This window comes from Carassius auratus, chromosome 37 (assembly GCF_003368295.1).
Source record: "Carassius auratus strain Wakin chromosome 37, ASM336829v1, whole genome shotgun sequence".
Lineage (NCBI taxonomy): Eukaryota > Metazoa > Chordata > Actinopteri > Cypriniformes > Cyprinidae > Carassius > Carassius auratus.
Genome location: NC_039279.1, coordinates 10707024 through 10851202, shown reverse-complemented (window position 1 = coordinate 10851202; position 144179 = coordinate 10707024). Strand labels below are relative to the sequence as shown.

General features: G+C 37.9%; 3 protein-coding genes across 17 annotated transcripts in view; 1 reads left to right on the top strand and 2 right to left on the bottom strand.

Moving 5' to 3' along the window:
* Positions 1-21481, bottom strand: part of znf438 (zinc finger protein 438) — a 38965-nt gene extending 17484 nt beyond the window's left edge. For all 3 annotated transcript variants that reach the window (XM_026222738.1, XM_026222736.1, XM_026222737.1), the window contains exon 1: positions 21338-21481. The gene's annotated coding sequence lies outside the window, so the exon portion shown is untranslated. The remainder of the gene's footprint in view (positions 1-21337) is intronic.
* An 11433-nt stretch (positions 21482-32914) lies between these two features.
* LOC113056169 (zinc finger E-box-binding homeobox 1-like) lies at positions 32915-91178 on the top strand. 3 transcript variants are annotated; one of them, XM_026222733.1, is made up of 9 exons: positions 32915-33171; positions 49907-49939; positions 75372-75539; positions 82327-82482; positions 83758-83960; positions 84939-85050; positions 85475-87153; positions 87313-87493; positions 88451-91178. In XM_026222733.1, exons 1-9 carry the CDS (start codon positions 33114-33116, stop codon positions 89158-89160), a joined length of 3300 nt encoding a protein of 1099 aa, XP_026078518.1. In that variant the 5' UTR covers positions 32915-33113; the 3' UTR covers positions 89161-91178. The 3 variants fall into 3 exon arrangements, with proteins under 3 accessions (XP_026078518.1, XP_026078519.1, XP_026078520.1); XM_026222734.1 differs by lacking the exon at positions 49907-49939 and having other exon boundaries at positions 32917-33171; XM_026222735.1 differs by lacking the exons at positions 32915-33171; positions 49907-49939 and adding an exon at positions 33237-35013.
* An 8723-nt stretch (positions 91179-99901) lies between these two features.
* Positions 99902-142307, bottom strand: LOC113056167 (rho GTPase-activating protein 12-like). 11 transcript variants are annotated; one of them, XM_026222721.1, is made up of 19 exons: positions 142100-142307; positions 135236-135986; positions 113262-113516; positions 111978-112121; positions 111810-111890; positions 111433-111558; positions 109977-110048; positions 109118-109179; positions 108488-108569; positions 107990-108112; positions 107099-107200; positions 106196-106294; positions 105995-106097; positions 105803-105916; positions 105591-105689; positions 105417-105494; positions 104802-104936; positions 103778-103883; positions 99902-101669 (listed from the first exon to the last, which is right to left on the bottom strand). In XM_026222721.1, exons 2-19 carry the CDS (start codon positions 135920-135922, stop codon positions 101495-101497), a joined length of 2643 nt encoding a protein of 880 aa, XP_026078506.1. In that variant the 5' UTR covers positions 135923-135986; positions 142100-142307; the 3' UTR covers positions 99902-101494. The 11 variants fall into 11 exon arrangements, with proteins under 11 accessions (XP_026078506.1, XP_026078507.1, XP_026078508.1 ...); XM_026222722.1 differs by lacking the exon at positions 109977-110048 and adding an exon at positions 109459-109530; XM_026222723.1 differs by having other exon boundaries at positions 111978-112118.
* Positions 142308-144179: the final 1872 nt, after the last annotated feature.

The window sequence follows — 144179 nt, the reverse complement described above, 5'->3', positions numbered from 1 at the left end:
AAAACAGAGTTCCAGGACTCAGCAAGAACATTATCGGTTCAAGAGTCAACACTACCCAAAGAGCTCTTTCACCTCAGTACAGATCCTGTATCTGTCCTGGTCTTTGTAGAGTCACTGGAGATTCATGTCTTTACAAAAAGTCTTCAACTCTGTCCATTTGCTCCGCGAGCGCTAATAGCAGACAGCTTTCATTTCCTTGCTTTTGTGCGACTGTGTTTGAAAGAGAGGATCTGCAGCGCTGTATGTGAATAATAGATTCAAGCCCGCGGGTTCCCTTCAGCAACCTCCGCCTGTTTAAGTGAGAGGAGCCTACGGAGACATCTATTACTCTCCTGTCTGTCTCTCCTTCCCACTTGTTCTCAAGCACCACATTAAGAGACAAAACAATTATTTCCTTTTTAGTGCAAGACAAGGTCTAACGGAGTACAGAATCGAACATCACATCCCTCAGGGGAGCGGATATGAAAACCTTCGTTTTTAAAGCTATCTTGATCGTATTTTTTCACCTACAGAGACATTTACTCTTTAACTGGTGCCAGGAATTGGCAGACTGGACCTGTGAACAGAGACCCCCAACTGACCGGCCGATTTAAGCCGAGAATGATCAGCCAACCACAGGAGAGCATTTCACCAACAGATCAAACTGACACCCGGATACACCTGGCTCTAAACACGCCGCATTCTGCCAACAGAGAAAATGTAGCTAGAACAGGAGAAATTAAGGAAGAAAGGGAACGATGGAACAACAGAAGAGAACGGGGAGGAGAAATCCCTTCAAATTGATCCCATAGAGACCCTCAAGGTTTCATTTAAGAACCTGGATTGAGCTCTCCAACAAGTCACGGGATGTGAGGTAAGAGAGAGACAGAAAAGTGGGGGGATGTGAACGATAGATAATATGTCCTCTGGCTCACACAGAAAACCCCAGCGCTGATCACCATCCCAGTGATAGAAACTAGGTTACAACTTCATCAATGTTGAAAATAATCCAACCCTTTGAAAAATTTTCAGGACAATATAATGGCTTAAAGTGTCAGGCAGAAACTCCTCTGCAAAGTCCAGAAAATGTATATTTAAAAATGTCTCCAAAAACATCTGATTAGCATAAGTGCCATGCATAGGTGAACCAAAACCCACTGCCATAAAAATATAGAGCAGAGTATTACATTTCTAGAGCGACTGTGTCGTACAACATGTATAAAGACCACACAGAGGTAACTCTCATAATCTTCTCAATCCAATTCTTTTAGGAGACTTTTGATGTTCCAGATATATCTGAATACGGAAGAAAAAAAAAAAAACTAGGTTAGTTGTTCCCCAGAAGTTCTCAAAGCAGAAGCATGGGAACACGTTAACACGTTTTTGTTTCCAAATGAGGCTCCAGTAAATTGTCGAAGTCAGCCAAATAGACTGGACCTGGAGATTTCAGCCAGATTTCACTATTTTGTGTGAAACATGCATCACACAATCAGTGAACTGTTTTGTCCGATGTTTCAAGAACATTCAAATGGCCAGACTGCGGTTATAGGCATAAGATAATCTCCTGCTAAGAATATAAAATGTTTGCAAAAATGCGTGCAACTGAAGGATGAGAACAATTGAGTGAGATTATGTGGAAAGCATGAGCGAGAGGAGAGAAAAAAAAGTGCTGCTGTGTTTTGTGTGCTGTAAAACTCTGCTGGAGTTCCTGTTGATGGAGCTCAAGATCCTCATGATGCTGGGGGTTTTTCGGTATGAATGTGTTTGTTTGTCCACCTACAGTTCCTGGGCAAACCCCCTCGTATAACTGCAACTAAGAAACTATGTCACAAACAGCGGTAGTTTCCACATCATGATATGCTTCTCTGTGCTCCTCTGGTCTAGCAGTTAAACGGTGCAGGTTGACTTCCTTCGGCACTGCCATGATGGATGGCCAACACTCAACATGAATAACTAAACAGCCTCATAAATTAGCCAATCACTACTAATATCATTACACCCACCCTTTGCCAACAACACACCCACTTATCCGCCTGCCCAAGCATTTCTGCTGATGTCCGCCTTGTGCTAAAAAGGAAATTCTGTCCATTTACTTTAATGCAGTTTATTTATTTAGAATTCTAAGCATTTAATTCAAGCTATACCCTTAAGGATTACCCTTAATAAACTCAATCGCATAGAAAACAGCAGGGGAAATGATGTTAAGGGAATTCGTCATTAGTAAAAGCCACAGGTGACCTCACTGTAAAGCCGAAAGACAGCACATGCGAAGCATAGTAAATTGATTGTCCCCAGAGAAGCCACACCATTACAGCTAATTCTCAGAGCGGATGAAGAGCTGCAGAATGAACAACTGAAATCTTTTTGCATAGACATTAAAATATAAAGCCATTTTTTATCAAATAAATTCAGCCTTGGTGTGAAAAAGAGACTTCTTTATAAAAGAATAAAATAAAATAAAAACAAGTCAAAACATGACCACATATCAATTAAATTCTATATTAAAGCAACAAGTTACTCAGGAACAGTAAACAACTAAAGTTTCATGTTAGAAGGTTGTCATTCTTATATGTCTGGGATACCTCCTGCTCTATATTGATTTTAGGTAGCTCTTAGCCCATTGTCCAGTGAGTAGATCAACAACAACAACAACAAAAAAAGATAATAAAAACCGGCACTTGCCCCATGTGAATGAGAAACCGAAAGCTCCGTGAAATGATAAGTACATCCTCTGAAAAAGAGCCGATGGGATACAGCATAAGAACTAATGCGGACTCATGATTTCTGCTTTCTTACATGCTTCCTTGTTTTGTCATGATTTACTGCAACTTCCTGAATGTGTTAAAAGCAGCTATAGTGGGTATGAAAGGCACTTGTGAGCTGTTTCACAGGCAAATGAAAACATTTTATTATTTGTTATATATCTATGTTTCAGTTGGGCTATATTATGTTTCTCATCCTTAGATCATAAATAATTCTGTTTTAAAACCTAGTGGAATTTAGGAAAACCATTCTGGGTAAGTCGATATAGACCTCATTCTTGTCCTTTTAAGAATGAAATGTCTACATTTTAATAAGCATTAGGAAGGAAACTCTTGGTCTCATAGCTGCCTTTCTTTTTGTTTATCATTAAACCAGTACTGACTCTACAGATGGCATAGACTCTTAAACAGAGTTCAGACTGCACGATTTTCAAAATAGTTGGGTCACTGTTCTTTTCACACCAGTATTCAGTCAATGCTGTGTTTACACTGCACGATGGATCGGCGATGACTTTACAATAGGAAGAATCGCCAACAACTCTGTCTGGCACACAAACTACATTTCATGGGTCCAAATAGGCCGAGAAGAAAGCCTTTTTCTGAAATGAAGCCATGCTTGCTGATATTGTGGTCTATAACTCCTCCCTGAACTCCCCGCCGCTCTGTATCTTGCTCTCTCATTGGCTGTCGGTCATCGCCGATGTAGTTTTCAGTCAGAAACTTTTCACACAGCATGATTTTGAATCGCCGACAGGTCCAGATATTTAGCATGCCAAATATCTCACGGGCATTGGCGTCTCGTCTGCGATTCTCTCGGATCGCGTCTTTGCTCATTCACACTGCGCGATTGTCACGCGCATGAACGAGCACAGATTTGACTGTGATTTCGGGCATTTGTCTGCGATTTCTGGGCTAAAATCGTGCAGTCTGAACTCGGCTTTACCATTGCATGTAAAAAGACAGGAAATTTCCAACTACACTGCTGAATGCAAGCATGAATGAGAGCGGAAGATACTCAGTCTTTGTGGCGCACTCAGATCAAGCAGCAGTGTCATAAATCACACATGATTAAGCAGCAGAGGGCGAACATCTCGCTTGCTATCAGCTGCTCTGCGCTATGGTTTTATTTAGCCGTGGGAGTTAGGAGGATATCCGGTGGGTGGCGGCCACTTCCTATGTGAGACCGCAGGTTAAGTTTTGGTCACAGGTTTGTGTAGCTCTGCTCAGAAGCAGGTAGCATTCATTGTATCTCAAGTTACTTGGCAGGCAGAGTGCTTTCTTCTGATTGCACTAAGATCAAGACAGCCATGGCACTTTATAACTTTTCTGACTTCATACACAAAAAAAGAGCTAAACTCTAAACTGATTTCTTGATGATTTTATATTTTATAATAGTGATTTTATCATTTCAAAATATTAAGGAAAAAGTATAAATTAATGACTAATAAGCCAATAAGTGCTCCTCTGCTGCAATCTACATGTTATAATGGTGATTTGATGTTTATATATATACAGTGGGGATCGAAAGTTTGGACACCCTTTGCAGGTTCTGTGAAAATGCGAATCATTTTCAAAAAATAATAGAGATCATACTAAATGCATGTTATATTTTATTTAGTACTGTCCTGAGTAAGATATTGTACATAAAAGATATTAACATTTAGTCCACAAGACAAAATAAATGCTGAAATTATTAAAATAACCCCACTCAAAAGTTTGGGAACCCTTGGTTCTTAGTACTGTGTTCTGTTACCTGATGATCCTCGACTGTCTTTCTGTTTTGTGATGGTTGTGCATGAGTACCTTGTTTGTTCTGAACAGTTAAACTGATCAGCGTTCTTCAGAAAAATCTTTAAGGTCCTGCAGATTCTTCAGTTTTCCAGCATCTTTGCATACAGTATTTGAACCCTTTCCAGCAGTGACTGTATGATTTTGAGATGCATCTTATCACACTGAGGACATTTGAGGGACTCAAACAAAACTATTTAAAAAGGTTCAAACATTCACTGATGCTCCAGAAGGAAACAAGATGCATTAAGAGCTGGGGGGTGAAAACTTTTGAACACGATGAAGATGGCCAAATTTTTCTTATTTTGCTTGAAATATAATTTTTTTCCATTTAGTTCTGCCCTTCGTAAGCAACAGAAGATACTTGTATGTTTCCCGGTACACAAATTAAGTACAATTTACCTTGATCTTCAAATTCCAAAAGTTTTCACCCCCCCAGCTCTTAATGCATCTTGTTTCCTTCTGGAGCATCAGTGAATGTTTGAATCTTTTTAAATAGTTTTGTTTGAGTCCCTCAAATGTCCTCAGTGTGATAAGATGGATCTCAAAATCATAAAGTCACTGCTGGAAAGGGTTCAAATATGCAAAGATGCTGGAAAACCGAAGAATCTGCAGGACCTTAAGGATTTTTCTGAAGAACGCTGCTCAGTTTAACTGTTCAGAACAAACAAGGGACTCATGCACAACCATCACAAAACAGAAAGACAGCCGAGGATCATCAGGTAACAGAACACAGTACAAAGAACCAAGGGTTCCCAAACTTTTGAGTGGGGTTATTTTAATAATTTCAGCAATTTTTTTGTCTTGTGGACTAAATGTTAATATCTTTTATGTACAATATCTTACTCAGGACAGTACTAAATAAAAAATAACATGCATTTAGTATGATCTCTCTTATTTTTTAAAAATTACTCATATTTTCACAGATTCTGCAAGGGGTGCCCAAACTTTCGATCCCCACTGTATATATGTGTGTGTGTGTGTGTGTGTGTGTGTTCACCACAGTATATTTTGGTCATCCCATTAAAAAAAAAATACATTCAAATTTGATTAACTTGGAGCTTTAAAGTGCTGGAAACATTTGTGTGAAAGGCTTGAGATGAACTAAAAACAGCTTGAATTTATTTCTCAAAAAGTTGTACAATCCCTGAAATGTATAACACCATGGTTATAGTTAGGATACTGGTTTTCTATGTCAGCACTGTTTGATCGGTTTATAACAGAGATTTCGGTCCAGAATCTGAATGCTTTTCATTAGATCTCTCAGCAATCTTTATTCATTCTGCTGCAAATTCAAACGCTTCTCACTGGATCTCGCATCGCTGTGCTGTAACAGTGCCGCGAACTCAACTTTGGCTCCCGAGTAAAGCTGTTCTGAGCTCGTACTAGTTTGTTTGCGTCGTTGTTCGCGCTGTGCAGCTCAAACGAGTAACACGATTTAGTTTCACTTTCGTTTCTTTTGTCGTTTGATGTTTCACATATACAACAGAAATGGCAACGCTTATGAGTTGAACAATGCGAGGTCGCACCAGTGTGACCGCTCACAAAAATTATTTGCACCAGCAGAAACATTTTTCGCAGTCTGGAGCCCTGTACTTCAACGCTGGCAGTCTGGAAAATCTTTTTACAATTTTCTGCTGATTTACACACCAATTTATAAGGTTGGAAAACCAAGAACTCATACTCCTTCAGAACATGAATGTTAACAATAAATAAAAATAAACTAATACATATTACTACTATTAAACAAAATATCTACTACTAAATACCCCCCCCCCCAAAAAAAGGGTTAAATTGTGTGTATAATGTATTATTAAAAAACAAATATATAATTTTATCATAGTATATTTTAAAAAAATACTAATGAACAAATTTGTTTTTAGCAAAAATACAATACTTTTGTTTATAATGTATAGCATTACTTTATTATAGTAATTTTTTTTTTTTTGAAGTTGGTTTATTTACCTTTCTGCTTGTCAATACTATGACTGAATTAATGCAGAAAATAAATATGCAGATAAAAATATGCAAAACATGCTCCAGAGTACAACACACACACAAAAAAAAATCTCATTAAATAATCCAGTACCAAGAGATCTGCCATAACTTTTCCTCCTTGCATTAAATAAGGTTCTTATCAAAGAAACCTTAACGGTGGTGTTAACAGAGTCTTTATGGAATAGGAACCAGGAAAGTTGTTTCCCATCTCTAATAATCTAAGGGAGGGACTAAAAGTTCCAAAAAGGATTGCCTTGGCCAAAACGCCCCTAAAAATGTGATTGGTTTGCTTTATTTGTTACACAAGTGTATTATTTGTAGTTAAAATACAATGCAACATTAGAAAAATACATAGTCCTGATCAAATTCCTTCCCAAACGAACCTCCACCTGTGCAGGCAGGCACCTGAAAACATAGAGAAGCTTCCAGTTCATCTCTGTAAGGATCTACTCGCTCAGCTCTGCTCGTTCTGGAATTTGGTTCCGGCACAGCATGGGGGCAGCAGTGACTTGACTCTTTTTGCAGTTTAAGAGGTTTCAGAGGCTGGGAATGATTACTGCTCATGGGGCAATTAGTCAGTACACCACAGGACTATATTTAGAGTGTCTCCCCAGGTCCATCACTGGGTCAGGCCCAAATAACATTGCAGTTTGTTCCGTTTGGCCCTGTGTTTCCATTTTCAAAGACTGGCGTTTTTTGGTCAAAGCTGGGGTTAGCACACATCCAAAGCTCACTCGCTCTCCATCCATCTGTCAGGTGCTCAGAGAGAAAAAGAGTTGAAAGAGAATCCGTGGGAAAAGATGAACATCAGGATTATAAAACACAAACCCATTTGCCTGACCATAAAACGGGTCTTATTGGAAGCGAGCAGTTAAAACATGCTAAGATAAGATTATTTTCTATTTACTGTTGGAAAGGAGGAAGTATTCATGTGAAAATAAATATGAACTAGCAGATAGGTCTTATTTCTTCAAGAGGTCTCCTCTAAACTCATCAGAACATACAAAGTGAACCCTCAACAGGATGTATAGAGTGTCATGTGACTGTTGTGCTAAATTATCTTTATCACGAAGACTGATCACGGGCCACCGCTGCAGTTTCAGCACCTTTCATCTCCTGTCATGGTAACATAAGTAACAGCTCAGCTCAAAATACAATGACAAGCCTTAGGGTTAGCGTGGAACCCTCCTTGGAACATTTATGAGGTGAAGCGCTGGATGAAATAGAGATTTACCTCATGTTCTGGTTCTAAATTATTGCTTGAAGTATTTGAGAAGACACCATTGCTCACTTGAGCACTAAAACTTGAGTTTCACCAATTAGCTTGGCCTTAGTCGGAGCCAAATGACTGGTATAGATTTCTCAAATAACTGTTTTCCCATGCCTGCGATCAAGGAAAGCTGAAAAAGAAACCACGTTTCACCACCACCGTTGTCAGGAGGCAAAACGTGGGGAGATTTTTATCCTTAAAAACAGGAGGTTCGCCCACATTCTCACCTGGGATATCTCTTGGCCAGTGTAAGGAAGCCAGGAGGTTATGGGAGCCTGGGAATGTTTAGTATGAAGAAAGTGATCCGAGAGGAGCTGGAGCAGGGGGAATTGGACAGGAAACATGGAAAGTAACCCTTTCCCGTCTTAAGAGGGTGAGAGAGAATGGGGGAAAAAATGCAAGAAAAACAAGACATTAAGGATTTGACTTATTTCCACACTAATGCAAGGTTGGAGACCTGTCAGCATAGGTACAGGCAGCAGCCGGGAAAGAATAAATGCTGATTTTATGAAAAACATGGAAACAGGCTTAGTCAAAAGACTCCACTGTGACCATTTCATTTTCCACACGGTACAAGACACAAAAACAGTTTATGTTTACTTGATTTAAAAGCACATTGATTCATTGCAATCCAAGAAGTTTTCACATTTTCTGTGCTGATTTGGGGTAAAAATCTGGATTTAAAAATGAGAAAATATATATACACATGTTCTGCAGATTTCTGCTGGCAGTGCTACCATGTGGGCCTGTCTATCAGTAATCAAACCATATTATTAGCAACTTGCACTTGAATGATATAATGACCAATGAGGTGCAGTGCTGTTTCTGAGAGTTCTTTAGAGGCAGAGAGCGGTCACAGGGGAGATTTAGAAGACAAGTTAAGCGCTGCAGCGTGTTCTTATCGATTTTTATAAATATTTCAAATCAATTCATGTCTGCACTGCCAAGAGCAGTGCTTTTCTCTAACTCTCTGGCCAGAGGACATTTCTGTGTGATACTGAACATGACAAACATTACCTATGACAGCTCCGGAAACAGCTCGGCTTCATAAAGCAGTCAGGCAATGATCACAATCCTACACAAGCCGTGTCATGTGATCAGTTCATAGAAGGGGAAGGGGGACTATGGTAATAAGGACAAAACATCAAGGTTCACTGGTTTTTAGCTATGTTTACAAGAAAGATCGAGAGCTTACAGAATGCAACGTTACAAGCAAAAATGACAAGAAATAGTCTAGTTATTAGTTCTGCTCAGGCAGCTTAATATTCTAAAGTCACTCAAAAAGGAGCAGGTGTGATCATTATTGGTAGGTGCTGATGAAAGTAACTGTTCACACATAATAGCAGATAATTTCCATATAGCAATGGCTTATAGGGACAATGGCTGTCAAGCTAAAAAAATTATCAAACAAAAAAAGCAGCTAACAAGCAAAGCGGTCTGTAACCAGTCTTTGGGGAAAAAATAAATAAAAATAAAAACTTTTTTTGTCCATACTATGGAAGTCAAGTCAAAAATGTTTGGTTACCAACATTCTTTAAAAAGGCATGTCATACTGGTTTGGAATGATATATGGTTGTTATCAAAACCTAAATAATAATTCATGCATTCATCTGAATGACTCTTCTGTAGCGTTTCTTGAGTCAACAGCTCACTAGGGCAAGATTATACTTACATTTTGCTCTCTTACATGTTTCTCTGAAGACATTTTACATAAAAATAGGTTTGGAACAACACAAGGCGGAGTAAATAATGCCAAAATGCTTCCTTTTTGACTGAACCATCCCTTTAAATGTAGTCCAACTCATAAAATCCAGAAACCCATCCAGAATTACACAGCTTTCGGACTTAATCGCAAAGATAACATTTTACCTCAGAACCAAAAATTGGCATGTAGCAGAGAAAGATTTTCCCTGGAGAAATCCCTATGAAATATCCGAAGAGGAAACAAAGTGTGTAGGAGGACAGCGAGAGAGATGAAGTGAGTGGAGGAATGAGAGAAGGGAAGAGAAGAGGTTACTCTGGCAATCTGACCAGGTGATAAAACAGCAGACATGCTCGATGGACAGCATAGAATAAAATGTTTGTTATTCATCAGTCAGCTCGAGTGAAATGAAAGAACAGTCTGTGCATGGGAAACCGATTCAAGCTTATCCTTGGGGTGACATAATTTATTGAGATAAAATTCAGATGACTTTAAATATGTATAACAAACACATCATGAGCAGGGCTTACCGGGAGCACATTGGGGATTATATGTAGCGTGACGCTGGCGCTCTTTCCAGCAGACTAAGAAATAAAGCGGCTGTGATAAGAGAGATGATTCGTCCCGTTTTATGTCACTCAGTGTACCCAGATTTAAACAGGAGTATAATATTCTGCAATCCCTGGGCAGCTTGAACAAAATAACTGAGAGGCTTGCTATCACCACCTCTCCTGCTGAAAAGGATTGTGGTTCCTTTAACTTGTGCATTTCAATGGCCCATGGAAACTCTGACATGCGCTCTTTTCTTTGGCCAAAAAAAGAGGGAGATATTCAGAAGATTTATGTTTTATCATTTTCCAATGATATGAGTCAAGCTGTGGATTTAATATATTTTTAGCCAATGCTCTTATAGGAGCATACAGGGCTCAACAATAAGGATTATATTTATTCTGGCCAACCAATTTTTCATGGTAGAATGTGTCAGAAGCCATTTTTTTATTATTAAACATTAAAGATTGGAGATCATACAGCTATACTGCAACTATCAAGCAGGCATGAAATTATAAGCAAAAGTCATAAACCTATATTCAAGTCAAAACAAATCATTGGATGCCCATGGACGATAAAATAAAATGAAAATTAAATAAACTAACTGTAATTTAACTGTACACTGATCCTTTATTGTTGTAAAGAGGTATAATTAATGTATTTAATAATACATTAATAATATTAAAAATAATATAAAAATAAAATTAAAAAATTGAATAAATTGCAAGAAATTCACAGTTTTTATGTTTAAATGTTAAATTAAATTAATATAAATCATGAATTTTATGTTGCGGTCTGATGCGGTTTAAAATTATAATCATGTCAAAAGTAAAAAAAATATATAAATTATCATATCGGCACTAAAAACACAATAAGAAAACAATGACATATCAACATCTCTAGACTGAACTGATGGAATAAATGCAGCTCTGGTCCAACTGTGGAAATGACAGCTGCCAGCTGTGACTAATTTATCATTTGCTGCTCAGATCTTGTCCTGTCTCCGGTTAAACCGATTGTGCTTTAGTTTCTCCTGCGGTGTAATGTGGACTACAGCTGGTCATTGCTAAACTTCCATTCTGGGTCATGTGACCTAGTTTGGAACCGGGATGGAATTTGTTACTGACCCCTCCTTAAACCAATCCTCCCCCTAACATACACACACTTTGACACGCGCATGTGTGTACGCACAAACACAATCCCACACAGGCACGCAAATGAAGCTAGGTGGAGAACATGCACGCTGAGGCACCATGGGTGTGTGTCCACCTCTGCCATTCCAGAGTCAATCTTACATATAAACAACACAAACACACTGGGGAAGAGGAGGAGAGGAAGATACAAAGATAAACAGCAAGAGAACAAGACAGCGGAGGAGAGGAAAGGTAGCGTCCAGCTCGGGCAGCTGTGTGCTATTACTGCTCTCCCCACCCCTCCTCCCGCGACAGGAAATGAGCAATCATTTAGTAGTGACAGGTACACGATGAACCACGGCATCTCTCCCCTAAAACCCTGAGAATACCGCACCACAGCCGGCCAACATTAGCCTACACACCACCACACGTCAGTGTCTGCCTGAGTCAGATATGGGAGTTTACTTGTGTTTAAAAGAGAAAGACTTGTTATAAATGCACTAGCTCAGTGGTTCCCAAACATTTAAACCCAAGTACAAGCTTCTTTAGTCAGATCAGAACAAATACCAAGTACCATCCAGTCACTACAGACAAACACAAGTTTGCACTTTTGGGCTAATCCTGGTAGTCGGGATTTGGGATATCACACTGTACATTTATAAACCCTATATGTTAATGATATCATTTGCATTGTTATGAGGTCAATAACATTGATTGGACAAACACAGCTTGTGTCGGACATCTGAACTGTTCTAAGGGCCGCTTGTCCATCTCTGAAAACGTCACCACGTAGTAAAAAAAAAAAAAGTTGCTTCATTTGTTGTCAGTTTAAAACAGTATCACATTTCTATCAGATCTAGAAAATAAACAATGTGTGAATGTTTTTGTGACGGTACAAAAAAAATTGTAAAAGTATATTAATATTAACTGAGGTAGGCACTATTCGGTTTCTTCTTTTGTGAAGATTTAACACCTATGGTTTTACAATACACCACAGAACTGCAATTTGGTGTCAACACTATTTTTTTTCTCTCAAAAGAATATACTGTTTAAGTTGTGGCCTAATGGTTAGAGTTTGACTCCTAAGCCTAAGTTTGTGGGTTCGAGTCTCGGGTCGGCAAAACCATGACTGATGTGCTCTTGAGCAAGGCACTGAACCCCCAACTGCTCCCCGGGCGTCCCAGCATAAACGGCTGCCCACTTCTCCGGGTGTGTGTTCACGGTGTGTGTGTGTTCACTACTGTGTGTGTGCACTTTGGATGGGTTTAATGCAGAGCATGAATTCTGAGTATGGATCACCATACTCGGCTGTATGTCATGTCACTTAAGATATTTTTCAATGGTTTTGAAAGAAGTCTCTTATGCTCACCAAGGCTGGTGATCAAAACACAGTGTGAAATATTACTCCCGTTTTAAGTAACTTTTCTATTTTAATATATTTTAAAATGTAATTTCTTCCTATGATGGGCAATATTTTCAGCAGCTATTTCTCTAGTCCATTGTCACATGATCCTTCAGAAATCATGCTAAATTTGTGCTCAAGAAAAATTTCTTATTATTATTGTTTTTAAAAATATATGTGCTGCTTAATATTTTTCCAGAAACCATGATATATTAAAGAAAGTTTTATTTGAAATTGAAATTCACTAGAAATAGAATTTGCTGTCACTGTTGAACATTTTAATGCATCCTTGCTGAATAATTGTATTCATTTCTGACCACCGAATATTCACTGCGTGGTTTCCAATAGCGCACTGACATGAACATTCACTCAATGATTGTCACTTCCAGGTTAACGTCGAAAAAGAGAACAGGCCTTGACAAAAAGTTAAATAAGACCCACACAAATGCATTTTAATAATGTAGCTGGCAGAGAGCATTCAGACAGAAAGGCAGCCTGCTGCTTATTCATGCATGCGCCTGATGCGGAGCGACATAAATGTCCTCATTACAACAGCCGTGCTGCCTCTAAACAGTCTGAAGTATGAACTTAAGAAATATGGAAAGATGTGTTCAGTGCTGGATTTTTTACATTCATTCATCCGAGTTTTGCACAGAATGCCTTTAGGACTCATGGATGATCAATTTTAGATCCGTTCACATGCTGCCTAATTCCTTATAAACAAGATCTAGTTGTAGTCAAGTCTGGTTTTAACTGCATTGCACCATTAGAAATAGAAATTATGACCAATAATTGGTTTACCGCTATCATTACATCCACATAGAAGTGCTTTATCTATCTTAATTTAAATGCTCTTAGTATAACTTGAATAGTAAAATGTTTCAAATAAAAAGAAAAAGGCCAGAGTAAAAACTAAACGCAATTAAATAAGTGCTCTTAATCATTACTGAATGGGCTAATGTGCTAGACCACCAGCTTGGCAAATCACTCCGATTACAAAGTAGTTCTAGTCAGCACTTCAGGTACCGCATACTGCAACAATTCCTCAGACCTGCTGAATTCAGCACTGTAAACCGCATTTAACTGGAGAGCGAGAGACAGGTCTATGTGCAAACAGAACAGAAATAAACAAAATCAGCTTCCATTTTGTTTGGTCTGTAACGGACTACTCCCTCAGGCTCGGAAACCCCATCTTAAGAGACAATTAGGCCATCATCATCACCACAGTACAACTGCCTTGTTATTCTCCAGGAACAGTCACAACATAACCTTAGACCTTAATAGTCATTTTGGTATGAAAGTCTCTAATTTTTAGGTCATTTAACACATTTTCTAAACCAATGGGACAGTTTTTTACTTCACCAATTACTTAAGTGCGTGAAGTTGCATGGGTTGGGTTAAGGAAAGTGTCTATAAACTATCAAGACAAATAAATCACAGACTAAGGAAAAGATTATGTCCTTAGCATTGTTGGATAGGGCTGATGGTGAAATGATTTGAATTAATCGAGCAACTAAATAAGCTAAAAAATAATAATAATTACATAAATATAAATAAATGTAATTTAATTACATTTAAATTAAATAAACTAATATGTAAGCTAATACGTTTATATAATATTTAAATAAATAAATACACTTTTTTACATTTTCCAATTATGTTGAGGCAAAATCTAGAGAATTCTAATTAAAAGTGTGTCAGACTAATGTGATCTTTCTCTCTGAAATACATGCACACATAACCCTACTGGGTTTTTCTGAAGCTAAACTTCATTTAAAAAAAACAAAAAAAACAGGCACTACTTGTTGCAACATACACCATTCACTGCATCTTGTTGGCCAAAGCTAATATCTCCCCCACAATGGTAACTCTCAATCAATTTAATGTGGAGAGGGTGGACCATGTGTTAAAGATCCGTCACTGGGGAGAAGGACAACATTTTAAAACCATTAAATGACGTTACAAATCTTGTAGCTGACCACAGAACGATGCACTGATAGGTGGCTGAAGTAAGAAATTTGAACGTTCACCCCAAAAGTATCTATAAGTCATGATTTACTTCAAAAGTGAGTGACATCATGATCTTACCTTCTGAGAACTGTAGTTAAGAATTAAGAAGTTGATATGTAAAGAAAAATAAATGACAGGTTAAAGGCAAGAAACAAGCATTCAGACTACATGCCACTTAAGGATCTTCAGGGAACCTTAGAAAACATGGCATTCCTCTATTTTAAATCTCTTCAGATTCCATCCTCTTAGACACCGGTTTCATAACCCCATGCCGTGTGTGTATGAGTTTGTAGGTTTGTGACAGTAACGATTTACATGTGGTTTTGGATCAAGTCTTCTGAAATTAGGAAAGGATTGAGACAGAACTCACTCCACCACAAAACCACACTTGGAACAAGTGAGTCACACGACAGTCACCTCCTCAGGTGGACAAGGGGAAGGAATGGGTGAGATGGAGAGACGGGGACGGATGATGACTACAAAAGAAAAACATGTTGAATCGCACAAAAATGAGAAATGGGAGAACCAGAGAGTTGTTTGTGTCCAAGCAATAGCGGAGTGTTTGAAAAACAAGGACATGCCACATGAAATTAATTAAGAGATTTAAATCATATAAAACAGATCCTGACACAGACAAAGAGCACAAGTGGGAACCATCATTATGGTGTTTCACTGTTTCCTTTCATTCACTTGAGGAACACTGAAAACACCTATAAACTAAACAGCACTTCCTATCTGGCATTCGTTTGTCATCCCAAATAGTTAGGCCTGATTTTCACTGGAAGGAGGTCATAATGTTGTAACAATATTGTTATATAAAACAAATGGTTGTGTCTTTTATTTAGCATTGGAGCAACGCAGCCAATTTCCTATAAGAGTTGAGCAACAAGGATTCTCAAATGAGCCGTATAAAGACATTTTGACTTTTCCCCCAACACAGTTCTGGCTCACTACCTGCATGTTAAAGTACAATCATCTCTGGCAAACAACATTATTGTGCAAGATACTTACACACTATCTGGGAAGGTGGGCCCAGACGCGAGTAATCAACAAACGGCATTGATTTATCTGATCAAGTTCCATATGTATCCAATCATTCACTTTTGAAAGCGAGAGAGCGAAGGAGAGAAAGGCAGACATATGGCTTGTGACTGACTGGAAAGTGCACTTTTGTGGCGATGCTGCTTACCATATGCAACGGTTTACAAGCAAAATGTTTATGAATGTGTGTATCTGTACATTATACCTGTACAATTTCTAGAAATGATTGCAAAATAAAAAATGCACTTATTTTTGAGGGGGCACGAGTCAAAAACTCCCAGTATAATCACTGAAGCTGTTTAGATTGTGAAGTGCATATCTTACTTACATCGTACGCACAACTGCACTTCGTTGTTTCTGATGAGAGAATTACTTTGCCAGAGAGCAGAAATTCAGTCAGTGAACAAATCTCCTGTGTTTCAGTGATGACTTATCTGAATGCCTCTGATTGGTCATTGCATTCATAAGCTCAACAGAATCATGTGTGATTGGCTATAAATGAATGTGGGTTTGAACCACCTTACATTACATTTAAGCACTACCATGAGTACTAGCACCAGATGTTTACTGCAGCAGTAGGTCATTAGAATGAGAAGAAACAAATTTCACTGTAATTTAGCCATTCACTGAAGTATTTGTTCCTTTGTGAATGTGGCATAATAACATCACAATGGCAATTGCCTGCCATAAATGCATTTGCAAGATATGCTTCAAAACATGCATTTTATCCTTGATGAGGCCAGCTATGAGAAATGCAATAGACTACATTATATAACATACAGTAGACTATATATGTCTGAGCAGGAGTATGCAAATGAAAGTGAATTGGAAAGACGCCATCCCCACTGTGCAACATGGTTATGGCAGCATCATGCTGTGGAGATCTCTGCATCAGGCCCCTGAGGGCCTCGTGAGGTGGATGGGTGAAATAAATGTAGCAAAACACAGGGAAATCCTGGAGAAAAACCTGACCCCGTCTGTAAAACACCTGTGACTTGGAAGAAGATTTGTTATCCAGCAAGACAATGACCCAAAGCTTAAATCCAGTGCTACACCGGGACGGCTTAAAAACAATAATGTGAATATCCTGGAGTGGCCAATCCACAGTCCAAGCCGACTGAGAATTTATGAGCGGTCTTGAATAAAAGCCTGTCCACTCATGATCGCCATGCAACCAGACAAATCCAGAAGAGTTTTACAAAGAAGAATTGGGGGAAAACGTATAAATGGCCAGATGTGCAAACAGATAGAAATGCGCAGAATAACACAAGGCTGGTGGTGTTCATGCAGACTTAGGTGCACGCCAAACAAACTGAATTCATTAGCACACTGACAACAAAATAATTTCTTTAAAGTTTCCTACATGCTGCTCTGAGATGCAATACAGCAGCAAATGAAACATTCACCAGTCCATTACCACAACCACTCTGCCCTTAGTCCAATGCCACCACATACATAATTCACAGTTTTATGCACTTTGCTTGTACAAGGTGTTGGATTTTTTTTATTTTTATACTAAGGTGAGTTTCTGCTGCACAGACATTCCAGTGAAAGAAGCAGTTTTGTTGCTCCTGGGTAGGAAATGTACTCTCTGGCCATGATTAGGTGCTTCTCTTTACTGCTGATAAGAATGATGATAATGCTGATTATGATGATGACAAAGAAAAACTATTCAATGTAAATGAGCAACTAGTTTGAGTAAGTACGAACATGATTGACTTTAAATACTGTGAATGCTTTCTGAAGGATAAATACCTCTCTTCAGCAGAAAAAAATACAACTACAATGATGTGATGTCATAAATATGTAAATGTCATAAGACTCTTTTGGACCAAAGAACAAATCCATACAGCAGCACTAAATTCCAAACAGCATAAACCATGTCTTCACAGTTGTAAAAGTGCTTAATTTAGCCAAAAAATTTATTTCTGTTATTAATTACTCATCCTCATGTTGTCTCAAACCTGTATGCCCTTGTGTCGTGGAAATCATGACAGAAGTGAAAAAGTAAAAGAGGAAACAAATGAATCATAAATTTGTTCAATTGTTTGCTCCAAAAACTTTGTTCTTAGAGAAACATTCAAAAGTTTGGGGTTTTAAAAAAAAAGAAGTTTCTTACACTCACAAAGTTCATTTAGTTTATTAAAAATACAGTAAATTTGTGAATTATTATTAACATTTTAAATAACTGTTTGCTATTTTACTGCTACACGATCCTTCAGAAAATCAATCTAATAAGCTGATGTGGTGCTTAAGAAACAATTCTTACTATCAATGTAAAAATCAATTGTGCTTCTTAAAATGTTTGTGGAAACCATAATACATTTTTTGGGGATTTGATGAACAGAAAGTTAAAAAAACAATTTTAAAACAATTGTACTTTAAATCTTTTGTAATAATAATGTACAAGTATTTGCCATTTTGGATCAATTGAATGCGTCCTTGCAAAAAGTATTTATTTCTTGCTGTAATAAATTCTTAAAAGTGTTCAAATCTTTCTGACACCAAACTTCTGAACAGCAGTGTACATGTGCTTAGAACTTTCCATTAGCCATCTATACATAAAGGTAGTAAACTGAGTGTATTTAGCTAGTTCAGGTGTAGAATAACAGGTCAGATTTGTCTCTAAAACTACAAAAAAAAAAAAAAAAAGTGTATTGTGGGAGAATATTTGAATAGCTTGTAAAATAAACAGGAAACTATGAGGTTTCACCACACATGATCTCTTTGAATTCTGAGTATATCAGATCATGGTGGAAATTCTGAATCATGTGATAGCAGCAAACCTGGTGCCCTTGAACAAAGAAATGAATTACTCATAAAATATGCATGGCTCCATGATCACATGTTTACTTTGGCCACACGTCGCACCTTGCCGTGAAGCTCTGCGCTGCTAACAAAGAAATTAGTTCTGCATCTGCTCAGAACAATCCCAGTAATTACAGCGCAGATTCCTCCACAGTTTTGATCCCTAATTGTGGAAAGCCTTATTTTTGACCACACACACATCTTGCTCGAGCCCTGTGCAAATAGGTGATCGTTCACCTGTGAGCAATCACTACAAAGTCACCGACCAAGCAGTTGAAGGAGAGTTTAAGATGCCGATCTTTTTCTGGCTAGGCATTTGTTGTTAGGCATGTGTGTGTGCATGCAGTGATGTTGACATGATTCTGATTGTCCGGAAATGTTAAATAAGCATCTCTGCTATGAAAAGGGTCTCCCCTCCCTCTCACCACATGTGAAACCACACAACGTCATGACAACTGCCAAAATAAACCTCAGCATCCTCCAAGAGGAGAGTGCATGTGTGTGCTTCCCTGCCGTGCAACACGTCTGTGCTGCGGTGTTTTTAATAACGTTTTGCAAGATCCCTGAAAGAATGTGCTCCGTGACACCGCAGAAATGAATTTCAACTGCCAACAGCTACACCATAACCATCAGAAGATTCTCAGCGATCCCCTACATTTCTCTCAAGAAGTTTTCAATTTAAAGTCAAATATTTTGATGAGGAAAAAATGTTACTTGAGAAGAAAAAGCTTCCTTAACTTCTGTTAACCCTTTTCTAAATGTTTGAAAGGTCCATTCTTTTCCAGTATCATTTTGAGAAATTTTATGAAACATTTCTGGTCAAATCTTTAACTCTGTAGCTATTACTCAAAAGCTCTAAAAGGAATAGTTTACCCAAAAATCGAACTATTGTCCAATCCAAATCTTTATGAATTTCAATCGTGGAACACCATAAAAGTAGTCCATACAACTAAAACCCAACAGTATATTCCAAGCCTTCTTAAGCCTTTTTGTGAGGAACAGAATAAAATTCAAATGCATTATCTTTCTTTCAAAAACATGCCCTTACTTTTTTTAAAGGACTGTAGTAACAAATTCATCCTTTGTAACATTGAAATCTTAATATTCATGTCATATTCTGTATACTTAGCACATATAAACAGATAAGCCTCCAAAACCACACACATCAATTGTTTTACACTCATGTAAGGTTAGCTTTAAGCTAAGCAACAGAATCATCACATGAAAATGCTTGCTTACATAAACCTGGCTTCCAATCTGATTTACCAAATATTTCCAGTCTGACAGAACCTTAGTGTAAAGCCTTTACTAGTTCAGTTCATCTGAAGGGCCAATTCTCATCCAAAAACTGCTACAAGGTATGTGCATGCGTTTATGAATTCAACAAATAACTTGAGACAATTTTCCTGACACTGCTTCTCATTTAGAAAACCTTGCCATTATAAATAAGATGATGTTCCACAGTAATACCTGGGGCAAATTTCCAATCTAATGTCCAGAATGATTTGTAGCTCAATATTATTTTAACATTTGGAATCCAACAAGGTTTATTTCCTAGTTTGAAATGTCATTGGTCATGCATGCATACGTAATCAAAACAATCAAAGATTGGTAAATTTACTTATGATAGTTCAACTTTGATTTGCTGTTTCTCACTGTATGTGCAAGCAGAAGATATTTCAGCAACACTATTAGTAGGCTGCAATGACACTGCATATCAGAAGTGTAAGTGTGAGTTGTGTTTCAGCTCTGAACCTATTTTTAACATGTGTAACATGCTAAACTTAATGGAAAATACTTTGAAAAAATAGTAAAATCCTATATTTAACAGCCTTTTCAAATACAGGCTTAGATGATGCACAAACAGCAACATAACACACTGGAGCAAAAAAGGCATCTGTCTGGGTCAATGCATGTATAATACAGTGACAGAGACAAACTGATAGCTAGACACATATGAACAATATTACATTACGATAAAGGAAGTTTTCCTAAGTCTATCAATGCATTAGGTAAGTAATATACACACCCAAAGCAAATATGATGACCTTCTAAACTATGCAAAAGGTGGGTGTAACGCATACAAACAATCAAAATACCAAGCAGTGAGTTGCATAATCACACAAATATTACCATTATTCGTCCACAAGCAAATTTATATTTAAGAAAATAAGCTATTGTATCTTACATTTCCCAATCCTTACTATTACTTCTACTCATTCCATGCCACTGTTATTAAGGTGCTCAAGGGGGGAATGATAATATAACATTACCAGTAAATGTCAACACTAAAAGCACCTGTTGACAGCCATGAATGTGAATCTGAAATATCGTCTCAGAAATTGACATTCGGCGAAAAATTTAAGTCCCACGTACACACTTAAAACAAAGTAGTAGAAAAAAAAGTTTCAACAATTTATGTCATAATAACTAATTAATGATGAAAACATCTCGCAGTTCAGTTAATTAGATCAACAATGTCTCTACAATCACAAGTTATGCAAATACACAGAACTTGTGTATGGAGGTATCGGAGCTTTTACTATTCTGACTCTATACAATATGTGACTTTTAAACCGCTACTGCATGAGAACTGTTTACGGTGCAGAGAGAGATATGCATTCCCCTCATTGCGAATATGAACTTTGCAATGGTTTTTAACAACGTGTCGTTGCAGTTTCTGTGCTAAAGCTCTGTTTTTATGTAGTATGATGCTCAATGTTGATGTATTGCTGTTTTATGTGCATAAACACATCTTTGAAGGCCCTGGCCTGTATCGCTCTGGTATTCCTATTGGCTGAAAATAAAGTCGTAGCACGACTGCACGGTGAGCCCATTGGATTCCTCTTTTCTGCACGAAAAAAAACGGAAATAACGGAACATCTTGTGCCTCACCTTCCAGAAATGTCCTCCGGCTCGATCAGAGGACTCTTGGTTAATTTGGAGCATGCGCCACATTAATTAGGTGAGAAGATCGACACATCTCCAAAACTGTTTCTGCACAGCCATTTTTGGGCGAGACTTCAAATCCCAATCGGTGGATGTTACAAAGTGAAAGTGTGCGATATTTATGAGAAACGCAAAACAGTGCACCATAAATTTTATATTTTGATACAAAATCATGTTTTTTTTTGTTTTGTTTTGTTATAACGCGCTATGTTTGATCAAAACTCTCTCGATATTTGCTCATAATAAAATAACAAAGTTCCACATCCACCCCTTTTAAGAAAATGGTACGGATCAGGCAACACTGGGTTACGTCAGAGAAGGCAGCCAATCAGGGACGATTAAAATGTCAGTCTCAAATCAGAGTACCGCCTACTTTATGACGAGCGCAATTTTTTTTTTTTTTTATTCAGATTCAAGGAGCTGCGGGAAATCTGAGGCAGTCGACGTAGTCAGTTGAACAGAGATTATGCTGTAATCTTCTTCATGCACGTAAATGGGCGTTATCCCAACAGTGCAATAAGACTAGCGTTTAGGATTTAAACTACATGTTTAATTGTAACTAAACTAGAAATAAGATATGGTTGGATCTGCCGAGAGAGTAAAAGTGAAAGTAGGCTATGCATGGACAAGTAAATAATCTCAGTCTCACTCATCAGCTCTCACTCTGGTTTGTGGTAAACTTTCTGTATAGCTCAGTTTGTTCTGTGTATATAGACACTGCAATAGGTGACAATAAAGTGACATGTCACTAAAAAATGCAAATTACTTTGCCATTCTACTCATTGTGACATACAATATTGCTTGGCAGCATGTCCAAGCTTCATTTAGATTTTACATTTGTTTAATGATTATGTTTACTATTTTTGTATTTTACTTTTATAGTTTTTCTATTTTTTAGCATTTAAAATTTGTATTATAACAATTTGATTGAAAATATGTTAAACTGCTAAAGTGACATGAATTAAGAATTTCTTCGTATTTGATTAATCTTCCTTTTGCTTTAAAAACTAGCTCCACTCAAAAAAAGTTTACATGGTTTCTTTATTCTAAAATCATAAAGCTAAAAAAAATCCAGATTTTGAATCACATTTTAATTTCAGTTTTCAGTGTGCTGATAAACTCAGAATATGTTCAGAATATTTTTTTTTGGGGGGGGGGGGGTTAATCATAAATTATACTTATTTTTTGGGCAGTGCAAGGGTAGAAAGGAAGCATTAGGAGAGGTGAAAGGGGAACAGGGTTTGGGTAACACCTTCAGTTGGAGACTCAAACTTGGGTTGCCCCAAAGCACTGCTAAATATCAAAGCACTTCTCACAAATCTATCTGACTCAGGGTGAAAAATAAACACTTATGTGCATTAGATTAAGACAAGAAAATAAATTACTAATTGGAAATTAAGACTCCAAAGAAACCGTGAAAAGTAGAATTTCATTTGTCAAGAACCACTTTTAATACAGACAACTGTATTTATATAGGAGCGACTCACAGTCACAGTCTTTTCCCTTTTCAAATGCAGTAGGAGGTTAATTCACTGATGTGAACAACATGTGGCCTTGCAAAAAACTTTCAAAAAAAGGCCTCTCTCCAGCATCTTTGAAATTAGTGTTAACCCAGTGTTTTTATTGTGTGCCTTCATATGTCTAGCAAACAGACACATAACCCAAACAATTTACATCAGCAACAGGAAATTCTGCCTTGCGCATTTTGAGGTGACTAAACTTCATATAACCTTGATGTACTTCAACCTTAATGTAATTTCAGCAGTTACCTTCATCTTTTTTAATGTCAGTGCGGGAGAATCTGAGTTCCATAGTTCAAGGCTTAGGCTGGATTATAAACAGAGAGAATCAATGACACTCTTTCTGTTGTAAACAATGAAATGGACTAACCCACCCTCATTTACTCGGTCTCCTTTTCAAGATATTTATCAAATAGCAAAAAGAAGCACTTGTCCATTCACGCTGAAGTGCATCGAGATGGCAATAACTTGTGTTTACAAAAAGAAAAAGCATCAGTAAGAAGTCTAATAAAAAGAAAAGGTTTTCTTAAGTTCATTTTTTTAGCTTCTCTGTCCTTCCTCTCTCACTTTTCTCAGGCATAATTGTAATGGTTTATGGATGTCTCTTCTGTAACAGGAGCCATTTGAATGTTTTTGTCTGTGAAATCTGTCATGGTCAATAGAGAAAAGGTGAGTCAGTGAATTGTTCCACTGGGACCTGCAAGTGCGATGACCTGGCTGTTCATCAGCCATCTAGCATAAAACCGAAAGCTTACGGGATTCTCTTTCACTCAGGTTGATTTCAAGGAAACTTGCGTTTTGGCTTCTTCTGAAAAACTCTAAATGCCACATTGAAAGTGCTAGTGAAGAGCTTCCTCAAATAGTTATTTTTTTTTAGCCTCCAACTTTGTCCTCTGCCATAGCAGAAGTACACCCGACAACACTTTTCAGTTATGTATCATCAGCCAGGGTTTTTTCTTTTTCGGTTATGTCTGTTGACGTTTGTCCTTAACACCCACAGAGTTGACACTATAGGTCCATGACATGGGCTAGTCCAATGCATGTAGTGAAAAAAAGTAGTGAGTGTCTTTTTATTTATTTGGCATGCTTTCCCTTCGTTTCTTTTCTTTCTGTACACATTGTAAGTTATTATGAGTTGAGAGGCTGAATCTGTAGCTAGTTGCAGCTTTCATGACTGCTAGACCGATATGTCTTGCTATTTTTGAGCGCAAATGCAAGCTATTGCTCGAACTGCTGTACAAATATTTTTCTCAGAAGACTTTTTCTCTGTACTCACACCTGTTATCGTAATACGTAGCCCATGTAACCTGTTTACCAAACAGAATACATGAAGAATATATAATTCACCAGTGAACGGAGTACTTTTTTGCTCAGTGTAAAAGAAGTGAGGTATATGTTAGAGTCTTTTCTTCTTCCTCAATGGTGCACGAGGTCATTTTTGTGGTTTCTTATGTTGACTGATATAGCAGTCGCTTTAGATTAATATTGACACCTGTCGTTGTGGATGTTGCATAAAGCAAACGTTTACCAACGTGATTACCAGTTTCCTTGAAAATGTGTTATTTGCAGTCAGCCATGATTAATTTATTGATATTTATGCTTATGTTTAGAAAAACAATGTTAGTAATATTTAACAGGTCGTGTGGTCTCAACATGGTGGCCACCATGAGGTGACCCAGTAGAAAAATATAAAAACGCTCATAAGTGCCTGCTGATCTGACTGGAGCCTTCCTTTAAAATTTTTATGTGTACATTTTTAACGAGGAAAAATGCATAGTGCACCTTTAAAAACACTGATACTGAAAAGAAATTAGCATCGTGCTAATTCGCCAAATCTGTCCACAAAATGTCAGGAATTCTGGATGACTAAATATCTGCATACTAAACATGGAAATCTCTAACCACTAATGCAAAAGGGGGAAACACTAGCGGAAAACAAAACTTAGGAAAGTAATAATGGAGGATGTCCAAATGCCTTCTGTGGAAAAAAAAAGTTCCTTCACAGAAAGCACCTGGATAATAATGATGGTTTCTCTCTTTCTTTCTGTTGGTTTCTCTTTTTATTTCTCCTTTTCTCTTGGATGTGTTCACATCTGCACCTAAATGTGAAGGATTCTTTGACATGCAGGGCCTGAAGTGTTGTGTATGTGTGAGTGTGGGAAGCACATGATTCTTCCTCTCAGACAAGCCAGAAAAATGAGCAGAAGAAAGATCGTGGTGTTCCAACATACACAAAATAAATTTCAGCTGTGGCTGTGAGGTGAATTTTTTGACGGAACAGTTGGAATGGATCGCCACTAATCTGCGTGACAGACTTAGCTCACCCGTACAACCTGGATGATCTGGAAAAAAAACCCTGTCTCATACACACACATGCACATTAGCACACTTTGGCTATGGTACTTCTTCCTACACATCATTTTCTTTTCTTTTCTTTTTTTCTCGATAAAAAACACCTGGGCACTCATATGTTAGATTTTGAGTCGCACCTATTTTACAATGAACAAAACATTTGAAAGTACATGAAACGATATCTGTTTACACATCTTCGTCGTTTTAAATTAAACTGTGAACGTTTGATGCAAGATTTGAAATATTGCCTTTAAATACTATAATAAGCTTTGAGAAAGAGCTAGAGTTTGTGTTTGGTCATGGCACACCAATGATCATGAATTTTGCGTATAAATTACAACAATTTTCAATGCATAAAAGACTTTTTGATAAGATGTCTATCTATTCTGCATTAGGTTAAAAATCTGAATTTGATTACAGTTTGTGTTCTAAGAAACTGCTGGTTCACTGGACGTTTTGTTTTGGGTGTGACCAAATTCTCCTAGGCTTCAGAGCTACAACCCTGTCCAGGGACAATCCAGAGAAGAGGAAGTGAGATCATACTGACTTTGTTGTTGGGAAGAGATGTGCGTATTGTGATTGACATCTCAATCTTGCCTTCAAAACATTTCATTGTTGGGCCCTTGAGTTTTCCTGGGCTCTTGAATAGTTTCGTCATCATGGCATTTGTGTCTGTGTTTTCCATAAGCAGCAGTAACTTCAGCACAACACTAGAACTTATGAAACAAGTAGTTTTGTGGCTTTGGATTTTTCTGGATCACATCACAAGCAATCAACTCATGTACAGGCCACAGAACTATAAGATGTAGAAATCACTTTTGACTCAAAATTGTCTGCACAGATGTTTCTGACATACTTGGCTCAGGGAAGACAGCTTTTAGTATAAATGTGTGCACTTTATGTCCAATGTTTTTAGTCCCCAATAAAATGTGGCCATTATACCATGTCTCTAAGCTTTGAGGTTATTTATATGCTATAGTGTACTTCAAAAAGTTGACAAAACAATTTATTCTGGAATACAGATATTGATAACTCATCTTGCATTCAAGAGTATATTCAAGTTTTTCGCATATATAGCCGTAGCACAATTAATTATGCTTCTGTAACATATTTTAAAAAAACTGTTTGTAATATTATAAAAGGGGACGGTGAGCCCTTCAGTACATCCCACCCAAACTTCCTGTTTCATGTCAAAACAAAACTATGCTCGTCAAGCCATTTCATGGGGTCTTCAAATCAGTTTAGTTTCTGGAAAATGCCTGTTTGAGTTACCTTGATGGTCTGTCCCTAGTTAAAGATTATTACATTTCTCTTTACTGTCACACTGTAATGGAAGATGGCTAATGCTTCATGCTGAACGCAGTCCCGAGGGTCGCTTGAGTTTCTCTCTTCTTTTATCTCCATCCATTATGATCACCACACTCTTTCTTTATTTCTAGGTCTTAATACATACCTGTCAGTTTCTACCATAATTCTCTGTTTGTTTGTGTTTTTGTCTCTCTCTGTTTCTCCAGTTGTACTTGCCAGCTGTGATTCTCTTTCATTCCTCTCGCTTTCTGTTCCTCTCCTCAAACGCCACTTTTAATAATTCCTTTCTTTAACATATCTGTGTGTCAAGTGAGCCTTACACAAATAACTTTAAGCTGATTTTGCCTCCCTCTTTCTTTTAATGTAGGTTTTCCTGTTTCTTTAGCAGTCCTGTGCATTTCCATTTCTCTTCCTTCCTTTTTCTCCCTCTTTCAATCTTTTAGCCCCCCAAACACACATACACACACCATCTTCTCCCTTCCCCCACACAGCTGGCGCCCTGAGCTGTTAGTCCAGATGGTTAGGAGGGGAGGCAGGGGCTTGTTCTCCATGTAGCCCCACAGCAGGCTCTCTGTCCTGGGCAGCTCTGAGTTGACTCCCCCCTGGACCAACTGGAACTCTTCAATCCCCAAAACCCCACCCACCCAAATAGCACTGCCAGCATTAATCTCCTAAATGATCCCGCCAGGAGGAGGATCAATACTCATTTACAGAGACGCGGCCTGATCCCTTAATGTAGAGCAGTGAGGATAGCCTTCTAACCCCCCCCCCCCATGTTGTTGTCTCTCCTTCTATCTTGTCTCCTCTTTTTGCACTCTTTCTTCCTGTCTTCATGCCCCACTCCTTCTCTTCATCTTTAGCCCAGTGAAAGGAAAAAGTAAATGGGATTGGAATAGGTAACAGGTGAAGAAATGGATGTAGAGTGTAAAAATGACCAGATAAATTGCTTGTAGTATGAGGTCAGTCGCTTTAATGAAAAATAAAACCTCCGTTGATGAAGTCATCACACCGCTAACCCACCTTAACCCACCCTCAGCATGCCCAGTGGATTGAAACCAGCAACTCTTGGATGGCAGATATTGTTGGGTTTTAATTTTGTCCTGCTGGGTGGTCCTGTCACCAGTAACTGGGAATAGAGGCATTTTGGCTTTCAGACTTCTATTTTAATAGCATAGTGAGTGCTGTTATACACTTTTAATATTTGCAGTAGCATTATTTTTATTCTTTGTTTTCCATCGTTGCAAGAAAATATGACTTCATGTCGAAGTGGCAGCATCCAAGAAAAATGGGAATAGACTGGACTTTCCACAGAATAATGGCCCCCTTCTTTTTCCAGTAGGTTAGCACCAGCAGAGAGTGTGCGTGTGTGGTTTTCAAAACGCCTCATCATTGATCTCTTATGAATCCTGCCCTTCACTGAAATGCTTTTCTCCTTTTTCTTTTTCCCTTAGCCAGGGAGCATCTGTTTTTCACCTTCACTATGTTTTTGAGCTTGCCCGCCAGTCCGCCTGCTGGACCCAAGTGGCACCTGGAGCCAACTCAGCTGGACTGGACAGCTGCTCTGGTCGCTTGTCCACTGGGAGAATATAATAACTGGTGCCTGGTCAAAGACAAGCTAAACCATGAAATAATATTTTACCATTTCACTATTCCAAGTCCTCACTAAGTCAGCATATTTACAGAGATTTTCTTTCAGGACAGGACCACGTACCAGTGAGATTCCCATTGAAAGTTCAGAAGGACGATATGCGTTTAATCCCACCAGAAGCCGCTTACCTCACTTTTTCCAAAAAAATTATTTCGGCAATGCTCCCAGTTATTGCAATGGTTATGGCCAGTAGGGCAACATAGCTCAAAACCCTTCATTATGGACAACCAAACATATCTGCCCTTTTCCACATAGCTCTTTTCCATTATATGCACATGCAGTGTGTGAATAAATATATACAGGAAGGCAAAGGGCTGAATTCTGACTTTCTTTTCAAAATTCTATGGACATTAATGCTATTATTATCTGTTACTCTGTAAAGGCTCAGAACAGCCACAGACCACTTTGTCCTGTTGAATAATTCACTGTCAGCAGCCATAGGCGAAGTGAACTGGCTTAATGATGAAGGGACAGGCACCTTACTCAGCTCTGTCTGTTGTCTGTTTGATGAAGTGAAAGAGGCCATGGGTTGGAGAGGGTTAGACAGATGACAGGGAGGGTATTTGAGGCTACTGCCAGGGGCATTTCGAAATTAATGTTGGGTTTTTCTATGCAAAGATTCCCTTATGTATTTAGAGGATATTGCTTTCAACACAGAGCTTGTCTTCTCTCTAAACATTCAAAATTAAATTGCCGTCATTTGTCTCCTAACCATTGTTTCATTTCCCTTTCCACTTTCTGTTCTCATGACTCCTACATAGCTCACCTGTAGAGCATTTGCAGATTTGATTAAACATAGATGGCTTTGGAAGAAGGTCATAGCTCCTTCAGACCTCATTATTTGGGTTCATTTTATGGAAACGGTTTTCCTAGTATGATCATACTGCAGTTGAAATGCAAGATGAGAACACAAAGGATGTTGAAATGATTAGTCTCAATAAAGAAAATTCTGTCATTATACCCAACCTGATGTTGTTTCAAACCCACTGGACTATTTCTACTGAGGAATGCAAAAAGTTATGAACAAGTTCATGAGAAAAATAATGAACTGTTGAAGAAATTATTGATAGTGGTCAATTTATCTCCCTTTAGATAAATTTAGGGGGGGGGGGGGGTCCACCGTGTTTTCTGAGGTCCAAGGTCAACACAGCCATATACCAGGAAGTTTTAGGGCACTTCATGCCTCCTGCTGCTGACAAACTTTATTGAGATGCAGATTTCATTTTCCAACAGGACTTGGCACCTGCACACAGTATCAAAGCTCCCAGTACCTGGTTTAAGGACCGTGGTATCCCTGTTCTTAATTGGCCAGCAAACTCGCCTGACCTTAACCCCATAGAAAATCTATGGGGTATTGGGAAGAGGAAGATGCGATATGCCAGACACAACAATGCAGCAGAGCTGAAGGCCACTATCAGAGCAACCTGGGCTCTCATAACACCTGAGCAATGCCACAGACTGATCGACTTCATGCCACGCCGCATTGCTGCAGTAATTCAGGCAAAAGGAGCCCCAACTAAGTATTGAGTGCTGTACATGCTCATACTTTTAATTTTCATACTTTTTAGTTGGCCAAGATTTCTAAAAATCCTTTCTTTGTATTGGTCTTAAGTTATATTCTAATTTCCTGAGAGACTGAATTTTGGATTTTCCTTCGTTGTCAGTTATAATCATCAAATTTAAAAGAAATAAACATTTGAAATCTATCAGTCTGTGTCTAATTAATATAATATACAAGTTTCACTTTTTAAATGGAATTAGTGAAATAAACTTTTTGATGATATTCTAATTATATGACCAACACCTTATTGCAGCGCAACAACACTCATTTCTAGTTTAGACCGTATTAGAGTTCATGAGAGTTAATTTCACTCAACTGATCTGATTAACTGAAACCAAATTAATCAGTTGATCTAAGTTTTTGAATCACAAATGAATCAACTGATATGATTTACTGGGTGCTTCTCAAATGCAAGGATGCATCCTTGTAAGATTGCATATCTAGACTGCCACGTCATAAAACTCAGTCGAAGGACATGTCAGATTGAAGGTTCCTTAGGCAGTATTTGTTTTGCACACTTCAATTGGCCTTTTTTGAAGGATGCATCAGGTAAATCTTTTGTGTCCTTCAATCGACCACAATCCTTTGCACAGATTTTAATTCACTAAAAATGAATTGGCTGAAAATGAATCAACATTGAGCTTGTTCAATATCATTATGTTATGTAAGAAAAAAGGACATCTTCACCATTTGATAAGTGCCCACTGAATCACAAATGAATCAATGGATCTGACTCATTGAATCAGATATGTTCTGAATGATTCAGACCTGCTCAACTCACTGACTTCATCTCATGCGAGTGTTAAACTTAAGAATCACTATGACCAATGAGGTCGTACAAATTCGTAAAACTTAGCCACCTTGTCAAATATGTGCATAGACCACTTTTATTATACTTTTAAGGTTATTTTGCATCAATTTTAAAGTTTAGTTCCCCATACATTGTAATTGCATGGAAGAGAGCGATTAACATCTAGTTCACATAGTAAAAACAATGTGAAATATTATTTAATTTTACAGTGATTATTATGTTGAATATTTTCTTACATAGGTTTGTGCAACAAGCTTTGATTTGCAGCATATCATTGTTATATTTTCTATGTTTTCACTCATTCAGTGCAGACTATATACTGCAGATCCATGCTAAGTAAAATACCCAGCTGAGGTCTGACAGAAACCTGATAGTCATCAGGTACAAGAATAGCCCTACACCGCCACTGCAGCACTCGCTTTTGTGACGGCAGACCTTCAGATGGTACCATGTTGGTGTTTCAGCCCAATGTGTCCTTGTGTTCAAAGTCATATAAATGCACTGGCTCATGTTTTGGCTGCTGCATTCACATCTCTAACGGCACTGTACTTGACCAGAATTTTTTTTTTCATTGGCTTTAATTGATAAAGCACCTAAAAAACCTTAGGCTACAATTAGTCTTACTAAACTCATTATCTTAAACATATTTCTCTCTACATCTAACTTTTGCCTGGCCTTTACTCTGTCTTTTTTTCTGACTCTCACGCATTCTCTCCCTAGTCAGAGTCAGAGGAGAAAACATCCCTGTGGAACAGCGAGCTCTTTCTTTGGGTGGAGGACTGAATCATTGCAGTGAGGGTCGCATGATCCTCCCTGTGCCTTGGGACACACACTGCATTCCTCCTTCCTACTCAGTCGCACACATACACACATACTCGAACACATATTTCATACTTTAAATTAATATGACTATACAGACCCTGAACAACACATATCTTGATATGTTTGTACCAGTAATCATATGGCAAACAATTTAGACCTAATGTCAAAGTTATTAAGAAAACTGACAAATCTTTTGCTAACATGAAGAACTGATTAAACATGCACTCTTTAGTGACGGACAATTTTATTTTCAAATAAAACAAAAACTCAGCTACATCAGCCACTTATAACATCAGTCATGTGACAAGATTAATAATTAAAAAAGGAATGGCACTACTTTGAAGTCCTTTGAATTCAATATGGACTAAATAAAAACAGTTATACATGATTCAAAACTTATGGGGAAAACTGACTGCCATATAAAAGATTTAGAACTGCCTGAATGATCTTGGTATCATGGTATACAGCCATTTGAAAGTTTTGGAAATTCTATCTGAAGTTTTATAATCATAAAGTCTATAACAAATAAGATATTTGGGGAATAGGAAAATCGTCACAAAGACTGTAATTCAGTACTTATGAAATTGAGTTGCAAAACCTATAGTTCAATATAATTTTAAATTAGTATAATATTTGTTAATTGTACCTCCTAAAATCAATATTCCAATGTAAACATATTTTTGCAATATCTTTTTGTAAAAGTGACATAAATGTAAGGTTTTATAATGAAGACTTTTATTGTGCAAGAGTATGTTTCGACTGTGACAACTTACCCCACACAGGCTACTCAGTACTGCTGCATATTGTCACAAAAGGTTAATACGTGTAAACAAACTGTATTTTTTTTTCTGGGAAAACAATGGCAATGTCAAACACTTTTATAATTAAAATACTTTTTTTTTCAATAAATAAAACACTATTTTTTTTACGGTCAATTTAAACATTATTTTTTATTATTATTAAATAATCAAATAAGATTCTCTCTTTCTTATAGCTGTTCCAATGGTCAAATAAGTAAATAATATTAAATAGTCTTTATTTTATTTATTTATTTTGAAGATAGTACCTTAGGTTATGGCTGTACAGACTGATTTCATTAAAACTAGTTTATAAATGTTCATTTTATTAAAAAGTGTGGACTAGCCAGTGCCCCCTATATTAAAAGTTACTGTCTACTTTTTACAGTGACTAGTTATATGACACGCAGCTTTCTCATCATGAATGAAAAAAGTAGCAGCTAAGATTGTGTGTTGGTGCGTGTGCGCGCTAAACAGGTGCACGCGTCAAACTTTCCCCGCCCCCATCCTAACTGTAAAAAAAAAAAAAAAAGGTTGAATGTTTAACATTGCGCTCTTCTGTGTGACGGGCTTGAAAATGTTTGTTTTGTCCAAAGACTCACACTTCTTTCAAACTGTCAATCAAAACAGATGTTCCTTTCCCTGCACATGGAGAGTTTGATCGGTGACCGTTTCGGACAGGCAGCAGCGCCGCAGGGAGCGAGTGGTGTGAGGGGCGGGAGTTGGCCAGAGAGGGGCATCTGAGCGCCAGAGAGAGAGGTATAGGAGCCAGAAGGTAATGTCGTAAAGCCGAGTGTCGTAAACCAGGTGCAGGGAGGGGAGGTGGAGTAGAAGGGAGGGAGGGGAGGTGTGGGGGCGAGAGGAGGTGACTCTCCAGCAGCATTTAGACACAGCGAAAGGATCATGGCGGATGGCCCCAGGTGTAAGCGCAGAAAGCAGGCGAACCCGAGGAGGACAAACGGTGAGTAAAAACCCTTCGCTTTGCTTGGCGACGGCTGCTTTCATTCAACTCTGGATTCCGGGCCGCTGGCAGAACTTCTCGAGCCCCACAAAGTGCTGGAAAGTAGCGCCGTGTTATAGCCCCTATCTGGTGTACCGTTATACCTGCCGCGCTCGCGACTCTCTCACCGCCTAGCGGCGCACAGCGCGAGCGCGGACCGTTATACGCAGCCAGTCCCATACAAGTGACTCTCGCTTTTGTTTCCCCTTTTATTTGTCTTCGCCTTGAGTTCACTTTATAAAGCCTTTGAATTCGAAAAATAATAAATAAAATCCATTCTATTCGAATCGTTTACGTTACTCCTGCTGACCGTCACTGTTGGATTTTCCCCCTTAGATTCGAACGAACTGAAACTTATTTTCTCCCTCAAAATGTACCTGTTTGGTCCGATGCGGGTGTTTTGGTTTCACGTGAATCAGTTTGAGCGATTGAAGTGGTGGAAATGCTTTCATAAATACATGTTTGGGAATAGAGCGGTTGCTTTAGAAGATTTTGATTTATTTTCGTTAACAGCAAACTTTGATATATGTGCAGTGGGCTGTTCCGCTGTCTGCGTGGTAGCAGGTAACGTTAGCTAGCGAGCTAGCAGAATCCTAAGAATAACCTTTATTAGGAGTATGCATTCATGTTAGCAACTTAGAATAATATTTATGTATACATGGCTTTATATCGCCGTTGTGACAGTTTGGCTTGTTGTGCTATCTATGGTAGAGCTACAAGTCTCACTTTTGTCATATAGCTCATAAGAAACCTGATCACAGCAGCACACTTGTTCTCTGTGTTGCTGCGGGATTGGAAAACAGTGGCATGCGTGCAGTTCGCGGTGATGTTTGACAGGGAAGTTTCTTCTTGAAGTTTACAAAGCAAAAAATGAGGGTGTGTTTATGTAACAGTCCTGCCAGTCCAGGCGTCCCTGCGGGATCGGGGCTCAGGGCTCGGGAGCACGATGCCGGTTACAGCAACCTGTTTGTGCAGCCAGCCTGCCACATTTCTAGTTGGGTGGTAACGCTGAAGAGAAAAGGAAAGGAATCTGAAGGGCTGTCTGCTGCTAGAACAACTGCTGCAGCCTATATAAGGAATGCGTATACATCCCGAGCAGCGCAGAGAGTCCTGATAAATCGCGCTGCTGCAGCTGGATTTACTGCACTGACAGTTTGTTTTTGGGGACTTTATGCATCCGCTTTGTAATGCACGTCCGTAGCTGTGTAGGTTTCGGGTTTATAACATAAAGTCGTTGCTCTTTTGAATTCTGACGATTTATCTGGTAAGCCGTGTCCAGAGATAAAGATGTGAGCCTGAGTAATTTTACGAAGGAAATCGATAGTGAGAAACATGAGGCGTGCTTTACTTATCGCTTGCGCGCGTGAGCTAGGAAATATAAACTCGAAAAAACATTTGCGTTCGTCCAAACTGTTAGATCAAAAGTGCACCGTTCTTCATTTCGTCTGTTCATCTGTTGTGTTAAGTGTCTTTATTTTTATTTATTTATTTATTTTTTGAGAAGAGATGAGCAAAGACACTTTTCCACAGGCTGACGCCATGCGCGCGCCTTGTAACGTAGCGGTTCTCTCAGCAGCATGCGCGTGTGTGAGCGACCTGTGCCTACCTGATCGGAGGGGAGGATAAAAATGTCACTTAGATTTTCTTAAATGCCATTTGGCCATCTCGCTGTTGTTTTTTTGCTACCTGAAATTGCTGACAAGGAAGGATTCCTTCTTTTTCTCTTTCTGAGATACATTGTCTCATTTTGAAAGCAGACGGGAGGCGTTTCTCGTGCGTTGCAGCAAATGTCAACTTGTGCAGGTATAAAAAAACAAAAAAAGACGTATGTGTAGTGTTTTTTCGCATGCCTTCTCACTCTCAGCTACTGTTGTCGTTGTTTTTAACTGCAGAAAGGATGGGTGCTTGTTATCATTAGGATTTCTATAGCGCTTAGCTACTCTAGAAAGCATCGCTATGTTATAGGTGCTGGAGCATCGCTCATCATCTTTTATGAGATAAAAGCACAGGCGTGTTCTGAAATTGTTTCGAAACCTAGAATGATTTTACATCATGAGGCTTTTGGGTCATTTTGCAGCGCTTTTCCGCGGTGTTAGGTTGATATAAGTGCTTTGTCATGGGCGTTTGGCTCTGCTCACCGCACTGCAGGTATCTGAACGCGGAGACGCACCTGAGCCGTGCAACAGCACCTGCTTGAACATGTTTTATCATATTAACACCTCCAGTTAGAGCTTTTGATGACGTTACGTCATTTAATTTTAAACTCAGTCATTCTGTGATAAATAAAGCTTGTTTTATAATTTTAATCTAAATCACATAAACCACTTCTGCGCACAATAATTTAAGTTCGTTCTTTTATGAACGCACGCTTGCGCTTTATGCGTCCTGACCGTTTATTATTTGAAGTCAAGGGCTGACCTCGGAGCGCACCCGCAGAGTATCAGCGCTCCCGGCGCGCAATGAACGCTCCCTGGCTGTGCGCGTCCCTGCGTCATTAACATACGCCCCTCCCTCTCCGCGCCCCCGTGAGGACTGTTGCTCAGACCGTGTATAATTGGAATGCGGCCGCCTGAGTGCTTCACCGTTTGCTGTAAAGGCCAACAGTAAATGTTCAGTGGAAGCAAACGGTCTTCAAGATGGATTGACTTTGTGTTTACCATATGTAGCCTACCTTCAGTGTAATGACCATAATCAAGATGAATGGAATGTTTTTAATTTCAACTCACTTACTTGAGAACTATTTTGAATCGGCCACAGAAGGCTTGTACACTATAAACTATCTAAGTTCTGTGATATGAACAATACTGAACTGTTTGTTCATTTTTCGGCTCTTAATTATAATTCACACAACCTTCATTGCCTTAAAAATCACACATAATTAAAATCTCCCCCTTAGGTCTCCTGTGAAGTTGCTTGATTGTGGCTCTTATCAGACGGCCTAATTGTTGGCAACATTGCTGTCTTGTTGAAACACACATGGAGACATGCTGCAGCAATGAGACTAATGGTTACAGACACTTGGGTATCAAAGATTCAAAAAGTTTCCAGTTGGCATTCATAAGAACATATAGAGTCGACAGTTTGTGTCTAGAAAGATTATAATAGCTCATTAAGGCAACATTAATTGTTTGAGAACTGTAAAATAATTTTTATATGCTCTTAACAGGTCATATGACTTGCATTTACAGATTAGTGTGAGCCGATCCAGTAAATATGGCAATACCTATACCATTTTACCAATCTTTTTGTGTGTGTGTCATCAAATAAAATGTTCTTGACTCTCATGTACGTTCATTTGGAGCATTTGTAAAGGTTACAGTGGTTTCTACACAGAGGCTGAAGGGGGAGGTGATTTTTTTCCTTGGTGCTGAAGCTTTTAGACACTTTTTTAGCATGTGACAGCAGCACTTCACCATCAGGTGAAAAACCTGTGACGTGCCTGTTGCTTCGACTCAAGGTAGAGTGTTAACCCTGAGATGAGCTGTTGGGCAGCTAAAGAATGTTTTACCATCTAGAGAATTCATTAGTTCTTTTGGACTTTTTACCCTGTAGACTTGACTGAATGGCCTACTCTCAAAACAAAATGTGCTAATTTCTATAGAGCTAAAGAAGAATGTAGATTTTCACTCATAATTGTGTAAATCTGTAGTAAAATCAGCAACCTTGAGGCCCAGGGAACAACCCACAGATTTGGACTCTCCATCTTGGATTGGAATGCTAAAGAGTCAACAGTTTTTCAGAGTATTTAAAGCTGTCTCAGGTGAAGTTATCTGCAGAATGCGAGGAAGGTGAACTGTGTGAAAACATCTTGAAAGCTGTGTGGCTGTGCAGTACAGCCTTAATCAGTCTTATTTTAAAACACACCTTGCTTATATCACCAAAAGCTCCAAAGGCGGACAAGAGAACATCTCAAGTATTTCACTTCTTCTCATATCTATTCCCAAAATGCTAGATTTCTTGGAACACTTTTATTGAGCTACTAAGATGATTATTCAATTGTGTGCCAGTGTGTTTTTTCTTCACCTTTTCGTGTGGGACTTGTTCTAACGATGTTCCCAGCCACTTGGGGTTCTCGTGGCACACAACATGAAGGCGATCGGGGCTCAAGCTGTAAACATGAAGGTGCTAATAGTCCGCAAGATGACAGGTGTTGATCACAGGCCAGCTCTCCTTCTGTCCCTTCCTCCTTTGGCTCTCTCCGAGAGCACTGGAGGGCAATTTGAAACCTCCCAGTTTGGGAATAGAGGAATGTGGCTGACCGGTATTAGCATGGCTAAGAAAATAAACATGGCAGCGGCTGTTAGGCGCGCTGTGCTTTGTAGTGGCTTTCTAAAATGGAGGTTATGTTTCAAAAGAACTTTAGCAAGGCTGTATTTTTATACCGAGACATTTTAGGGGAAGGATTTACGCCTCTGAAATGAGCAGAACCCGCAATGCGTTGGGTACAAATACACCCAATGAATGATGAGAAGTATTTAGCTTGTTTACTGTCAGTACCTTTGGAGAACTATGGCCTACGTCAGGCTACTGCCAGCTCTGTGATAAAATGGGTGTTGCGGAATTTATTTGGCTGATAAAACTTTAATTACTGCGCTGGGCTACTTTCACACCCCATACCAGACTTTCTAAAGCAATGAACACACATGCTTGTTTTTCTCATACTCATGCACATTAAGTTGACGATTTATAGTTTATATTTTTTTATGCATTTGTTTTTCTGTTGGTGTATGTGAGTTAGGAGGAGCGCTTTGCTGTGGGATATGCTATAGGGTATTTTAAAATCCATCTGCTAACATTTAGGGTCACTGGTGCACAGGGTTCAGCCGTGGAGGCAATTTTCATTAATTCATCATGCTTTTGTTGACTTCCTCCAAAAGTCCATCTGAAATGCTCTCTCCTCTCTTCTCTGTCCGTCTCTTCTCCTCTTTTGACCCTTTCTCTGAGACACAGTAGCAGGGTGATGTTTAGTGACCTCTGCCATGGGCGCCCATGCATTGGCTCAAGTATGACTTCACTTTCCCCCCCTGTGCCATTGTGAGGCGTCCAGCGTAACAAATTGGCTGTGTGTTAAAGTCCCCAACACACACACACACACACACACAAATACACACTGAGTGAATAGATTTCTAGGTAACAAAGCTCAGAAGCAACCCTTGTTTTTTTTCGTCTTACCCCCATTCCCTTTCGGTTTGCCCCCCCGTGTGGAGGTCACATGGGGGAGGGATTTGTTGAAGATGGGGGTCAGTGTTCTGGAGGCCTGCTGAGGTGACAGTGAAGGACTGTTGTAAACTGGCAAGATAGCTCCTCTTTTCTCCCTTCCTGTGCTTTGGATAACAAACATGGCTTCCTTCTGGTCAAGGGCCGGTGTGTGAATGTGTGGTGTGTGTGTGTTTAAACATGTGAAAAACACTGTATGTGTCTGAGGACTTTGTAGACAGTGCGTGGTGGTGCATTTCTATTTGACTGAGGTCCAGTTTGTGTTTTATTTCATTGTACATGTTTGTTCGCTTCTCTTTAGAAGGGTCAGAGAAGGAAATTGGCCCTTTTGTTTTGTTGATTAGGTGGATGAAAAGGAAAGAAAGGGAAATGGGACTCAATTATAGGCAACAGTGATAGCCACTCAGGGCTTAATACTACATACAACACGAGACCCCATGCACGTGCAATGTGACTTACTCCAATCTTCAAAAATGTGTTGTTGGTAAGATATTTTTTAGAAAGAAATGATCTCCAAGGCTGCATCAATTTGATCAAACAAATATACAGTAATATTGTGAAATATTATTAAAAAAATGTAAATTAACTATTTCTGTTTTAATATATTCTAAAATATAACTTATTCCTGCGATTGCAAAGCTGAATTTCTCCAATTGCTCAAGTTCAATGATCCTTCAGAAATCATTCTGGCATGCTTATTTGGTGCTCAAGAAACATTCTTATTATTGTCAATGTTATATTGTGGAATACATGATATATTTATATATATATATATATATATATATATATATATATATATATATATATATATATATATATATATATATAATTTTTTTATTTTTTTAGGATTCTTCAATAAATTGAAAGCTTAAAAGAGCAGCATTTATTTAAAAAAGATAAAATAAAATGATTAATGTTTACAAAACGTCACTGTCACTTTTGATCAAATCAGTGTGCCTTTGCTGAATAAAAGTATTTATTCATTTAAAATAAAATACTATAAAATAAAAGTCTTGAACGGTACTGTATTTTTGAGTGAAACTGAATTTTAAATAGAAAATAATTTTTAATTTTATACTTTAAATTTATAAGTCAAGATATATTTATATGTATATGGCTATTTGGATTGACATTAAATAATATTCAAATTAAATTGAAATTAAAATATTAAAATATACAGCATTGGTTATGCCATAACCACGAAATCATCCTCTATCCTGTAAAGAAACCAGATCCATACACGGTTCATTTCAGGTGCTTCCTAATTCCTGTAGCTCTGTCCAGATCTGGCTCTCAGCAAACAGCCCTCCAAACATCTCTGTGCTTTTACAAACGGGGATTAATGATCAGCCCGGTCACTGGTCCCACGGAAGGAGAGGAAGCATTACTCCTAAAGAAAAACTTTCTCTTTATTTCTCTCTCCTTCATCTCTCCCTTGTTTTCATTCTCCTCAGAAGGGCCCAGGTTTCATGAACCCCCTTTTTAGCCTGCACGGTTGTACTTTATTGGTTGGTTTGTGTGTGTGTGTGCGTATTCTTAAGTGAGCTATTGTGTTTTAAAGCTTCAGCGAGGGGGAGAAAAGGGGTTTTGCTACCTATGCAGCGGGCCACGATCGGGCATAGAGGGGCTTAGCGGCAGAAGAAAAGGACTATTGAAAGAGTGCAGAGAGGGAGGGAACACTCTTTCTCCCGCTGCCTGTGGGAAACTACTGCCCATGCGGAGACACTCATTTGCATATGACCCATTCTCCTCCGACAGGAAGATGAGATGTGGAGGAATCCTTGTCTCTCTGCATGTCAGTGTGTAGGTGGAGCGTAGTCGCTTGTGATGGAGGACCAAGTGTTAGAGCGAATGGGTGTCAACAGCACAGTTCTGTGGACTTGAAGATCCTAAAGGAGTCTGGATACACACTAGTGGTCAAAATCAAATCTCAGTAACACTTATATACATATAATATAATAGATAATAGAACATAATAGAACTTTATATATAAATGAATGTGTGTGTGTGTGTGTAGAGCTAATTGCTAATAATAAAGACTATCCCTGACCTGAAAAGAAGCTTTTTTTGGTAGAATGAAAAAAACTGAGGAATACACAATACATATGTACTACATTTTTTTAATTCAAATTATCACATATATATATATATATATATATATATATATATATATATATAATATTGTGCATTCTCATTTACTCTATTTCAATATTTAGTAATTTAACATTAATTTAAAGTTAGTCTTTAAATACTCAAAAATAATAATAAAATAATTTAATATAACTGCTGAATTTAAACTTAAATCTAATTTTAAATGTATTTTTTATTCTGGACATTATGATTTTTGATGCTCTTGTTCATTTGTAGCATTTATTTTAAATGTAATTTTAAATTTATTATTTATTTAATACAAATAATTGTTTTCATATTTTTAATTAATTGATTTAATTAATAGAATATTTAGACAATTTATACATTTTTGTATGATATCTTTTTATATATATAATTTAATTTTAATAACAAAAAAATCTTTTAATATGTAATTTATCTGCCATAACATAAATCTAATATCAGTATCCATAATTGTATGCCATAATTTTAATATCTGTGAATTCCTAAAATGTACCTTTTATAAACCACATTATGTATTTATTTATATTATTACTGCAGATAATTTTGTCTTCCAAGTACAGCAAAGTAAACCCACACACTAACACACGTACAGCTCAGCCCTGGAATAGCAACAGCCATTTAAGATCATTCACAAGTATTGTGCTGTCTGGACCCAGCAGCACACATTCCACAATCAGTGTGTGTGTGTGTGTGTGTGTTTCCTATCAGTCTTAATTGTCTGCAGTATGTCACTGTGTTGTGTTGACCTCATCTAATAGAGTGTGTATGAAATAGATTCTCATATGAACAGGTGTGTTAGGTGTATGACCTCATCTAATACAATTATCTATCCCAACGTGTGTGTGTGTGTGTGCGTGTGTGTGTGCAGGCATGGTGGGAAGGTCGCTGCCACATCACACAGGAAATTAAGACTTCACTCCCCTTCTTCACTCCTCTACTCTTTGGGGATATTATATTTGTGTGTACACCTGTCCAAAAGACTCCGATCAGAGCCTGACAACTTAAGTGGCGTGTGAGTCTACAAGCTTGTGTCTATGAGTGCGTGCACCTGTTAGCGTTTCTTTAGTGCACCTGAGAATATGAGTTGTTGTTATTGGATTGTGTGGGGTTAATTTTGTGCATCTGTTGTGCTGATATACATTTATTGTTTTTAATTATATGACTTGGGACATCTCTTAAAGACTAGGATAGTCACTGGCATCTCTCATTGTCTCTCCTTCTCTCTCTCTCTTTCATGTATCTCCTGGCCTTAAACCCAAAGTTTGTGTTTAGCTGTTTACACAATATAAGCCTATACTGGGTTTTTCCTGGACTCTGTTTTCAGTAGATTGTGGTGTAATCTAGTAGTTAAAGATCTGGGCTGGTAATCAAAATGTTGCAAGCTCAAATCCCAGAGGAGAGATCCATGAACGAACACCACTGAGCTCTGGAGCGAGCCACTTAACCTTAGGTTTCTCCAGGAGGATTGTTCCTGTAACTGAAGGTGCAATTACAGCGCTCACCAAAGTTTTTGGATGCCAAGGAGAACCCCTAAACATGATGGTCCCCTTGTGAGGGATCACCTCACTAAAACATAAACGCAGCTATATATTTTCCTGAATGGACTCTTTTCACATTTCTGGGGTTCTTAGAAGCAGAAGTTGTCACAGTTGGGTAACCGGTGAATAGAAATGTTTTATTAACAAATGATTTTGCTTTCGCATTTTCACCAATTGCAAAAAAATAAATAAATAAACAAATCAATAAATGATAAAGTTTCTATGCCAAACAGTTATCATTAACCAGTTCTCTGTCATTTAATGCAGAAAGTCAGTAAACACAAAGTACAGTGTTGCAAATGTAAGTTAAGATTTAGATTTATTATTTTATAACTGTGGAAATGCGTCATCACATCTGGTGAGAAAAGGGTCTAACGAAGACTGTTGTATATTTTATGAAATTCTTTTTATACATGTTTTAAGGCATAACATTAAATAATTCTGAAATGAAGTTGGCTTTAACATTTTCATTGTACTAAAGCAAATTGTTGCAATTTTTGATTTTAGTGTAAATGAGATGAACCAAAAATAATTTAGAGAGTTTAGACTGTCACAGAGAGAGGTATGATATCTGTCAGATTATATTGATTTAAAAAACAACTTTCATTTAGTGTAATTCTGTTTTGTTCTGTTCAGTGCGTAATATGGACATAGCAAAAGAAGAGCAATGAAACTCTTATCACCGCCTAGAGTGCTTTTCTTATCTTTTTATCCCCAAACTCTGCTAAAACCGAAATGCTGTGTTTTTCAAGTCTTGAATCTTACCAGCTTCACGCTCACATCCAATCCCCATATTGCATCCATAATAGGCAACAACCTGCAATATCTCTCGATTGATCCACAAGGCACGCCAGTCTCTTCTGCACAGAAACAGCTCCTAAAGAGCATCAACACACCTTCATCCGTCACCATCCCCTTTTCAACATTTGCAGCCCTGTTGCATCAGAAAGCGAAATTACAGCTAAGAAGTAATGCATCCTCATTTAATGCTTTCAGCCCTTATCTCATCAAAACAATGCTAAGAAGATAATGATGAATATGCCGTATACTTTTATCAGCTCGTGCGGCCTTATGAATACAGCTCTTACGCTGGCGAGCAGCTGCACTGATAAGGTGATCTATCAAAGTGATGTATGAAATGTCAGGGATGCTGGGAGGCAGCGTGAGATCTCTGTTCTCTGAGGGTCTGAGGAGCTCTGCAAGGGTTTGATGTGTTATGATTTGAGGGGGTACTTGTAATGCATCTCTATCCACAGCCCCTGGAGATGTGTGTGTGTGTGTGTGTGTGTGTCCTGTCCATCTGAACTCCCTGGAGAAGTGATTGTATAAGTAGGATGTTAGGTCCTACTATGAGTGTGTGTGTATTAGTCGCATTGTTAAAGGCTTTCCGCTACAGCAACTGTCAAGACTGGTAAACATCTAGAAAGATGCAATGGGGAAAAAAGTGTAGCCTTTGCAAAAAAGAGCTGAATCCGCCATGCGTGTGCAGATAGAAATGTATAACTAGTAGTGGTCTGTATTTTATTAATGTGACACATTACAGCCTCGCATACATAAAGTATAATAAAACAAGATGCTGTCACCCCTATTAAAATGCTTCTTAGGGGTCTATCCGATCTGTTAAACATGCCAGTGTGTGTGTGTTGGCGGAAAGGCTTGTCATGTGATGATAAATATGTTTCAACGGTGTTTAGCAAACTGTTTGTTTCTGCTCTCCAGCTCCATATGTTTGCCTCAGGTGTCATTTGTCCATGTGCTAAATGGCATCTTGTTAATTTCTCCCCTCCACTAGAATAATTATCTTGGGGTCCCGTGTGAGGCCGAGGGGATGTCATTGCAACATATCCTTTTAAAACCACCCTAATGTGAAGCAGATTTGGTTTGTACGCTATCTCTGTTCACGATCCGGACATCTTTTAAGCGGTGATTGTTCACCTCTGCTGGTGCTGTCAGACTCCTCCACCCCTCCTCTGTCCGTCTGCACCTGGCACCTGATGGTATCAGAGCCTCCCAGCACATGTCACAGCCAATCACAGCGCAAGGAGTGGTATCCCTCCTGTATTTGCAGTACATAGTATTTGGCCTTGCCAAGTTTACCTGATAGTTACCTGATACTGAACTGGGGTTAGACATCAAGAGCAAATAAATGGCTTGTGTAATAATCTTGCTTCATGCCTTGATCTGATTGGTGGTTTATTTCTTGGCTTTCTAAACAGTTAAACTGAAATGATGTTTGCAGTCTATATTGCGCGATTTTATCCATCGGGAATTAATTGGATTGAGGCAGAGTAGTTTATTGCATCATGTTTATAAGCATTTTTAATTTGGAATAACATAACAATCGTGCATAGTAAGTGTGCATTCAGATAGTAAAGGAGGTCAGTTTTGATTTGGTGTTGATTTTAAGGATGATCTCAGAAGTGTTTTTGGTCAGTTTTAGTGGATTTGAATTCAGCTGGGAAATGCTACAGCATTCAGAAGCCAGTGTGTGTTTTTTTGCTCATTGTGTGTGTGTTCGCCGTGCTAGCGATGATGCTCTCTGTCCAAACCGGCAGATTAAAGTCCACCTGTCCTGATTCAGGTGTTTGCAGTCAAACAAACGCTGACCTTGCCATGTTCACCTGTGCGCTGTGTTTACCTGGTTACAACACTGACAAGAAGCGATGACTGAACTTGGGTCCAAAAAACTGCAACAAATAGGAAAGTTACTCAGTGTATTTTTCTATATTTGCACTTCACATGAAGCACATGTTTATCTAAGTTTCCATTTGAGCATTTGATTTACATTTATTATTTGTTTCAGAAACACTTTACAATACGGTTCAATTAATTTATCCTTTAGGTATCCTGAACTTATGAATAGAACTTTTACAGCATTTATCTATTTGGTTAATACCTACATTTTTAACATTTAAAGTTGTATAAATTAACATCACGGAATGATTTATGAATTAATAATCAACAATAGATTAAAAAAAGATTAATAAATCCAGTAAACTATGCTATTCATTGTTAGATCATGAATATTTTTCTAATACTCTTGCGCTCAGCTCCATGTTTTATACTTAAAAACTCCGGGGATTCACTAAACATTATCAGCACACTTTCATAATGTGTTTGAAAACGTTGTTAGACCTTTTTGTTCTCACAATGCTTTCACAGTTCTTCTGCAAGTCCCAGTTTCCCTGAACAAATCCACTACACTTTTTCAATGTCCTTTAATGTTCCCGGCCTCCCTTAACACTTAAATAACATAATCACAGTGCTTTCACAACATTTCCCCTGCTCTTACAGAGTACGGCAGCTGCCGCTCGGCTCCCCGTCCAACTACAGCAGGTGCTGCAGGCTCACAGGAATTCTGCTACACGTCTCATAAATAAATCCTGACAGAGCGAGAGAGGAGACATGGTAACCTTTGATGATTTGGAGTGAAAGACTTCAACAGACATGGATTCTGTATTACTTTGCTTAAAAAAAAAAAAAACAGGGAAAAGAAACAGGTCAGTGAGGCAGAGGAAAGGAACGAGACTGTTAAGATTGCGCAAATGGAGTGATGCGTGAGCCAGGGTGTGTTTGCACAAAGAGAATCAAAAATAAAAAAAAGATAATGCATAATGTCCTGTTGTCCAGTTAGCCAACGACTACACAGCAGTGCTTCTGTATGAAGGCACCTCATAAGCAAACTGATTTAAAAAAAGCTTCCAAGTTATTGTCAATCAGTTGTTAAAAAAATTATATTTATGAATGATATTGCTTCTTTCAAGCCAAACCGCTCACACGTAACTGTGGGATATCATAGGCAGTGCTATATCATATGCATGTACAGTACAGTACAGGGTTCGGGTGCTTTTTCGACCAAAAATATTAATATACGATTGATATTTTTGCTGAGATGACTTAAAATGTGCATGTAATGCCTCTTCTACAGAAGTGTGCAAGACATATGACAACATTTATAAGATTCATTGAAGAGGAGCTCAGACTACACTCAGTGGCCAAGTGATGCTGACATAGTTATGGTCCATGATATTGGAACAGGTTTTGTGTAATAAACAATTCTTTGGGACTGTGTGTAGTTCTCAAGTTGGAAAAGACATTTAGTTCCCACTTTAAGTGAACCTTAGTGCCCAGGACATTTACAAGATGGATTAAAATGCTGATAAAGACAAGAAAACATGACTGAAATGTTGAAGTGTTTTTTTTTTTTTTTTTAAGAATAAAGAAATAAAACATGTTTATTCTGCAGCATTTAGTTTGGTTTCTTATAGGAGCCAATGTTTTTTTTTTTGTCTGGAGCCCTGGTTTTCAATTTATCAAGTGCCGTATGTGTATGTATGAACTCTCAAGATCAGTGAGAAACAGAAAGACACTGGGACTGCAAACAACGATTGAAAAAAAACCCCATTGTTTTTATGATCTGCCAATTTTATATTTTATCATGTGTCCATTTTTCTTGCTCCCTTAAATCAAGCTTTTAAGCTTAGTTTAAACTAAAAGCATGGAGGTCACAAAAAGGATTTTGTTTAATTTTTTTAATAAAAGGCAAATGGATGTGTTTGGTTAATGGATGCAGAGGAGAGGATGAAAGAGTGCTTGTGAATTCAAATCAAATAGCAGGGAGGGCATTGTTCTGTTCTCTAGGAGTTTATAATTCCATGAAAGAAAACCAGGCGACTGTGTTAATTGCGCTGTTAAAAGCTGCTAACATCATCAGGAATGACACTGAATAAGTGTCTCAAAAAGTGGCGGGATAATAATTAAGAAGTGCACATTAATCAGGTTAGATTGGGCATGAATATACATGTGTAAAGTGATTAATTGAATCATTACTGCGGTCCTCTACCCCAATTTTGCTTTCCTCAGAGGTTATTTACAAAAGGCAGTGGTTACTGATGCTTGGACATGGCATATTTTTTAGCTAAATGAATCTTTTCATCAATCTGTCTGTAAACTCATCCTTCACTGATGGTACCAGCTGGAATTGCACTCTAATGGGAATCTTTTTATGAAAGCTAGTGATAGTGATTGAATAGTGATTGATAGAAATAAGGAATCAACCATGCATGTATGCACATATTGTGAAAAATTGTTACAAGTTCAGATAAATGTTTTCTATTTTAATGTATTTTGAAATATAATTTGTTATTGTGAGGGCAAAGCTGAATTTTCAGCAGCCATAACTCCAATAATTACATCCTTCAGAAATCATTTTAATATGCTAAGATCCGTTTTTTTTTTTTATAATACAAAAGTCTTTGCTGTAATTTTTCATCAATTGCAGAATCTTGATCCTTGCAGAAAGAAAGTATAATTTCTTGGAGAAAAAAATATATATATTTCTGAGCCAAGGCATTTGAATGGTAGTGTATCTTAATATTTATGTCATTTAAACACATAAAATAAAACAGAAGTAAAACATGAAGTAAAATGTTTTATTATATATTATACACTGTATTTACTTTTACTATTACATTTTATATTTTTATTTTATAGCAAGTACAATGCCACATAAAAGTGATGATGCAAAAAAAAAAAAAAAAATCAAACTGATTGATTCAGATGGACTCAACTCTTTTGGGCATTTTAATATGATAGTTAATTAATTAATTAAAATAGCTTTGTTTAGGACTCTCAGTGCAAAATCAGTGTAAAATATACTGAAAATATATGTTTTGCGTTCCATCCCTAGGATCCAAACATACCCTATAGGCGACAGGTCTGGTCCTACTTTGAGTGACCCCCATCTAGGCCAATGCAAACAAAACCAGGAAGAGACAAAGACAGATTACTTACCCAGGATGCGCAGTCCATAGGTCCTGCCCCCTCACAACAAAACAAAGTAACAAAAAACAAAGCAAACAAGGAAGTGCATGTAACTTTAGGAGAAGTGTGCGATTGCTGCAGACGTGACAGTATACTTTGAACACTGCAGAAGTTTAATTATGATTTCAATATTAATAGAATGAGACTGTCTCCCTCACAAACACAGTGTTGAAACGATCCCGACACACACTGGATCACTGTTTCATCCAATTCCTCTCACTAATACCAAATTCTTGCAACACTGGTTTTGAGGCAACACTGTGTGCATGCCAACGAGCCTCTGTCTCCTTTTGTGCTGTTTTCACTGACTGGCCTTATTCACGCGCTGGGATAAATAAGCCTCATTCATGACCGCTGAAAGCCTGAGTCTGCCCCTGCTGGCACAGACGGCCCCACTGCATGTTCCTGCCTGGCATCCGCTAGCCTAAGTGGGCAATGCCAGCCCAGCTCACCGTCCTGCCATCCTGATTGTGCTAAGACAATCAGTAAGTGAGAAATAATAAGACTTACATTAAGATAAGCTATCAATGCCCACCTCAGCTCATTTTTAGAAATATAGATCTAAAAATATAAATGTAATGTACCCTCTAAGAAAAAAAGTACAAAACTGTCACTGGGGCAAAATATACTAATTTGGGTAGCACTTTATTTTACAGTCCTGTTCCTCATGTACATACTATGTACTTATTATAGTAATTACAATAACTATGTAATAACTAGGTACTAACCCTAAACCTACCCCTAAACCTAACCCTACCCCATGTAGTTACCTTGTATTACCAGAACTTTCTTAGATAAATACACTGTAAGTACACTATAAGTACATGTTAGTACACGTACTGTAAAATAAAGTGCAACCCTAATTTGTATACTTTAGGTAATTATTTAATATTAATTAATTAATTAATATTTATTTATTTTTAAAGTACTAATATTTACTTTGAATGTACAATTGTGTACCATTTAAAGGAACACTCCACTTTTTTTTAAATAGTAATTTTCCAACTCTTTTTACAGTTTTTAATCCATTCAGCTGATCTCCGGGTCTGGCGGTAGCACTTTTAGCTTAGCTTAGCATAGATCATTGAATCTGATCTGTAATTACATTGTGTACTAAGACTGACAGAAAATGAAAAGTTATGATTTACTATGCCGATGTGGCTAGGAACTATACTTTCATCCCAGCATAATAATCAAGGAACTTTGCTGCCATACCATGGGTGCAGGAGGCACAGTGATATTTCACAGCGCCTGAAAAAGTCTCCAGCTAGTTTGTGTAGTTGTAGCAATAGCAGAGATGCTGGGGACTATTTTCAGGCGGTGTGTAATATCACTGCGCCTGCTGCTCCCATGGTATTATTGTGCTGGAATGGAAGGAAAAATATTGTAAATTTTTGAGTGAGATGCTAATAGTCTAATCAGATTCAATTATTTATGCTAAGCTAAGCTAAAAGTGCTACCGCCAGACCTGCAGATCGGTTGAATAGATTAAAAAATTGTAAAACTCAACTGTTTAATGATATAAATAAAAACCGAAATCTTCCACCAAACAATGTAGTTTCTCAGAAACCGTTGTGGGTCCAACAAAGAACAACACACAGAATTAAACAAAGATGAATGTTTGTAGTGTAATTTACAATAACTTTGAACGCAGCTCAACCAATCAGAATCAAGCACCATATCTGTTTTATAATAAGGTACAAAGATTAACTTTTAGTTTTTGTACCTTAGGGTACTGCCTTAACGGCAGTGTATAAAACTGATCATTTACTGAAAAAATATAAATTTGGTCATTTATTCACCCTCCAAATGATTTTTTTCTTATGCGGAACAAAAAAAAAAAAAAGATTTCTTGAATAATCCTTTTTACAACTGATTGATTAAAATTTTACAACTGATTTGTTTATATAATGAAAGTAAATAGGGTCCAAAACAACAATGTGTTGGACAAAACAATTCTAAATATATTCTTTTGTGTTCCACAGAAGAAAGAAATTCAGGTTTGGAACAACATGATGGTGAGTAAATTATGACATAATTGTAATTGCTGTGTGAATTGTCTACACTCTCATTGGCAGTCGCTGGGTTGCATCACTGTGTATTTGCATAAAGTTGAGTTTCGCTGAATTTTGTCTCATAGTCAACTAATAGTTGCTCATGTTGGATGAATTATCTTATTGAAAATGAATGACTTCAGCTCTCTTTGTCACTGCATATTGCGGTTTTGTTGATTTAGAAGTCTTGTTTACTGTATATCTTCCATTTGACAAGGAAGTCAGTGTCTTCCAGAGTTTAATGTGCGTGTTATCTGAAAAGGGGAAGAGAGAGCCACTATTAAGCAATGGTTGGACAAGCAAAGGACATTAAGAAAGAGGCCAGAAAAAGAAGAGGAATGAAAAGAAGAGGGAAACAGAAAGGGTGGAGAATGGGAATGCACCCATGAGATAAGGGTGTGAGACTCACATGGTTGGCCAGTGTGTGCGTGTGTGTGTGTGTGTGGTTGTGTGGGTGGATGATTTGGTTTGTGCATGCATTCCTAACCTCCACCTGAATGCTGACCTTACTCTGAACTGGACATGCATCTTTTTTTCTCATCAAAAAACTTGTTTACCCTGCACACTCAACCCAATAATGCACATTTCTCCATACTTCTGGCTTAGATGCACTCGGAAGGGCGATAAGATAAAAAAATCTGGCTCTATATGACAGTGGGAACAACAGGAAAAGTGAACGATGGAGGACAGGCTGCTTTGAGCCCGGATGCTAGAGAGAGTTTACTGTTGTCTCTTTACCTCTACTTGTAATTTTTGTGGTATTGTGTCTCATGAGGCTCACATTTGCTGACCTTTTTCTACCCACATTTTTGGTCTCGTCATGACACCGTTTACCACCAAAGAGAACTTTCAGAAAGCACAACACAAGTAGAAACTTGAACCGCTGACAATTAAGTTTCACCAACCAAAAAACCTGATATGTCTCTGATACTGAGAGCGATTAGGGATGCCGTTAGCTGATTTGAAATCTCTGAAGACTGGTAGAGGGGTCTGGGCTTGTGGTAAGCAGCCGAGGCAGACTGTACTTACCCTTTAATTTAGCCTCTGTGCAGCCAATGTGCCCTCAGCCTGAGCTGTCATTTAGAGCTGAGCCTTCTCTCTGTCCTAATCGAATCAAGGCTTAATAAATCTATTAAATCAAGCAGAATCTCTTTAGCCCTACAGACGCTGAGAATGTCTAGACGTTTATGGCCAGTATGCAATGCTGGACTTTTGGAATTTTGGATAAAAGCGTCTGCTAAATGCATACATTTAATTTCATTTTTAATTATAGTATTTAATTTAATAGTTATATTTAAGTTGATATGCATAACACACACACTCACATAAAATTGTATATATATATATATGATATAATGGTTTTAATTACTTTAATGTAAGTATAGCCATTATATTTAAATAGATACTTGATTATTTAATTTCATTATACTTATTCATATTTATTTTAAATTTTCTTTTAAATTCAGTATGTTGCATATATATATATATATATATATATATATATATATATATATATATATATATATATATATATATATATATACATGCAAAGTATTTTAGGATTTTGCATAACCTTTGACAATTTTTTGATAAAGGTTGATTTGACAGTTATTGATTTGCTGCGGAGTTAACTAGTGTGTGTGTGTGTATGTGTGTTTTATTATCTCAGTCATGCACCAGGTTGTCCCATGGAGTCTGGTAGCACTGAAGCATCCCATTTAGAGAGATTAACTTACAACAACACCATGTGTAATGATGATCTTGTGGCCTGGCTGGTTATTAATACGTAAATATGACAGATTAGTCTGCACGCAGACTCGCGCTTGGAGACCAGGATTACAGAAAAGCGCAGGAGTTTAACTGCATGCTGCTTGCCTCATACACACATACAGTGCACGCAAATAAACAGACCACCTGAAGCACACAGAGCGAGGATGATTAGTTCATGGTTAATCTTCTCTATTGAGGTTGATCTCTGTATGTCTGACGCCACCCCTCCCCCAATTTCACTCAAGCACAGCTCGCCAGATAACGGCCAGGTCAGACGCGCACATCCACAAACACGCTTGCACACTAAGCCTTTACATTAAATGCTGCCCACAGGACAGTTTTAGACCCCGCATTACACATAGAGTCACATGCACTGAACATTTAAACACCAGATGGATTGAAGGACATTAGAGGGAATCTGCATCATTTTCTTGCTTTGATAACTGTATGCTTGTTCGAATCAGCCATAGGCTTCCCAACTAGCTCACGTCAAAAGCCACGTCTCTCCCGTCACATGGTCTGCACAGGAAACATGATAATAGCGCCAATCATGCTGATTCAATCAGGGCTTCTCCTCGAGCATTCTGGAGCTAAATAGTTCATTGTTGACTACATATACTCACAACTCTTCGAAAACCACAGAAATCTAAAATCTGAAGCTCTAGGCTAATGTAGCCTACACGAAACATTAGGGGAAAGCAAAAGGATTCAGTAAAGTTGCTCTGTATTTTCTCAGTTGTTCGTTTTAAATATATATTGTTTATGTTGTCAGTAAATGTCAGATTGTGCATGATTGATATTACGAAACATTATTACATTTTAAAAAAGTTTTTTTTTTTAATTGTCTCAATTCATCTGACCAAATGATCTAGTCAGATCACGATTTCTAAAATCCATTCATGCCATCTGTACTGCATTATTTCTTGTTGAATATTCTGTTTCACTTATAGCAAAAGGGCAAATTATGTATATTAAGCGTGCTGCAAATGGCATGGCTTTTATAGGTATTAAAGTTGATATTAATGTCGAGAAAGTAGAGAGAATATAGAGAGAAATGTAAAGAATACCCAATGGTGTAATAAGGACACCAATGCAAAGGTAGATTTGTTAATATGAGCTGAAATGATTTCATTATACAAAAAGCGAGATCACGGAGTAATAGATACATAAAGCTAGCACAGCAATGTAGGAAATCGGTGCTCTGGGACAGTGGTCAGTTATTCAGTTTAGCCGCCATTATACAAAAATATTCAACTGCAATTGACCAATCAGAATCAGCTGTTCCATAGAGCTATATAAATCTGTATGCGCTTTATTAATTGTCAACTGACGAAGAAGAGAATTTAATGAATGCTCTGTGTGTATCATATTTCAGTCTCTTCTTGTGGAAACCGATTCATAGGGGGCTTGTGTAACCCGTGGCCGTGACTCTGCTGCTGTGGGTCGGCCGTGCGATTAGTGCAGCTCAATCCATCTACATTATGGCTGAAATAGCTCCACATGAAGTAGTAAGCACAACCTCCTGACCCAAAAATGAGGGGCTTAAGAGACCAGCTGTGTATGTGTGTGTGTGTGTGTGTGTGTGTTCACTCAGGAGAAAGAGAGTGCATGTTTCAAAGGTTAAGCCTTTATATGTGTGTGTGTGTGAGAGATTTGAAAGAGAGGAGAAGAACAGGTAAAAGTGTAGTAGTGATAGACCCTATTTATAAATCCCTCTTCCTTTAGCGTCTATCTCTCTTAATCTCTCTCTTCTGTGTCTTTCCGTTCCCTTCCTTCCTCTCGCTGTGCTTCCTCTCACTATTCTCTCATTCACCAATGTGTCTCTGTAAATGTGCGCTAACTGCATTTGTGTACCTGAGTGGGGTTTTATCACATTTTGTCGCCATCTCGGGGTTGTTATCACGCACAATTAATGAGGTCATTGTACGAAATAATGCAGACTAACTGCTAACACATTTATCCACCCTATCCTATCATCACAGGGTGTGTCGTCCTGGGAGAGGACACAGGAAACTAGCGAAATAGTGCACCAATTAAACAAGTTCTCTTCATACTGTGTGTGTGTGTGTTTCCATCTACTCGAAATGTACTCATCTCCTCTTGTTTTCATTCACACTCTCACTCGCACTCCCACACACTCAGGGGGGCATCATAGACAATCATCGTGTCTGAGGACATGGCACAGGAAATCAGGGTTGTCTTGGAAACGGGGCCTTATTGATTAAGTGGTCATCATCGCTCAGCACATGCAACTCAGAGGTGGACAGGGTTGTCCAACTGTCTCTTTTGTTCTGTCTTTCATTCTGTGTCCATGTGTCTTTTCCATTCTTCCTCATCCAAATATATATATATATATATATATAGATATTTTGATCTCTGTCATAGAGCAGATTTTAGAATGCCCTGGTATTTACAGTAGGAAATCAGAACAGAACCACCATCATTACTGCCGTTAGCTGGTAATGTGTACTATTTTGAGTTTATACAGATTAAGTCAGGGTCCACAAGTCCAAGATCCATTTAGATCCTGAAAGAGCTTGTTACCGTTTATATGAATCTAGCTTCAGGCCACAGATGTGTGTGGCTTAGGTTTTGGACTACAGACCAGCCAGGCTTAATAAACACATAATAGACACAAAATATCATAATACAAATCTGAAAATGCAGAAAGGTTTATGCTAAGGTTAGGGCATAGAAAATATCATTAGCTCATTGTGTGTGTATATACAGGTGCATCTCAGTAAATTAGAATGGTTGGGAAAATGAATTGGCTTATGTCATGTCCTAGTACACACGGTTGGGGCAAATACACAGATCAACCTAGAATGACTCAATCTTGAATGACTAAATTATTGCAAAATAATCTGATGGAACCTTTGAAATACTCAAATTGGTTCTGAAGTTTCATCAGATTTAGTGAGAGTGTGGACCGTTTCCAGATTAATCTTGTTTATAATTTCAGCTGCCATTTAGTAGTAAAGCGTGAGAATGTTTGGGGAGTGAAAGTAGCCCACTTTGCTGATCGCCTGGGGAACATAACGTCATGGAAAACTCAAAAGAAAAAGCGTATCGGTTCGTAGCAAGTTCAACAGGAAGTTGAGGTTGTTCCTGCCAAGGTCACGACCCAGGAAGTACATTACTTCAGATAAGGGCTGGTGGGAATTCAGCCATTGTAGCAGTGTCACGAGAAGAGAGGATGTGGATAGTATGAACTGTGTGTGTAAGAGGGACGCTGTGAAGGAAAGCTAAGCTAAATAAAGTCAAACATTGGATTCTCTGTTCTCTTCCTCTATATCTTGGACTCTTCTAATACAGATATATGCTCATTGCTTGAAACAACATTTCATGCTAGTTTTCAAACCAAAGTATTTGCCTCAAGTAAAACAGATAATGGGATTTTACACATTAAAATAGCACCTTACTCTCAAAAAGGTGAGACACATAAACTACTGTTCAAAAGTTAGGCGTGGTAAGAATTCTCTCTTATACTTGCATTGGCTGCATTTATTTGATCACAAATACAGTAAAAAAACCATTATTACAATAAACTTTCTTATAATAAATAATCAATCCATGGTTCTTCAGAAATTATTGAGTGATTTAATGCTCAATAAATGTCTTTTTAATTGTTCTAGTCCCTGTTAGATTCCTATTTTAATCCGTTTTATTGTTCGCCATGTTTAGCAATGTAAATAGAACACTCTTCCTCAGTCGGCATGATTTGATGGCTTCAGTAAGTGTTTACATGAACAACAAAAGATAATGATCAAAAAGCAGCTTATGCTAGAAAACCGTGTTTATGTGATAGGTTTTTCGTTTATTTACCTGATTAGAGAACACAACTGAAGGGATTTACATGATCATAGTGATGCTTAGCAAACACCACTAGTAGTCTCACAATGCTAAAAGCCTAATCGCTCTCAGATATCTTCTTGCATGAGATGCTCAACCGCTAATATGCTAGCCTGACCTCGCTCTCTCCCTCTCTCTCTCACTTTGAAACTGAGACGTAGATGACTCTGGTGTGTTTTTCTTTCCTTGTCTCTCTGTTCTTTTTCTTGCTCTTTTCTTTCTCTCTCTTTCATTACTCTGTTCCACCCTTTTTTAATTTCTCCTGCTACATCAAAGCACAGGCTGGTGTGTAGGCGGTTAAATATGGGCCCAATGTCAACAAGCTCTCTACTTTTTTCACTTCTTTTCGTTTTCTTCTTCTTCCGAGACCTGGAGGACATGTCCTCCAGCACAAACACTATGTACTTTTCTTTATTTTGTTCCCTAGTAAAACATCCCTTTCAGTCTTTTCATTTAGAAAAAAGTCACTTCCTTGTCACCAGGTCATGGGAAACTAACTGGGTTCATTACCACCAGTTGAATTCATATTCAAACCTGCAGATACAAAGTCAAATCACAGAAACGTCTTGTGATGCCACAGAATGTCTCTAAAAACATGCCGTCTAGATAGGCCGTGCAGCAAGTTATGAGACAAACCCATAATTAGAAGTCGTCGGGGGAATTTACACTACTGACTCATTATAAATCATCTATTATTACCAGATATTCCTACAAGCTTTGAGGATGTCACAGTTTTTCTTTATAATGGATTCTAGACTTAATAAAGCTGTCTGGCGATATAAGAGGAGGATGAGACCCAGATGCAGGGTGGATTGAGGAGAGGTCTGGAGCACACCTGGTTTACACACACATAGCTCTCTAATGTGGGTTCTGATAACTTCCATTTGTTCAGTTTCCGTTTGATTCCTTTTTAAATGAGGAAAATATGACGTAAAAGATAGAAAAAGCAAGGGGGAGGGACCGTAAAATGGCACAGGAAGAGACATCAAAGCAACAGTTTTAGTGTGACGTGGCCCTGGCCGGTGGAGACTCATTCGGGGAGCGGATTCAGCTGAATGAACAAATCACACATGTATAAAAACACACACTCGTCGAGTTGATGCTGTCCAGAGCATTCTTCGGTATGACTAAACTTCTGTTTTTGTGTTTGGATGCATTTATGCATGTTTAAGTCTATACAGTGGCAACACAATATTTTAAGGCCACACTTAAAGTATGACTTTCATTTAAATGTTTTTTTGTCATGCTTTTTAGATTTACCAAGCCACAATAAGTGACAATCAGTTGAAAATTATGTCCATTGCCCTGTTCACAGTAAAATCTCATTAGACCAAAATCTGACTCAACATAACTCTACATTTATCATCAAATATTTTCCAGTTGACTGTAATGGTCACATCGAGAAACGGTTTCACAGTCAGTTTGGACAGAAACATGTTTTATCACTGCTGTGTTGGTGTTTTTAGGGCCACTGTATGTATGTTATATGGAAAATCACAGCAAATACTGTTTAAATGAATGCATGAGTTGATTATGGACACTGTGTCTTCAAAGAGAATTAGGGTTTAAAAGTGGGTGCCAGGAGGGGCAGCTTTTCCCCCAAGCCTTGTGCAGCACAGGATTTTAGCATTGCTGTAAAGCTCTCTCTCTCTCTCTCACACACACACACACACACGCACATTATAGTTTAGAGCACATGCTTATAATGTCGGCCTGTAGTACAGAGATCATGTCTAAGAGTAATAATCATTACACTCAAAGTCTGTGCGTGATTGTTGCTGCTAACCCACAGGTGAGTGTGTCTCTGTGTGTGTATGTGTGTGACGGCAATCAGATGATTGTAATCTCTAATCTCTGTTGTTTATCTGACATGCTGCTTGTTTCTCTCAGATTATGGGGATGTTTAGAACTCCATGTTTTTGGGATTATTATTCCACAATAATTATGTGTGTGTTTTAGAGTAAAAGCATTAACAAATGTGATCGTTAGAGAGAGAGCGTGATTAGCCTGTTTGACTACTATTGTTGTGTATGTGGTGTCATTAATGTGTGGGTGCATGTGTGGATGTCTTTGATGAAGATCAGCAGATGATCAGTGTTTTTTGTACACTGTGGTCTCTTTGCTACACCGATGAAGGCGAAGGCCCTAATGCAGATCTAAAATGTCTGATTGAACAAAGACCATTCGTCATTTCTTCTCTCTGTTGTGCACATCTGCATGTGTTAATGTGTGTATGTGAATGTTTTGTATTTGGTTATTTGGTCTGGCAGGTAAATGTCACGCATGGGAGTGTTGCCTAGCTACAAAAATCAAATGCCATTAGCCCAATGAGAATGAGCGTGCTTCACATTCCTGACAAATAACATGTCCACAACACCGCACCACTCATCTGCATATACGCACACTTCCTGTTTCCTTTTCATTTCATCAAATAATTAAAAATCAAATGGTGTGTCTCTTTGAACTCTTTATTGATGATGTTCTGAGTGCTTACAGAGGACTTAACGCTTTTTCACTCTGACTCTGGTTTTAGACAATGTTTATGTATTTTTGCTGCATTCAACTCTTGTTGGGATTACTGTAATCATGAGATAACTTGTTGTTGTTATTTCAGATTTTACTCTAAACTGTTCACAAGTAATTTTTGTGGCGGTTTTCAAAACACTAGAATGGATCCATTGTGACTTTATTCTTGATTTCTTAAATCACAATATTAAATGACCTAATAACACAATATTAAAAGAACTAAGGGTCTGTTCACACCAATTGCGTTTCATTTTGCATTTATTGTGCTTCTTTTCCATTGTTTTTCTTTGTAAACATGTACAAGTGTTTGACTTGTATTCACTCTCGTCTAGCGCCTGAAACTACAATCATAAAAAGACACTTAGGTTCAAAGAAACTCCATGTTTTTTTTCATGGTTTCTCATGTTTTTAAATCCAAAACTGCGTTCTGTGAGAATCCACCCTACAAAAGTGCACCTGCTGACATCATTATGATATGTGTAGAGGTAGCTAATGATAAACAAGTGAGGTCTCATAAAATGCCATGTTTAGGACTTTTAATTACGTCAAAGATGTGAATGAGTTTTACAACTTGAAAAGTCCACCAAAATTAATCTGCATTATGACATGGAGCCTTGAGTTGCTATTTTCTGTGTGTTAAGGCAGTGATTGTCAAATTTTTTATAGATACTTATCTACAAGAACAGAGGTGATGGAGTGGTATTTTTTTGTATTATCGTTATTCAGGTTTTTTTTAAATCCTCATATTAATCCAATAATTTAACATTGATTATAAAGTAGCAGTGCTGCTCAGAGGTGGCATGATTCTACACAGAAACTGTATAGTTTGATACTAGTGGCTGAGGTGGGTCTAAGCATGCATAATTTAATAGGGTTTCAATGCAGCATTGTGTCTTTACACTAAATTTTGAGCAAGCATAGAGTAGCCTTAACCTGGCTGTGTAAAAACACCTTTAGACACAATATTTATTGTGGGGATTTTCACTCCAATAATGAGAATAGTACTGGATGAAGCTGAAACTAAATTAAAGGAGTCATATGATGTTGCTAAAAAGAAACTATTTTGTGTATTTGGTGTAATGCAATGTGTTTATGCAGTTTAGGGTTCAAAACATACGTTATTTTCCACATACTGTACATTATTGTTGCTCCTCTATGCCCCGCCTTCTGAAACAAGTCATTTTTAACAAATTATGATTATTATTATGATTGGCTGAATACCTCTAGTGTGTGACTCAAATATTGCGCCTCTTACCAAACTGTGATGTTGTGTCCCAGCGCGACGAGACAACACCAATTAAAACCATTACAAACAAGGCAAATTCTTTAAATATCAAAACGTACTTACAGGCTGTGAGTCAGATGTGTTCCTGAGTCAGTTACGCCTTCTTTTTTTGCATGAACATTTGGGCGGTGTTATGCAAATCTTCCCACACAGTGATGTAGACATGTGGGGGCGTGTTTAAACGAGGCCTTTTAGGAGGGCGTAGATGACTCTTATCTTTTATAAAGAATATCCCTTTAGGTTTGAGACTTTAGACTTTGCAACTTTAGGGATCGTATCTATGCTTGAACAGCTTGTACTCCAAAGAGAAAGGAAAACTTGAAATTGCATCATGTGACAGATTTGTGTCACTGACAAATGCAGCAAAACAGATAAATGTCAGGGTATTGTTAAGCTAAATATCAGCACTTTTGGAACACCACTTGGCCAATCAGATTACAGGACCGGAACTAGCTGTTGTATATTAGAAAACGTCACGAAAAAAGTGTGTACAGATGTTTCTGTTTGTTTTATTCCTAAAGTGCGCCAACAAAACCAAAACTGCCTTTAGGTCTGTTTCAAAGCTTTCAATCTCTCCTTTCCTCTCTTTTCTTTAGCTTTTTCCCCTTTGCACTTAAGGGGCAATCAGGGACAAACCATCTATCAGTCACTAAACACACACACTTTGCACAACATTGCGTCACACCCTCCCATTGTGTTTATTAAAAGCTGCATATGTTTCCTGAAGTGTCATAGGATCCAAACACGCACAAATGTTCACCTTGTCTGTGTACTACGCTATCTTTTAAAAGTGTCTTGTGTGCATGTGTTTGCGTGTTGGGAACTATCTCATAAAGGGTTGTGTTCAGGGTCACAGTGACTAATAGAATTAGGTCAGTGTGGGTAGTTCAATACAAACGCTTCTCTCGAATGCTCTTATAATGCTATACGACAACATTTATGCTCGGTGTCGTATTATACAAGCAAATAATTAATCTATTGTGTGTGCACTAGGTCAGAGATCCTATTAGTAAAGGTGAGAGGAAATTAGAGATCTGTGTTGTTTTACATAGAGTGATTTGTCAGTGTGCACATTGATTTCTGACTGCGTACATCTTTCTCTTTCTCTCTGACACACATGCATAACAAGTCACAGACAAAGAGAAGCTTCAATATGTCAATATGTCTGTCCCTGGTGACATCATCTATCTGCCGGGTCAGTCGTTTTATCTGCTTTACCGTAAAAGACCCTTATGCACAATTCATCAGTCCAAGGTATTCCAAAGAGAAAAATGTTTTGTTTGTTTTGTTTTATGTATATTGCTTCTTATCCAACAATCTGACTTGATTCTGGCATGTAACACCCACTTTTTACAATCCAGTCAATAGCCGATGGATAAAAGCCAGAACTACATTACTTTTTTTCGTGCTGAATATCATGTTTCACTTGGAAATGCAATACAGTATGTAACATCAGGGGAATAAATTTGGTAGAAGATGTCATTTCATGTTGACTGTAAATAGTGGTGTGTGTGTGTCTCTGTTGGAAGGCCGTTCAAATCTTGTGATTAGTGATCAAAGTAAGAACAGGACAACTGATCCTTGTCACTTCTTGTAATTACTGACTACACTGACATCCAGTCCCTTTTCTTCTCTTCTCCTTGTGCCTCTCAGCGCACAAACATTTACACTCTCTCATGGTTGGTTAGGTTAGATATATCTCGGCTGCCTGTGATTGTGAAAGTGATTGCTGTCCTGCCCGTTTAGTAGTGTGTAATGGAGCAGCACAGGATGGATCAGCGAGCTCCAGGAGAAAGGGGGCTCAACCCCACCTTACTGCCCACAAACAAGATACCCCTCTGGGGCTCGGGCAGACAATAGCAGAGTTTGAAGAATCTTGGAGATTACATTTGTAATGGAGGTTTTTGTTTGTTAGGGAGTGAAAGTGTTCTACAATACCATTAAAAAGTTGGGTGTTGGTAGGATAAAAAGTAGTTATAAAAGTGGTGTCTTATTGCTCACCTGGGCTGCATTTATTTGATTAAAAATACAGTAAAAACAATAATATTGTGAAAAATTATGATTTAAAAGAACCATTTTCTGTTGTAATGCATTTTAACATGTAATTTGTTCTTGTAATGGCAAAACTGAACTCTAAACTGTCTTTAGAGTAACAAGATCCTTCAGATATCATTCTGGTATGCTTATATGGTGCTTAAAGGGTACATAACATACAAAATTTCACCAAATCTCATGTTAAACTTGAGTACCTATAGACCAGTACTGCATCCTTCATATATTCAAAAAGTCCTTAGTTTTATCATATTTATAAAAGAAAAATACAGCTTTCCGACTTTCTCCAGAAAAAGCCGAGCTCCTGGAGGCGTGTGGTTGGCGGAGCTATAATGCTGTTGTTTCGTGTTGTTTCCATTAACAAATATTCACTTATGTGCTGATTTCCAACAAAAGACAGAAATCTGATGCAATTGTACTTACACGAATGGGGTATTTTATCATTGGGATCGAGCAAATCCAGCATCGACCTGGGCCTTGTTTATAAAACATTCGTCACTCAAATGACCAGATCACACAAACGCACTTGATACACTCTGTTGCTGCCCTGGAAAAACAAACTGCATCCACTGTTCGTGTAACAGTAGGAAGCTGAACACGGTAAACTTTCCCTCACATCCAAAAACACAGTTATTTGGAGACATTCTCGAGCAAATCCTATGCAGCGATGGCGACTATTTCCCGAGGAAGCGCATTGATGTGCGCGGTCTCGCTCTCCTCTGGCCGACGTGTGCGCGGGTGCGCTTTTCTGAGAGAAATGCTCATTTAAGGAGTTCCACTCTCACCTACGTAATTAAATCCACGATCGCTCCTTTATGCTGTATGCTGTATTCAGCATCTTGCAGTACTGTTATATTACACACTACATGTAAGTGTGCAAATTGAGATTCATCATTTAAGATCTGATGTGGGCTGTTAATGATAAAGACAGGAAAGCTCATTGCAGATTATACAATCATTAATTTGCCCGTTTTCAAATAATTGGCATCGTCCAATAATTGTGTCCACTATTGGGCCTTGACAACCGACAACTTCTGTTTGCAATTTTTTAATTTTATTTTTTTATAATTTTGAATAAATATGCTGATTTAAATTGAATTTCAAACAGAGAGTGAAATTTGCAGATCTGTGCTGTTTCTTTTTGTGACGTGGGAGAGATTCTGGGGTTGTTTTGTTGACTCATCCCTCTGCCTCCAGTGCAACTGTTTGAATGTGTGTGTGTGTGGATGTGTGTGTATGCCTGTGGCATCTCTTCACCTCTGTAAGTGTCAGCCTGTCTGAATGATCAGCTTTATGAGACCTGACCTTTAAATACAAGAGTCTGAGCAGCCCCCTCTCTCTCAGTCTTCCTCTCTCAGACCATGTGTGACAGGATCTGCCTCAGGCGAACACTCAGTCCTGATGACTATGGACTTTGACAACGATGCTTTGTCTTTTAAAGTCACTAACAGTTTTTTTTTTTACCGCTGTATATACTCACAGTCCAATCTCTCAAAGATCAAATACTGTTATTTTGACTATTTAAGGTCGGAAAGAAAGGGACGGCTTATCCGTCTCTCCCTCCCCCTATCTAGTGCTCCGTTAACAAGAATAGTCATCCTTGCTGCAAACTTCACCTGTTCCCACAGTCTGTGAGTGGGCCTCCTGTCGGTCTGGACCACAGACTGGTTTAATCCGGTTTAAGGTGTTTTCAGTCTGGATGTGCTGCATTAAAAGAGCTTTAGAAAGAAAAACAGAGAGAGAAAAGCACCATCAAGCAGCCAATCAAAATGTTGTATTTGGCTAATGTCAACATTTTTATATATAAAACTATTTAATTAAATATAAGTATATAATTAAATAATTAATTTAATAATTGTTATATAATATATATATAATTGTTTCATTCATTGATATAAAGTTGAAGTAATTAAAAATATTCTGTCCTCTTTGTCTGACTCAATTGATGTGCTGTTTGGGAAATGCCCTGCATACGCACACTCACAATGACAAATATACTCAGATGCTCTTAAAATGACTAATCATATCTGAGTCACTGTGTGTGTTTGGTTGGTGTGTCGGTTTGGATGCATGCATAAATAAGTGTATCAGCGTGTGCTGTTCAGTCAGACAGACTGTTCAATGTTTCGTCTGGACACCTCAGGCTCATTCACTCATTCTTTTATTGATTATTTCATCGATTAAAACTTTTGGACAGTGTTTGTGTCCAAGAGAGTGAGCAGACACTATCACACATCTGGAAAAGCCACCAAACAGAGGAGCATTCTGTAGCTCAGAGGTTACTCTTTCATAGTTCAAGAGAATTAATAGTGTTGTTCACAGTTATGCTTCACTGAGGTTTTAACTAAGTCAAGTTAAATTAAAGTACTAAAAATGTTTCAAAATAAGATGACTTGGATCATTAGATTTTTTTTTTTATACTAAATGGGAATTGTTTGAATTTATAATGATAATTTATATTTAAATTCAAATCTATTGCATTTGGTTGAAGATGTTAGAGATCTTGGCAAATCCAAGCACCACTGAGACTTGAAACTATAGAGGTGACATGGAATAGTTTAGTTTAGTCTAGTTTAGTTTAGTTTAGTTTAGTTTAGTTTAGTTTAGTTTAGTTTAGTTTAGTTTAGTTTAGTTTAGTTTAGATATATCACCTGCCTGTTGCATCATCCTTACTTAAATATTTGGATTAATTTGATTATATTTTCAGCTACCAGTAAGAGTCTGCAGTGTGTAAATATGTTAATTATGCCCAATTTGCCACAAAATAGCACAGTAAATGCAGGAAAAAAACTGATGACTGAAAGGCAAAATATATATTTTATGTAAATGTCATACATTTCATGTGTTGCAGTATGAGTGGGAGAGAGAGAAATCCCCATTTCCTGTTGACACAGGTGTGCGGTTACATCAGTGTGTTCTCATACAACAGTTTGGTGCTTTCTTTATTGTCAGTGTTAATTTGGGTAGAGTTACTTTGACGATGGGACTTTCCCACCCCTAAACAAAGTGTGTTATGTTAGCGTCTAAATCCAGCATGACCATGGGCGGCCCTGAACCTCTGTCTGATCTGCTTATGAAGACGAGTGTGAGGGTAGATGGAGGCAGAGCTGATGGAGGGATGAGTGGGAGGAGAGAGAGAAGGTAGTGAAACTATAAGAAGAAAGGTTCAGGTTAGTGAACCATATCTGCAGGTACAGGACTGACTGACTACCCAGCAGGCACGGCAGATGTTTCCTCTTTTTATCTCCAGAAAACGGTGAAGCACAAACACACATGAACAGACACAAAGTCTTGCACCGTGCAGATACAGAACAGGCTCTGATAATGAGTGAGTGCCACAGCATACCACCCATATCTTCACTAACAGGTAATGCACTGCCATGAAACACAAACTTGCCAGTTTAACTTACTCTCAGACACTTTGTTTAGAGCTGAAATGAGTCCTTATCGGCACGTATATAAAGGAGCATTATTTCTGTGAATGGGGCCATCTCACCTCAAACCAAAACATACCAAAGTAAGCTCTGACAAACGGAGACAGCGTGCTTTGTTATCATAGCGCAGGTATGACCACACTCTCTGGCCTTATTTAGAAGAACCCAGTTGCTCTGAGCAAGATTAGCTCAAAATACACTCACGTAGAATCATGTGAAGGCCGGACATGCGTCATGTGTGGTCAGATGAAAGATCTCTGTCACCCTTGCTCAGATACACACACACACACGTATTCCTCGCTGTTCATTCCTTCTCTTAGCACAACAGTGTTAACACTCATAAGAACCTGCAGTCAAGCTAAGTGTACATTCGCAGTGTGTTTGTGGTTGACATGCTATTCTTCAGTGAATAGAGGAGACAGCCTGCTGTGACTAATTAGCTTCTTAGCATTGGCTGGATGTACTTGTGAAGTGACGCTCTTAGCAGGGCAAGTGGCGCCACCGCCATCTATGACACCCAGAGGGCAGGAAGTGGGAAGAAAACCACAGGAGAGCAAGGTAAAGGAGATGTACGAATGTAAATATTAAGTACCGTACAGTTGTAATCCAGCATGTCAGGGCTCTGGCCTTTAGGTGCGTACATGTTCAAGATATGTTAAGCCATGGTGCTCTTGCAGGAAACCGGTTCGAATATATACTTGATCTTCCATAGGTTTTTCAGATGTCAGTATAACAGTCAGTATTAGACATTTACTTTTTATACTCCTGTTTCAGCTTGTTTTTAGATTTTGATTACTTTCCCTGTCTTTTACTTTTTTGACTTTTCCGGACATGTTCAAATCTTGATGTTTAAATGTTTGAAATGTAAGAATTTGTAGCTTTTGTAAAGTAAAATAATAATTCTAATTATCGAATTATATAATAATTACTGCATTTTGCAGTACAGTTATAAATTACAACAGTAATATGTTTTAATCTTAATTTTTATAAATTTGTTAAAGCAAGAACAACAATAATAATAATAATAATAATTATTATTAACATATAATCATATTTTAAACAAATAATGCAATATATGACAATAAAAATATTACATAGAATGAAATAACACAAAATTATTATTATTATTTTTATTATTAGAGATTTGCTTCCATTTTAAAGTCCAGGTACAAAGGAAAAATAAAACACTTTTCAAATAAAACTAACTATCGGCTTATTGGTATTGGCTGGAATTTGACTGCCAGCACGTCTCTAGTTTTCCCATCTCGTGTCATCTCTGACATCAGGAACATCACATGAAGTTAAAAGCTTTGCAAACAGGACCATGCAGTGTTCCATCTGCCTCTGTTGCCTCGGTGACGTCTCCTTGGGAACAGGTTGCCCCCTACAGCTCATAGCAGAGCGTGCAGCCCGAAGCCCAGCCTCTGAAAACAGAAACACAATGATACGGGCCGCATGTGGAATCCGAGTCTTTCTCAGGAGTGGGTTCGCATATGTGTGGTGACAGGCTTTTGTTTGATGTAATGGCTCTGTCTTGTTGTGGTTAGTGTATGTGTGAGAGAAAAGAATGCTGGGTGGGGATGTGGTTTGAAGCACCGTGTGTGTGTGTGTGTTTGCCAGTGAAAAAAAAGTTTGTACGTGATAAAGGATTGCCATTCAGTCAGAGCATCTATGGTCCAGAAGGCTTTACTTGGTTTTTCCAGTTGTGCATTGTTAGTTTTCATTTTTTGAACACCTCTAGCTCAAGATTAGAGCAGAAGTGTGTGTTTGTGTGTATTGAAGCTTCGATTTATATATAGCTAAGTTCTAGCGTAGGGTGCGTCTACAATCCTCCAACACTGATTCTGTATGTTATACTTCGAACCATCACAAATCCAGCTATGCGTTTTATAATTATGAGAGCTGCTATAGTTACAAACTTTACAGTTATTGACAGGAACATCCATCACGATCAATTCACTTAGCAGGTTTGATTTCCCATCATCCTCTCTATTGGTACTTGTATTACAAAATGGCTTATAGAGACTAACTAGATTCTCGCTATGACTTCTGAGTGGATTCTTAAGTGCTACTCAGCTGTTGCTTAAGTTTTATGGGTAGTTTTAGTGAGTTGCAGTGAGGTTCTAGTCAGTTGCTCGGATATTCTAGGTGGCTCCAGACAAAAATTGCATGTCAAGGCATGTGATATTTATTGTCTACAATAATATTATAATTGTTGTTTAAACGATGTGTGAGTAACATTATCAAGCATGTAACTGACTTTGCAAAAAGCAAACAAAACGTTAATTATCGGTTTTGAAAATCTATCTCTATCTTAGAGTTTTGTTCAAATCGCTAACACTAGTATGAGCAACAGTAACAGTGACGGCTTCCTTAGCAAGCACCACTAATTAGTCTTTGCAGCTAAAAAGCAACAGTGCAGTACGTGCCTGTTGTAATGAAGGTAAAAAAAAAAAAAGCTGACACAGCGATCTGTCGTTATGGTTCGAGCCACTCAAGGGAGAGTGTTATGATTGGACATTCCACGCATAGCTTCTCTCGTAGGGTTGGAGGAGCGAACTAGAAGCACTCGCACTCCTGGACGAACAAACGAACGAAAAACCTAACCATCCATTCTTACTGTAACCTCCTCCTAAAACAAACACCCATTCTCTCGCCGCAAAGATAGCTTTGGAAAAAAAAATATGTACCTAAGACCCAAAGACAACAGTGTTTGCAATGGAAACCCAATTTACAGGCCACCTCGTGTTGTCATGTGTTGATTCAGGCAGACTTACAGATATAGAACCTGCTACTTTCCGTACAAAGGTGAAAAAAAACCCAGCAATGCAGAGCTCAAGACTCTGGGAGGTAAACGTGGCTGTCGCAATGAAGAGGAAAGCATGCTGTAATTTACTGCTCTTGTGCCCCCCCCAAGATCCCTTCATTGGCGATAAATCCCATGACCAGAATCCTGAGCGAGGTATCAGTGTGCCCCAGCGATTATTTTCTTACACCACAGGCCACAGTGATTAATATGTTCTGCAGAGAGTGTTCCAGAAGAGACGCTCCTGGAAGATTTAACACACGGTTTGTTCTTTTTGTACATTTGATTCTTACGAGCTAATTCTGTGTATCTCCTTAAAATCGCAAACTATGCAAAATGCAGAAGAGTTATATTTTTAATACATTCATGTTTTCAATACATTAGTAGCGATGCACAATATATCAGTACGATATGTGTTATTTAATCGGTATATTAGGTTCTTATAGGATATTTATAATGTTTAAAGGTTAGGGGATGGTAAGATGTTTTGCATTTATTTGATCAAAAATACAGTAAAAGCTGCTGTATTACTGTATATTTCCAATTGTAATATATTTTTTAAAAATGTAATTTATTCTTGTTTTATCTTTTAACATTGTAAATTTGATTATCATTATACACATTTCCCTTATTTTTACATTTAGATTACATTTATACTTATCTTATGCTTCCTTAAAGTTAATCTTGAAGAATACTTATGTTAATAACTGTAATATGTAATCCTTTTTTAAAATGAATATCAATTTTTTTTTTTTTTTTTTGACACCTAAATGTCATCGTAGCATCTAAAATGATTTCATTTTGTTTTTAGATTTTTACAAATTTGTTTGGACAATATAGTAGCAAATTTCCATATCCGTACATTGCTAGATGTTGTTGTTAATTTTGATCCAGTAACATGTCCTACTTCTCTAAATCACATCGGGCCTGTTCTTAAATAACCTCTACATAGAGATTGAGAGGGCAAGTAGCAGATGAGAATGTTCTTAGTGGCAAAGACTCATGGGAAACCTGCAGCTCACCTTCCTAAATGACAAATCAATAACTCTAGTCTGCCTCAGAGTCTCATGTGTCTTTTATCTGAGCTGGAGTTTAGATGGGTGAAGGCTCAATTTATTATTTAAAGGCTCCATATTTTTGATGTACTGTACTGCTAACAAGCGGTTAAGCTCTGCCCAGATGAGGCGCGATGAAAATGTGTACTTGTTTAGTGATTGCTTTTAGAGGCATTTATCGGTGTGCCTCGACAGATGTCACTGCAATGCCCTAGGGGGTGTTAAGGGGTTTCAATTGTGTTTGCTTTAAATAGAAACTTCTGAGAGTCACCTGGAGTTCTGGGAATTCAGCCTTTATCATACAGGTATTACAGAGCAGCAGATCGGAGGCCAGTTTTTGCCCAGTCAACATATCACTTCACTAGGTTCATTGTAAAATCCATAGAGGAGGCATAGCTGGAAAACTGATTGACTAGTAGGAATGTAGACTCATTAGGCTAATGGTTTCACTGGCTGACTTGACATATTCATAGTGCTGTGCATGCCGACCACACATGCAAAGATCAAGCATTTATAGAACTGAGTAGTAATAGTAGAGCCTTGCCTAGTGTTTAGCATGGATGCTAAAAATACAGTGAGCTGTAGTTCAGTATGCCTTTCCCACATCATTTCCTGTTCTTTCGGTTTAGGAAATAAGCCACTATTCCAGTCTTCAGTGTCACATGATCCTTCAGCGATCATCGTAATATGCTGATTTTGTGCTCCAGAAACATGTTTTTTTTTTATTTTACATTATTATCAATGTTAAAAATAGTTGTGTTGCTTAATATTTTGTATTTTTGTGGTCAAATTATTGTTGCGGGATGCATTATTAAGTTTTGAGCAGTTTAATGCATTATTGCTAAATAAATGTATTAATATGCATTTCTTAAAAAAAAAAAAAAAAAAGTCCTAATGACTGCAAACTTTTGAAAATGTAGTGTATACTGTGTGAGAAAGAAAGTGATATTTTAAAGTCAAAATGTGGTTTCCTGTTTATTAAATTGGCTTTTTTTTTATTGTCATTAGACTAAATAAATCCAAACAAATCATTCAAATATGATCCAGAAAATGTATACTTTTCATTTAATGTATTCAATATTTACACTGTTAGAAATGTCTGTAAATTTAACAGTATTTAACTGTAAAATGAACTGTATTTTACTGTAGGACAGTTATACAGCATATTACTGTATTTTAAAGTTACATTTTGGGGAATACCCTCTTGGCGACACTAAATTACAGTATTTTTAATTTACTGTAAATCTAAATACAGTAAAGAAAAAATGAGCGCGAAACCTGACCAATCACAGATCAAGTTTTATTTCCCACTTGGAGAAAGAAGAAAACAAGACACACAGATGCGAAAAGAACCAGTCAGATGCAAAGGTGGGTACAAATATTACTTCTTTTACTTTAAATATATTATATCTTTGGTTTAACTAAAACAAAAATATAAATAAAAAAAACGCTGCCACTGATCAGCGCGCAGTCACCTCACATTTATGCTGTGAAGAGAGCTAGAGAGAGTTGTGGTGACACTGTGCAAACATTCATATTTCTTTCCTTTCTTTCCCTTTTCTAAACGTTTCACCGTCAAAATATGGACATTAACGGGTCTCTGCCTTGGGTTTGACCACTCCAGGAGCTGGTGAGTGTTTATGTCAACTGTTAGCCGAACAACAAAGCTTTCGTGGATTTAGCTTAAAGTCAGTCGGATTTTTTCCCGCTATTATCGCTTGCTGTTAACTGATTACCCCATATAAATGCACGTCATGCTTGTAGTGCTAGAGTAAAACCCGCAATGTTCGTGTCGTGTGCAAACACTGGCGTCTCTGTGGAGACATTATACGCCTTTATTAATCATGACAAAGGGCATAAAAACACGGCGAATTTAAGGTTTTCGTGTGCAGTTCCTGAATGCCCATACACTTTCCAAAGCCTCTCCGCCCCTCAGTCTCATATTTAACGTTACCTTAAACACATAAAGTTAAGGAAACTAAACAACCAAGAGAAAAATATGTCTACTTCAAATGTAACATTTGTTCTGTACATCAGCATCGGGAGAATAACATAATCTCGTTCGCGAAAATGCGCCGCAAATGGCACAGAACATAATGGAAATGTTTTCAGGGGACCCCAGTAAGTGACGAACCCGACTGTGTACATCCAATGCGCGATCAACGGCTGTCCGAATTCACTCACTCGTTTTCATTCACAGCTTCAAGTGAACCGTATTAGTGGACTAATGTAGAAATGAGTGAATGAGTGTTAAGGGGGCGATTTCTGATTTAGCCAACGTAATTTCCTCATTATTTTAACCTGGGATGTTCTCGTATCAGCTTAATAGCTGTACTTAGGACATAAATGTCTTATTATTGCTGTTAAAATAACTGTTGCAAATAAATACATTTTATACAAAAAAGTTTTCGTAATATGCTTTATTTATCTGTGTGTGTCTCAACTTTAAAATTAGCTGTTTCATCTTTGGACCCTACATTACCTTACATTTCTTACCTATGAAACTTATTTAAACATAACATTACAATTTTTTTTACAATGTTACTAATGTATAGATTAATATCTCACCCTCATGTTCTTTTTACATTTTTTATATTGCATATAAAGTTGTATGTCATAAATATGTAATCTCTGTATTTTTTGCAAGAAAACAAAAGTAGACGTTGAGTACTAAACATGCTCCATCCGGGTTTGTCACATATTGGGTCCCCTGGAAATATTTCCGTTGTGTTCTGTGCCATTTGCAGTGCATTTCTGTATTTGGTTGTGTTGTGAATATTTGGTTGTTTTGTTAGACATTTTTCACATCAAATGATCTAACTTTTTTTTCTGTTATGTAAAGGTTCAATGTTAACCCTGACAGCAGCAAGTGCTCCTCAAAGTTCCACGTCATCAAAAGAAGTGGGAAGATGGTGCAAAGGAAGAACTCTGGTCTGAACCCTCATGTATCCTCCTTCATTAAAGGGATAGTTCACCCAAAAAATTAATTCACCCATTAATAACTCACCCTCATGTTGTTCCAAACCCGTGAGACCTCCATTTATGTCCTCTGTCCCTCCATTGAAGCTGTGTGTTCGGTCTGCTGTCCATGTCCAGAAAGGTAAGAAAAACATCATCAAAGTAGTCCATGTGACATCAGAGGGTCAGTTAGAATTTTTTGAAGCATCGAAAATACGTTTTTGTCCAAAAATAGCAAAGACTACAACTTTATTCAGCATTGTCTTCTCTTCCGTGTCTGTTGTGAGAGAGAGTTCAAAACAAAGCAGTTTGTGATATCTGGTTCGCGAACGAATCACTCCATGTAATTGGATCCTTTTGAACCAGTTCACCAAATCGAACTGAATCATTTTAAATGGTTCGCATCTCCAATACGCATTAATCCACAAATTACTTAAACTGTTAACTTTTTTTAATGTGGCTGACACTTCTGAGTTCAAACAAACCAATATCCCGGAGTAATTCATTTACTCAAAAAGTACACTGACTGAACTGCTGTGAAGAGAGAACTGAAGATGAACACCGAGCTGAGCCAGATAATGAACAAAATACTGACTCGTTCTCGAGTCAGCCACATTAAAAAAGTTAACAGCTTAAGTAATTTGTGAATTAATGCGTATTGGAGACGCGAACAGTATAAAAAGATTCAGTTTGATTTGGTGAACTGGTTCAAAAAGATCCGGTTACATCGAATGATTCATGAACCAGATATCACAAACTGCTTTGTTTTGAACTGTCTCACAACAGACCCGGAAGAGAAGACAATGCTGAATAAAGTCGTAGTTTTTGCTATTTTTGGACCAAAATGTATTTTCGACGCTTCAAAAAATTCTAACTGACCCTCTGATGTCACATGGACTACTTTGATGATGTTTTTCTTACCTTTCTGGACATGGACATTATACCGTACACACAGCTTCAATGGAGGGACTGAGAGCTCTCGGACTAAATCTAAAATATCTTAAACTGTGTTCTGAAGATAAACGGAAGTCTCACGGGTTTGGAACGACATGAGGGTAAGTTATTAATGACCTAATTCTGATTTTTGGGTGAACTATCCCTTTAAGGAGTTTCTGGATTTCAGCTGGCAAAACTATTAAGCTACTAAGAGCAAATACATTCTACACAGGAGTTTTCTGAATTTGTAAATTTTTAAGATTGTTCTTATGACTGAATCTGTTCATGTCTGTTGTTTTAAAATGCTCTTAATATGAAACTTTTATGTATAAATGAAATGTATTCAAGTTTTTGGAAAACTGAAAGTACAATCTGCAAGAATATTAAAATGTTATTTCAAGTATTACAATTTAACTATTAAACCAATAAAAGAAGTTAAACAGTCTTTTGTTTCTTTTTATAGTTTTTACTACTGAGACATGAGACCTGTTGAAATACAATAATTTGTTAAATTTTACAATGCATAATAAAAGTGAACCAATTACAGTAAATTTCACAGTGTAAAGTAATATTTTATTGTATTAAAATATATAAAAGGAGAAAAAAACATAATTGTGTTTTACAGTAAAAAAATATATTACTGCAAATACATTTACAGCAAGTTAAATGGTACTGTAAATATGAATACAGTATTTTTACTGTAAGTTTAATTTACAGTAAGTTACTGGCAAACTGCTGCCAGTAAGTTACTGTAATTTCTACAGGAAATTTTTTACAGTGTAAGTTCTGTTTAAAAACAAATCCATGCAAATTTATTGGTATATTGCTTTTCACAAGAAATATTGTTCCAAAGCAGCTTTACAAAGCAGAAATTCAAAGGATAAATTATTAAATAAGAAAATAATTTTTCACAAAAAAATTTTTTTTTATTTTTTATTTCTGACCAGAAAATACCTATAAGGGACAGTAATCTTTATTTCATTGATTTACTTTTTTTTTTCTTAGCTCTGACTTTTCGCTCTTGCATTTTTATTTAGTAGAGTTTGTAAGTTTTAGCTTACAGCTCCAGCATGATGTGAGCTATTCCTTTCTTGGTAAAGCGTTCATTTAGTCACTTTTCCTGTGTGTACCTCCTGAAGGCTGTAATGAAATCTCTCATGTGGAACGGCGGAACAAGGCTCGTGGCTGTTTGTCATGGATCATTCACAGTGAGCTCACACACTCTCCGCTGTCCCTTTACTTCTTACTTCTGCTGACTACTAACCACACCGTTTGCTTCCCTCTGCTGAACAGCCTGATGGGATTGGTAGCATCTCCTTCACAGTACACCGAATTGACTGTTGTGCTGATCCGTGCATCAGGTTTGATAGAACTTGTGACTAGTGAGCGATGTGTCTATCTATATGACTGTACGGCTTTTTTTTTCCTTTTCATTTTGTTATATACAGCTTTTTTCCAACCACCGCTACATTGAGACTCTACTTTCAGGTACATAATATAGACATACCACAGGTATTTGCTGTGATCCATGACCTTAAAACCAAAGATGGAGCATGAGATAGAGAGAAAGAAAGAGGTTAAGAGGTTTGTACATGCACAGAACAGGTGGAGAATGAAAGCACAGGCCGGAGAAATAAAAGAAGATTGAGAGTGTGAAAGCGCGAGAGAGAGAGAGAGAGAGAGAGAGAGAGTTGGTTAAAGTGTGCAACAAAAAGCACAAAATCAGCTGAATGTAAATGTGCCAGATAAGCGCATGAAGAGAAGTGTGTGTGTGTGTGTGTGTGTGTGTGTGTGTGAGAATCTACGGCCAGCCCCTCTGCTGACTTTGCTCCTCTCAAAGGAAAATTGATTTGGCCAGAGAGAGAGAGAGAGAGAGAGAGAGAGAGAGGTACTTAGATGAGTGGAAAAGAAGAATGACAGAGATTGAGAACAGCAAAAGGAATAGAGAGAGAAGAGGAGGAGGAAAGTTTTTCGCCACACCTATTCCTTTCCCTGCAAAAAAAAATCAAATAAAAAATACACACATGCTGTGTACGGTCAACAAGGATTCACACATACTACGATAATAATCACTACCCGCCCCTTGCATCATATTCATTGTGTGATATTTCCAAATAATACAGATACCTCAGGTGGCCACAAACTCTTCAATCCGTGACGTATAGAAGTACTGGATGTTTCCCGTCGCTAGGTTTGAAAAGTCTCTCTTTTAGCTGAATTTATAAATCTAAGCGTTCAACTTCTGCTTGATTACAAATGCACATCTATAAGAAGTTAGGTTTGTAGAATTCTAGTGTAATGATCTCATGATTACAGCAGCTTGACGGTCGTTACATGTTAGTAATGCACCGTCTGGACCGTGTGGCCACAAATGGTTTCAACACGAGCCCTTCTAATTCATCCATTCAATTTCAAGTGATCTTTGTCTTGTTTCATTGGCTCACTGAAAAACGCAGGAGCTGCTCCACTATTATTTGCCATTTAATTGAATTATTCCCTTAAGAACACTTCATCTCTCTACATCTCTTCAGTCGTCTCTCCTGCTTCAACAATTGGTTTCATCTGAGCCGCTGTGTCCCTCTTTAATCTTGAAGTCATTTTCACCAGCAGCGTCTTTCCAAATTTCAAAGGTTTCATCAAGCCTTCTGCGGTTTGCAAGCACTTGCAGGCTCCACATGTTAGCATTTTCTTGAAGTGTTGTGTTTTCTCTGTGTCTCTGCAGTGAGTAACTACAGTCATGTGCTGGAGGGCCAGTCAGACTCAGATGATGAAGATAAGCTTCACATCGTGGAGGAGGAAGGGAGTCTCTTGGACGGGGCTGACTGTGACAGTGTGGCCCCTGATGAGGACCCTAATGGGACCGTCGACCCTGACAGTAGATGGGATGATGGTAAGTCTGCCCCATTGTCATATATCATTGGCAAGAAAGCTGTATTTATCGAGTGTCATTTCAGTTTCACCTGATCCTGATCAGATTAGTTTCTCATGGATTGTTTGCATAAGAAACATTATGTGTTCAGAAACAGCTACGGTAGATAGAACAGAATGAAGGTGTCTCAAGGTGCATATTTTAAAAGTTAGACTATTTTTAAATTGACACGTTGTCTTAAAAATGCAAGCCTGTGGCAGGATGCTCCAAAAACAGTGCGAGAAGTGACGCAACAGCCTAAGCCGTCTGTCTGAATGTGTGTGGCTGTGACTGTGATGCTTTAAAGGGGATGAATTTAAAGATGCAACTTCTGTAAACAGGAGGGAAAAGACTTCTGTCTTCTGCAAAGACGACAAAGAATTAAAAATTCAAATCAAAAGGGATTGTAAAGGCATTTATAATGTTACAAGGGATTTAATTAAATAAATGCTGTTCTTTTGAACTTTATTTTCATTAAGAATCTAGGCATCACTGTCTCCACAAAAACATTAAACAATTTATAACATTGATGATAATTAGAAATAATTGTTGAGCACCAAATCTGCATATTAGAATGATTTCTGAAGACTCTGAATATTGGACTGCTGGAAATTCAGCTTTATCATCACCAGAATAAATTATATAAAAATAAAAAAAGTATATATATATAAAAAGAATTAGAAAATAAGTTATTTTAAAGTGTAATACTATTATACATTATTGTTTTTATTGTATCTTGATCAAATAAATGGACCACTGGTTAACATAAAATATTTATTCCAAAAACATTTTAAATTCATAAAACAGCAATAAAACAGTAGTGCAAAAATAAAATAAATTGAGTAAAAGAAAAAATCTAAATGCTGTGTATTCAAACTTGTGGAAAACCTGAAATTAAAAGAAATAAAAAAAAAACTAACCCCTTTATCATATGTGTCAAATAAATTAGCTGACTTTACAAAAAAGATCTAATCAACCATCATCAACACTATAATACTTGGAGGTTTTATGTTATTTTAAGGGAACGTGAAGCGTAATCTCTTTTACAGACACTAATTGACACCATTCCTTTGCTGCCTTTCAAGCACAGGTATTTCCTTCAGAAAATACATACTTTCATTGCTCCATCTGGATAATAAGCCATGATAAAGGGTGACTGGGATACAATAGAGCTCTTTTGCTTTCGACGAAAGGCAGTTCGCCTGTTCCTGGGCTAATATATATTGCCTGCAGTGTGGGGATTGTTAATGCTGGAAGAGATGAACACAAAGTCTGTTGTGTGTGAGCTACCAGGGTGCTATTGTGCATTAAGCTTAGTGTTGCGGGATGCAGGCATCATGGCAGGTAATATACCACCACTATAACCACAGCAACTGCCCCAGAAATTCATAGTCCTCTGTCATTTTCATTTCTGCCAGTATTCATTCATTCATTCATTCCTCTCTCCCGGCTTCTCTGTCAGTTCTCTGCAGGATAGAGCTTCGGTGAAGAAGAAAGTCATTGTTTTTGGCAGAGCTCTCCAAACATTAAACACTTCACAGAAACCCGAGTTAAGAGAGAGGGACTACACACACGCTCTGTCTCTCTTTCTCTCTCATACATTTCTTTTTTTTAACTCCATACCACCTTTGTCTCTTTGTAGTCTTTCTTTGTCTGCCTGTTGCTGCTTTGTTGTAGCTTTGAATGAATTGTGGTTGTGAGTCTCTAATGTTTTCCCAGAATTCTTCCTTTTAACATGTTACAGCACAGGATTCAAGCACCTGTTGCACCTTTTCTTCTTGATTTCATTGCTTTTCCCTCTCCATTGGAGCAAGAGGCCCATATATACGAGCCATTACGAGGTGTGTCACATAGAGAAATTGGTCTTGCAAGATGTAATGTGCATTGTCCGCTGTTCTCAGATGTCGTGTTTGAGTTATATACACTTCTCTGTTCAAGCTTCCCATCATTCATAGAGCTCAGGGCTGTAAAGCAGCCACTAGCCATAATGGTTCAGCGCTATCAGTAAAACTCTCACTCTCCATTTCTTGCTACCCCACACCGTTCATTATTTTCTTTTCTCTTTCTTTTTATCTTGGCAGCAATCTCTTTTAGAGTATCTTAGAGACCGTATGTCTGCCTCTCTGTCCGTGTTTGTTTTAAGGCTACAGTTCTTGTGCACCCCTCTACCTCAACCCCAACCTCTGCTTTTACTTTCCCTCCATCCAAGCTATTTTTCTACGCTTCTCTCTTCACGATCAGATGACTGGCTGCTCGCTCACTGTCAGCTCACATGTTCTCTGAGATGAAAACGCTCCTCTCGCAGTCATTAATGGGGTAAATATTCCATAAACCAATACATGATTACTGTGGTATGGATAGTGATGCCGCATAGCCAATTCAACATGTCATGCCACTCTATTTCCCTGTAATTTAACCACACGTTTCTGGAACAGGCATTAGGAATAAGCCATTTATGTAATGTGGTGAGCAGAGGCACCTAACATAATGGAATTTATGTTTGGATAGGGAGATTCTATATTTGACTTTTAGGTTTTAATAAGCAAAACTTTTAGCCAATCATAGCAGTGGGCATTTACTTAAGTCTTAAATGTGCCCCGCCTGTAAAAACAGACTGTTTTGCAGAAAGGCTCAAAAACAGGATAGAAAATTGACTATTATTATGTTATTATGTTGTATACGAACCCTCAGAGAACATTATAAAAAAAAGTAAAAAATAAAAAAAAATGCAGTTCCTGAGCCCTTTAAAGTGCATGAGGATATGGTGATGGAGAAATTGGGGTGGCACTTTATTTTACCGTACGTGTACTAACATGTACTTATAGTGTACTTACAGTGTATTTATCTAAGAAAGGTCTGGTAACACAAGGTAACTACAATGGGGTAAGGTTAGGTTTAGGGGTAAGGTTCAGGGTTAGTACCTAGTTATTACATAGTTATTGTAATTACTATAATAAGTACATAGTATGTACATGAGGAACAGGACTGTAAAATAAAGTGCTACCGAAATTGGTAATTTGGGACAGTGCTGTAAGTGCTTGACTCCTAGTGGAAATCTCACCAGAACTTTAATCAGGAAAAGTGAAACTGGTGAATTCTGGGAAATGTAGTGCTGGCTTAGGGATTATACCAGGGCTATTCAATTAAAGTTTCAAGAGGTCCAGTCTCTTTATTACCTTCCCAACAGAGGTCTGGACTATACATATATTTCTATAATGAGAACTCTAGGAAGATTTTAGCATGGTAGTGGATATGACGATGTTAATGTATTTGGTCGTGGCGGAATAGTTCTTCTGTTGGTTAATGCTGTATCTGTAGATTATCGCTGCTGCTGCAAGCAAGTACAGGAACTAAAGCCCATATGGTGCTATGAGTATTTAAAACATATTGCTGCTGCACAAACAGCATATAAAATAAATAAACGTGTACAAGTACATTATAATCAAAATGCTCTCATCATAAACAGAAAACAAAGTTAATAAACGGAGCAATTCCAAGCGGGTCCTGGCACCACTGGTGCTCGGGCCCTAACTAGTCATTTCAAAGTTTGCTGTTTTTTAAATGTTTGTTTTAAAATGCTCTTAACATTAATGCTAAATGTAGATGGAATGGTCTCATCACAAACCTTGTTTGAACGATGAGATATATTTGCAGCGTTTGCAGTTGTTTTCTGACATAAAATATGTGAAATATAATATGAATATAAACACTTTTCAGCCATTACTCGTCTATAGTGTCACATGAATTGGTTTACATTCAGCTTAAGTGATAATGCTATATTCACCCGTAACGGTTTTATTAGTGGGTTTAATGGATAGTGGAACTATACAGAACCTCACAAGATATTATGTGCATATGTCTTCATTTTCTCTACTTAATCATCTGTGTTAAAGTAAATATGTAAACTGGCTGAGATTTACTCTCATGTGACCCAGTTCTAATATTCTAACTAGTGCGTCATCCTCAAATCAAACGAAGCCGGTCACATAACACTCTTACACTTCATAAGACTTCACCCTTTAATGTGTTTAACAAGTTCAGGATGTCATACATGATCTTATACATGCATATAAACGTGTTAGCTATTTAACTGAGCTTAGACAACAAGAAGTATCTTAATTATCTTTAAAGAAAGTTGAAGCTTGTTGTACAATCACAAGACTATCTGTCCGCCTCTGTCAACGATTTTTATTGTAAGGCCTGAGTGGATATTATTTCGCACAAGATGTCACAGGACATTAATAATGAGGTGTAATGTATGTTTCTTAGAAACGTTGTAGTGTAGATCAGAGTTTAGAATGAGGAAGGAGACACTCTCATCAAGCCCCACTAACATTCATGTGTCTATCTCTGGATCACTTATAATGTGAGATTGTCACAGCTACAGCTGTGTTGTGATGTCTTGACAACACCGTGCTGTGATGGCTGGGTAGTGCAGGGCAAAGCTCGGAGCAAGAGCTCTGGTAATCATCTGTTCCTTCACTAGCTGAACATCTTACACCCAGATTTCAACACAATTTAAACCACACAAGAATGTTTGGGAGGGACCTACTGAAACATTTGCCATTTAAATCACTGGAGATCATGATATCCGGTCATTTTAATGAAGTAGATCTTTTTCAGAGAGTTCATGTTCTTTTCTGTCTGTATCTGTAAATGGCAAGAACGTAGTTATGTAAATGAATCAGTAAAATAAGTCTTCTATTACTCTTATTCTTGTACCTGCTTACATGATTACTGACAAAAATGTTTGTTGACCAGATTTAAATCAACATGGGATCATTTTATCATAATGAAAAAAATAACTTAAATACAATGAGATAACTATAACACTGCAAGATATTAATAATACATTCAAATGTTTTTAGATTCATTTGTATTTTGTTAATCTTGATTCATGTTAAACACTGGATGCATGTAATGAATTAATAAACGTTTCTATTTATGGACATCACCATAAACTAAAGTCATGGCATTTCAATCAGAGTAGAATGGACTACAGAGCCCTGCACATGACATGACATGAAAAAAAAAAATAAAAAATAGTAGGCTAAATTGTGTGCACGATTTACTAATTCGTTCCCTTAATGTACTAAAACGTGCACATGATTACTATTGCGTTCCCTCGATTTACTATTTCGTTCACTCGATTCATAAATTGTGTGCACGATTTACTAATTCGTTCCCTTAATGTACTAAAACGTGCACATGATTACTATTGCGTTCCCTCGATTTACTATTTCGTTCACTCGATTCATAAATTGTGTGCACGATTTACTAATTCGTTCCCTTAATGTACTAAAACGTGCACATGATTACTATTGCGTTCCCTCGATTTACTATTTCGTTCACTCGATTCATAAATTGTGTGCACGATTTACTAATTCGTTCCCTTAATGTACTAAAACGTGCACATGATATTGCATTCTCTCGATTTACTATTTCGTTCACTCGATTTATAAATTGTGTGCACGATTTACTAATTCGTTTCCTCGATTTGCTAAATTGTGCGTACGATTTAGCAAATCGAGTGAACGCAATAGCAAATCGAGGGAAAGCAATAGTAATCGTGTGCACGTTTTAGTACATTTAGGGAACGAATTAGTAAATCGTGCACACTATTTTTTTTTTTTTCTTGCATGTCATATGCGGCGCTCTGTAATGGACTAAAATAATTTGTTTTATACATTTATAATTCATTAATGTACATTTATTAATAAATTAAAAATAACGCAAATTTTACAATTAAAATGTTAATGGGAAATAATGAATTAGTATTAAATAATAGCGAATAACTATTGACAATTAAATATACATTTTAAAAAACAAAAGTGACAAAAAAAATGATTATAAAAATAAATAAAACAACACTGATGACAGGATATGTGTCATCTTTCTACAGAACCAAGGACATCCGTCTATACTGTGGTGAGAAAAATCTACACATCAGACAAATAAACAGTGTTGGTGTAAATCAGTGTCCTTTATGTAGACATCACTGCTGACGAGAGAAGAGTGCACTACAAAAAGAGCTGCTGAGAAAGAGAGCAAGAACGAGCGACAGAACACTGACAAACAAAAACAAACAAACAAAAAAACACCTCTTCATTTTGTTTTTGTCCGAACAGATTGCAGGATCCCCTAAATCGTTCCGACACACAAATGCACAAATGTCCTCAGGTGTTTCCGAATGTTGTTTTGACTCGCTAGCAAATGCCATTAGTTGTAATTGCTGACATTGCGGACTCATTTTCGGCATACGCATGAGAGAGCACATTGCTAAGGCACAGTCTGCCGCCCGAGAGCTGGGTTTCTCCCGAAGCCTTTACTTGTTCATTTGCAATCGTTAGTTCAGCCAATCTTTCCTTTGTTAGCAAAAGAGAATTAGAGAACATTTCTCAAATTAAAGAAGCTTGTTTAATGGGGACGTTCAGCTCAGATTGTGCATTAAGCCCAAAATTGAATTAGATGCACCAGAGTCATTTCTTTTTCAATTGCTTTTAATAGGTAAATGTGCAATACAGGACTATTTTGTGGGTTTACATACCCATGTACATGAAACTATGTATTTAAAGCTTATTTAGAGTATTTAGCTAATGTACTGTTTAATAGTGGGTCACCACTAAGTATTTTGGCTGTTATTTGCTCTCTTTCAAATGACTCATCCTTTATATTTTTATTGTGCATTGGGCCGTATCATATGCCTGATATTCTGTCCACAGACCCAGCGGTGAGCATCAGTGTAAGTGTGTATTTGTGTGTGTTGCAGTGAAAGAGGAGTGTGTGTCAGATGAGGATGAGAGGAGCAGAGATGCTTTGGTTGAGGAGATGCTCCAGCAAGGAGACACGACCGTCATCTTCCCGGAGGCTCCAGAAGACGAACCGCGACAGGGCACGCCAGAAACCAGCGGACATGATGAAAATGGTACATGCACGCATCACACACACACATCGTAAACACTTCATCAGGTAACATCACGCAAGATGAATATAAATGCAATTGCAAAAGTATGTGAACCCTTGGGTTTGCGATGGATTTCTGGGTCAACAAATCTTACGCGCTGAATTTTTTTTTATAAAAGCAAGGCTAACATCAGACAAAGCTTCTTCTGGATAGCAAATTCACAATTTCATCTTGCTCATTCTTAATCAGTGTATTTTTGTTAATATCTTGTTTTTTGAGACATTTATTCAGAAGACACAAGCGTTCACAATCTGTTTCCTGCAACTGTATGCACATGCCGTTCGAAACCCACATATGGAGAGCGACACAACCGCCACACTTCTCCTTGACCACTAATGGCTCTGAAATGATTTCTGTTACACCTGAAACACCTGTGCAAATCTCCCATACCTGAGCTACTTTCTCACATCCCTGTTGCGGTGTTAGAGACAGAATGTTTCACCTGAACAGAGAGAGAAGGTTAATATGTTACCTGTTAACAGGTAATATGTTACCTGTGTGAGAGCTGGTCAGAAACCTGTCTGACAATTTTGACCAAGATATATAAGATAGATAAGTGTTTCCTTAAATTTACACATCTGGTTTGTGAAATATGACAGTAGTGCATCTTAATTTGTATGTACTACAATGGCATTTCAGTTAAAGTTATTAAATTATGACAGTGTATGATGTGTCAACCGTGGCATTATTATTTTGTTAACATGCACTGTCGAACCTTCTCTGGCCTGTTATTCATTGTTCCTTTTAATTATGAAATGCATTGTTTATCCATGTAATTATTTGCCTTGTTACCATGGCTTTCTTTGATTACCCAGCTGCCAATCCTTGTTCTTTTTATGTTGGCTGCTGTTCTTCAGCTCTTCATGCTGGAGTATTTCAGGATGGGAAGTGTCACACATTAAAGATCCTAACTCTCCTTACCTAGATCCTTACCTAACTCTCATATTCTCATTTGCCAGTGCACTGATCCATATCTGTATGCACACACACACATTTCACAGATAATCGTCTATGCCAGAAATCCATGCAACTGGAATCCCTTGTTTACAGTACATTAGTCTACCTGCACACCTCTTCAGATATATTTGAATAACACAGTAAATTATTGTAACTATAGTTAACTTTGTTTTTCTTCATGTTTCAAATATATGCTTTTAAGGAAGTAAAGGAGATAGAGAGATAAAAGGAGTCACTAAAACTAAAAATGTAATATACTCTCTTCTCTCTCACTTTCAGGCACGCCAGACTCATTTTCTCAGCTTCTTACATGTCCCTATTGCTCTCGTGGCTACAAGCGTTACACCTCACTGAAGGAGCACATTAAATACAGACACGAGAAGAGCGAGGACAACTTCAGCTGCTCTCTCTGCAGCTACACATTTGCCTATCGAACACAGCTTGACAGACACATGACTGCACACAAAGCTGGCCGAGAACAGGTATTCTGTCCTTATTCTGGAAAGTTTGTAAGAAGTTTGTTTTAAATACATTTTGGTTAATCGTGTTAAATGTAAAGTGATCAAAATGGTTTCTAGAGGCCAACTGGGGGAGAAAGGTAACAATTTTAGAATGTTGTGTGTTGTAGTGAAAGGCAAATATTTAAAATCAGACTCAAAATGGTTGAATTTAACACATTAGTAATGGACAAGGGTTAAATTACTCGTGCAATACTTAAGGCGGTCGCACACCGGACGAGACGCGCCGCGTCGCGTCGCGCCACATGTAGGACAACTCGAGGTATGGCACACTGGACGCGCACATTCTATATGCGTGAGCTCAATTTCGCAGCAAGATGGGAGAGTTTTAACTTCATCTATTATTTTAATTTTAAATATATGATTTTAATTGATAAAAGCTGAGTTTTTAACGTTAATTAATGAAAAGAATCTGTGTTATTATAATAAGTCTGTTATTGTTTTGTTGTATCTGTTGTCTAGGCAACTGTGCTGCTGAAAACGTAACCAAACACTTTGTAATGTTTTATTTGAATGAAACAAGTGTACTGAACTTTAATTTCAGTTTCAGTTTATAACATCTGGGTTTTTTAATATAAAACTATGCGGATGGCGCTCTGTGGCGCGGCAGAAATTTGAACAGCGTTCTGAGTCGTAGCTGGGCGCCGCGGACAGAAGCCGAATGGCGCCGCCGGTGTGTGTACTCACATAGAGAATAATGTGTTCGAATTTTAAAGACGTGGCGCGACGCGACGCGGCGCTGCGCTTCTCGTCCGGTGTGCGACCCCCTTTACTGAAAATTACCAAAAGATGTAAATTGTAAATATTAATGTTGTCATTATATATTACATTAAGTGCATATTGTTAAAAATCAAGCACACCTCTTGTGAGATTTTACACTTACAGATAAATTACAGCAGTATTGTTCATCCGATTTTAACACACTCTCTCTTACATTTTTAGCGGCATGTTACTCAGTCAGGTGGAGGAGGGAATCGAAAGTTTAAATGCACTGAATGTGGCAAAGCCTTCAAGTACAAACACCACCTGAAAGAACACCTGCGCATCCACAGTGGTGAGGACTACTTGAAATATGCTAGAGTAGTGTATGTTGCAGTGCCTCTGTGTATGTGTGTTTGTTTGCAAGGATGCATATGTGTGTGCATTCATTCACTTTGTACAAAGTTGTAGGGCAATTCAACATTCAAGTACTTCAAAGTACTTATAGTACTTGCTGTCAAAGGCTTCCTAAGAGAGTTTGTCCTTTAAACACTGCACATTATTCTTATAGTCTTTACAGTTTAAAAAAAATAAAAATCCTTTCTGTAGTAGTTATCCTTGTAGTTTATTTTGAGGACAACCTATGACGCTTCTATTTACTTGAGATTTACCAACCAGTCTTGATCATTACAGATCTGAAACACACAATGTGTCCTTAACAGTAAAAGCAATATGTGAATTGTTGGTTTCCTCATTTGTTTATTGTGTGTGTTATGTAGGAGAAAAGCCTTATGAGTGCTCCAACTGCAAGAAGCGTTTCTCTCATTCAGGGTCCTACAGTTCCCACATCAGCAGTAAGAAGTGCATTGGCCTCATCTCAGTAAACGGGCGGCCGCAAACTTCTCCCGCCACCGGGGCTGCTAAGACCCCTCAGTGCTCTTCCCCATCCCTGCCAACCTCTTCCCCCACGGCCCGTGTCCAAGTCAGAGACAAACTGGACAATAGCAAACCCCTTCAGGAACAGCTTCCCTTGACACAGATCAAGTCTGAGCCACTGGACTATGAGTACAAGCCTGTGGTGGTGGCCCCATCTGCTAGAGGAATAAATGGCATGTTCCAGGGTGGGGCGGCAGCCCCTCTTCAGGGTGCTGTACAGGCTGTTGTGCTCCCAACAGTGGGTCTAGTATCCCCAATCAGCATCAACCTGGGGGACTTACAGAACGTGCTGAAGGTGGCAGTGGATGGGAACATCATCAGGCAAGTGCTGGAAAGCACGCAAGCTAAGGGGCAGCAAGCAGGGACAGGAATCATTGGAGCAGGAGGGGTGGGAATTGCCCAAGCAACCCAGCAAGTCATACAGGCCATTAGTCTTCCCATCTTAGATCAGGATGGCACTGCGAAGATCTACATCAACTACAGTCTTGACCCTTCACAGGCCCAAGCACTTCTTCAAAGTCCAAAGAAGGAACCTTTGGTGTTGAACACTGAAGCCTGCAAGGCACAGAAGCTGCCAGAGGACCTGACGGTCAAGACTAATAGGGACAAAACCACCATCACTGTGGACAAGAAAAACATTTTACACAATGACACAACACTTAAGCACTGTGGTAAAGATGGACACAGGGTAAATGGGAAAAACCTTGATGGGAAGATAGACTTAGAGGAAGGACTGTGTCCTGGCCAGCCTACCCTGAAGAACCTTCTCACCTTGCTCAAGGCTTACAACGAGCCCACCAAGGAGGAGCTGGCAAAGATATCCGAGTCTGTCAGTCTTCCAGCAGAGGTGGTGAAGAAGTGGTTTGAGAAGATGCAGTTGGGACAGATATCTCTAGATCCCTCCTCCCCCCTAGCTGAGGATGAGCAGACCACTCCTGGGGATTTGGATGGGACTAGAGGTGAATCACCCAGACCAGAGCTGGATAAGCAAATTAACTCAGAGGAGCAAGGAGAGAGGGAATGCTGTAGCCCAGCTGAGGGCCTAGCAGCTAGGGAGAATGGGATCGAGAGTGTCCCTACATCCCCATCACCATTAAACCTATCGGCCGATGGTCCTGTCCCAGCCAGGACTCTTGAGGAAGGCGAGGGACCTCTCGATTTGTCGCTACCAAAATCTGCTGCTACAGCTGCTGTGGCTAGCGGTCACGTAAACACTGTTTACTCGGCTCAAGAGGAGCCACTGAATTTAACTTGCACAAAGGAACTGCTCAGCAATGCAAGCACCAATGCTGCCATATATGCCAGCCAACCAAGTGCCAATCCCATTAACATCGTGACCACTCAACTGCCCACCCTATTGGCTATCACTGACCAGGGACAAGCGCAATGTCTCCGTGCACTTACCACCACTAAACAGACCATCCTGATTCCGCAGCTGACTTACAGTTACACCACTACATCCTCCAGCCCAGCAGGGAACGACACACCACAGAAGAATGTTATACACGTCAATGGCATCAAGGTGAGGACCCCACACTCACTGCATGTTAGCAGGAGTTCCCAACATTAGCCTCAAACTAACATCAAACTAACGTGTATATTTTAGCTGGGTATGTGCATACAAATCTACCTTGGTAGTATTATTTCAAATCAGAATGATCTGCTTTTTCTCACAATGTAGGAAGAGAAACAGGAAATGGGTTCAGAGGTCACCTCAACATTGGAAGAACAAACAGACTCAGACTCAGGGCCGACGAGGAAGAAGATGAAAAGGACGGAGAGTGGCCTGTACGCCTGTGACCTGTGTGACAAAATCTTCCAGAAGAGCAGTTCACTGCTCCGCCATAAATATGAACACACAGGTGGGATTCTTAGACTCAAGGGGAAGAAAGTAGGCGTAAGGAAAGCAGTTTAGCCTGTTTTTAGGTGTTCCTTCATATGTAAATGACTGGGCATTCATAAAAATATGATTTGAAGTGATACTGAAGGGGAAATTATGACCGAATACATTGTATTGCAGGATTTTTACCTATTACACAGGGAACAGGACTGAATTTCGAGTTCCAACCACTGTTATAGTACACGTGTTGGAGGGTGCGGTGACTTATTTTTCCTCATTCGCTGGCCAAATACATTACCTTCTCACACCGAACCCAGGCTGTTGCATCAGTTCTCTGTTAGTAATTTACACTCCTCCCTCCCTCTTTTGCTTTAAAAACATGAGAAGCTAGTGAAGCCAAGAGCCGGTCCCCTCTCACTGTTAAGATACCTGGCCAAAAAGTAAGCAGCACTCATCCAAATGGCATCACAGCGCCTTGAACCACAAGTTGGGCTGTCTTTTCGCTCTCTCTCTCTCTCTCTCTCTCTTTTTTTTGTCTAATGCCACAGTTTATAAACTTCCAAGCCTTGGTGGAACTGGCCTGTCTTGTGCACTACAGCTTGTTTTGATTCATTGTTTGGTTTTATTGTCCATGGCTACATAACAAGTAACGCAATTCTTAATGCCTTAAAGATCCAGGGTTGGATGCTGGGTGTGGGGGGATTTTAAGTGCTGCGTGTAGAGATTTCAAGAATGTTTTTTTTTTTTTCGTGGTTGGGACCCTTTATAAGTTGCGCTTATTTAAAACATGGATATATTCGACGAAAATTAGTCCATTTAATATATCACACATTTCGATCAGCTGACAAACATTTATCGTAAACTTCCAGTGGATGAAACTTCCAATTGCGCAGATTTTTTTTGGGGTGCCTCTGTATACTCAGGTAATGAGAAGTACTCCAAGGTAAACACTAATGAAGTGTAAATTCATCTCTTGCAGGAAAAAGGCCTCATGAATGTGGGATCTGCAGCAAGGCCTTCAAACACAAGCACCACCTAATAGAACACCTGCGCCTGCACTCCGGAGAAAAGCCGTACCAATGCGACAAGTGTGGAAAACGCTTCTCCCACTCTGGCTCCTACTCACAACACATGAACCACCGATACTCCTACTGTAAGAAAGAGGCTAAAGGTCAAGGTCTAGGCCAGGGAGTCGAGGAAGAGGACAATACTGGAGAGGGGCAGCCTCAAACGGGCAGCACAGCGACCTCACCCCCTTCCCACCTGGATTCGGATGAGCGGGGGAGTAGTACCAGAGAGGATGAGAGCGAGGAGGAGGATGATATAGGCTCGGGGAGCTTAGTGGACGAGGATGAGATTCAGGTGGTCAAGATTGGAGAGGAGGGAGATGAAGACGACCAGGGAGCAGATGAAGACCAGGAAGGAGAGAGGATGGAAGGGGCGGAACAAGAAGATGGTGACGAGGAAGGCGAGAGTGAGGAAAATGACGGACAGACGCTGAAAGTCGTAGTAATGCAGGATGAATGTGAAGACGAAAACGGAGAGGAGGAGCAATCGGCGCAGGAGGCCATGGACACAGGAACTCATGAACACACGAAGGACACAACAGAAAGAGAGAACCCAGAGGATGATGAGAGAAGGATTGAAAATGAAGAAAACACAGCCACTATGAATGGAGACGTGAAGTGAAGTAGAAGCCACAACTGTGTTTTTACGACCCTTATTCCTTAAGACATTGTTTTACAAAGTTACTGATTTGAAGGAACAAAAAGGACGTTTTCTCTCCGCAGATGTTTCTCCGTCTTCCTGAGAACTGACTGCGTTAAGACGAGAATGAGATGAGGAAGAGCGCGTGACCGCTCTTACGCTGCATTTAAACCCACTACTGTGTATAAACCCCCAGGTGTGCCTGATAAATACGAAATAGTTACTTTTTCCACATAAAGACAATTTCCAGTGTTTTAAGTATAGTTTGTATAAATGCAAAGTTTAATGAGCAAAACAAAAAAGAAAATGACGCATATACAAACTGAAAGCGATACACGTTTTGGCTAATAATGTTTTATTACTAAAACGCCTTGGGTCAATTTCTTTAATCAGTATTACTAATTTTTTTGTCACTCTCGGTTTACCCTCAAAAACTGTACAGTTGGGAGAGAGAGATTTCTATACGTTTTTATTGCCACTGAACGAAACTCAGTATTTTCTTGCATTTGAAAAAAAAAAAGTATCCTGTGCACTACCATATTCCCAGTTTACCTACGGAACACCTATGGCCTTGTGTTGTTTAATGTCTACCTTCCAGTATTAGCGCCCCAGACGTTATTCCCCAAGCCATGCGAAGTGCTCGCTAGCACAACATTTGTCTCTAGTCTCTTTTCAAGAAGGACTGTGAGCCTTAAAATGTTAAAAGATTGATGTGGGTATGGTGGGAGGGCTTTAATGAATCCCAAAAAGCCATGACATTAAAGAAAAAACGTAGTAATCCCGGACAGCTGGTTTTAGACGTTCCAGGTGCTCGCCATCAGTCCCTTCCCCACCCATCATCCACCCTTATGCAAAAACATGCATGTTGGAAGTGCCATTGGACAGTGCTGTGCAGCACACTCGCGTGGGGCTCATGCTGTCTCTTGATTTTGGTAGCAAAATTTTGGACCCCTTGCACCTAAACCACTAGTCCTGACTTAAGGACAAGACTGCCTCTTTTTTTTTTGATCAATCCAGTAAGGACTACACTGCATCAAGAATTCAGGAAAGACGATCAATGAGCAAAAAGGAGACAAAAGCAGCTCTTTTTTCAGCCTTGAAGTATTTTTCCGCTGTTTGGTGCACTTGTTTCTCTTGTTATCTTTAGCTGCACGATAATTTTTCTTCAGGTAACAAATGTAGGCAGATATGATCAATGAAGAATTTTTTTGTTTCCTTCCGTCAGCCTTTTTACCCATCAGTATTAATTTTGTCTCGTTTGTAATGAAGTTTTTTTTCATTGTTGTTTGTTTCAGTGAAAATCATGTAATGTTTTTTTGTTGTTGTTGTCATTTTGTTTTTTTTTCTGTAAAGGCAGTATTACCCCTCACATCCTTCACCAGTATAACTTTACATTTTTAGTTTTAGAGACCTTTTATATTTATGTGTCTTATTTTTGTATTTTTTCTTTATGGTTATTTATTACACAATGTAGTGTACAATACTGTAGTTTGTATTAATACAATAATATATTTTAGTATGAAGAATAATTTCGAAGATAAATGAAATCAAAGCTGGGGAAGGAACTCTAGCAGTTCAAAGTGTTCTAAAAAAGTATTATTTTCAAATTTTCAAAATGCATTGTTTGAAAAAACAAAAAACTCCCCTAAACTATATCAGAGCTGTTAGCTTTTACACATCACTTTCATGTTATTGTCTCTTACCCCACTATACTTTGAAGCTACTGAATTGTATGATATACACGCATGAGTCCTTGCTGTTGTATCAAAAGACTGTCCTTCGCCATGAAACTGTGCTGCCCTTTTAATGAAGCCAAAACATCATCATTGTGTTGTTTTTTTTTTTATTGTGCCAATTTGTAACTCTCTTTGTCTACATCAAGGCAAAAAAGTATTTTATATGTCCCTGTTTTAACCTTTTTAGTGCTAGCTTTTTGTTTGATTGTTTGTTTTTTTTTAAATGACCCCCCCATCTCACAATAAAATACTTCAAGAAGTCAACATTTACAGCTTTTCTAGAATATTTCCATCACATGATTATTTTTTACAAGACCTATAAACCTGAGATTTTTTCATGAATTTAGTCACATTGTGAAATTGGAAATACAGAGACGTTCACTGTGAATACAATCCTTCAACACCAACCAAAACCATCGATGAGGATCAGGTTGCCATGTGGGTTTTTGGATTGGGAGCACGAATTATTAATGCAACTAAACATGAATCTATTAAGTCTGAAAATGATGTAATGCATGATTAACCCTCTGCTGTATGCAATATAGACTCACTGTGTTTTATGTGTCAAACTGCCATAAATAATTTTGTTAAAGCAGAAGCCAGAATATTCTTGAGCTCTGTGGCACCTGGATGTTTCCGTTTTAATGCAATTTTAGAAGAACACTCTTCACTTCTGTACTTAAAATCAGAGTAGCTATCTCATGACCCTTGTGCCATGTCAACTTAGCACTGAACAATCTGGAAAGCACTCTTAATGCTGGAAATGTGTGCACAGAATGAAACGAGAGCCCCGTTTCCAGCAGTAGCTGAAAGTTGATGGACAACAGCACAGAAACAAGCCAAGAATGGAAGGAGAGAACAGAACATCCCCTGGGAAATTTACTAGATAGCACAATCAAAGACAAATAGCCAACATCTGTGCTCAAAACATTACCCTTTCCTTAAAAATCATGTTCATTTAGCCGAGTGCTGGACTCTACCTCGTGTAGGCATGAAGATTAATGATGCATTCACAAAGTCACTGACACTTCCCTCATCAATATTTTGACTTGTATTGGATTGTTTCAGCACACCTGATTTTAATAAATCCTTTTTTCCTAGGTGGAATAAGCACAGCAGAAGTTCACATTAAAAGTCATCATTAGATGAATGCTTCTAATTGCATATCATGTAGAACAAAGTTAAAGAGCTTGCTTATCAGTTACTTTGCATGCAAAGTACTAAAAATATTGTTTTTAGGCTCTTTGACCAATAAGCAGTAATCCACAGCCACAAACACACTAAAAACACTCAGCAACTGCTTAGCGACGCTAATGCTGTAAGAGTCTTCCATAGCTTGATATGAAGAGTAGCTTTTCCCATCTTGACATCACATGTTTCATTAGGTTAGACAGTGACTTCAGTGCAGTTGGGCTAGACCACCAAGGCTGGATAAATATCCAGCTGATTTTTTTTTTTCTCTCTTTTTGGACAGTGGAGTGACAAACATTTGAAAGGCTTTTCGAAATGCTGCTCAAACGTCAGCAGTTTCTTTTTTCAAACTCTTTTGATCTCAGCATGATTTAGCCACACTCCTCAGCTGCTAAGACCAAATCTGACCACAAGTTTCTAATGTTTATATAAGGCCGTGCCCCTCCATTTACCCTCTAACGAGCTTCTAATCATTTGCACCTGTGCAGCAGTGCACCTGATTCTCATTTTAGGCCTTTGCTGCATGTGGAAATTGCATTTCTGTTTATTTAAATAGTACAAATGACTGCAAACCCTTACTCAACCTTGTATGACCTAACCTGATCCTGCTATTTTATTCTGATCCAGCTGAGAATACACAGGGCTGAATATTAACACTGCACCGCATGTGCTAACAAACAGAAATACACACACACACGCATATTATAATAGACAGATACAAATAGCAAATATTTATTACAGTAACATGCTGATGTTGCTGATATATGCTATATTTGTAATAGCATCTTCCTTCGGAGACTGTAAGAGAAGACAAACAACATGACTGCTGTAACATGATTTCACTAACCACGTCTGAAGAAACGGAGCTTAAAGATATAGCATCTCCATATCAGCTTTTTGCTTTTGCAAATTTGTAAATTTGATTAGCTGCTTCACTGCAAAAATAAATAAATAAATAAATAATAATACTATTAATAATAAGAATAAAATATTTGTTTAAATTAGTAATTGTCTAAATTTGTATTTGTCTTAGTATTTATGTACATCTATACAATATATATATATATATATATATATATATATATATATATATAATTAATTTAATATTACATTAAAAATGTAAATGTGGAAATACTTGAAAAAAAAACAACAAAACATTTTTCCACCAAATTTTTTTTTTATATTAATTAATTCATTTATTAATTCAGATATTTATTTTTGAAAGATATTTTTCAGGTCAAATTTTTGGCTCCAAAACATATTTAAAAAAAAAAATTTCAAACTACAAGTAGAAGTACAAGTATAGTTTTGTGGAAAATGTTTTTCAAAAATCTATGAAGACAGCGCAACTACTTTCCACTTTCATTTAAAATGAGATTTTCTGCTTTTTTATCATCTCAGACATCTCTGATTGTCATCGACAAACAGATTTTAAAACGAGATACCTTGGTTGTTGTGTTCGCTGAACATATTCTCAGGTGAAATGAAGATAGTGATGATGTGCTCTCTTTTCTGGAACACAATGACTTTTGGTGATGATGTCACAGACATGCTCTAGCACATAATGATTTAATAAGAATCCCCCACTGAAAGAGTAGCATGCAGTCAGTGCTTTTAAATAACAAATGTGAGCGTAAACCAGATTCAAGAAGAGATCTGTTGTCTTACACACACATACACACACACACACACACACACACACACAATGAAACACACTTTAAGCCAGATGGCCCAGGGTGCAAAAAATCAATTAGATCTCCAGCTCAGGAGCAGAGGGAATTCGTCCCGGCCGACCCCAGCAGCCCCTCCTCGGGCCCGTGTACAGGAGGACTGAGGCTCCCCTTCTGCCTCATCACCTCAGCTCTAATCTACTTCTCTCCGCTGCATCCACACTAACTTCATTAGACGAGCGAGGGGAGGAGGGAGAGGGAAAAATAGGGCACGCTGAATATCTTGAACTGTATAAATCACCAGAGCTCCTCTAAACATAACTGAATTGCGAGAGCATACTTGAGCGAGGGAGAGAGAAGAAGAAAGAGCTGTAGGAATATCAAAAATGGATTTATTTAGTATTGGCAACTCTTGCCAGCTCTGCTTTGGAGGAGAGGAGCAGAAAAGGAGGGAAGGGAACGTGTAGGTGGATTCTGGGAGAAGAAAGGATAATGTGCAATAAAAAGAAATAAGCTGACAGCAAGAATTAAGTCTGTGGAAGGGCTAAACCATGATCTTCATTACACCCTAGTGTTCACGTTACAACATTACAACAGGATGAATTCATGGCCACAGTGTTTGTTTGTTTGACAAAAACTTATAAAGATAAAGGAAGAATCAGGCTAACTGTGTACAAAGTATTAGGATGAGCTAAGATAGAGCTTTATTTAGTCTGTATGATGTTGAAGGGATTGTTCGCCCATTCGTTTCATCATTTACTCACTCTGATTTAGTTCCATTTGACTTTTATTTCATGGAGCATAACATCAGAGGTTTTTAATGTCTTGCATATTCTTGGCCAAGAAATGACACTGAATATGACACAAATTCACTATGAACGTGGTTCCTGTGGTTTGTTTGATATAACAAGTCTTCTAAAGTCATCACTTTGTGTGATGATCCGACAACAAACAAAACTGCAATTCATTCAGTTTAACAAATCAGTCCGATTCGTAGAATTTACTCCGCCTTTGTAAAGTGGTTAAACCAGTTCGCTGAAAAAGAAATGAATAAAAACACTTGGAATACATTTTATTATACTTTTATAGTAATTTCAGAGATTGTAACAACCTCAGTCAGTTATTAAAAATACATTTACTACAAAAGAGAAACAACAAATTTTTTAGAAAAAAGGGTAAACATATATATATATATATATATATATATATATATATATATATATATATATATACACTCACCTAAAGGATTATAACGATTATAACACCAGTTCAATTTCTCATTAATACAATTATCTAATCAACCAATCACATGGCAGTTGCTTCAATGCATTTAGGGCTGTGGTCCTGGTCAAGACATTCTCCTGAACTCCAAACTGAATGTCAGAATGGGAAAGAAAGGTGATTTAAGCAATTTTGAGCGTGGCATGGTTGTTGGTGCCAGACGGGCCGGTCTGAGTATTTCACCATTTCTAGAGTTTACAAAGAATGGTGTGAAAAGGGAAAAACATCCAGTAAGCGGCAGTCCTGTGGGAGAAAATGCCTTGTTGATGCTAGAGGTCAGAGGAGAATGGGCCGACTGATTCAAGCTGATAGAAGAGCAACTTTGACTGAAATAAACACTCGTTACAACTGAGGTATGCAGCAAAGCATTTGTGAAGCCACAACACGCACAACCTTGAGGCGGATGGGCTACAACAGCAGAAGACCCCACCGGGTACCACTCATCTCCACTACAAATAGGAAAAAGAGGCTATAATTTGCACAAGCTCACCAAAATTGGACAGTTGAAGACTGGAAAAATGTGGCCTGGTCTGATGAGTCTCGATTTCTGTTGAGACATTCAGATGGTAGAGTCAGAGTTTGAATTGAATTGTTACCAATGTGCAGGCTGCTGCTGGTGGTGTAATGGTGTGGGGGATGTTTTCTTAGCACACTTAAGGCCCCTTAGTTGTAAATTGGGTATCGTTTAAATGCCACCGCCTACCTGAGCATTGTTTCTGACCATGTCCATCCCTTTATGGCCACCATGTACCCATCCTCTGATGGCTACTTCCAGCAGGATAATGCACCATGTCACAAAGCTCGAATCATTTCAAATTTGTTTCTTGAACATGACTGAGTTCACTGTACTAAAATGGCCCCCACAGTCACCAGATCTCAACCCAATAGAGCATCTTTGGGATGTGGTGGAACGGGAGCTTCGTGCCCTGGATGTGCATCCCACAAATCTCCATCAACTGCAAGATGCTATCCTATCAATATTGGCCAACTTTTCTAAAGAATGCTTTCAGCACCTTTGTTGAATCAATGCCACGTAAAATTAAGGCAGTTCTGAAAGCGAAAGGGGGTCAAACACCGTATTAGTATGGTGTTCCTAATTAGGAGAGTATATATATATATATATGTATGTATGTATGTATGTATGTATGTATGTATGTATGTGTGTGTGTGTAAAAGCATTGTGGTTTTGTTTAAATGGTCAGTTGTTCCAGTTTCTTTCTTTTGTACACAAATATTTTGAAGAATATGGGTAACCAAAAGGTTGCTTGTAGCCATTGACCTCCACAGTATGGATACAAATAAAATAAAAATGAGATAGATCCCTCTCACATCCCCTTCAGTGACAAAGGACGGCCTGTTTAAGCATACAAATTCCAAAGGGAAATGCTGCATGTATGAGTAGGCAACAACCTAACTGATGTTTAACATTACAGGCCTGTATCTCTGGAGCTGCTGGTATCTTCTTAGCAAAGCTTCACTGTAAAGAGGATGCTGCACCTCAGATCATAAATCATCAAGAGCAAGGTGTGAAGAATGTGTATGTGTGTGAGGAAAACGCAGAAGATCAGCAGTCATAACATTGGCGCGAACACCCCTCATTTATCACATGCACACACACGCTCGCACATCAAGCCTATGATTTCATAGACCTTAATTAAAAAGCACACAGCACTATTTATAAGTGTGATTGTCACTTAGTAGCACTAATAAGGATGTTAGTTGAAGAAACACATATTATTAAGCCTTAGGAGAAGCGGGGGCTCTGCTAGAAGGCACACATGCTAATAAGCTGCTGACGGGGTCTAACACCACTCCAAGGGCCTGAACAGAATTAAACCGCTTGTAAAAGAGACCCACCACATGGCTTTCTGCAAGGACACCAAGGCTAAATCAGCAGTTGGAGACAAACTAATTAACGGGTGGAGAGAGACCGAATCACCAGAGACTAGTGAAGAGGGCATTGCTTTTAAATTACTGTCAGTTTAATACACAAGCATGGCTTTAAAGGGTTTCACTGTCTTTACTCTGGATGCGTTTATGTGCAGTTATAAAGCTGTAGAGCTCTTAGCTTCTCATTAAACTTTCGAATCCAACTCCTGTCTACCCTTGTCTTCTTTTAAGACATCCTAAGAGTCATTTTACAAAATGTGTGTAATTTGTTAAATCACAAACTGTCACTGGAGCAGTACCCTTTCAAAAGGTACAAATATACACTATAAGCACTTTCAAAATATTAATGTGCTTTTTAAGTATAATACAGTATGTAACTTTATGGGACTAATATGTGCCATTTAGGAGTAAATGAGGTACAAAGATATAAAAAGCTACACTCTTAGAAAAAGCTGTCAAAAGGTACACATTTGCATCTTATTTACCCCTAAATAATGTATATTAGTACCTTAAACACATCAGTACATAAATGGTACATTTTCTAACCTTTTGACAACAGAGCAAATATTATCTATTATATATTACAACAAATACTTGATGCAAACTTGTGCTGCTGTGAACATTTTTCTAAATGCATCGGAAAACGCATTTTATGAATAAATTGTTTAAATAATATTTGAAATTTTTTCTTTTTATTTGTTTAGTAGAATGTCTTTTTAGCAAATATGCACATTTTCACGTGAACAAAATTATGGAAATAAAACCTAGCATTTTGTTGTTTTCTTATTACTTTCTACAGCACTGTCACTATTAAATTTGACATTAAAAGAAAATAACAAATAACAGTCTTGTTACATTTGAGGCATCATTCCCCAAAGCAGTCTTTGGAACAGTGCATATGTGAACACTGAAATATTATTTGTTGGACAGATTTTTTTTAAAATCTTGCAAAAAAGAGAACTTCTTATTTGGCACTCTGGAAGAGGTGCCCATTTTGCATAATGACCCATTTTTGCATATTGACACACACACACTCTATTAAACTCTAGACAGGGTTCTTCAGGTGTTCTCTCCTGCAAAATTTACAAGCTCTTAATGCTGGGTCAGATGATGGAGTACAAATAAACCAATCAGGCTTCACCCAGGATAGTAAATGTAAATGGGCATGCAGAGGGGTCCATTATCTGTCAGACTCGTATGATACAGCAGCTCCATATTTACGGCCTATTTAATGGGGTTGATTGTATTAGTGCACGAGAAGAAGGAACGGCCCTATTGCAGACATACTATTTCCAGCTTTGTGCAATTACCTTATGTAAATCCCACAAGCAGGTGTCTATTTAAAATGCATTGAATTTCCCAAAGCACAAACAATCAAGTCCAACCAAGTGAACTTCATTAATACCGAAGCATGGGCAGGTATCATTTGAAGTACTCCTATGATTATTTTAGCCAATGCCCGTGTGCATTTGGGGTTTATTTTAAAGGATACTTGAGATGGTATTTGCAAAGACTCTGTAAATGGAGCATTTACGCACAGGAGCCTCAGGAGTGTCTCAAGTGAGGAATAAGCACAACTTTACATGAAAGTACCATCAATATTTACACAGTTGCCTTATAAAAACCAATTAGAAAGAGGAAATGGATTTCGGCATCATCCGGCGTGGTTTACATCTCTGTGCAATGTTTGCATTAATGGTCAATTATTTTGCACAAGAGGTATCTCGAACCCTGATAATATCACATTCTACTACACTTAAAGCTTAAAGTAACAGCAGACAGACTCTTATCAGCTGCCAGGACATCCCAATAAATGTCATTCAGGCTGCATGCATACAGATTTACAGCCCACAAAAACAGTTTACCTTTATATGAAGCCCTGTAAATGTTGTAACCCTGTCAAATAAAATAATTTCATCTGCTCTCTTCATACATGCAAATTATTCCAAGTTGTGTTGCTGTCAAAGATGCACGATTAGAAAATTTGGCTTATTTCTTCTTTTTCTCTAGATCTTAACTTACAGCACTTCAGGGATGTTGCACAGAGCAGCAAATGCGTGAAATGTTTCTACGTTTGTTTTAATGAACACAATTACTCAGTTTAGTTGGGGCTCCAAAACGCAGATATGAAAACGGATCCCTCAAGAAGCAAATCCAGAGAAGATTCAATTATATTTATGAAAGTCCTCAGTCTTAAACGTTTTAGGCACAAACATGCTCTTGGTCGGTCAGAGTCTGTCACTCGTACTGATCAGGTGCCAAGAAGACGCAACACAGAAAATGACACACATAGAGAGAGAAAGAGAGAGAAGGAGAGAGAGAAGAATCAAAGTCATGAATGTTTTATGGGTCATAATGGCTTGATCAGATTTCCTCACCACACTTTGGCCTCCACGGACACACAAGACCAGGGGCTTTCCTGGCACCTTTGCCCCACAGACACGCAGGAGCATATGGTGTGCAATTCAGACACCTCTGGGGCCCTGGCTGAAGCAGAGTGTGGTCAGAGCTATGAATTATGGATATGAGCTAATTGTTTTCTCATTTGGAAAGTCTTGCTCGTTTTAGCTCCTGGTTTCAAGTAGGAGTCTGATTTGATCTCCACCCAGTCACTATTCTGTCATTTTCCATGTCACTTTTTCATAGATTCCGGTCTAGAAAAACAGAGTGGGTTATATAAAGCTAACCCAAAACCATAAAAATATAATATTTTACTAAAAGGTGATTTAAATCAAACTAATTACTACAGTGTTTTACTGAAGCTACCGACTAAAGGTTTAAAAATACAGAAAAGTGCTGCACAATCTGCTCAAATGAACAGGATTTTTTTTTTTTTTTTTTTATCATTGTATTAAAAGGAAGGAAACGTTCCCCGCATCATTCCATATTAATCAGTTCCTGCTATATTGAGATGAATGGCGACACACGAATGCAAATAAACACTAGACTAATAACTCAGGCATCATCACTTTAATATTATCCATGAGTTTTGTCTTTTTTAATAAGGATTAGACGTCAATTTCAGAAACAGCAGTTAGTCTGAAAATTACATTCAAAGTGTGCAGCTCACAAATCCGTGATGACATCACCCCTGCCCCGTCCCACCTAATACTCATATCCTTCATCTGTACATCAACAAAATTAGATCTTTTCACTTGTTATTGATTGACACACAACTTCATCACACTTCATTAATGGCATTTTTTTTTTTTTTGTACAACAGGTTCAAGTTCTTTTTGAATTAATCTGTACATATGTTTTCTGAATTTGGTTAAAAACAAGACCGAGATTGCGTTTTCCATGCGTACCTTCAGTTAACACTAACCGCAGTACTACTTCCAGTACCATCCTGTCCATTTGTTATCGAGCTCCTTTCCATCGAGGGCCAGAGCAGGAAACAGGAGATGAATATTCTGTATTGATCTGAAACCATGTAAGGCCTAAATGCCGATCTAAGCATCTCACCTTTCTTTTTCCTGTAAGCCTTGAGAGCTACACGGGTTAGAGACGAGATCTCTGACTGTTCTTGAGAGCTCAACACGACACATTGGCTTCACATCTGAAAAACAATCTGGTTCTCTGCATACTGTTACACAATTCAGCACAACACGGCCATTTATTTCAAGGAAACAACACAGGCTTGACCTCAAACACGTGAAAGTCTTGATATTTCATTAAAGGGAGGGTCTTCTCATTAAAAGGATGTGATGAGCATGTCTGTTATCCAGTCGCATGAAGTCCTAAAGGAAAAAGGCGCACGGTCTTTCCAGTAAACTTTTCCGGGAGGTGTGGATGGAGGGCAAACATGGGTGGATATGGAGAAAAAAACAAAACAAGAGTCTATCCGATTTGAAACAGGATTCCTGTCCTAATACTGACTATTAATCATTGTCCAATTAAATCGACCCCACTATCCGCAGGTCAGTAGTCATTGTCAAATAATACTGTTTCCTAATACAGTGCACTTTCAGCTTATTCCACAGGAAAAAAAATGAAGAAAACAAAAACTCTGAGCCCTCGGGAGGCCAGATACAAGTCAGTTACGTGTCTGAATAAATCAAACCGCACAATCAGTTTTACTTTTGTACACTTCACTGCAAAGAACTCAATCTGGTGAGACTTGAAAGCGTCCGCTTTCATTCTAGTCGTCAATACTGGCCAAGATAAAGTCCATTCCAGTGTCCAATTATTAGAAATATTCCCATTTCTCAAAAAAAAAAAGAGTGCATAATGGAGACTGTTGACCATCCATAATTGTCCAAAGGTCCATCAAGCTTATTCTAAGCCAAGGAATGACGATCCCAAAAAAAAAAAGTAAATCCTCAAAACTTCAAAAAATATTAAGTGCATAAAGAACCTTTCTGTATTCATTTTCTTCGCTTATATCCAGTCATATGTCACAGTAGATCCACTCAGGTTTGTTTATATACTCTATTAAGCTTGGTCCACAGCGGTGGTGCAATTTTTGGGTGATGGATAGTAAAGATATTAAACTTCTGGCATCGTGTTCTCTGAACTGATTCTCAGGTGGTGTCACTCAGAGATGTTCTACCTGCCAAAAATGTTCTCATACTCTAGAAGGATGAGTTCTACAATCTGGTTCTGATAGACCATGTGAACCGCCATATTGCCCGTCTCGATCTCCGGCCGCAGCAGGGTCGGGCCGAACACGATAGCCACGCTCTGGGTAGTCATCCTGTTCACCTCGCCATGATCTATCACTCTGAAAAAAAGAGAGAAAGAATAAGGGTCTTGTCTTTCTTTCCAGTAAAATGCTTAAAAATGTAACCATCACTGTAACCACACTCTACATTAAAATGCCAAATCTGCTCAATGCCAGCGATTCTGCATTAGGAAAAATATTTGGGTATTGTGCTTAAAGAAATACACAAATACAGATGCCTTTTCCCCACAACAGCCAAATGTCAAACCATCATTTTTCTGGAATGCTATGCCTCCGTCCTCCATTCTGGGTTACAGTAGACCAAGAGCCATTTAAATGCAAATGGAGGCAAAGGCAAATGTCATTGAGCGTGTTTGATATAGCAATTACAACTGAGACTCAATTCAGATCTGGAATGATGTTCAGAATTACACAGTAAGGCGCACTCTCATACAACAACACGGGGAAAATAATTCACTCCATATGTAGTGTGAAAATAAGAGTTTTCTGGACACTTTGACCAATGCCCTGCATGATGCTGAGAGCAAGATTAAGGTAGAACGGACAGACCTCACCAGACTGAACAAGACAACTCCCTAAAGAAAGCCCGGCGTGATTAAAGATTCATGTGACTCTCACCTGCCACTGAGGAAGCAGCTCTGTAGCTCATCATTATTTTAAGATTTGGAATGGATGTGATAACAGAGGTACTGTTAACAGCTTATGGTTATAAAAGGTTGCTTCATAAACCTAAATCTACAAGTATAGGGACTCCTATCGCCATTCAGGTCAATCACATATTTTTTTTACATAATTACAATCAAATAATATCACCAGTCACTTCTTGAATCACAACAGCATGATGCCTACAAACACTCTAGTAAACGATGCAAGCTAAAATACACGACTGTTCGAAATTCTGAATGAAACGGAAGCTCTTATTCAGGAAGGACATATTAAATTGATCAATAGTGCCAGCTAATACATTTATAATATAGATTAGATTTCTATTTGAATTAATTAGTAATTTTATTTTGAAACTTTCTATTAATCAAAAAACTAAAACTAAAAATATTAAGCAGTAAAAATACTAAGCAGAAATGTGTCTTGACCACCAAACCGGCATATGCAAGTGATTTCTGAAAGGTCATGTGACACTAAGGACGTGAGTAATGACTGCTAAAAATTCAGCTTTGCAATACAGGAATTTCAAAATAGATTAAATGAGAAAACAGCGATTTTTATATTAATAATAATATTTCACAATATTACTCTTTTTTTCTGTATTTTAGATCAAACAAAAGCAGCCTTGGTGAGCATAAAAAAATAAATATAAAAAAATATATTTTTATTTCTATTTTTCATAATATACATTATAATGTTGTGATGCCTAAATTCACCATAAAATTATTGACCGTATTTTTTTTTTAAATTCAGGCAAAATAGTATATAAATTTAGTATTGGCCAAATCTTTTATATCAGAGCAATCCTAGTAAGCAACAAAGTAAGAGGTCATTTTACATGTCTCTTCCTGTCTAAATGGGCATGTCTTGAGCTGCAAAGAGGATGTCACTTCATGCTGATCAACACTACACAAGACCTCCTAAAACAGCCTGGAGCATCAGCAACATAACAGTTGCGTTCTCCACATCTCCCAAGGTTGATGTCACAGTCAAGAACTGTTTACACAGGCTGTTAACTAACTGAATTACATTCCTACTGCATCACAATCGCAGACAGCGAGCCCTTCGTGTTCTCTCTCTGTCAGTCTCCTGCTCTTAATATTTCTCACGACTCTCTTTCTCTCTCTGTGGCTCGTGCATCACACCCCAGTGCCAATGGCAATGCATCAGTAGGATGTGGTGCACACCCTCCTTTCAGACTCTTCCTGTCCCTCTCTCTCTCTCTCTCATAATGATGTAGTTGGCTCGTCTCCAGGTCTGTCCCAGTAATGGATACAGTGAGATAACTGGATAGAGGCCCCGACCACACCCTCCTCACCTCTAACAATCACACACACCAGCATGGCCCTAAATCAATAATGAATGATGATGGTTTGGAAAGAAAGGCCTTTTAACTCAAAATGACAAATCCATCCTTGCAATGAAGGGCCGGTGAGTAACATACTGAAGTTTCATTTCAAACAACGACAGGAGTAACTCCTTACCTTTTCAGGTGTTTGAATAACACTTTCATTGTTTCCTGATTGGGTTTTGGCAACTGTTTGAGCAAGTCTTTTATGGACTGGACTCGCTGCTTGTAATCTGAGTGTTCTGAAAAGTACGCAAAATCAAAAAAGCAGGATTAGGATGCGATTGACATGCTACTGATGATCCAAGTTTGGGAATGGGAAGAAAAACGATTCCCAAGTCAAACTGCTCCCTCTTGTGGCTGATGCTTTATTAGTATTCTTGGAGAATAATAAAAGCAATGTCCATTCTGTAACCTTACCGAAAAGAATATTCAAAGAGCATTTTGTACACTACTGTTCAAAAGTTTGGGGTCACTAAAGAAATTAATACTTTTATCAAGCAACGATTCATTAAACTGATCAAAAGTGACAGCAAAGACTTTCATATCGTTCTAATAGATTTTCATTAAAAAAAAAAAACATCACGGTTTCCACAAAAATATTAAGCAGCATGACATTAGTAATAGAAATAAATATTTCTTGATCACCAAATCACCATACTATAATGATATATGAAGGCTCATGAAAAATAGCATTTTTAAATATATTAAAATGATATTAAAATACAGCTGTCTTAAACTGCAATAATATTTCACAATATGACTTGTTTTACTCTATTTTTTATCAAATAAATGTAACCTCAGTAAGCATAAGAGACTTCTTTCATAAACATGAAAACATTTTTATAACAGGAGTGGTGTCCATAAAAAAAAAAAGCAAGAACATTTGTACAAAGGAGTTTACAGAAGTATCACAAATTCTTTTGATTAGTGACCGAGAAACAGTGAAGAATATTTTATACTTCATCTTCATTTTACATCAAAGCTTTTATTTGTTTTAAACTTTTAAAAATCCTTTAAATCCTCGTTTAAAATGGGGCAAAGGAGAATCTGAAGAAATTAATAGAAGACAAATACAAAACAACATTTCTGAGCCGCTCACACATTTGCAGCTCACATTAAATCTGATATCTAACAGACAGAGAAATAAAAGTACTCACTGATGGCTTCAACAAAGTCATTAAAGGATGCGTAAGTGAACAGAGGCTCTGGAAGCTCCCGGAAAAACATCTTCAGAGCACCTGTAGTCACGTGGATGTCCTCCCATTTATTGTCTTCCAGATCCACCTTTTCATCTGCAGACAAAGAAACACACCCTTCATATGATGATGGTTCGGAGAGGAAAAACCAAAGCTGCGGACACAAACATCAGACTGATTTTCAATAACTGGTAACACTTTCTTTTAAGGTGTCTTTGCTACAGTGTAATTATACATTTAAGTACTGAGTAACATATAAACTACATGCACTTATTATATGGTAAGGTTAGAATTTAGGTTTGGCTTAGGGTTAGTGCATGTTATTATGCATAATTAATTATTACATAGTAAGTACATGTAACGTGTAGCACGGACACCTTAAAGTAAAGAGCTACCCAATCATTTTCTACAATCATCTGATTGTTTAAACTTTATTGTTAAAAATAAAATATTCATTTATTTTAAATGTATTTTTCATTTTCGTCTAACAATAACGACACTGGTGTGTGAGAGCTGTTTGCGAGATTGTATCATTTTAAAAGAAACTACATTCCGAACGAAGCAGTTCTTCCCTACCGTGATTGATTGCGAAGCGCAGTTTCTGTATGACAGCCAGGTTTCCACTGACTCTGTACAAGCCATCAACAGTCAAGCCTGAGAAAAAGATACAGAGAAATTAGACAGGAAGTGAATGCAGTCCTACAATGACACATCAAAAATTTTATTAGCAATCCAATTGATGAAACAAACTTGTATTCTCCACGTGCTCGATGCACATCTTGACAAAATGAGGTACGGAAGTGCCTTCTCTCTGACACAGGGCAGTCAAACTGCAGCCAAACACCTGATCTGAGAACAGACAGAAGGGTTACCAGAGGTGTCTTCTATGTAGATCATTCACTAAAGACCAAAACTCCTAATACTTAAGCTGTACAGTATGTGCTTATATCAGTGTATTTGACCTTTTATGTAGCCCTTATCCCTGACAGCCTGCAAGGTGGGTCTCCGTGTGAGGAACTTCTTCAGTTTGACTCTGGTCTTCTTCTGCTCAGACGAATCCAAACTGGAGTTCTTCACTAGAGGGCACAAATACATCACAACTCATCAAACCCTGTGTTGTTGTGATTTCTTTTACAAATGTATGCCTTCCGTACCTCTGTTTTTCTTTGAGTCTCGGGGGTCTTTCTCTTTGTCGTGTTTCTCAGTACCGGGAGACTCGGGCATGTCCTCTTCAATGGCCTCATCAGACTCCCAAGCCTACAACACATGCATTCTCATTGCAATGTACCTTTGAACATCGGTGTATGCTGTACATTTCATCATTTTGTGCAGTGTGGGGTGTGTATTTCGCTCACATGTGTGTTGATGGTCTCAGAAAGCGCTCTGAACCATTCATTAATAACAGTGTCAATCTCAGACTGGATCAGCAGCTCTGTGCCCACTCGTGTCTTCAGCTGCCGGGGTCAGAGGGCAGGAGTCAGGACAGATTCAGTTACAGTAAAAATATTTGTAGTTAATCCTGGAAAACTTGGATTGTAATTGGATAGTTGTTACGTTACTTGGCAATCGTTATCATAATGCAATTAGGATGATTAAATGTATTATAGAACTTTATGTAATTTAATTAGTACTAAATAAGTAATAAATTAGCTATTTGTTAAACACAGTTGTCTTCTATTGTTACGCAGCTGCAATTAAATAAAAAGCATGTTTTATAAAAGAAATAAGCTAGGAATGTATGTGTCATACAGTAATTTTGCCACAGTTAAGATTTCTAGGCACTGTGATTGATCCGTACCAGTAACTAACAGTCTCTCATGGCTTAATGTTTTATTATTGTCTACTAATTCACCAGGAAACTGTTCTGTAATTATTGTAAATTAACCAGAATTGTTAAAACATTAACATTCTGTCATCATTTACTCACCTTCATGTTGTTTCAAACCTGTATGAGTTTCTTTCTTCTGTTGAGCACAAAAGAAGATATTTTGAAGACTGTTGGTGGCCAAACAGCTGATGGTAGCCATTGACTTACATTGTATTTAACAAATACTGTGAACTCAATAGCTACCGTCAACTGTTTGGTTACCAACAATCTTTAAAATATCTTCTTTTGTGCTCAACAGAAGAAAGAAACTCGTATCTGAGTTTTAGTAAATGATAGACTATTCATTTCTTTGTGTGAACTGTCCCTTTAAGTGTTTCCAACAATGTTGAAGATTTAAAGAAATACTACCGTAAAATCAGCTGACTCTCACCTCGATGACATGTTTCTTGCTGGACTTTTCTTTGGATGCCCAGTCGACCGAACCTCCTCGCAGGTCCACTGTGAATTCTGGTTTGGACTGGTAGCCTCCAAACTTGAAAAACAAGGTGAATTGAACATCTCCGTTTAACTCCTGTCACTCTCTAAGTAAATCATCAGGAGTTATTTAGGATTCTCTTTAGTCCGGTACTGTTAAACACAAACCATAGTAATGTTCCTGGGTCAAAAGCATTTTACGTGTGAATTAGTTCTGGGTGCCAAATGTACAATAATAGGTTAGACTGGCATATTAGATGCACACACAACACTGTTTTATAATTTATTATGGCCTAGGTTAGCAAAGTGCATTCCCACATTTTGCTTTGCACAATGCTATGCTCCATAATGTGTATTGTGATAATATGGATGTTTACACATTCAAACAGCAAAAAAATAAATTAGTCGGAATGTGCAGACATGCATGCCAGCAAACATAAGGTTCTTAGTGCATGCATTTATTTTTTTTTATTTACTAACTCTGGTTATTTAACATAGTAAAAGTTTTCAAATCACTCTCTCTAGTTGGAGGAACTTCAAACACATAGCAGGGGTGATAAATGTGGCACACAGGCAGAAAGTAGGACGTGCACAAATTAAATGGGGGACAAGCTGCCCTGCTCAGATGATCTTGAAACAGATCTGCATCATATTGTACAACCTTATTACTCATTTATAATTATTTAAATAATGAACTTCTATTATACATACTATTCATTTAAAAAATGTAGCCTATTTAAAACCATCTAATGGAGTTTATCAAATCAGAAATCTGTTAATCTAGGCAAAACTGTTCCCTGATCACATCGAGAGCAGATTCACTCTGTCCAGAGAAGCTGACACGTACAGAGGAAGCCCGGCTGCGTCTACAGTTTGTATAGGGCACCGCGGGGCGGGGCTTAATCGAATGCTTCCAGTTACTTAGCAATGAAAGGAGGAGTTCAGGAAAGGAACCATTGCGGCAGTACGACTTTGAAGAGACAGGGAAGAGATGGAAGAAAGGAAAAGAACAGAAAAGAGAGTGATGATGACGCATGAAAACACACTCACAACACACATGGGAGATATAAATGAAGGCGAGAGGTACAAATCAGCAAGAGAGCTAATATTAATAGTGATTACACATAAAAGCACGTAAGCCTCTTTGTGTTTACACTTGTTGGCGAGCACTGAATGTGGATGCAGTTTGCATGATACACTCCTGCATAACTGCAGGCAAATTTGAGGTAGACTATGGGGAATCCTGCAAAGCATGTCAATTGGAGCAAGGCCAAGAATTTCCAAGAGAATAATTCCATATTTGTCCCAGATGAACAGGCCATTGTAACCCGGCATGAATACATACCCAGCTGGTGCCACTGCCCTGACCCTTTGCAAAAAGTAAAGAGGTTCCCTGCAGGACAGTCCAGGTAGAGGCCCAGTTCTTCCTGCAGGACAATAAAAACAATAGATGCATCTGTGTCACTATTCTAAAAATCAACGGAGATACTAAAAAAGGGAATAAAAAAGTTTTTTAAATGACCCTTGCTTAGATTTTTCATTGCAGCACAATACATTCATTCTTTGTAGCATGAACAAATTTTAGAGGCCAAACAATTTCTTTTAAAAATATATACTGTAGGTCACATTTCAGTTTTAGTTACCGAACTATTAACTACAACTTTAGCCTCAAACTCTTAATTTGCTACTTTAAGGAAGTAGTTAAGTTTAGGCATGGGGTAGGATTAATGGATCTAAAACGTGGTCATGCAGAATAAAGCATTGATATTTGCTTTATAAGTCCTAATAATCAGCCAGTATGCTAATAATATGCATTCTAATAAGCAATTAGCTAATAGTTAGAATTGGTTCTTGAATTGGTACTACTAATATTACTGCATAAATATTATGATTTTAATAAAATGGCATTAGCTGATCTATTTCCCCACGCCTATTAAAAAAAATCAAAGGCAATATTCAGTGATGCAGTTTTTACCTGACTTTCTTGCCATGTTCGGTGATCTTGGTGACATTGAGAACACCGCACTTTTCTGAGGGCTACAGAGAGCAGAAGAATGAGCTTAGTACATGAAAAGGTAAAATAAGTAAGTAAAATAAAAAATATTAATATATTATTATATATTATTATAACAAGTATGTGTATATATATATATATATATATATATATATATATATATATATATTAGTATAAATTATACAAAATAACAGAAGCAGTAGTATTTAGATTTGATGACGACATGCATTTAGAAGAGAACTGAATGTTAATACACTGAAAAGAGCATGCATAAAATCACAGGGGTTAGTGTGTATACTAACGGCAGAGGGATGTTTTGGTGAAGAGGGGCAAGAGTCTGATTCAGGAGAGTAGTGTTTGGCAATTACAGACTCCTGCAAGTTATAACGCAGAAAAAGAGCGGCGTTAAACATTCAGAACCGAGGCTGTCATAGGATGAATACAAAAAGAAGTTAGACCCCATTCTGAAGGCAGTTAAGAATTTCCTCAGAGAAAAAGGCTGATATATCAGTGTTTCTATGGTGAGAATCACTGTTATCTCTAGTCTTGCCGTTAATGATTTGTAAGGACATGGACAGGATTTTGTTGACATGTCAATAATAAAACAAGTCGATGAGGAGTTAGTAAAAAGGCGGCAGACACAAGCATACAGATAAGCATGACACCCAGATACATCACGTATCAATGATAAAGTGCACATTTTGAGCAGGTTTTGATTAACTCAAAGCTGGCTTGTTTCCTGGATTCACTTGAAAACTATTTCAATTTGTGAAGAGAAGAAATCAGATCTGATTGGTTACAGCGTAATGAGGCGACTAACTTCTCTGAACAGTGATAGGCCGAAGCCCCTGGGGAGGCGGCTCACGGTGAACCATCTGTTTTTGAATGGAAGCTGGAATGAAAATCATTGTGCGACACAAGAGCAACATAACATCAGGGTTGTTTCATTAAGCATCTTTACAGAAAGATGATACAGAAAGAAAATAAAAATACAAACCACATGCACTCGCACTCGCTCTCTCTCTCTCTCTCTCTCTCTCTCTCTCTCTCTCTCTCACAAACACACACACACACACAAAGACATGCATAAAAAAAATGCACAAGATTAAAGCCTGTTAAAAGCATTGTGCTCTCCTGGAGGAAATATATTTGATCTGTGTTAATCTTCACTGGCTTCTGGCTGAAGGAAAAAATGATCAGATCTTGACATATTCCTAAATAGATTTTAGGCCACATGCTGGTCAATAATAACAATAAACACCAAAAAGGGCATAACCAAACAAAATAAACGTAAAAGCAACTCATTATGTGTTGGTCTAATTTTCAGTAAAATTCAGCTTTGCCATCAAAGGAAAAATTTATATGACAAAATGTATTAACACTTGTTATTGCAATCTAACCCCATAACAACAAAATTATTGCCAGAAATAATGGTTAATGGTGGGGAAGTCATGGCCTAATGGTTAAAGAGTCCTTCAATACCATGACTGAGGTGCCCTTGAGCAAGGCACTGAACCCCCAACTGCTCCCCGGGTGCCGCAGCATAAATGGCTGCCGACTGCTCCGGGTGTGTGTTCACAGTGTGTGTGTGTGTTCAATGCTCTGTGTGTGTGCACTTCGGATGGGTTAAATAGAGAGCACAAATTCTGAGTATGGGTCACCATACTTTGCTGAATGTCACGTCACTTTCACTTTTTTAACCTAGGATATTTTTTGTTTTTTTGTAACAATCTCTTATTCATGTCTGTGTAATGTGGGTATATATATTTGAATTTATGCATTTGCCAGACACTTTTATCTAAAGAAATGTACACTACATTGAATGTGTACATTTTTACCAGTTTTTTTTTTATTTAATTTGGAATCAAACACATTATCTTGCCATTGCCAACCAGTGCCATGCTCTACTGATTGTGCTTCACAAAAAAATACAAAAATAATAATATACACACATAAAAAAAAGAAACATGTTACATTTAAAATTACATTTTATTTATTTATATCTTTTAAAAAAAATCCAGTTCTTACGTTCTCATACATTCTTATGTTGTTGTTTTTTTTTGTTAAACGTTTACTGTGTTGACATGTATTTGTAATTGTAAAAATATGCCACATTATTGTTTTTACTATATTTTGATCACCTATATCAAGCCTTGGTGAGCATAATAGACTTCTTTCAAAAACTGCCAACCCCAAACTTTGGATGGTAAGTTTATATATTTTACACAAAAGAGAACTGTATTGAGTAGACCATGTTTAACAACATAGCCGTGTACCTTCTCATTGATGTCCAGAACATAGGTGCTGTGTCTCCACTTGGTCAGAACAATGGGCTCCTGCTGCTTCCTTTCCAAACTGTGACTCTTAGGAGCTTCTCCAGAGATCGGAGGAGAGAGATTATACTGAGAACAAACAAGAAGGAAAAATGATTTGGTTGAATTGGTTTTAAACCAATTAGTGATGAGAGAAACACAAAATATAGTGGGCAAGCAAACAGAAAATCAGAGAGTCGCCACAAAAATAATAGAGAAGAGACCACAAGAGAAGCGTGTGGTCAGATAAACAGTGTCCAGCAGCGAGAGAATCAGGGTCACTTTTAGATTTTCCCAGTAAACCTCCTACTGTCCTGGTTTAACACAAATGTTTAACTTACTTTTGGTAACTCCCACTCTGAGCGTGATCCATCAGCGTTGTAGTAATACGGCCGCCCTTGTTCGTCCACATGCTTGATCCACTGTCAAACAAAGAGAAAATATTTCTTACACTGTGTCTCGTCTGTAAGAAAATGAGATTTCTGTATGTAAGCGGCTCTCTCCAGCACCTTCTCATTAGTGTGTTCAGACACATAGAGTGTGTGGCCATGTTCATCCAGTTCCTCAGACCAGCCTCTAGGGGGCGATCCGTACTGACTGTCTGACTGACTGGAGCGTGTGCTGGGACAGTTCTCCTCAGAGGACAAATGCTGCTGAACGATAACAGTGAGACAATACAATGAGGGGAGAAAAAAATGGCAGAAAGACAAGAGAATCATTCAAAAGAAACAATTCGCAGCTTCAACAGTATGGCATGGTCGCTTTGGAGAAAAACAACAAAATGTTAAAAATGTTTTATATTTTATTATATTTAAAAGTATTATACTTATTTTTATATTATTATTATTATTATTATTAAATAAATAAAGTTGTTTTTATAAAAACAAGTAATAAACAATAATATTATTTACAAAAATAACACATTTTTAATACACATAATTATTATTATTATTATTATTGTTATTATATTTATTTATATTAAAAAAATTATTATTAATATTATTTTCATTATAACCTATTTTTTAAATAAACAATGATGATAGTTGTAATAATAGTATATATATATATATATATATATATATATATATATATATATATATATATATATATATATATATATATATATATATATAAAATAATAATATAAATGTCATTATTATTATTAAAAAGCAAATAAAACACTTTAATACTGATTTAATGCTAAGTTGAGCATCTGTATCAGATAACTTTTTAACTGATATAAACAACAACACATAGCATGTCCCCCTTTTATTATGCCCAAATGTCCACTTTTCCACTAGATGGCAGCTATGAATAATAGAAAGAGTGAAACTTAGATCGAAACTTCAGATATGGCTGTCTCAAATGAGTTTGGAAAACAGGTTGAACATGTTCCTCTTGTAAACACAGACATACATGTCCGCTCTTACAGTAACCAGAACAACTTAACACACAGAAACATTAGTGTCAAACAATTCTCTGTAATAATGGTAATATTCGCAGTGAGCAAGTTGCTCCATTCGGGTCTGTGCAAAGCTGGGTCAGCCGTCTCTTGAAGCTTAAATATCTGAACAGCATTTTTCAAAGGCTTAAATTTAGACTGAAGACCTACTTCAACTCTGGCCTAGTTCAAACTTTCACATGCACAAGCATGTGGGCACACAGTCACACTTACATAAGCATTATTACATCAATGCAAAGATGGTGTGTTTTGCAGATGAAATAAGATAGATTATTTTCAAAGTTGACCATTATGGACTTTTCAATTGGCATTGTTCCGGGTGGGATGTTACCTCCATGTCTCCAGGGTTCCCTCCAGTGTCCCCACGACTGTCTCGTGAGCGCGGTGGTTTCCAGGTCCTCTCCTGAGTCATGCGGTTGTAGTAGAAGTTTCTTCCACTCGTATCTTTGTGCGTTTCCCAGTCGCCCAGGACGTGCAGAGGGGAGGAAGAGGGAACGGGAGGGAGAGACGACTGAGAGATCTTTAACTCCTGGAGGTTGGTGTAAACGGGGGACTCGGGTCGACCCTGTCCGGTGGGTGATATGCCCTGTAGACAAAACAGTGGAAGAGAGGCAAGATGATGGGGGGACAAGGTCTCATCAGTTCTTCACAAAAACGAATATTTTGTTTAACAGCATACACATAACATGTCTCAAAAGAGCAGTGCACACATCTGCCACAACGAGAAGGCCAAGACAAACATAACCAGCTAATAAAACTCTTTTAAAAATGTATACTGCCAGACATCTGCCAATTATTTTACTGACAAAATAATTGGGGAATTCAATAAAATAAAACATTAAGCACAGAAATATTTGCATATGTTTTTCCAAAAAAAAAAAAAAAGACGCACAGAACAATAACTTGAAGGTTCCAGACATCAGAGAACGATCATCTGTGCTTAATTTGAATGAGTCGATGCTGATATAAATATTAATCAGCCCTGTCAAAAGAAAATCAATCAATTTATTTTTCTGTCTGGACCATCCCTGCAATTTCCTGAAGTGCCTGGATTTATAAGAAAAGCATGATCGAATAGACTGGTAAAGATTCATTACAATGCAATCTACAGGAAAAGAGATGACATCATAATTGAAGGAAATACTTTGATTTTATGAAAGATGCTAGAAAAAAAAAGGTCACGAGTATAACACTATTTAGGTTGCTCTGGAAAAAAAAAAGTTTGCTAAATGAATAAATAGTAATTGACAGTACAACAGTCCAGCAGAAATGTCTGGTTAGCACAAATGAAAGTAAAGAAGTCAGTCAACGAAAGGAGTTATTTTAGAAAGTGTCTCTACCTCATAACTGTTAGACAGACCACGTCCTCGCTGCTAAAGGCGCTGTTATTTTGGTGTAACCCATTGTGAGCTTGACCATAATGAAAACAAACCACACACACAATACAAATGAACACAGAAACCGGAGGAAACTGAGCGACTGAAAACTCACACATACACGAAGAACAGAAACAAACGCCATTCTCTCACAGAAACTACTGCTTCCAGAACATCAACAGAGCCACCACTGACTTGAAACCTGCTGAAACTGGTTATGTGCATGTTACAGGATATATATCTGTGAGTACATACATCACTATTAAGTGATCCACCAGGGGTTCTTAAAACTCGAACGCAATATCAGAGGACCAATCCAACAAAATAATGACCCGTTCTAACCTACTTGACACAGTTCCTGTTTTTGTGGAAAGACCTCAAATAGTCAGTCAAAGTATTTGGAAGAGGGAGAAAGAGAAAGAGTTCTGTTAGCCAATCCATCCTGTCATGCATGGAAACATATGGGACTTCCTGTCATACTGAAATAATAAGTTTAATCTCGATAATAGACTCAAAGCTGCTCCAACATTTTCCAGTTTCCTGTGAGACTGTGTGGCATTGAGCAAAACATTCCAAAAGACAATCCCAACATTTTTTTTTTTTTTTTTTTTTAACTAGTGGATGTTTGGTTGTGATCATGACCAACCAACTGTGCATCATATCTTGTTTAACAGAAAAGAAAAACAAAAAGAAAATAATTTCTCAAATAAATAAATTTGAATTAATAAAGTATTTAAAGTATTCATATAATATAATATATTCTAAGCATTTGAAATCAAACATTTAAAAATACAGCGGTAAATTTCACCTTCCGACTCCTGCTTGTCTCTTGAGTTGTCTCTTAGGTCTTTTTCTTTTCAGTCTAATGGAGATACTGAAAGTCTCCCGCTCAATATCTGCATACAAACCACAACCCTTGTTTGCATTTCTGTCTCAAAAACATTCTGTATCTACAACAGCAGAAAGAGAGACCAACCTACACTGGATTATTTTATAAGAGAGGTTACCCAAAAATAGCTCAAACAGCAGCGATCATAAGTTCACTCAGTGTATTTACCATGTTGCATGCGCACAGAAACACAGAGTAATGAAAATGTAAATAAAAAATTTAGACCACTACTGTATATCAGCGCCTCTGCTATTCTCTTCTTGTACCTGGCCACTAGAGGTCGACATTAAACCAATAAATAAAGCCAGAGAAGGCTCATGTTTCAAACATTGTAACCTCCATTCCTTTCGCTAAGCACCTCATTACTTATGACCTGTGTGTGTGTGTGTGTGTGTGTGTGTGTGTGTGTGTGTGTGTGTGTGTGTGTATAGTGTGTGTGTGTGTGTGTGTGTAGTGTGTTTGAGAATCAAAATGAAACTGAGAAAAGCGAGGTCCTTCATAAACATTTCTAGACTGTCATAATCTTGTAAAGCGCTTTGATTAATGCTGACTGTACTTTATCCTCCACGTTATACTTCTTACAAAATGAATCATTTAAATGGACATTAAATATTGATTTGATTTGAAATAACTGTATTAGGTTACATGCAGATTAAGGCTCGACAAGGTTCATAATACAGCTATAGGCACTTTGCTCTGTGAGACAATGTCCATTTATAAAGTTCGGCGATGATTACTGAACAATATTCAAATGCAAAATGCCATTTCAGACCAATAAGAAACAAATATCCCAGAGAGGATAGGTATGCATGCCGCTCAACGCGCAAACACACACACACACACACACACACACACACACACGTTTGCTTTTGTGAAAAGTGGGGACATCCCATAGGTGTAATGGTTTTTATACTGTACAAACTGTATATTCTATCGCCCTTCACCAACCCTACCCCTAACCCTAACCCTCACAGGAAACTTTGTGCATTTTTACTTTCTCAAAAAAACTCATTCTGTATGATTTATAAGCGTTTTGGAAAATGGGGACATGGGTTATGTCCTCATAAGTCACCCTCTCCTTGTAATACCTGTGTCATACCCATGTCATTATACAGAGTTGTGTCCTGATATGTCACAAAAACAAGAGCACACACACACACACACACACACATTTGCTTAAATGCCTTTGTGTGCTAGGCTGTGACATACACTAAGAGGGTTACATAACAGAATGAGTGTGTATCAGTAAGGTACATTGCAGAGAGAAAGGGGAGTGAAAAGACAATTTGGAAACTTTGGATAAGGTCACAATTGTGTGATGATACTTTATGGATGTGCCTGACATTGTGTTTTATACACAAAATAATATAACTGTCAGTGTTCTAATGCCTGCCTATCAAGTTCAAAGCATTTACTTATTTAAAAACTCACTTGCACAGGTTTGGTCACAAAAATTACCTTTTGGCAAACTGGTTGCATTTGTACAATTTTATTCAGAAGTTTTCATAAAACCGGCCTACAGTTCGGCTTAGTGTTGGGATTAAGGGTTGACCTTCATGCATACTTTTTCCAACACAAAAAAAAATCAAGTTTATATATCATACACATTTGTTACCAATTTGCCAAACTGTAAAATAATTACTAATTGCCATAAAAATCATTCACATTTTTTCATGAGATCAGGTTAATTCAGCTCAGTTAAATTAAAGCTTCATCTTCGTGCTTGCAATCTTATTTAAACCGAAAAGAGTATAACTATCGTTAATAAAAATAACCTTCAATCCATCATATTGCTCCCTTTGTTTTTAGAGGGCAGAGACTCTTTTCTTCCTCTTCATTTGTCCATCAAAAACTACCCCTTATACAAAGAAAGGCCTGTCTCACTCTCTTCCTCCTGGACGAGTATGGATGACCAGTGTAACCTACATTTCCATCTGACTGCCTGCAGTCAGTATTCATCCGTTCAGCCACACATTAGCACATCTGTGACATATGCAGAGCCACGCGGGCACAGCCACCCGGTCACCTCCCCCAGAGCCCCCCAGAGCCCCCCGGAGCCACATGGATGTGTGCTCAACCGAACACAAGCTCTATATCTACAGTACGAGACCACAGTATCTACTGCAAGCGTGCCACAAAGGATGCGACCAAACACACTCAAATCAATAAGTACGGCACCAGGAAGGCTGATTTAGTAGACAGCAAACTTTATGGGGAATTTTAGCTCTATTTCACACCTCAGCGAGTTCAGCAATGCTCAAACTCTGACAGAGAGACAACCAATTAACCTTTAGGTCTTTGGTGCACAGCCCAATGCTGCGTGATACCATACACACACACACACACACACACACACACACACACACACAAACAGACCTCCCTGCGCTCAGCGCTAATGCTGACGGTTTCTATAAGACTTGATGTGAATATGAAATCTCAATCAGAGCAGCATGATGAACAGCTGCAAAATTGTATAGTTCCCTTTTATCCAAAGCGACTAACAGTGCATTCAGGCTATACTTTTTTTTTTTTTTACCAGTAATATAAATATGTGATGATCTGCATTCACCATAACATGTAAACATGGCAGTGATGAATATATGTGTGTGTTTCTGTGAGTGTGGAGAAGTGTTGAAAAACCTGGGGGCGATGTGCTTTGATGGTAGTCCCAAATCCACTACAGCAGACGGAGCGTCCCGCAACTGTGCAAATCCCTGTGTTCTCATTGGTTCCCCTCATCTCCCCAAAAACCCCTATTAATTATTCAAAAATGTTAGAGAGGACTCCTAGTGAGCAACACTCTGTTCTCTGAGCTCAAACCACTGCTCCTTGAATGAGCTTACATCCCATATTTTCAACATACACTCTTTCCACACACTCGCACTGCAAATCTAAAGCTTGAATATACAAGAACTTTCTTTCTTCATTGTTAGCAATCCATGTTTTCCAGACATTAAAGTTCTTGGAAAGACGCGTTACTGTCACATATACATGCATTTAAATTTTTTTATTCATGCATTTGACAGACACTTTATCCAAAACATTCAAGGCATACATTTTTTACGTTCATACCTTGGGAATCCAACCCATGACACTTGCATTATTAGCGCCATGCTCTACTGTTTGACCATGCATGCTTTCTAGGGTCAAACTCTTTAGGGATTAAACCATAAATCACTACATATCATTAGGAATGATATAAGACGACTCCATAGACAAACACTGGCTACATGTTTTGCCTATAAAAGAAAAGGGCTAGGCTACGGGAGTTCAAAATATGGGGACAGCTGTCACCTAAATTAGCTCAAACCTTGAAGTAAGTTGTGAGGATGCTCCTGGACAGAAGGACTGGATGGAGGATTCTTCCTTTATCTCTCTCTCTCTCTCCCATCCCCCTTATTCCTCTCTCTGTCTTTCTCTCTTTGTGTTCCCTCTATGTGCTGACCGATGCAAAGGCTTAAAAAAAACTATAGTGAAAAGCTTCACTAAACTGACACGCTCTGCAAGACAAGTAAAACTTCTCCACAGTTCGTAATTTTGTTGACATAACTTTTTTTTTATTTTTTTATAAGAGTTACAATATCTACAGAAAAGCAGACTGCAGCAAAGGCAGCTTAAGGGAAACTACTTACCCTGACCTGACCTTCAGGGATAAATTCTTCCCTCTCTTGATTCAAGTATATGGGTTTCCATTGACCTCTAGTCCAGGGACTAACTAAGAATTTATTGGAACTAGGCACCAGAACAGTTCCCCTGATATTCTAAATGTTCCCCTAGGGACATTAGACAATAAACACATGACTGTGTCAATATATTGTTTATCGTTGCTCTTCAAGCCATCGTGGGTGTTTTCATAAGAAAAAGGCATATTTCTAAGACATTATAAAGACATTATATGACATTATAAAGTGAAAATATGTTATTAAATCTTCTCTTTTGTTGGACAACAGGTTTGTAAATGCTTCTTGTTACCTTCGGTGCAAACATGCCAAAGACTAGGAACTTCCATCGTTAGTTCTAGGAACTATATATAGGTTCCTCGGGTGCGAAAGCCCCAATTATGGTTTGAAAGCCCACTGGTCAATGCAGTCAGACATCATTATACTTTTAATATAACACTACTTGCTAATCAATAACTCAGGCTAAGCTGCATTAGCACCACACAGCCCAATATATCATTGATGCAGTATGTGAACACACTCCTGCCCCTCCAGACACCCCTTGGGAAGCTAAGCCTCCTGATTAAGGAGAAAATCCCTCGTTAATTCCTGTCGTGGTATTGCCTCTTGCTAATTACATGCACTGTAGGTTACAAGGTTGGACTGTGAAAGTATGACAGAGGTGTTAACAGGATGAGTAAGCAGCAACAGAGTCAGGCACAGGCATTAGGAGGTCATATCATACATTTTTAATGGTGTATTATTTCCACTTAATAAATATTTAGATATACTGTATAATATCTTCAAGGTCCACTATAGTGACCTTATTACAGAAGCTTGCAGACAGATGATGCCCTGACACAACCTTTGGGATTTACTATGGCCTCTAACATAAACTAAAAGAACAGATTTGCAACAACAACAACTAGAACACTAGATCTCTGAAACACCCAATCACTAATGGACTTGATTTGAGGTCAGTGCTTATTCGATCAAACTAAAGTTACTTTATCACAACACAATGCCCAATCTAATGGATCTAAATCATTTTTAAAAGTACTAAGGTAACAGTTTCTAATCATAATTGTATTGTTTAAAAAATAATTATAATAATAAATCAGACTAATTAGACTGGTGATCTAAGATTCTCCACAAAGAAAAAAAAAGTGATCACATTAAAAGCATTCAAATGTTCATAATGACAAGATGCATTAACTGCTCCACATGCAAATTAAAATGTTTGCATGTTGAGCAGGGTCATTTTTTGTGCTGAATATTTTGTCTGGTTGCCTAACTTGTACCAAAAACATGCCATATTAATAACTGCAGACTGTGAAAACACATGCAGATATATTAAAATGACCTTCTATATTTAAATACCAATACTTTTAAGTAGTTGGCACTAAAGTAACATGAGGGCCTTTCGCACCGAAGGAACCTTTTCATAGTACCAGAACTAATTGTGGAGCTACCCACTTTTGGAGCGTTTTTGCACCGCAGGAACTGGCTGTGATTTTAGTACCGGACTGCCTTTTTCGAAAACCAAACTAGCTCCTACTCCTAAGCAGGGTCTAACCAGCACAACTGGTACCATCCGTGACATAAGCAGACACTGATTGGCCAAATGCATTCGAAAACACCCTCACCCGCCAAAACACTGAGTAAACATACTTTAAACATTTTGTCAATTTATTTCGCAAGTATGGTTAACAGCGATAAACGTACAGCTGCTGAAGCGCAGGCACTTGTAGAAAATGTAGCACTGCCAGCTGTCGTTGGAGATTCTTAATCCTCCTTTCCATTCTTTCAAATTGCTTTACGTATACGTCAACATTCTGTGTCCATTATTGTGAAACCCGCGAGACACAACAAAAACATAGCTCCAATCACAGCGTCCTCCATCCTCATGTTGTTAACATTGTTCTTCTTTGTTAACGTTGTTGAATGTTGTGCAAAAATTACATTGTTGTCAAACTACTTGCGTCACATCCTAGTACACACGGGAAATAGTTCGCGCAAAATCGCCTCAGTACTTTAGTTCTGGAACTAAATTATAATGCAAATGATAATTTATATTGAGTTACTTGAATTATATGCAATAATTCAACAGTCTATCACCAGTTCTTACACATATCTTCAGTGAAGAACACAAAAAGGTGATATTTATAAATAAACCTTTTGCTTAGACAGTAATATTCTAATATTGCAGCTCATCATGCGAAACAGGAAGTATTAAGCAATTCTACAAATTGTCTTTTTCATCTTATCCGTCATAATAAAAGAAATGCCTTCTAGAAAGATATTTTCCTCTTCTGTATTACCCACATTTAATCACAGACTGATAATTCAGACAGAGCAGATTTATCTGAACCGATACCGAAGCAGATAATCTTATAAAGGTGAATCAAATTAGTGGCAGTCAAACATCAGCGTCAGCCAAATGGTCTGACATCACACACATCAGATGCAATCACTTGTAGTTAGTCTTAGCTAAATCCAATAAAATAAATCCCAGTTGTACGTCCTAGACTCATATTTAGCACATGGCTTGTTAACAAAGGTGCCAAGGCATTGTGGTACACTTGCTGTGCTACATGACTATGGCTGAAGTGTTTTCCTCAATGTTAGTTCGTCACCCCTGAACACACAAGCACAGCAGGGATGACGAAACGTCTTAGACGCTCATCCAACGTCTGGCATACAGACTAAAGGAGATGATGGCGCTTGGTACCGAGAGCACAATAGCTATTCAGGGAGGACTGCCCTCAGAACAACTCACAATGACTCAACAAAGAGGAACAGAGAGATGAATAGACAGAGAGAGGCGATTCTGGAGAGACAAGACAGCCAGAAAGGATTTTCAAAAGTGTCATTTTCGCAACACAGGGGAATGGACGAGCAAAGAGCAACGATTTCAGAAAGACTTCTGAAAGGGTCTGAAAATATTAGGATCTTCTTTATGACAGAACAGAGGGGTTGTGGGAAGGGAATTCCAATTATGCAAAACAATAAGAGAAAGACATTCCCAACGCTCATAAGGGCAATCTGAGGCCATATGTTCAGTAGTGGTGAACACCCATGCCTGCCCTCGACAAGACCTTTCGCTGCAGAAATAAACACAGAACAATGCGTCTTTCTCACGATGACCACAAAGCCACCGTACTGATGGAACAAAGCTTAAGTGTGAGGACACTTGTGCCAATGACATGGGTTAATCAGCAAAATGACATCAACGGCCACAAGGACCTGTAGCCTCAGTGTTGCTCGCCGTTCAAAAAACAGCTGAGATCGTCCTTCCCTCCTACACACTGTCCATTTCTCATAGCTTAGGTTGTGTGTGGGATTTCACCACAAAAGTACAGGGTCTTCCAGTCATAAAAGAGATAGAAAGCATGACAGCTATTTCCTGTTGTCCTACAGAACACTTCAGCAAATATTAACTATAATAATCATACCTTATACACAAACACCAAAGCTGCATTTATTTGATCAAAAATGCAGGAAAACAGTAATAATGTAATTTTCTGTAATATTGTGTATATTAATACAATTTAAAATTAAGAATTTCTTCTTTTTATTATTACTACTAATATTTGAAAACAGCTGTGCTGCTTAACATTTTTGCGTAAACCATGATACATTTTTATGATTATTTTATCAATAGAAGGTTTAACATAACAGCACATACTTTTTTTTTTTTTTTACAATACTTTTTTGTAACACTATATATATTTTTGCATTCATTTTCTGAAAAAAAAAAAAAAAAAAAAACTTACTGACCAAAAACTTTTCACCAGTATATATATATATATATATATATATATATATATATATATATATATATATATATAGAACCCCACCAACGTTAAGCATCTTCCCGTATATCTCAGCGTTCTCTTTTTCCGCATTCGTTGCTCAGGCACTCACCAGGTAGTGTGGAGATCGAAGGTAAGAAAACATGTCTCCTGTGGGTCTGGGGCCAAAACAGGCCCCCACTGAGAATGTTAAGTCCTTCTTGCAGCAAGAGGAAAATGGTGCCTTACAGAGAGGGCGGAAGAGAGAAATAAGGAATAAGAGACAGACACGGCTTTCCAACCCAAAGTCACAAAGAGGCAAAGACAAGGTGCTTAAAGAGAGCATCTTAGTGAGTTAAATATAGAAGCAGTGGCGTTCTCTTTAAATAGGCTCACTCATTAGGACACCGGACTTAGCCACTTTGGAGTGGAAAAGAGAGAGGGAGAGAGAGAGTGAAGCAAACGCTAAGAGAAAGCAAGACACGGTGGCCCTGTATGCTTAAGGTCTGCCAACAGAGGTCAGAGGTCATGGCACTAGAGATCAATGGAGATGCCGTTCACACGCTCCAAAGAGGAACGGTGGGATTTCAATCGCCATAGTTCCTGTTCATGAGTCTGACAGGGTCTGAGTTTGAACCTCTGTTCACACTGACATTGATTAAATCACTGGAGGTCACCAAGTTACTGAGCTCTTGGATGGGTGCTATTGGACGTTTTAACATGACTGCTGCGACCAACTGTATCTGGTGGCATATCGCTTGAACTTTTCACCAATTCTATATTTCTTATCCAATTTAACTCTGCTAATGTTCTGCTAATCTTCCTTGTGCTCTATACATCGCTGACAGTGCAAAGGTAAAATATTTTTTTTATGATTAAATACTTTCTTTGTTCTATTTTTGATACTTCTACAAGTATACAGGTGCATCTCAATAAATTAGAATGTCATGGAAAAGTTCATTTATTTCAGTAATTCAACTCAAACTGTGAAACTCGTGTATTAAATAAATCCTTAAATTTATTAAATAAATTGTTTAATGTGAGCCAAAATCATCACAATTGAAATAACCAAAGACTTAAACTACGTCAGTCTGTGTGCTTTGAATTTATTTAATACACGAGTTTACAATTTGAGTTGAATTACTGAAAAATATGAACTTTTCCACGAGATTCTAATTTATTGAGATACACCTTTATATTTGTAGGTTGATTTCCTTTGAAAAGTGATAACTGCTTTCAAAACATTGCTTTTTTAAGCATCTTAATAAATCTGACATTGCAATAGTGGCTCAACCAGTAGCATGAGTTTGGGGCAGGGCTCTCTGTTTCTTCAGCTAATGGCAGATGAAGGAAACAGTCAAAGCTTGAGGTACAGTGTACCAGCTTTGAGTCAGCAGTTTTGACATTTCATTGGCCGGGCAGTTGCTCAATGCAGGGCTTTGAACAAAGGAACAATGTTGCGAGCCCCCCGTGTCCCTGTTCAAGCGCTGTTCCGTAAGAATTCTGCTGATAATTTGCACACGGTCACGTCTTGCCTTGTGCACAATACATCACACCCACTCACAACCCCACACACTGAATAATTCATACAGTTGTGTGGCTGAGAGAGACTGTGGTGTTTACAACTGTCTGAACGGAGTACAACCAAAGACCCCTTAAGGCAATTCTGTTGAATCAATGTTTGTCTTTACAACTTCAATAACATGTCAAATTATTATTTTTAATATCAAGAAGATATTGGCTTGGGTCACACACAGCAAATGCTGCTCCACATGAACTATGAACTTGGGTGGCTTATAATGCGCATTTGAAAACACAACATAAGTCTTAAATCTTAAAATTTGTAATGAAAAATACTTCTAAACTGGTTGCTGTAAACAAATAAGAAGCTCTCACTGTAGTTTTCAACCAAAATAAAAACTTGAAGCTTAAATGTTTTATATATATATATAGAACAAAAGGGTTTTGAACGACTTGAGAATAAGTAAACGACTGCAGACTTTTCATTTTTGAGTGAAATATCCCTTTAACGAGTATTTAAAACTCTTATATGCTCTCATGCAGGAAGGGTCACTAGTATGGAGAATACAAAAATGAATGAGAGGGTGAATCGGGTTAATTAAACTCTCTGACGTTCTGAACGCTTATGTTTTTATCAAACCGCTCTCGTTTTAAACAACAAGATACAAGGTTAAAGCGTGACCGGCAATCTTCACAAGACTACTGTACAAAAGAATGTGTGTGGGTTATCTCTTCTCCAGAGGTGTGAGTATTACCAAGAGTGTCATAATGATAAGAGCCCATTAGGTCCACCAACTCAACGCTCAACATTTTAAGAGATCTCTTCCTCTCTGGGTCCATCTCTTATGCACTTTCCCTTTCCATCAAGGTGACCCACAAAGCACCATCCCTCTGCATCAGTACGTAAACATATTGATGTTCTGCTGTGCAGAGCTAATCCAGCATTAAACCAGTCACAGAAACCTCCAATCAGACACAACGTACATGTACAGTTTAGCTTCAGGGAGTATTGTAGGTTGGATTTCAACAATTTTAAAATGTCAATTCAACAAGCTTTCAGTGCTACCTTCACAAGAGCACTTCAGACACATCACTGTTAGTTTAGTTTAGTATTTGTTAATATTTCAAAAGCTTTTTATATATATATATATATTTTTTTTATTTTATTTTAATGTTCAGTACTTTGTGCTTTTATTATTTTATAAGTTTCCCCATTTTTATATACAGCTTTAAATGATTTTTATATCAGTTTTAGTGCTCGTAGTATTTCAACTTCAAAAGCATCACTATAACCAAAGACAAGCTGCAAAATGCAGAAACAGTCACTAGCACAGAAACAGAGGAAATAATACCACTGTGAGGAACAAAAAGGCAGACAAAGACAGGAAATGAAGTCAGAAGTGTTGTCTGGGGTACAGGTGACAGACGGCTGCTCAAGAAAACACAGTGGATTTAAAAGGCCAAAATAACATATATAAGATTACATTTATTCATTTAGCAGATACAACACAAACTCCATCATAAAAACATTTTGGAGAAATTATGGCACTTAAAACTGAATGAGTATTCTAGCATGAAGGTAAAAATGAAACTTCCTTTGCAAATGCACCATAGCCTCAGCCTCAAACAGTCCCTTGAGTATTGTTTAAGGGCATTAAATAGCAAGTGAACCAGATAATCACAAGCAACACCATAAAATCTGCTTTTTTCTTTTATGTCTACAATATATTCTCTACTTTTTTTTCTAACTAACTGTGGCTGGCTGCTTTGCATGTTGGTCTCTTCCTATATAAATGGATGATTTTTGTCCAGAAAAAGAAACGAGAGAGAGAGATGAGACGGTTAGATGTGGCAATGTGTCTGTTTGGTTAAAAAATCCAGATAATGGAGATTTCTTGCAGAGCATCCAGCATCTCTCTAGACCTGAAAATTCAGTTTTCAGAAGAAAAAAAACAAGAGGAAAGAGCAATAGGTAGACTTTGGCCACCACTAAAAACTGCAGCATTAGCTGTTGTGTAGCTTATATTCCCCTGATATACTGGTCTTGGTCATACATTTCAGAAGCCAGACAGAGAGTTGAATGGCAACACTAATCTCACCAAGCACTTCCATGAACCCTTGAAATGGTACTTTACTCTCTGCTCGCATGTGATGTCCAGATAGTTTCACTTCACACTCACATTCAAGTTCATAAATTCCAGTCCTAAAAGGTCAAGGCAAGTCAGTTTGTCATCATTCTTATGCTTTCTGCAACCTACCATCAACTACAGTATAAGAACAGAAATAATTCCTCCAGAACCATGAGTTACATAAACAAGGGAGATGACAACAACAATGCCATTTGGATTATGGATTTAAAATCTGATTTCCCTTTTTTGCAGAGAGGAGAATGACCTTTTATTATGCCATCCCACCGCAACAAATCAAGACATGTTCTTATTTATCTTGAAACATGTTTCTGACTCAAGGTTTTGAATCACTACAGGACCAGTAGCCGTGAACTTTCATGGACTGCATGGATCTTAAGAACTTTACAAAAACCTGATTATGTAAACAGGAAATTGTTGTTGGTCATTACAGTCAGTAACACGGTCTCTTCCTTTCTTAGAAGACGGCTCTTAGCAAAATAAGCAGAAAAACATGACCAATACCGGCTGATGGATAAGAAGATATTTGGTCATTTAATTGACTATAACTATATTGGCCTATAAAAGTCAGTGTACAATGTAAAAGTCTTAACTGTCACTTTTGATAAACTAAATGCATCCTAGATTAATTAAAGTATTGATTTCTAATAAATAAACGAATCGTACAGATCCTAAACATTTTACAAGCATACCACGACAACAGCCACTGAAAAACCCATATTGGTCGACAACATATTCCAATACATCTAAAACATCTAAAAAAAAACAAAAAAAAAACAGGGAAACGTACAGTAAGGTGAGCTGAGAAAGTCATCTCAAAGGAGTTAGACATAAACAAAATCAAACTGCAGCAATCAAATATCACAAAATTAAATTACTGCAATCTCCAATATTTTTCTACAACTACAAATAATAACATTTGCATTCCCTGTGCATGTCTCTTCCAAGATGTGTTCTCAAATATCCTCTTGCTCTCTTTTGCCCACCCACACAGTTAGCCTCAAACAACTATCAAACAAGTATTTTTTACATCTGTCATTCTGTGACATTCTCTTTTTCTTGCCCTTTGGCTGACTGACTGGATGAGAGTATTTTAGCTGAAACCGAATGGTAAAGAGACATGGAGACTCTTTGCGCCCCTCAGAAGTCTGATAATCTGGCTTTTGTCATTCATTCAGCCTTTTGAAGACCACTGGAATCTCATTCTCGGTCTATAGTCCATGATGACAGCACTTCCCTGCAGTGGCCTTCGATTCAGCCAACAGCTCCAGCATGTGATGCTACAAGCAAACATTTAATTCAGGTTACACTGCTGTGGTTCCAGAGCCAATGAGTGGGCTTTCGCACTCTCTGCATGTGTCCATGTTATTCAAGTTAAAAAAAATAAAAATAAATATATATATATATATATATAGAGAGATTTAAAAAAATATATATTTAAAATATATATATAATTTTTTCATACTGCACAATATATAGTGTGTGCTTCACTTGAGGCATTTAAAAGGATTCATTTTAGTTTTTAGTGTTTTATTTTACATGTATTTAGACAAAATGGTATCAGATTTAAATTCTGGCTTTTAATCCATCACTGACAACAACTTAAAAAACAACTTAATTACAGACTACAGTTTTAATATTGCTGCATTAACACAGATAAATGTTTTTAAATCTTGTAAGAGAGACACAGCAGAACACAAGCAGCTCTTTGAATGTTTGCTTTGGTTCTTTAGACTCTCTTTGTGCCAGTATAAAAGGGCATTTTGGGGCACCCAGTGCTTACTGGCACAAACATCCACCCAAGTCTTTCTTTCCAGTGGCACAAGCAGACAGCAATCCATCACACAGTGCACGGACAGAGAAAGAGATATTATTAACCTTTCAAAGAAGGACATAAAAGAGTAGAAGATGTGTAAAAGTATTTAAATAAGGCTGCAGCTAGAAAAACTGCCCTTTTAAGAGACATTTAACATTATTGGCTGGCACCAAGCCCACTGTGGCATAAAGAGAGTATGCGCATGTGCCACATTCCCCTTAATACAGTTTTTTCCCATCCACCCGCAACCCCCTCTTCTTTACGGAGGTACCATAAGAGACTTTTAAATGGAGGGTGGTTTGTGTTTGGTGCAAGAAGGAAAATGCAAACTAAAATAACACTCCAAATCATTCTAGGTTGGTTGAATCAGAAACCGTCACAATTGGCATTTTTTAAGGGATGGTTTTAAGTTCAGACTCTGAACTGTTAAGACTGGCAGTTTCCCCAGCAGCACTAAAAGAGAAGTTAGAGTGATATCTGAGAGCAGGAACTGAGAGCACTCAGTGGCCAGTGAGCCAGAGGGTGATGGGGAAGACTGTGAGAGTGGTCTTTGACTCTCTTCAAACTGTTTGACTACACAGTGTGTTAAAACACAGGATCAACCAAGCAGATTTTGTGAGGAGTGCAAGGGGAGAATCCTGTTAGACATCACAAATGGTCATAGACAAGCATCTCACTATCTACCAGCGATTAACAAACCTTCTGTGGAACACACCAAACCTTTCTTGTACTTTAAGGCCATTCAGTGAAATCTGATTTGAACCCACAGACTTTCACTGTACAGACAAATGACTTTCATTGTTCCACATAAAAAACGAAAGTCATTAACCCTCTGGAGTCTAAGGGTATTTCTGGGGCCTGGAGAAGTTTTGTCATGTCCTGACATTTGTGCTTTTTCAGTTTCTTGTACACATCTAAATGGCTAAAGTCTAATCTCACTATAATCAGCACAAACTGGGATATAATAATATGTGAAATGCATGTATGTACATGATTGTGTTTGAGAAAAAAAATGTTATGCGTGGTTAGTGAAAAACAAAAAATCTTAAAACACTTGAATAAGGCAAAAAAAAACAAAAAAAAACACACATAAAGAACAATGGTTCCCGGGATTTTTGAGAACTGGAGCTTGTAGCCTAGAATTTTTCTTTCTAAATTATGTGAAAATCATCTTGTTTCCTCACTCACATAAAACAATATATTGATTTAAAATTTCTAAAACACTTTTTGTTGTTAAAAGTCATATGTGTGTAGGCATCAACTATCATGAATATCGTTGTGATTTACACCTGAGAAGACAAAGGCCTGCATAATTAGCTGCATAATGAGCCTTTCAGTCACGTGTGTGTCACTGAGAGGGAGGTGTTACAAGAAAGAATGTGAGGACAAAATAAATGTATATAATTATGTTTGTAGTTTATTTAGAATATATTTAATTATCCCACAACATAATTTAACAAAGCTGACTTTCATACTGAATTTTTTGCATCATTACTCCAGTTTCTACAAAAAAAGTATTGTTATATTATTATTATCATTAATGTTGAAAATAGCGGAGAATATTTTTTACAGTTTTTTAGGAGGGATAAATTGAAACAACAGCATTGTTTGTTACATTGGTTACAGTTACATTTATTTGTTACATTTATATTATTTACATCAAGCTTTTGAATGGTATAGTATTGTATATTGTTATTGAAACTTCGTAATATTTCACTTGATTATACATTTAGTCAGGAATTATAGTTTGGAATAAGTCTTTAGAAAAAGTCTAACTGGTAAAATGTTTACATGTTATGTGAAAACTAGTACAAGTATATAAATAAATAAAAAGAGACTTACTCATGTTTATGATCTCTGCTGAATAAAGTGCTTCATTCTTTTTTTCTGAGGAAATCCAAATCTCAAATCCTCAACCACATCACATCTTTTTGGGGTGAATTATGTCTTATTCCTCTCATCGCGAAGCAAACAGTAAAATAAAAAAACTTGAAGAACAGTCTCACTGCGTTGTCTTCTGTTGTGTGGGCATATTCAAGCCGTGCGCTTCAGTGAAACATTAGACTCTGAATAGCGTGTTCAGCGCGGGGGCGTGGTCGCATTAGAAGATAATGTAGAGAGACGTGCAAAACGGACATCGCATTGTTTTCATATGGATTACTTTATCACAGAATGTCTGTTTTCGGCAGCACTTGTTTCGTTTAAAAGTAGACATGTCAAGCTTTCTAAGAACTACATGAGAGTGAGTAAAAGATGACAAGATTTTAATTTTAGGGTGAACTATCCCTTTAAGAACTGACAGTGGACCCCATCTTAATACTGGGTTATTTCAAAAGCATCTCTTTATGTAATAGTGAGATTAGCAACAGCATAATCTACAGCTCCCACAACAAATCTTTGTGATCAAGTAGTGTTTGGTGCAAGAAGGCCAAAGGATAACATCAGCAGTGTTATTTGCATGCTAAAGGAAGTACATCATAAGGTCAAAGGTCTTAAGATGTAATGGTCTTACACAAAAGCTCTTACACAAACACACCGCAGACACAAACTGGCACCCAAATAACACAAAGTAATACTGAAAGTGCAAACAGACACTGGACAGAGGAAGTTCAACGAACAAAGCTTCTTCAGTAGTGACTTCCTGTGTCCTTTCGCCTCAAACCGAGTCACAGTCACAAAAGCTGGCGAAAACGGAGTGTGTACAGAGGACTCCACTTAAAGTACACACAGAAATGTCAAGTACTGAAAGCAGTGAATTTCTTCACCTTCAGGATCTTCTCTTTGTTTTTAGCTTGACCATACACACCCATACTCCCATGATGAATATATATATATATATATATGATGAATATATATATATATATTTATTCTATATAAGTTTGGGGTTAGTAAGTTTAAAATAAATACTTTTATTCAGAAATATGCATTAAACTGACAGCAGAAAAAACTTCAACATTGTTTACTGAAAGAGCAGCACAAATATTTTCAACACTGATAATAATCATAAGAAGAAATGTTTCTTTAACACAAATTCAGCATATTAGAATGATTTCTGAAGACTGCAGAGTAATGAAAATTCAGCTTTTCCATCAAAGGAATAAATAACAATATTTGCTATAATTTACATTAAACATTCAAATATATAACAATTATTTTGAATTGTTATAATATTTCACAATATTACTGTTTTTACCACATTTATCCAATAAAAAACTGCTTAGTAAAAAAAAAATGTAATTGTTGTAAAGAAAAAACAAATGTCAAGTTATATTTTCTCCAAGTCAAAACTTATTTCTTACATCTTTCTTTTAATTTGTGGTGAAATATTACCTGGACTGCTTCTTCACCTGACTGGTTTGTCATGAGCATCAACAAACAACAACTTTCGGCTTTGAAGGAATTAACCGGGTGTCAATCATCCATGCTGGAGAGAGACATCAAACATATTCTGACCTTTCAGAGGCAGCATGAAACACACAGCACTAAGACATCAATCTCCACAGTGATATCCTCTTCAGTAATGAACTTATGAGGAGAACAGAGAGGAAGAGGACCATCAGCCAATCACAGGCCAGGACAGCAGGGGCCTGTGTCCTTGTACTTCCTCTCCTCTTTCTAAACACACACAGAGATGTCAACAACTGGTATATTTAGACCACTTTAAGCACAAGTAATATTAATGTTAGGAAATGCCCATAACAAATACAAATCCATGAGTAAGTTTGCTAACTGCATGCCATTCGTAAAACACTTGATTTGAGGGTGGGTTAATTGTTTTTGAGATCAAGCAGATCACTCTGGATCATTCTACATTACTGGTTCTTTATTGCCACTAATGCACCTCAGCTCAGCAAACCGAGGTGCAGAACGTTCCCCGTGACAATAGCACTCTTGCACTGCTGTTCAACATCATCAAAAGGTCAGAAACCCCCGTGAGGGACGGGTAACCTCAGTTCAGTCAGTGGCACATTGTTGTTTTGTCTCTCTCTTCTATTTGCCTTCAGCCTTTCCCACAGCTAAACGTTCCTGAATGTATTGCAGCTGGTCTGAATTGGTTTAAACACCAGAATGGTGTTGAAACAGGTAGAATATTAATAAGAGAAAAGAAAACTCAAGGCCTGTCATGACAGCAGTCATAAAAAATATGTTATAAAAAAATAAATAAATACATTTTGAAAAGCAGTAAAACAGAGTAATACACATTAATTGATGTGCTCCACCTGACTTCCCATTCCCACTGTGAGATTAATGTAATGGGTACTGACAATACTTATAATAATATTTCACAATATCACTGTTTTAAGGTATTTTTGATCAAATAAATGCAGACTAGATGAGCATAAGAGACTGCTTTGAAAAACATTAAAAATCATTCCAATCCTAAAGTTTTGAAAGGCAGTGTACTGTACCTTCTCTATGGGTGCATGTCTGTACATAATGGCTATAGTCTGGGTACAAAATTGTTGCAGAAAGTGATATAAATCTCATTAAACTTCCCTTTGGAACATTTGATTACACCATCAATGGAAACTTGATTCATTTAATAATTATTAAACATCTTCTTTTAGGTTTAAGGTTAGGAAATTCTAATTATCTTAATTTGAAAACAACAGAAGTCTAAATTTGTGTTTGTGAAGCTAAACCTACCTTACCCTCAGGACACATTCTGCTTCGAAAACATGTCAGCTGTGCTCATCGATAGCAGAGAGACAGAATGAGTGAGAGACAGAGATGCTCTGACAGCGTGAGGGAACCGAACCCCCACCCCCCTAACCCCAAACACATCGATTTGATGTACACTGCCATCTTTCAGCCTAAAGTCTGGGGAAAAAAGAGACAGGAACAACAAGAGACAGGAGACAGAGCGAGAGATCTTTGATACTTGAGTAAATATTAGATTAGAGTGAGCTGTGCTGTTTTCCGCCCATCAGGATCGGTGGGCCTTTATTGGGTTATCCAACTGAACCCAGTGTCTGTCTGTGTGTGTGTGTGTGTGTGTGTGTGTGTGTGTGTGTGTGTGTGTGTGTGTGCTGGGACAGGAATGACAGGAATGCTCAGGCCTCCTTTACTGTCAATGCAGAAAAGGAGCTACAGGATTTAAACTGAATCCGAACACACATACTTCTTAGACTTATATGGGCTTATCACGTATGGCTTTAACCAAACCGCCAATGATTTAATATGATATGCTAGTAAAAAAATAACAATGTGTGCACTAAAAAAACCAGAAACAGCCGGAAACACAAAGGTGAAGTATAATCTTGACTGCAGACAATAACTGCTCACACAAAGGAAAACACCCAACTGAGGGGGCTGAATTAAACTTTGTGCAGCTGCCTGTTAGAATAGCCCCTGCTCTGTTATAAAAGCCTTTCATAATCTTTTATTAGAGAGGTAACATGCAACTAATTCCCTGGTCAAGCGTTTATCTGTGTCTTCTGATGGCTTATTATTTCAGGTTATTTGAACATTTCATTAAAAAAAAATGTAGAATGAGAAACTTCTAAGATACAAAATTCCATAAAATTGCAAGTGTGTGTGTGTGTGTGTGTGTGTGTTTGGGGGGGGGGGGGGGGGGGTTAGAGCGTGAGAGTGGCAAAGTGTGTGTCTGTGTGTGCGCAAATCTGCTTCAGGGGGTGAGGATTACACCTGAAACATAATAAAAAGCGAGAAATTGGGGTCCTAAATCCATCCTGGATATATAAAATCCATAAAATATCAAATAAACAGTTACTCTGTTTTGTAATTTTACCAACATTAAATTTTTATTATTAACTGAAAAAGAGGCAGAGGGGACAATAGGCGAGTGCTTTAAGCATTTGGAACCACATGAGGTTCAGAAATGGCAAAAAACAAAATTGACATTTTTGGGTGAAATCCTCTTTTAAACCAAACATCATACATAGCAGATGTAATGAATGAGATCAGGGCAAATGTTCTTTGTCTATGAGGGATAGTTGTTGAAGAGCTGATTAAGTAATCACATGATTTAACAGCTGACCCTAATGGACAAAGCCTGACATGGACAAATCCCTCAAAAGCCCAGCGTACTGTATGTCCCTTTAAGCACACATACACTGGTGCGTGGTTAAGACACTGTCTGGAACCTGACTTTGAGCAGCATCATGACTATTCTCAGTTAAAAAGCAACCATTAAGTGTCTAGAAATCTTGATGTAATTGACCAAGACCAGTAATTAAAGATTCAACCCATGTGCCAACCCATCAGCTCAATATACATGAGAAGCTACAGGTTTATAACTCACACAGACGAGCATGCTTATTCTCCTTATTGCTCACAATGATGATCTGATGCATATACAACCCATTGGACCCAAACTTCTCAATGTGCATCTTTCCATCTCTTTCACACATATACAAACACAAAACGGGCCAACAACATGATCTAGCCAGATATGACCTACTTTCTATTCTCCCACAATCCCCTTTGTTCCCCAGCAGCACCCTCTTTTAAGAGAGAAAGATAGACAGAGAAATGGGGGAGGAGGGTAGAAACAAAGACTAACCACCCAATTCCACAAGATTCACTCAAAAAGCAAGCTCAATCACTCCAAAATGAAAAAAAAAAATAACTAGAAAAATTATTTTACAAAAGCACAACAAGTGTATTTTGTGATTTCAATGAAGTCTCTTATTGTCTAAATCAAACCGTGAGGTGGCCACAATTTCCACATCCACAGCAGAGGACAAACTACATCTCTTTCTGAACAAGTGTCACGATGCATGGAGAGGAGAGAAAGACACTGATGAATCCAATTTAACTTGATAGAAAAGACGACGCGCCACTGCAAATGTCAGAGGCAACCCCGAGGGATAAAGGAAAAGGTTTGAGGAGGCAATGTTAGATTAGTCTCATAGTAATTGTCAGAACAGTGTTACAGAAATAGATAACGACAGTCAAAGGATGAAAAGGAGATGAGAGCATATCTGGCAAAGATAAGTGCAGGAAATGCAGAGAATGAAAGCTGAAGACAACACTGAAAGAGATAAAAGGAGAACATGAGCAAGTTTGGGCGGGAGAGTGAGAGAGAACGACAGCGTGGGAGAGGAAGGAGGAGGAGGGCGAACGACACTCATTCTTACCTGTATGTGTTCGGTAGAGCTGCTGCTGAGCTCATCTCCAGATTCAGAGTCATTTCTCATTTTCTCCAACCCATCTGCTGGTGACACGCTTCCGTCCGTGTCCACCGACAAGCCGCCTGGGAGCTTCCTCTGGCAGCCTTGCTCTCGTGGAGGGGATTCCGCTCGCCCTTGTGGAACTGTGGGGTTGCCATGGTGATAGCAATGATGGTTGTTGTTGTTAAGCAGAGTGAGCTGGGCAACAACGCTCTTCATCCCCGGGTTCTGATTGGTGTCCCGAAACAACGAAGGCGAGGTCTGTTGACCTGGTAACGGGGAAGGCGTCGTCGAAGGAGATGGCCTGCTGAAGCTGTACCTTTCCGTAGGAGCGCGTTGGTTGAGATTTTCATTCGACGATCGGCACTGGCCGATTTCAAGAACATTGGGGGGCTTCGCGCGAGGTTTGGGTGGCGGCATAAGGGCGCGCCGGACTTCTCGGACGTACTGAGCAGGAACATAAAAAGCCTTGGTGCCCTCATCCCGACGAACTTGCCACCAGTCCTCATTGGTTTTGCAAACCAACATGTAGCATTCTCCCTGCCGTATGGAGATGAGTCTATCTTTCACCTTGTACTCATAATCGTACTCCACCTCGATATATACCTGCCCCGGGGTGAGTGAAAAATCACAGCGGCCATCCCGTTCTGTCATGGCTCAATCTGTCCGAGCGTTATTCAGAAGCCAGACTGTAAGTGGATCCACATCTCTTGCTCATCTGCACAAAAAAAGAGAACGAGACTGTTAGCACATACTTTGAAAATAGATGTGTTGAAAATTGTGATGCTATTAAATCAATACCAACCTTGACAGATTGGATCTACGGAAATTAAAACAATCACGCATATGCACACTTAAAAATAAATGTGCCACTGTACTTTCTAGCATTGACTGCCGCCACATAGTAATCCAATCATGCATGAAAATGCCATGGCAACCAACATATCAGTAATCCTATGATCAAATGGCAATGACAAGTCTCAAGAAGCACAAGAGCGCTCACTAACACGCAAAGATCTCTGACCTGAGTGATGTTTTCCAGAGTATTGCCTGCAGATCTCTTTCTACTGTCAGCATGCATCTGTTTGGCCCCATATCCCTCTCTCACATGTACACAATCCCCCTCAAGCATTCTTAGGTTAAATATACACTGTCATGTTCACATATGGTGCTTAAAGATGATGGATTATGACAGCCTTAAGCCAGACATAAAGAGTGACTGGATTCACTCTCCCTTTTATTTCATTTCCCCTTTGTACTTTCAGCCCTTCTGTACAGAAAAAAATATCCCACTCTGACCGTCTGATGCATCTGTATTATGCACAAAAACAGCAACCAATTTAAGGTCTGGCCAGCTGTAATCTGATTGGCTGGATTTTCTGGCTACTTCTGATAGATGTGGTGCAAAGGTCTTTGAAACATACCATTTAAAAGTATTATTGTTCAAAAGTTCACGGTGCATGAGTGTGTGTGTGTGCGCGATTTTTGTATTAATTAATTTAGATTTAACAGACTAAGTGTGACAATTAAGTATTTTGCTGAAAAAATATATATATTTCAAATGAACGCTGTTCTTTTGTTCTACTCAAAGAATCCTAAAAAAAAACTAACAAAAAAAAACAAACAAACATGTAATCACAGTTCCCACAAATATTAAGCAGCACAACTGTTTTCAACATTGATAAAAATAATAAGAAATGTTTCTTGTGCACCAAAACAGCATATTAGAATAATTTCCTGTAGGATAATGTGAAAAAGACTGGATAAATAGCTGCTGAAAAACAGCTTTGCCATCACAGGAATGAATTACATTTTATAATATATTAAAACAGAAAACAATATTTCACAATTTAACTGTTATTTAGCATTTTAGATCAAATAAATGCAGCCTAGAGGAGCATAATAAACTTCTCCCAAAAATAATCAAGACCAAGCCCAAACTTTGAATGGTAGTGTATTTCAAAAGATTGATTTTAACCTTAGTGTTTTACTTTTTAATTTATTTAGCCAAAATAGTACAACATCGTAAACACTGACTGAACATAAAAACAATTATCAGACTCTTTGCCAACTGCAAAGTTTGGTTACGGGAAACTAACATTTTAAAGACACCCCCCCCCCAAAAAAAAAGGCAGCACACACTCTTAGTTAAGCAATGACACCCTCTCTACTTATAGCTAAGTTAATCCACAGTCTGTCCTTAAACGGTCAGTCAAAGAAGCTGAGGGGTTTACTGAACATTTCAAAATAGCAACAAATATTATACAACCTTCTCAGTGAGTGGGAAGCCATGCGGTGCTGTCAAATTTTAGATGTGGATTTGATGTGACATAAGGCACCTCTCAAAATAGCCATGGAGGAGAGGGACTGACAGAGGTTATAAGACCGAATGAAACTGAATACTGTAACCAGACACAGACTACACTGATCCCTCCACTGAGAAAACCTTGCACTGTTGAGTCAGGCATAGAGCCACAATTAAACAATTCACTTGCAATACAGTTTGCTTTATATGGCTTTGCTCATCTTTTCTAAAATATTAGCAACTATCTTCCTGATCATGTGCAGCAGGACACAGCTGGCTTTCATCGATAAGCTTGAGCTCCATAAACCTTTTGATTCTTGATCAAGCTTTGAATTGTGAACTTAGATCTCATGAAACTGCAGCCTGTTGCTTTAGCCCGTTTCTCTCCATTCTCTTTAGTAGACGAGACAGTTGACCCAGCATTGATTTAACCATGTATGGAGCTGAAGGCAATCTATACTCTCCCTCTGTCTTCCCATTCTGCACTAAAGACTCGTGCCAGCCTTGGCAGCAACTTCAAACTCTCCCATCTTTTCATTTCATACATACTTCATCAAGCCCTATAACAGCCACTATACAAAAGGAACAAGATCTAGAAGGGAAGCTGATTAAAACAAACACCAAATACCACACACTAAGAGAACAAAATGCTGAAGAGCATGACTGGTAAAGTGGAGCTGGTAAACACACTGCTGATTGGGATTACTTTTAGGAGCCATTCACACAGTTTTTGCATTCTCGCAGTTTGACTGTTTGACTGTTGCACTCGCACCTTGCGTATCTTGCAGTACCTTGACAAGTCAATCTAAAAACATACAAAATGTGTCCCTAGATTCTGCTGTTTTTTTTATTCTACTGCCCTGCATCACATGTTTTAAGTGCAAAGATCTCCTGCGTGGATGGCCTCTTATTGTGAAATGATACCATAAGGGAAACATGCCAAACTGAACTCAGAAGATTCAGTACTGAACTGAAATTATTCTGTATGAGACCGAGAGAGGTTCTAGCTATAAATAAACCACAATAGAAACAAAAAACAACTGGTTTTCTTAACAAATAAGTCTCTACTGATACAGTTCGAATGTTTCAGGTTGGTAAGACTTTTTAATGTTTCTGAAATAAGTATCTTTTGCTTACCAAGGCTGCATTTAGTTGATTAAAATTATTACAATTTATAATAACTGCCTTCTATTTAAATAGATTTTAAAATGTAATTTCCTCCTGTGATGACAAAGCTGAATTTTCGGCGTCAGACTTCTGTGTCACACAATCCTTCAGACATCATTCTAATCTGCTGATTTCACGTTCAAGAATTATTATCTATAGGCCTATAAAAAAAGGTGCTGCTTGATATTTTTGTGGAAATAGTAACCCACCACCCGAATACCAAAGTTTACAATAAGCCTGTCTATCTGCTTGCTAAAATAGGTTACTCCATCCTCTCTAGACACCACAAACCCTAAGCTAAACATAGTCTAAACATAGTCTACCTTCTCCCTCTGCCAATGACATCCACATTTAGACACACAAGATCCACAGGAGTCATTCACATTTGAAAGCTTGGATTGCACTGTTATCACATAAAGGAAGTCGGAGGAATAAAGGCCTTAAATGATTTCTAATGAGTAAGAGAAAAAAAAGACATTAGAAAAAAAACATTATTATTTAAACACCGCAGAGAGGAGGATCACAGGAGAAAACTCTGATGAGTTTACCACCAACATTAAGACAGCTTGAGGCAACTCTTATCAACACTTTTTAAACAGTAAAGCACATCTTCATTAAAGCGAGCAAACAGACTAATTCAGTCGAAAAAGTAGCACACAAGGATCTCAAATCTACCATGTGGCTCCCATTTGGGGACTTGACTGCAAACCAAAGTGGAGCTTCTATAAACAAGGAGCAGATGGAAGGTCTCTTCTGGGTGTGAGTGCAGTGTCAGTGTGGTCAGCGTCTAAAGAAATTACAACCAACTTTTCTACAAGATAAGGAAGACTGTCACTCGAACAGAAATCCCATATCATTTTGCAGGAGGAACTTGCCATTTCTATTCAGTTTGACCGTATCTCTTACGTATCGGTAATATACACTGTGAAAAAGTGTTTATGAACTGTCTGGGCTTCAAGCAACTCAGAACGTCAAAGAGATTTGTATCAATACCACCATATTAGCACCCATTACAAATGCAAAATAATAATGCTAAAACAGTTAAGAGACACATTAAATGCAGCATTGTAGCTATTTCAAATGGCAGGATACTATTAACATTTGATGGAAGTTCTCTTTGAATTTACACATATGACTTAAGCATAATACTAAAGCTTGAAGAAGAATGGTCAAATAGTATACTATACTAGACACCGATACTATAAACCCAGAGATTAATTTGATTTGCAAAATAGAGAAGATAAACGGGGATAAGCAACACAAAGCAAATTTTAAGTCATAAACATAGCTTGAACCTGATCAAATATAGGCATCTGTTGAATTTAATCTTTTTTTCTCCCTATATAAGAAGCTTGTAGTGTGACATTTGCACTGTTACACAGTGGTCTTGGATATTACATAACATTTAGCAGCACTAAAGGCCAACATGACCTACTTTCAATTCAGCAAGTTGTAAATTTACTAGAAAGGCAAACATCATGACGAGAGGTCCGTGATAGTTTATTTTTTTCTTTTCACACAAAACACAACTACCTGTCTATATAAACTTGGAACATAACCCTGCAATTTTCCACGGTGTTTACATATGGACATCTGGTCTAGACAGAAAACATTGTGAATCCCAATCTGTGCTTGAGGGATCCTGAGATTGGCCAGGATTACACTCACAAAGACTGGCACCAGTGCAAAATAACAAGTGGTCTGAATCAGTTTTCAGGTGATTTGTAAGCAACAACAACAAACAAAGGAAATTCTACAGAAGTTTTGCAAACCATTTCATGCTATTTAAATTAAAGTGAATGGGTGAGATATACCATCAGAATAAAAACTGATCTCAGCAGTAACAATTCATTTAGTCCAGTTACCTGATACAAGAACCCGACACTACTAAGGTCACAGTGTCCATCACTAATAGATCAGGCATAAGACATGGTCTCTCATTCCATGACTTGACTTTCACCCACATCTGAATTAGAAGAACTACAGCTTTTTTTCCTTAATAGATAACATGTCACAGTGATATTCTATTTAGTCTATGGTGACCACCTGTAGCATACTGTGTCACATTCTTTGACATTGTAATGCTTACTTGAAATTATTTTGAAGGTTAAAACCTGTGAAGTGCATGGAACAGGCTAAACAATATTTAAGGGGCTTTCCTATTCGTTGTTTAAAAATAAGCGCATTTTCATGCTAGTCCATGATAATTTTTATACTAAACTATAGTTTATCAAACAAATCCGACAGGTCTCACACAACAACAAAACATGGATTTTGAATAGCTGTTGCTTAAAAAGTGTCTTGTATGTGCCTTGTAATGTCTTTGATGCTCAAAAATGTCTCTTTGTCATTCATCTTTCTAACTGGCTCCCTGTTTTCTTCTTTCGACAAACAAACACCAAGGGTGGACAAAGCCAGCCAGCACAAAACGGGTTTGTTGTCTAATCTACTCAGCCACTTAGCAGCCGTGAACACAAAGTGACCTTGCAGGCGGGATACGCAACGCATTATCCACATTAGTGAAGTGATTTTCAGCCGTCAGGTTCTCACACGTCAAATAGTATTAGTCTTTATTCCAGCGGTTCATTCAAGACTGATGCAGATGAGCTCGACACTATCCCCCCCAGCAACCCAGTCCAGAACTAGAAAGCCCCGTTTCCCCTGGTAACCCGCCTTTATTTGGGTACCGGCTGCACTCTCACTCATCACGGTCGCCAGTGCAATCCCTCCCGGACGAAGGAGACCGGGAGGCCGGGAGAAGAAAGGGGGAAGGGTCGCTCGGCCCATAAACTTTCAAACAAACTACAAAAGTACAAACCAACAGTCCTGGCCAAGAAATGCTTACTGTACTTAATTACAGCTCGCTGAAACTAATGCTGTGTCATAACAATAACGCCTACGAATAGCTTTCAAAGGGAAAAATAAACAGCATGCCAAATGCAGATACTAGGCTAATTCTCTAACATTGCCCATAATAACTTTGACGAAGCGTTTGCGCCGTTTTGACTGATGACAGCTTATTACTCACAAGACAAGTCATTCATTATAGCACATAAAGCACATTATAAGTCTAAATTATCCAAATCACATTAGATAAAAAACGAGACTAGGTCTCAATACGAGGGAACTGCGTGTTGAAACACATGGGTGTAATTTAAAAACCCGATGGGAGCATTTTGCCGCAGCACGACAGCAGGTTCCCCGACCACGGATCCCCAAAGCGGCTTTCGTGGTTGGCCGCAGGGTAACGAACCGCTGTGCAACAATCAGTTCCAATGGTCCCAACAATGCAACTCTTTATATTTTAAACACTGCGTATTTGAAGCATAGGAATGAATGCAGAACCTGCTCATACTGACCTGGCGTTCAGGGGGATCTGGGAGCGGTCATGCCCGTTAGTTGGAGAGTCTTTGAAATAAACTTTTCCCTTGCGGTCCTCGGCACTTGCGTGAAAAGATACTGTGCGTCTGCAATACACAACACACGATCTGAACCGCCTCGCGCTTCCAATCGCAGTCTGTCTCTGTGGGTGAGTGAGTGCGCGTTCGCGACACTGCGCGCTCCCGCCTGTCCTGCGAAGCTTTTGGACTGCTGATGCTCCTGTGTTACTGCATTGCATCGGGCCCCCTCGTGGTGGTGCAAGGCTCTTGGTCCCACCTTCTGTTCAGAGGACGCAGAGGTTTTTGCGTCGTTCTGCATGCGCAGCACTCGGTCACACACGCCCTTTGCTCAAACGTCAGAGCTGAATGTTATTTTTTACGTTTTACGTTAAGATCAATATCCATTTTATATTTGTATTTATTATCATTAAATTATTCATAGGAAACATTCTTCTTCGTACTTGTTTTATTCTTTATATCCATTTTATATTTGTATTTATTATCATTAAATTATTCATAGGAAACATTCTTCTTTGTACTTGTTTTATTCTTTTTCTTTTTTGTATATCTGTACACACACACAATTGTATGCAAAACAATCGCACCAAATGAATACATGAAATGTACCCAGATCACAGGCAATTTTATAATTTATGTTTACATAACAAAAATATAAACGAGGAAGACCCAATGATATTCCTTTGCTTTTTATTATTTATTTAGGGGTTCATTGGTCATCTAAAGACAGTACAGTACAGTAATTGTAAAAATACAATTAGATAAAGGTATAAATAATAATAAATAATAATAATAATAACAGTTTACAAGTATTCTTGCATGTCTGTGAAATAGCCTCAAAGTTGTTCACAGTTCATGAATCACACCTTCCAGGATTAGAACCAACATATTTTAACCACTAACCTGTTACCAATACATTTTGGATCAAAAATGTCAGAATCACCATTGTTGTAGCTACATTGAAGCATTGTCCACTAGAGTGTGACATTTGTTACGTTTACTCAGAGCACAAATTATGTTGCTAGAGATTTCTAGAATCTTAAATGAATGTTTTTACAATGTAAATAACATTTTTATAAAAGTACATTTCTCAGTTACCTTAACTTTTAACCTGTTATAATTTTTGAATAATAATATTGCCTAATGAATTATAATAATTATTAATTTCAATCCTTTTAAATATTACATTTACATTTTACATTTAAAAATAGTATTTTAAATAATATAAAAGTCTCTTTGAGACCATATAATCTATAGTCTTTGTTAATATATGCTTTTATTCTAAAATAACACCCCTTCAGAGAACCACGGTTCACAATTTCCGGTCCTGGGCGGAAGAACAAGCGCTTGTAGTCCTACGTCTGTATTGTTGTTGGTTCAAGAATGCACAAAAAACTACAATGCCCGTCGTGCTTCTCAGAAGAACTTTACTGTCTTGGTGAGTGTGTGCGTGAGTGTACAGTAAAGGATTGTCAACAGAGGATCTTTCTTATGATCAGCTTCTTTGGGTTGAAAGTACATATTTGAAATGTAACAAGGCTGAATAGGAAATACATACAAGGTGTAGTATATTCAATTTAATGACAATGAGATCGTAAATCCATCAGTATTATGGGAGGGAGCCAAATGTGAACCAATACATTATTGCGATTTCATCAAGATTAAAACGAGAGAGGCTTGCAGAACAATTAGGATTGGAAAACAAAATTAGACAATTAGAGAAAGTACAAACAGTACAAAATAATGACACACTTAATATGTTGAAAGAAAATAGGCAGAAATTAAATAACTTATTAACTTATAAAGCAAAGGGGCAGCTTCGATTCACAAATCAAAAGTATTATGAATTTGGTAACAGGGCAAGCAGATTGTTAGCATTTCAGTTGCAAAAAGCACAATCTGTCCATAGAATCAGGTGTCCAAATTCTGGGGAAATGCTATCACAAACCAAGGATGTGGCAAAGGCGTTTGCCACTTACTACCAAGAATTGTACAAGGAAGAGAGATGTCAAAAAAAGGGGGAAAAAAACAGAGCACTTTT

Excerpts from the sequence above, each read along its gene's own strand:
- LOC113056169 (XM_026222733.1), top strand. The coding sequence starts at position 33,114 with ATGGCGGATGGCCCCAGGTGTAAGCGCAGAAAGCAGGCGAACCCGAGG. Across the intron at positions 49,940-75,371 it reads AGGTTTGGAACAACATGATG|TGAGTAACTACAGTCATGTG; the intron begins GTGAGTAAATTA and ends GTGTCTCTGCAG. Across the intron at positions 87,154-87,312 it reads TACACGTCAATGGCATCAAG|GAAGAGAAACAGGAAATGGG; the intron begins GTGAGGACCCCA and ends CTCACAATGTAG.
- LOC113056167 (XM_026222721.1), bottom strand. The coding sequence starts at position 135,922 with ATGACAGAACGGGATGGCCGCTGTGATTTTTCACTCACCCCGGGGCAG. Across the intron at positions 106,098-106,195 it reads CTGAGACCATCAACACACAT|GCTTGGGAGTCTGATGAGGC; the intron begins GTGAGCGAAATA and ends CATGTGTTGTAG. Across the intron at positions 103,884-104,801 it reads TGACTTTGTTGAAGCCATCA|AACACTCAGATTACAAGCAG; the intron begins GTGAGTACTTTT and ends CGTACTTTTCAG.